The sequence below is a fragment of the Oncorhynchus keta genome, unplaced genomic scaffold (genome assembly GCF_023373465.1).
Source record: "Oncorhynchus keta strain PuntledgeMale-10-30-2019 unplaced genomic scaffold, Oket_V2 Un_contig_5909_pilon_pilon, whole genome shotgun sequence".
Classification (NCBI taxonomy): domain Eukaryota; kingdom Metazoa; phylum Chordata; class Actinopteri; order Salmoniformes; family Salmonidae; genus Oncorhynchus; species Oncorhynchus keta.
In genome coordinates this window covers 172501-281254 of record NW_026288578.1, presented here as the reverse complement: position 1 = coordinate 281254, position 108754 = coordinate 172501, and the positions used below count along the sequence as shown (strand labels likewise).

Below are 108754 nucleotides of genomic sequence, written 5' to 3'. Positions count from 1 at the left end.
GGTGGAAAAACTACCCAATCATCATACTTGAGTTAAAGTAAGGATACCTTAATAGAAAATGACTCAAGTGAAAGTCACCCACTAAAATACTACTTGAGTAAAAGTCTAAAAATATTTGATTTTAAATATACTTAAGTATCCAAAGTAAATGTAATTCCTAAAATATACTTAAGTATCAAAAGTAAAAGTATAAATAATTTCAAATTCCTTATAATAAGCGAACCAGATGGCAAGATGTTCTAGTTTTTATTTAACGGATAGCCAGGGGCACACTCCAACACTCAGACATAGTTTACAAACAAAGCATTTGTGTTTAGTAAGTCCGCCAGACCAGAGGCAGTAGTGGTGACCAGGGATGTTCTCTGTTTAGTGAGTCCGCCAGACCAGAGGCAGTAGTGATGACCAGGGATGTTCTCTGTTTAGTGAGTCCGCCAGACCAGAGGCAGTAGTGATAACCAGGGATGTTCTCTTGATAAGTGTGTCAAAGGGATAATTTTCTTGCCCTGCTATGTATTCAAAATGTAACCATCGCTTCAGTCATCCTACAACAACTTTGTAAACCAGCTCATGACTATATCGTCATCTACTGGTCATAAAGGAGTATTGCATACTGTCTGAGGGGCTGATGGAGAGGGATGAGGGATGAGGGGCTGATGGAGAGGGATGAGGGATGAGGGGCTGATGGAGAGGGATGAGGGGCTGATGGAGAGGGATGAGGGATGAGGGGCTGATGGAGAGGGATGAGGGGCTGATGGAGAGGGATAAGGGATGAGGGGCTGATGGAGAGGGATGAGGGATGAGGGGCTGATGGAGAGGGATGAGGGGCTGATGGAGAGGGATGAGGGGCTGAGGGAGAGGGATGAGGGATGAGGGGCTGATGGAGAGGGATGAGGGGCTGATGGAGAGGGATGAGGGATGAGGGGCTGATGGAGCGGGATGAGGGATGAGGGGCTGATGGAGAGGGATGAGGGATGAGGGGCTGATGGAGAGGGATAAGGGATGAGGGATGAAGCCACATTATGGCTGAAGTTTCTGTATTGAACTGACAGATGTTTACCCATTGTGTAGAAGCACATAGCGCTGCCACACAGACACTACATAAAGAGCGACTGCACTTCCCCATTTGGCCTTGTTTTAGATTTGGTTCATTAAGAAATGCTCGCGGCTATGACTGAATTCAAATGTGAGTTGGTCTCGGGATGTAGTTTGATGTGGGTGTGTTCACATGTGGGAAGAGTTAGACAGATTAGTTGTTGATGGGAAGAACAGAATTAGATAGGAGACCTGACACTCAACACATCCACAACGTTATAAACTCTGCCTATTTCTACAGAAGGACTGGAGATGCTTTGTCTGCCTCTGTCGTTTGACGGGGAGTCCTCAATTGGGTAGGTTTCATCTGGCCTGTTCATACTTCAACATAGAGTCTGTTTGTGTGTCAGATATCACCTATCCTGACTGCCATTGGTATTAGAACAGTGACTATGTGTGTATGTGTTCACAGAAACATGTATGGAGCCAGGACATGGAGACTTGCACGATGATGTGATGTTGTCCAGACTGACAGATGGGCTTGATACTGATGTCAAATCTTTCATTTGATTTTTTATTATTAAATGTAATGGTATCAGTCAATATGGGGAGGGGGAAACACTGTGTATTCTGCACCAGGACCAGAGACTTCCTGTTGTACACAGGACACCACACAGGAAGGTATGACCTCTGACATGTTTACCAAGGTAGCCTCATTACCACCTGACACAATGCACATAGACACAGTATCTGTATCAGACGGGAAAGACAATGAAAGATGAAAGGAACACATTTTTCTATTGGCAGAACACGGCTTCTATGGTATTATGTAAAGAGCTGTTTATTCCTCATGGACCTGTTACTACATTTAAAAGTTATCAAAACACTTAGTTTAGAACATCAAAAAATATATATCAGAAATGGTATTCTTCTCATATTACTCTGCTACTGACCGATTGAAAGCTTCCTCCTGCATCTCTCCATATGTTAGTTTAGTTAGCGACTTCCTTAAAACCACACGCAGATATATAAAAATGGTCTCCACTAGTTCAATTGATAATGGACCTCTTCGCCAGATATCGATAATCACATATTTAATATGCTAAATAATGGTTATGTAATAATTTATGTGATACTGTACTGTACATAAAGCAATACCTAGCGACTGCATCGCCTGGTTTGAGACTCTGTTGGAACTACCCCTGAATTCTCCACACCGGTCTCAGAAGTAGGATGGCGCCCACGAGTTGATCGGAGATACGTGAGAGACTTGGTATAGAGATGCGAGTGGACACGCTCGTTCTCCCGAAGGCAGGGGGTAGGGTAAGGACTTTCTTAACCCAACACCTCGGTAGTTGTTGTGGAATTGTTCGATTACATGTTAGATATTGTCGGAAGTAGCAGCACAAGCATTTCGCTACACTCGCATTAACATATACTAACCATGTGAATGTGACCAATACAATTTGATTTGATTCAACCTCTTAGAGGTTTGGATCTCCTGACGGAGGGTTGTGGCCACACCCCATTGTGTTATAATTAGGATGAGACAGTTTTATTAATACCATTATTCAATATTAACGGGTAATATTTCATTAGGCTTTTTAAATCTGGAAATATTGTGGTTTTAGCGTTTTCATCAAGCAAGCACCAACATATGTTTTATAGCTGTAATGGGCAATCATTTGATAAATTATTTTCCTGTATTTGATTTACTGTAGATATGGATTGATACCATATTTAGTAATGAAGTAGTTGTTTACTTGTTAGTCTATAATAATCTGTTGTAACTAATTACTGATGTTCTACCGTTGACCTGTACAACTGCCCTTATCACGTCTCCCAGGGTTGAATGTTATTGTTAAAGTTGATACCAGACTGGATTCGAGGACACGCTGATAATGTATCCGTGAGTCTGTGACACTGTGTGATTCCGTAGCAGGTGATGTTGTGACTTCAAGCTCCCTACAAGCCTCTCGGGCTGGTGTTTACAGAACATTCGGTGCTATTGTGAAGAGGCATAGACATTTTCTCTGATTCTGTTCTGGAGGCGTCTCCTGAATTGTTGCATTAGATCGACTGTATCTGTTAACCTGGAATTCCCGTAACAATAGCCTACTGGGCTTATATGTGTGGATGAAGTGAATGACCATAGGGCGAGGCATGAATGACAGAGAATTGGGTGAGTGAGCTCCCCATACCTGGACTAGGCTGTAGTATAGAGACACAGGTGTCTCTGTCACACTGGTGGAAAATCAGGAAAAGCAAGAAAGGGGTGTTTCAACCCGGACCTGTGGGAGGAGTAAACTAGACGAGAAATATTGTATGATTCGTTTACTTCCTCGTTCCTCGTCCTATAGTGGCAAAAGTCACGTCTCCAGCTGGTGAACATTTTAAAGATATTGACGGCAACTAAGGTAAGGCATTATTGAGATGGGAATCGTAATATTGTAGAGACAAATATAGAGAAATCAGTAACTCATCATTATTTAAAAGGTGTCTGAATGTGATCTAGGAATGTGGGCTGATTGATATTGATGGGCTGCTACATGTGTCCTAGGAGTGTCATGTAGCATAAACATATCCGGTCATTCTGATAGTATTGTTCAGTCGATATTAGGCTACGCTCTGTGCATATTGCGTTCGGGCTTCAAGTTGAATTGTTTCTCATTGCAGGATTAATGTAGCACTGTCTCTTTAAAAAAATGTACCTCATATTGTCCAGGAAGTTGTCATGTGATCGGAGGACGGCGTTCATTGTTTGTATCCGTTAGGTCGAAGGTAATAGGTATACTGTCACTTTGTAGCAGAGTGTTGCAATTATCTTACTTTAACCTTTATCCTTCCTCCATGATTTCAATCATGAACAGGGTGCAGTTGAAACGCTCGAACATCTTGAGAATGGCTCTAGCAGGATCGGACTCCATGGAAGAAGGAAAAGGCGAGACGTTTCTTCTTAAAGCCATCAAAATAGGTGGTGTGGTCGTACTTTATTGGTTCATTTCAATAACCATGGTGTTCTTAAATAACTACTTGCTAGACAGTAAAGATTTGGACGCGCCGCTATTTGTGACATTTTACCAGTGCCTTGTGACTGTCGGACTGTGCTATGGCATGCACTTGCTATCCCACTTATGTCCGGGTGTCATCGACTTCCCCTCCGTCAAGTTCGACCTAAAGGTATGCCGGGAGGTTCTACCCCTGTCCATCGTGTTCATTGGAATGATAACCTTCAACAACTTGTGCCTGAAGCATGTAGGGGTGGCCTTCTACACTGTCGGCAGGTCACTCAGCACAGTCTTCAACGTTCTACTCTCCTACGTGATCCTCAAGCAGACCACGTCCTTCTACGCCATCCTGTGTTGTGGAATTATTCTAGGTAGGTGGTAATAATAACTAACCTATATCTGGCCTAATGCGAGTACTTTGACTTTCTAGAAAGTTCTCGTGTCTAAGGCATATACCCAAGCCAGGCTGGTTAGACAACGTCCTTCCTCCCAGGTAACCGATAATAAGTAACCTCACGCTTCTCTATAATTGCACCACGGGTTAATACATTCCTGCATGGGCCACACCTGTATTGGCCATATATTGAACATAAGGTATTGCTGCTGAAGGACCATGTTAATGCTTCTTACTCTGTCTGTCCCTCCCATTAGGTGGATTCTGGTTGGGTGTGGACCAGGAAGGTGTGGCGGGCTCCCTGTCGTGGGCGGGTGTGTTTTTCGGTGTGCTGGCCAGCGCCTGCGTCTCCCTCAATGCCATCTTCACCAAGCGGGTCATGCCGGCGGTAGACGGAAACATCTGGAAGCTCTCCTTCTACAACAACATCAACGCCTGCATCCTCTTCCTCCCACTCATCCTCGTCTTCGGTGAGGTCGGCCACCTCGTCCATTTCAGCCGCCTGGGTGACCCTACGTTCTGGGGCATGATGACGCTGGGCGGCGTGTTCGGTTTCGCCATCGGCTACGTGACGGGCCTCCAAATCAAGTTCACGAGTCCGCTCACGCACAACGTGTCGGGGGACGGCCAAGGCCTGCGCTCAGACGGTCATCGCTGTGGTCTATAACCAGTCCAGTAAAAGTTTCCTGTGGTGGACTAGTAACCTGATGGTCCTTGGTGGGTCTTCTGCCTACACCTGGGTCAAAGGCATGGAGATGAAGAAGGTCCATATTCCCCAGGAGGAGTCCAAAGAGAAACTGCTAGGGGAGAAGAGTGATGCCGGGGTATAGTGGGACTAGGATGACCTTCCACCGCGGTGGTGGTGACCCGGGGGTTTTGTGGGATGAGGATGACCTTCCACTGTGGTGGTGGTGGTGACCCAGGGGTATAGTGGGACTAGGATGACCTTCCATCATCATCATGGTGGTGGTGGTGACCCGGGGGTATATCGGGATGAGGATGACCTTCTGCCATGGTGGTGGTGGGGACGTTGACCCGCTGGTGACAGAAGACAATGTAAACACTAAGGCCTAACCACGGAGTTGTTTCTACAGGGATGTTCTGTTGGAACAGTTGGGCTGTGTGCTGTCAATATAAATGAACGTTACTATAGTAACACAAACAGAGGTGTAGGAAGGCTACGGGTTTGTTTTGTTACTCAGTGGGACCTTATTGTTTTATAATTTCCTTAGGTTATTTTGTCCAATTCTGTTAATTATTCAGTGTATGGAGGGTCATGAATTATAACCTAAATCATTCCTGTCTCTTCTTTCAGAACATTATTCATATGTCCGTAGGATAGTATCTAAATCAAGTGACTTTCCTGTTAGCCTGTATGTGTCATCAGTAATGTGACGCAAAACTGCAATATGACAGTTTTCTGGCAAGTGGGGCTCTTATGTTGGGTATACAGTTTGCATATGGAGGGTGGAGACTGACTGTAAGGCTCAATCCTAACAGCCGGGTACAAGCTCTCACCTTAGTTAATAAGTGATTAAGCCAGTGCTGGTTTTATGGACCACTTTACGTTATATCTTTGAAGCAGTGACACTGTAGGTGATAAAAGTGAAAACCGTCAAAGAGATGGTTGATTCTTTCTGGCTTCAGTAGGGGCACTACAATTTGAATAATTGACAACAAAGGATGTAATCTGTTTTGTCTTGAAAAGTAACGGATTATAGAAGGAATGTTAAAGATAATGTCTGTGTTGATGTATTGTCTGTGTCATGAAACTTCAATCATGAAGGAAGACTGTTGGGTAACCGGCCAAGTGGCCTGCGGGAGCATCATCATTATGATGTCATAACTCCTTCCTGTCTCAGTGGTGGGTTGAGACCCTGCACTCTAAAACACCCTCCTTTCCTAAAATACTCTCTGCTTGTCCTCTTCTGTAGTGTCATCATTTCAGACCAATCAGAATAAGGAAATGGGACACGAGAAAAGGAATTTACATAGAAAGACTCAAGGCTGGTGATTTGAGAGATCCTAAAATGTGGGTCTTTCAGATTTCAGGTTTTGCTTCTGCGTCCACTTGATACAAAGTCTGTTTTTCTTCTATATATTTGTTGCTCTGGGTTTGTAGTGCGTTGGAAGATACCGGACATGGGATTTCAAAGCTGGTTAGCCGATATAGACGGTTATTTTCCAGATTGCGTTTTTAAGAAAAGATACAGATTTATTTTAGAAAATGAAGTTATTCAGTGAATGTGACTTTTTATGTGCACTTCAGAAAAATAAATGGACATTCTGTTAATCATAACTTGTTACTCGCCTCTTGTAAATGTGTTATTTTATCTGTATTCATGATCAAGCATAAATCTAACTTTTTTTACATGTATTTTTTACACAGAACAATACTTCACTTGCTTATGCCTGAGCAGAAACCACCTCTTCTAGGGGTTTGGTCAACTGAGAAGAGCTGAGGTAGTTAATGGTGTCAGACCGACGCAGTTAAACCAATTAGAATCTGTCCGTGAAGACTTGGTCCAGAAGCTACTAAACACAAAGCTAACACTAGATGGCACCAGTATAAAGGAATGAGTACCTCTGTCAGTCCCTCACACTGGTATGGTCAGAGGGTGCCATCTGGCTGTAGTTAGTTGCCTAAGCAGCATTAGTCCCTCACACTAGTAGTGTCCAAGTACCATCCAGCGTGGCAAGAAGCATTGGACGGTGCTGACACAGTGCCTTGTGTTGTGGGATATGTTTTAATCAATGATTAGAATATTACACTCTGAAACCATATGATTGTATGAAATTGATTAGAATCATTAGATTACTGTAATGCTGTGTGTGGTTTTAATCAGTAGAATTATATATCCGGGAGTGTAGTTCTTAGTCAGAATTAATGTTTTGGTGACAATATGTCTAGTATCTTGATGACAGACTGTCTGAGCAAGATTTGGTGCCGAGCAAGATTCAGTGCCGACCTTGGCTGGGGCACTGAGAACTTCCCAGGGTCTCTCCCTATCTCGAGGGAGGGCGGGAAGAAGTTATTCTCACGGACTCCCCTAATCTCTGTCGGCTAGGTAGCAGGACAGTGTGGGCGTAGGATACCTAATGTTTTGTGTGGAAGTATGTGTGTTGCGACAAATACAACATGAGATTGAATCACACACCTTGTCAAACATGGCTGCCTGCAACGTTATCTGGCCCCCCACTAAGATTTGAAGGACCCACTTGACTTCCACTTCACTTGCCAGTGATCCTGCAGCGAACTGCATAATTTTCTCTTCAACGTTAACCCTATTTTACCTTTTATTAAACGAGGCAAGTCAGTTAAGAACACATTCTTATTTACAGCCTAGGAACAGTGGGTTAACTGCCTTCTTCAGGGCAGAATGACAGATTTTTAACTCGGGATTCGATCTTGCAACCTTTCTGTTACTAGTCCAACGCTGCCGATAATATTCCATCAATGTAGTTGTCTGCATAATTTTCAATCCCCCATATATTTTTCTGTAAAGATATACAGTACCAGTCAAAAGTTTGGACATACCTACTCATGCAAGTGTTTTTCTTTATTTTTACTATTTTCTACATTGTAGAATGATAGTGGAGACATCGAAACTATGAAATAACACACATGGAATCATGTAGTAAACAAATCCAAGTATATTTTATATTTGAGGTTCTTTAAAGTAGCCACCCTTTGCCTTGATGACAGCTTTGCACACTTGACATTGTCTCAATCAGTTTCACCTGGAATACTTTTCAAAAGACTTGAAGGAGTTCCCACATATGCTGAGCACTTGTTGGCTGCTTTTCCTTCACTCTGCGGTCCAACTCATGCCTAACGATCTCAATTGGGTTGAGGCCAGGTTATCTGATGCAGCACTCCATCACCCTCCTTGGTCAAATAGCCCTTACACAGCCTGGAAGTGTGTTGAGTCATTGTCCTGTTGAAAACCCAGATGGGATGATGTATTGCTGCAGAATGCTGTGGTAGCCATGCTGGTTAAGTGTGCCATGAATTCTAAATAAATCAGAAGATGTCACCAGCAAAGCACCATCACACTTCCTCCTCCATGCTTCACGGTAGGAACCACACATGCAGAGATAGATCACCTGCTCTGTGTCTCACAAAGACACAGAGGTTGGAACCAAAAATCTAAAATTTGGACTCAATCAGACCAAGGACAGATTTCCACCGGTCTCATTTGCCATCATTTGTCTTGAGAGCTTTGCACACTCTTGGCATTATCTGCCAGTGTTTTCTGGACAGAAATAATCAAGTGTTGTATCTACAAAAAGTCACTTCACCTCCGTCAGACTGGTCTTCCCTGGCTGCCTGACTCTGCTGAGATCCCTGTCACCATCTGATCCTCCTAAAATGAGGCATGACAAAGAATTACCTTGGTGTACATTTATACATTATATTATCCAAAAATAGAATCAATGGTGCAATAATTGAAATGACTGTTGTTCCCAGATCCCAGACTGTAGCTTTAAGCTTAACATGCTGTCCTGTACCTACTGTAGGTCTACCCATCAATTCAAGATGGAACTTTGAATTATTCACTGAATATACTGCAAAATTCACTGAGCTCCATAGACTGGTCTTCCCTGGCTTTTTGACCCTGCTGGGACCCCTGTCATCATCTGATCCTGCTAAAACATGATGAGCACTAGAAGGCTGAATTCCTGCGGGATGTCTGCGGTCGCGACAGAGATCATTGCGGCACTGTCAGCATTTTTCATGCTGCAGGCGGGAGCGGGCTGTCAGACAGACGACTTTGGGATGAAAATATTTTTGTTGTCCCACAGATTATTTTGAAACGGTCCTCTCTGCTTTGTATGCGTTAGCCTACCTATTGTATTAAAATCACATAGTCTTCGCATTATTCACTCAGAATTCGCTGCTTCAAATTCAGTAACCTACCTCTCCAAGTTTGGCATAAGAGTTCAAGTGCGCCTTTTCCTTTTCAATAAATATGGATTACCCATTTATATGCCTGTAAATCGTCCTGCTAAAGGGTAGGCTGTATCATATAGGACTCTGCAAAACGTAGCAGGTGTCGCTGTCCTCATTCTGGCTGCCTCCAGTTCAGTAGCCATACCTGCCAGATCAGGTGCACATGTGGTCTCAATTAAATAGAGTAGACTGGACGGAGAAGCACGGGACAGTTATCTTTACAAGGAAATGTACTTCCTAAATAGGCCTATGATTAGGTTATAGTTTACTACATTGCCTAGAAATAGCCCTAAATATTGATCACCCATATTTCTCCGTCTTCCCACTGTTAAAATGTAGGCTATAAAAATAGCTCAACAGAAAGTGCAAGTGGTCTGCGTCTCTGCTCTCTTCAATCTACATCTAGTATATTGGCTGTAATAGTCCAGTAATACAATGTAAGGGCCACGTGAGAATCTCTGGTAATTGAACCTATTTCTTAAGTTATTTTGGCGCATTTTGATATGACCTATATAGGTTGCAAAATTGCTGGGACCATGACTGGCAAGTGAGCTGCGTCACATACGCTTAAAATAACATTATGGGACTGCGGTTTGGTTTGGGACCAGTTCTAGGGGTAGCGGCTGGGAGTTGGACAGAAAACCAGCGGGATTCTTCATTTCGCCCAAACCTCTACTGTGCACCATGACAGTGAAGCCTGTAACGTCAGAAGCTGTTTTATTACTGTGCCCGTGTGGGAAAAGTAGGGAATTAGCTAGGGAAACTGACAGATCAATAACGTTACTTTGACATCCTGACTAATACAACTCACATTGCACTGAAAATATCAATGTCAGAATATCAATCTTCAATCGATTGGCCGATGGTTTCATCGTTTGATTCAGATCTAGTTTGATTGTCAAAAAATAATAGATCATGTAAGCCAAATTTTGGCCAGCTCTCTAGCAGTACATCAACCTGGTGAAAGCTTGCCAAGTTAATTTACTTCTGAAAGGTGACAAAACAAAGGCTACAAAACATGTCCATACAAACTACTGCTGTCAAATATTAGTAATAATAGCCACCTCATATCGCTAACTGACAGATAACTAGAGGCTGGCGCTGACCTGGCTGTGGTAGTTACTCACTAGCGTAGTTTATTCATTCACTTCAGTCGAGATGGGATGAAATATTAGCTAACCTTACATGTCAATTACAATACTAGCTCAGCACTGTGAATAAACACTAGTTTAGGTTATGTTCTGTTTTAGTTAAACAGCAGTTACCATGTCAGCTATATCACACAACTAAAGTAGACCGTTTCTATTGATTTTAAAACTCTGTGAAAGAGCACAACGCGTACACTGCGCTATGCTCATCTCTACGGTGCTGTCCCAGCCAGCCTTCCAGAAGCTTTTCCTTCACACAGCCTGTCAGCCGCTCTGTGGAGTCCAGTGTCTCCAAACAGCCCACCCGACCTCTCAGAGGCATCAGCATGGTCCTAAAGCACTCTGTTGGCCTTAATTGGTTCACATTCCAATTATAAAACTGTGCTGGGGGGTGAAAGTTGTGCCCTTGGGAAATATCCATTCTCTCCAAGCCAGTAATGGTTAATGATTTGACCACTGTAGTTGATTAGACTAAATTATATTGTGAGATTCCCTACTTGTTCATAAGAATGAAGTCATTACTAGAACGGCTGTGAACTATCAGGCCTGTATGATCATCCGTTATCACTAAAGCAAGTTAAACGAGAACCAGTACTACTTTTCATTTACATTTTTCACACCAAATACAAACATAGGAACAAGAATGTACAGATGCACCCAACCAACCACTACATCTCTGCTCACGCCCCGTCCCTAGTGCCTGCGTTATTGTTTGCCACATGGCATTCAATTGTACCGGTTTGGTTTTCTCGGTCGTCCACTCTAATTTAATAATAAATCATGACATTTTTTCCATTCTGTTAATGGTGGCGGATTAATTGATTTCCAAGCTTTTATTATATGTTTTTATCAAGATGAGAAGAGACCCAACTGGCTGGATGATTATCTCACTACACTCCCACATGACAAGATGAGGAGAGACCCAACTGGCTGGATGATTATCTCACTACACTCCCACATGTCAAGATGAGAAGAGACCCAACTGGCTGGATGATTATCTCACTACACTCCCACATGTCAAGATGAGAAGAGACCCAACTGGCTGGATGATTATCTCACTACACTCCCACATGTCAAGATGAGAAGAGACCCAACTGGCTGGATGATTATCTCACTACACTCCCACATGTCAAGATGAGAAGAGACCCAACTGGAGAAGAGACCCAACTGGATGATTATCTCACTACACTCCCACATGTCAAGATGAGAAGAGATTATCTCCAACTGGCTGGATGATTATCTCACTACACTCCCACATGTCAAGATGAGAAGAGACCCAACTGGCTGGATGATTATCTCACTACACTCCCACATGTCAAGATGAGAAGAGACCCAACTGGCTGGATGATTATCTCACTACACTCCCACATGTCAAGATGAGAAGAGACCCAACTGGCTGGATGATTATCTCACTACACTCCCACATGTCAAGATGAGAAGAGACCCAACTGGCTGGATGATTATCTCACTACACTCCCACATGTCAAGATGAGAAGAGACCCAACTGGCTGGATGATTATCTCACTACACTCCCACATGTCAAGATGAGAAGAGACCCAACTGGCTGGATGATTATCTCACTACACTCCCACATGTCAAGATGAGAAGAGACCAAGATGAGATTAGAGACCCAATGTCAAGATGAGAAGAGACCCAACTGGCTGGATGATTATCTCACTACACTCCCACATGTCAAGATGAGAAGAGACCCAACTGGCTGGATGATTATCTCACTACACTCCCACATGTCAAGATGAGAAGAGACCCAACTGGCTGGATGATTATCTCACTACACTCCCACATGTCAAGATGAGGAGAGACCCAACTGGCTGGATGATTATCTCACTACACTCCCACATGTCAAGATGAGAAGAGACCCAACTGGCTGGATGATTATCTCACTACACTCCCACATGTCAAGATGAGAAGAGACCCAACTGGCTGGATGATTATCTCACTACACTCCCACATGTCAAGATGAGAAGAGACCCAACTGGCTGGATGATTATCTCACTACACTCCCACATGTCAAGATGAGAAGAGACCCAACTGGCTGGATGATTATCTCACTACACTCCCACATGTCAAGATGAGGAGAGACCCAACTGGCTGGATGATTATCTCACTACACTCCCACATGTCAAGATGAGAAGAGACCCAACTGGCTGGATGATTATCTCACTACACTCCCACATGTCAAGATGAGGAGAGACCCAACTGGCTGGATGATTATCTCACTACACTCCCACATGTCAAGATGAGAAGAGACCCAACTGGCTGGATGATTATCTCACTACACTCCCACATGTCAAGATGAGAAGAGACCCAACCGGCTGGATGATTATCTCACTACACTCCCACATGTCAAGATGAGTCAAGAGAGACCCAACTGGCTGGATGATTATCTCACTACACTCCCACATGTCAAGATGAGAAGAGAGACCCAACTGGCTGGATGATTATCTCACTACACTCCCACATGACAAGATGAGAAGTGACCCAACCGGCTGGATGATTATCTCACTACACTCCCACATGTCAAGATGAGGAGAGACCCAACTGGCTGGATGATTAACTCACTACACTCCCACATGTCAAGATGAGAAGAGACCCAACTGGCTGGATGATTATCTCACTACACTCCCACATGTCAAGATGAGAAGAGACCCAACCGGCTGGATGATTATCTCACTACACTCCCACATGTCATTGAAATACGCAGACAGGTGGATGAAACATCACTTTACATTGTAATAATTGTGACAGACATTCTTGTAGCTCCGCCCATAATTCTTGGACTATAGCATTCCCAGAACACATGGGTTATTGAATCACTGTTAGCTTTAAGGCATGACACTGCCCTTGTGCTGTAGAATGTGTCAATTTTGTTTTTTGTATAATACATTCTATACATTTGTTTATACTGGATGAAGCCTACAGTTTTGTTACATTTTGTTTAACTAGTTGTGCTTCAACTGTCCCTCCATCTTGTGCCAACATCAGTTGTTTTTAAATCTTGGTTCCAATAGTTTATATTTTTTCTAAGAGATAGTCAGTTGGATATGCTCTCTGTAAGGCTTACCTATAATATGAACATCCTTTTCTGACTCAAATAAGATTTCCCCAAGCTTGCTCGGATCGAATCAACATTTTGTGATATGTATTTGAAACTATCTGCATTGGTCAGTCCAAAATTACTTTTGAATTCGCTCATGGAAATACATGCATTTCCTGTTACCAGGTTATGTTTTCTATGCCTTTAGTTTTCCATGTGGACCAATTTATCAGTGAATTCTGAAAAGCTATCCAAGAGTTGTTCCATATGGTTGTGTTTTTAGGGAGTGATACTGGTTCATGTAGAATATGTTTCCTTCTCTTCTATATTATTATAGTGTTCTTAACTATGAAGTTGATAATGTTCCTAGCTTTATCCTTTGAAAATAGACACGAGTTAGCAGAGTTAGCCCATGTCATGTTAGGTCATTCCTCTACATGTTGCTTAACATTCTAACTGTACAGAAGAACATAACATATCCGTTGGTAAGGAGGAAACAAACTCTCATACTGATAAGAACTACACTTCTGTTAAGTTCACATCTGTCACCTTATCCTTCTCATGCAAATTTCTACTGGAAGCCTTGGAGGACCTCGACACAAGCCTGCGGACACTAAATTCGAGGCTATTCGTAGTACGAGGCCAGCACACAGATGTCTTTCCATGACTTTTCAAGGAGAGGAAATGTCAAATGAATGACCAAATCAGCTAGGATGACAAATGTGGTATGTGTAGATAGGCTGAAAAGCACTCAGACAGACACATACACAGATCTCCACATCGCCCTTTGTCTCATTCGCAGCGCTGCACTTGCTCGCTGAGCTATAGCCTCTCTAACTGCTTTGGCAATCAGTTCACACACCACTTCAATATGTCAGATTGCTTATGATACCCAGATGCAATGGTATTAAACTCTAAATAAAAGGCACAGGCTGCCTGCCGTAAGTCATGTACACTTTCTTGCCCTCACTGTGCACCGAGGCAACGCCATTAGTGTTCATATGATACACAACCATGTCAGTCCAAATGAGTTGAACTACAAGGCAGTTGTGTTTGTGCATGTCTTCTGTGAACCGCTACCTGGTAACACCCAGACAGACACCACTGTTGCAGTAGTCCGGATCGGGGTTCTGACTCAATAGTTAATGGATAAATGTTGGCGATGCTCCTCCTAGTCTAGGTGGGGGTTTTTTCAGCATTTTATTCAGACACATATTTGCATAAAATATTCCGGTACCTGTTTTTGAAAGGGCATGAATTATGCAAGAGCAGTAACTGCCTCGGTCGTGTACAGAGCGCACACACACACACACACACACACACACACACACACACACACACACACACACACACACACACACACACACACACACACACACACACACACACACACACACACACACACACACACACACACACACACACACACACACACACACACTACACTACACTTCATTACAGTTGTGTGCGGGTACATCAAAGCTGGGACCGAGAGACTGTTTAACAGCTTCTAGCTCCAGGCCATCAGACTCTTAAAACAGTCACCACTAGTCTTAGATACTGTTCTAGCAAACCTGATGGCCGAATGTTAAAGAACGTCTAGACGCTCGAGAGCACCCATACCTGCCAATCTATAAATGATGTCTCCGTAATCTAGCATGGGTAGGATGGTCATCTGAATCAGGGTTAGTTTGACAGCTGGGGTGAAATGGGAGTGAATTCGATAGAGGAAAAAAGGTATATATTTAACTTTAGCGTGCAGCATTGATATGTGCTGAGAGAAGGACAGTGCACCGTCAAGCCATACTCTGAAAGTACTTGTATGAGGTGACTACCTGCTCTAAACCCTCACAGGTAGTAATAACACCTGTGGGAAGAGGGGCATTCTTCTTACCAAACCACATGACCTTTGTTTTGGAGGTGTTCAGAACAAGGTTAAGCGAAGAGAAAGCTTGTTCGACACTAAGAAAGCTTTGTTGTAGAGCATTTAGCACAACATCTGGGGAGAGGCCAGCTGAGAATAAGACTGTATCATCTGCATATAAATGGATGAGAGAGCTTCCTACTGCCTGAGCTATGTTGTTGATGTAAATTGAGAAGAGCGTGGGGCCTAGGCTTGAGCCTTGGGGTACTCCCTTGATGACAGGCAGTGGCTGAGACAGCAGATTTTCTGACTTTATACACTGCACTCTTTGAGAGAGGTAGTTAGAAAACCAGGCCAAAGACCCATCAAAGACACCAATACTCCTTAGCCTGCCCACAAGAATGGAATGAATGGTCTACCGTATCAAAAGCTTTGGCCAAGTCAATAAAAATAGCAGCACAATATTGCTTAGTATCAAGGGCAATGTTGACATCATTGAGGACCTTTAAGTTTGCAGTGACACATCCATAACCTGAGTCGAAACCAGATTGCATACCTGAGAGAACACTATAGACATCAAGAAAGCCAGTCAGTTGATTATTGACAAGTTTCTCCAACACTTTTGTTGAACAGGGCAAAATAGAAATAGGCCTATAACAGTTAGGATCAACTTGATCTCCCCGCTTAAATAAAGGACAAACTGTGGCTGCCTTCCAAGCAATGGGAACCTCCCCAGAAAGGAGAGACAGGCTTGATGATGATAGGGGCAGCAACCCTAAAGAAGAAAGGGTCTAAACCATCTGACCCAGATGTTTTTTGGGGGTCAAGTTTAAGTAGCTCCTTTAGCACCTCGGACTCAGTGACTGCCTGCAGGGGGAAAGTTTGTAGCGGGGCAGGGGAAAAAGAGGGAGGAGCATCGGGGATAGTTGCATTAGAAGGGGTGGGAGATGAGGAAATGTTAGACGGGCAAGGAGGCATGACTGAGTCAAATAGGAATCCTGACTTAATGAAGTGGTGATTAAAGAGCTCAGCCATGTGCTTCTTGTCAGTAACAACCACATCATCAACATTAAGGGTCATGGACAGCTGTGATGAGGAGGGTTTATTCTCCAGGTCTTTAACAGTTTTCCAGAATTTCTTGGGGTTAGACCCACAGAGAGATAACTGCTCCTTAAAGTAACTAACTTTGGCCTTCTGGATAGCTTGAATGCACTTATTTCTAATTTGCCTGAACGAGAGCCAGTCAGCTTGAGTATGCATGTGCCGAGCCTTTTGCAAAATGCAATTCTTGAGGTGGAGTAACTCTGCAAGATCAGAGTCGAACCAGGAGCTGAACCTGTTTTTAACTCTCATTTTCTTCATGGGGGCGTGTCTGTTATCAATACCACTGAAAATATCAAAAAGGAAGGTCCAAGCGTCTTCAACAAAGGGTATCCAGCTGATTCTATACCAGTTTACAGAGAGGCCAGTTCATGAAGGAAGGCTTGCTCATTAAAGTTTTTTAGCAAGCGTCTATGACAAATCAGGACAGGTCGTTTCACTGAGCAGCCATTACGAACACAGGCTGTAAAACAGTGATCACTAAGGTCATTACAGAAAACACCTGATCTAAGACCACGCTCTACCCCACCATCAAAATGACCCCCGCTTTGCCCCTCCATGAGTGGAATGTCACCCGGCTGACCTTCGAGTGTGACTCAGAGCCCTATGGGACGGAGCGCGACGCCACCATCCTGAAGATGGCACAAGAGTTTGGCGTGGAGACCCGCGTCAGAAATTCCCACACACTCTACAAACTGGCCAGGTCAGAGTTAATTTTATCTCCTCATGACACCACTTAGCACCACACCACCAGCTTAGTGGCAGAGCTCTGGGTTAAAGTTCCCCATTAGACACAGGTCTAGGATCAGATTACCATCCCCACAACTAAACTGTAACCATTTGGAGGGGAATGCTAGACTGACCTCAGATCAGTGTATAGGAGCAACGTAATCCACCCGTGCTGTCTGAGGGGCTGCTCTCATCTGATATTAGTTGACTGTTTGTCTGTAGTGGTGTTTGCCTCCAACGAGGTCTGCCATTTTGTTGTTGATGTTTATAAACACAGATCAATACGAATTATTGGTCTGGCACTTTGAAATGCAGGACAGAATTAACTAATATCGCTTCAGCATTTATCCAAGCCAAAAACAGAGAACTACAGGGATAGAAATGGCCTTAATATGTCTGATTCACTCTGTTCACTTCTTTGGGATGGAGTTTATAGAAGTAACAGTTGGCCTAATTGAGTGACTGACAGTTTTGCACAGCTGTGCTCCTCACTGCATCATTTCCTGGCTCTCTATCTGCTGGTATCGCGTTTCCTTCTACTGAGAAAAGATGGATGCAATACAAGCTGACAAGGTCTGAATGTTCTGTTATAATCTCCACCCGGCACAGCCAGAAGAGGACTGGCCACCCCACATAGCCTGGTTCCTCTCTAGGTTTCTTCCTAGGTTTTGGCCTTTCTAGGGAGTTTTTCCTAGCCACCGTGCTTCTACACCTGCATTGCTTGCTGTTTGGGGTTTTAGGCTGGGTTTCTGTACAGCACTTTGAGATATCAGCTGATGTACGAAGGGCTTTATAAATACATTTGATGTGATTTGATTTGATCTGATTTGAATTGCAGGCAAGTCTTTTGTATTGACATCTCTGTTGCCTCCAGTGTCTCCAGTGGTTGTGATTCAGGCTGACCTAGTCCCCATACTGTTTTTATTTATTTACTCTGGTGATGAGGGAGATTCAGACTGATAGTGTGTCTGGTGATGAGAACTGAGATTCAGGCTGATAGTGTGTCTGGTGATGAGGGTTTACACTGCTAGATTCAGGCTGATAGTGTGTCTGGTGATGAGAGGAGATTCAGGCTGATAGTGTGTCTGGTTAAATAAAAGTGATGCCTAGGGGGTGATTCAGGCTGGTTATAGTGGGTCTGGTGATGAGAGGAGATTCAGGCTGGTTAAATAGTGTTCTCAGGCTGAGTCTGGTGATGAGGGGAGATTCAGGCTGATAGTGGGTCTGGTGATGAGGGAGATTCAGGCTGATAGTGGGTCTGGTGATGAGGGCATGTTTCTCTCAGATTCAGGCTGATAGTGAGTGTGTCTGGTTAGTCTGGTGATTACAGAGGAGATTCAGGCTGATAGTGGGTCTGGTGATGAGGGAGATTCAGGCTGATAGTGGGTCTGGTGATGAGGGGAGATTCAGGCTGATAGTGTGTCTGGTGATGAGGGGAGATTCAGGCTGATAGTGTGTCTGGTGATGAGGGAGATTCAGGCTGATAGTGGGTCTGGTGATGAGGGGAGATTCAGGCTGATAGTGGGTCTGGTGATGAGGGGAGGAGATTCAGGCTGATAGTGTGTCTGGTGATGAGGGGAGATTCAGGCTGATAGTGGGTCTGGTGGAGAGAAGGAAGAGCGAGGAAGAGGAGGAAGTGCGAGTAGGAAGAGTACTATAGGAAATGGTGATGGGGAAGAAATCGATAGTTACAGTGCATTGGGAAAGCATTCAGACCCCTTGACTTTTTCCACATTTTGTTGTGTTACAGCCTTATTCTAAAATAGATTACATATTTTTTTCCCCACATCAATCTACAGACAATTCCCCATAATGACAAAGCAAAAACAGGTTTTAGAAACAGAAATATCACATTTACATAAGTATTCAGACCCTTTACTCAGTACTTTGTTGAAGCACTTTTTGCAGCGATTACAGCCTCAAGTCTTCTTGGGTATGATGCAACAAGCATGGCAGACCTGTATTCTGGGAGTTTCTCCCATTCTTCTCTGCAGATCCTCTCAATCTCTGTCAGGTTGGATGGGGAGCGTCGCTGCACAGCTATTTTCAGGTCTCTCGAGATGATAGATAGGCTTCAAGTCCGGGCTCTGGCTTGGCCACTCAAGGACATTCAGAGACTTGTCCCAAAGCCACTCCTGGGTTGTCTTGGATGTGTGCTTAGGGTAGTTGTCCTGTTGGAAGGTAAACCTTCGGCCCAGTCTGAGGTTCTGAGCGGTCTAGAGCAGGTTTTCGTTAAGGATCTCTCTGTACTTTTCTCCGTTCATATTTGCCTCGATCCTGACTCGTCTCCCCACAGCATGGTGCTACCACCACCACCATGCTTCACTGTATAGATGGTGCCCGGTTTCCTCCAGACGTTATGATTCAGGCCAAAGAGTTCAATCTTGGTTTCATCAGACCAGAGAATCTTGTTTCTCATGGTCTGAGAGTCTTTAGGTGCCCTTTGGCAAACTCCAAGCGGGCTGTCATGAGCCTTTGATTGGTGGAGTGCTGCATAGATGGTTGTCCTTCTGGAAGGTTCTTCCATCTCCACCGAGGAACTCTAGAGCTCTGTCAGAGTGACCATTGGGTTCTTGGTCACCTCCCTGACGAAGGCCCTTCTCCTCCAATTGCTCAGTAGGGCCGGGCGGCCAGCTCTAGGAAGAGTCTTCGTGGTTCCAAACTTCTTCCATTTTCCATCTGTGCCTCGACACAATCCTGTCTTGGAGCTCTACGGATAATTCCTTCGACCTCATGGTGTGGTTTTTGCTCTGACATGCACTTTCAACTCTATGACCTTGTATAGACAGGTATGTGCCTTTCCAAATCATGTCCAATCAATTGAATTTACCACAGGTGAACTCCAATCAAGTTGTAGAAACATCTCCAAGGATGATCAATGGAAACAGAATGCACCTGGCTCAATTTCAAGTATCATTGCAAAGGGTCTGAATACTTATGTCAATAAGGTATTTCTGTATTTACATTTTTATAAATTTGCAAAAATGTCTAGTAATTTGTTTTCACTTTCATTATGGGGTGTTGTATGTAGAGGATTTGTTTTAATATAATACATTTTAAAGTAACTAGCTATAATGTAACGAGTGCTAGCTAATGCTACCTACAGTACTAGTCAAAAGTTTGGACACACCTACTCATTCCAGGGTTTTTCTTTATATAAAAAAAATACTATTTTCTACATTGTATAATAATAGTGAAGAAATCAAAACTATGAAATAACACATATGGAATCATGTAGTAACCATTTTTGTTTTAAACCAATCTAAATATATTTGCAGCAGTCAGCCATGGTGGACAGCATGTGCCTGCCTAGCGCCAGCCAAGGCGTCTCTGTTAGAGTGGTGCCCAGTGTTCCTGCTCTATCTGTCTACAGCACAATATCTTTCAGTCTGTTTTTCTTACTGCAGTAGGACTTCTGAAAAAGATTGGTTTAGTCTGAGCTATTCTCTGCTCTGTATATCTGATGACTTCCTTTGCTCTTTCTCTTTCTCTGCATTTGAGTCTTTCGCTCTCTCTCTTTAGATCGAGCATAAATTGGCTCTTAAGAACTCCAAAGCTTCTCATTTATAGACTGTGTTTAATATAATGGAGAAGGGAGGAGTTGAGCCAGTCTGCATTACTGATACTGTTGTATAAGGGCTGAGGCAGTAAAGGTTGACCCTCCCTCCTCCATTATATTAAACACAGTCTATAACCGTTATAAAGGACAAGGTTTGGAGTTCTTAAGAGCCAATTTATGCTCGATCTGAAAATGTGGTCAGAGGCGCCGTACTATGGATCGTTTGACACAATGGTGGAGCCTACGGAGGCATGAAAAGGCCCAATCTAGTTCCATACTACATGCCGTACACCTCCCAAATGTTGTAACAATGTAGAGAGCTCCTGTAAAGCTCCGCATTGACATGATTGGTTGACGGTAGGCGAGGGTGGCAGGTCCTGTTTTAACACAAACTCACTTCCTTGACAACATCCTTTACGACAGCTCTGCGCTGCTCAGCAATGCCCAAGAAGTATGAATGCCCTGACTTCTGCAGAGGCCATATCACAGTAAATGCTGCACAGCCATTGAAGACGTCTGATTGACCATGCAAAGGCTCTCATAAATACACACTGCTCAAACTGTCGTTTTTCAAAAGTGTTTTTTTTTTTCCTGTTCGCGTCCCAGAACATCAGTCATTCATCACGTACCTTGCAGAAAGCCTACAAGCCATCCAAGTCCCCCAAAACACCTACAATAGTTTACCAGGATTACATTTCCTTGGTAAGCTTTTTAGATGTCCCAGGCACATTAGTAATCTGAATGTCCTGAATTATGTTGACTTGTAAATGCTAGTCTGCTACTGCAGCCGTGCCGCTGGGCTAATTAAACTGTGACCTTCAGTGATGCAGACTTGGGTATTAACTGTGATTACACGCTGGCACAGCACATGCTGCATCTGTTGTACTGAGGTAAACAACAAATTGGTTCAAAACGTTTCCCTCTCCTGTGTGTGTGTCTGTGTGCACGCTTGATTCCCTCCCCAAACTTCCTGTCCTCAGAACAGGACTGTCTGTTTACAAAAGGTTCCCTCTGTGTTTCATTATAACCCTTGGCTGCCATTGTGGCTCTGTGAAGGAATGAAGATGTTTCCAGGGGCTGAGATGCCAGATGCCAGGAAATAAAAATGACTGTTTATCTATTCTTTATTTTTATTTTTTACTATTTTCTACATTGTAGAATAATTTTGTAGACATCCAAGCTATGAAATAACACATGGTATCATGTAGTAACCAGAGAAGTGTTAAACAAATCAAGTAACCCTTCCAAGTAACCACCCTTTGCCTTGATGACAGCTTTGCAAACTCTTGGAATCCTGTCAACCAGCTCAACCAGGTGGTCACCTGGAATGCATTTCAATTCACAGGTGTGCCTTGTTAAAAGTTCATTTGTGGAATTTCTTTCCTCCTTTAATGCATGTGAGCCTATCAGTTGTGTTGTGACAAGGTAGTGGTGGTATACAGAAGATGTCCCTATTTGGTAAAAGACCAATTCCATATTATGGCAAGAACAGCTCAAATAAGCAAAGAGAAACTACAGTCCATTACTTTAAGACATGAAGGTCAGTCAGTCAATCTGGAAAATTTCAAGAACTTTGAAAGTTTCTTCAATTGCAGTCACGAAAACTATCAAGCGCTATGATGAAACTGGCTCTCACGAGGAACGCCACAGGAATGGAAGACCCAGAGTTACCTCTGCTACAGAGGATACGTTTATTATAGTTAACTGCACCTCAGATTTCAGTCCAAATAAATGCTTCATGGAGTTCAAGTAACAGACACATCTCAACAGTCTCTGTTCATTGGAGCCTGTGTGAATCAGGCCTTCATGGTTGAATTTCTGCAAAGAAACCACTACTAAAGGACACCAATAAGAAGAGACTTGCTTGGGCCAAAGAAACACGAGAAATTGACATTTGACCGGTGGACATATGTCCGTTGGTCTGAGGAGTCCAAATTTGAGATTTTTGGTTCCATTCGCCGTGTCTTTGTGAGACACCGAGTAGGTGAACAGATGATCTCTGCATGTGTGGTTCTCACCGTGAAGCATGGAGGAGGAGGTGTGATGATGTGGGGGTGCTTTGCTGGTGACACTGTTGGTGATTTATTTAGAATTCATGACACACTAGTGTGGCTACCACAGCATTCTGCAGCGGTACGCCATCCCATCTGGTTTGCGCTTAGTGGGACTATCATTTGTTTTTCAACAGGACAATAACCCAACCCAACTCCAGGCTTTGTAAGGGCTATTTTACCAAGAAGGAGAGTGATGGAGTGCTGCATCAGATGACCTGACCCCCACAATCACCCGACCTCAACCCAATTGAGATGGTTTGGGATGAGTCGGACCGCAGAGTGAAGGGAAAGCAGTCAACAAGTGCTCGGCATATGTGGGAACTCCTTCAAGACTGTTGGAAAAGCATTCCAGGTGAAGCTGGTTGAGAGAATGCCAAGAGCGTGCAAAGCTGTCATCAACGCAAAGGGTGGCTACTTTGAAGAATCTAAAATATATGTTGATTTGTTTAACACTTTCTTTGGGTACTACATGAATACATAGTTTGATGTATTCATTATTATTCTACAATGTAGAAAATAGTAAAAAATAAAGAAGAACCCTGGAATGAGTAGGTGTACATTTTGGGGAAGACTGGAACAGACTCTGGTCTGTCCCCCTCCTTACAGGAATAGACTCTGGTCTGTCCCTTCCTTACAGGAACAGACTCTGGTCTGTCCCCTTCCTTACAGGAACAGACTCTGGTCTGTCCCCTTCCTTACAGGAACAGACTCTGGTCTGTCCCCTTCCTTACAGGAACAGTTTCTGGTCTGTCCCCTTCCTTACAGAAACAGACTCTGGTCTGTCCCCCTCCTTACAGGAATAGACTCTGGTCTGTCCCCTTCCTTACAGGAACAGACTCTGGTCTGTCCCCTTCCTTACAGGAACAGACTCTGGTCTGTCCCCTTCCTTACAGGAACAGACTCTGGTCTGTCCCCCTCCTTACAGGAACAGACTCTGGTCTGTCCCCCTCCTTACAGGAACAGACTCTGGTCTGTCCCCCTCCTTACAGGAACAGACTCTGGTCTGTCCCCCTCCTTACAGGAACAGACTCTGGTCTGTCCCCCTCCTTACAGGAACAGACTCTGGTCTGTCCCCCTCCTTACAGGAACAGACTCTGGTCTGTCCCCCTCCTTACAGGAACAGACTCTGGTCTGTCCCCTTCCTTACAGGAACAGACTCTGGTCTGTCCCCCTCCTTACAGGAACAGACTCTGGTCTGTCCCCCTCCTTACAGGAACAGACTCTGGTCTGTCCCCCTCCTTACAGGAACAGACTCTGGTCTGTCCCCCTCCTTACACTAACAGACTCTGGTCTGTCCCCCTCCTTACAGAAACATACTCTGGTCTGTCCCCCTCCTTACAGGAACAGACTCTGGTCTGTCCCCCTCCTTACAGGAACAGACTCTGGTCTGTCCCCCTCCTTACAGGAACAGACTCTTGTCAGTCCCCCTCCTTACAGAAACAGACTCTGGTCTGTCCCCCTCCTTACAGGAACAGACTCTGGTCTGTCCCCCTCCTTACAGAAACATACTCTGGTCTGTCCCCCTCCTTACAGGAACAGTCTCTGGTCTGTCCCCCTCCTTACAGGAACAGACTCTGGTCTGTCCCCCTCCTTACAGGAACAGACTCTTGTCAGTCCCCCTCCTTACAGGAACAGACTCTTGTCAGTCCCCCTCCTTACAGGAACAGACTCTGGTCTGTCCCCCTCCTTACAGGAACAGACTCTGGTCAGTCCCCCTCCTTACAGGAACAGACTCTGGTCTGTCCCCCTCCTTACAGGAACAGACTCTGGTCTGTCCCCCTCCTTACAGGAACAGACTCTTGTCAGTCCCCCTCCTTACAGGAACAGACTCTGGTCAGTCCCCCTCCTTACAGGAACAGACTCTGGTCTGTCCCCCTCCTTACAGGAACAGACTCTGGTCTGTCCCCCTCCTTACAGGAACAGACTCTTGTCAGTCCCCCTCCTTACAGGAACAGACTCTGGTCAGTCCCCCTCCTTACAGGAACAGACTCTGGTCTGTCCCCCTCCTTACAGGAACAGACTCTTGTCAGTCCCCCTCCTTACAGGAACAGACTTTTGTCAGTCCCCCTCCTTACAGAAACATACTCTGGTCTGTCCCCCTCCTTACAGGAACAGACTCTGGTCTGTCCCCCTCCTTAGGAACAGACTCTTGTCAGTCCCCCCTCCTTACAGGAACAGACTCTTGTCAGTCCCCCTCCTTACAGGAACAGACTCTGGTCTGTCCCCTCCTTACAGGAACACCTCTGGTCTGTCCCCTCATTACAGGAACAGACTCTGGTCTGTCTGACCTCCTTACAGGAACAGACTCTGGTCAGTCCCCCCCCTTACAGGAACAGACTGGACTGGTCTGTCCCCTCCTGGAACAGACTCTTGTCAGTCCCCCTCAATACAGGAACAGACTCTGGTCTGTGTGTCCTTACAGGAACAGACTCTGTGTCAGTCCCCCTCCTTACAGGAACAGACTCTGGTCTGTCACCCTGTGTTACAGGAACAGACTCTGGTCTGTCCCCCCCTTACAGGAACAGTCTCTGGTCTGTCCCCTCCTGCTACAGGAACAGACTCTGGTCTGTCCCCCTCCTTACAGGAACAGACTCTTGTCAGTCCCCCTTTAAGGAACAGACTCTGGTCTGTCACCCTCTTACAGGAACAGACTCTGGTCTGTCCACCTCCTTACAGGAACAGTCTCTGGTCTGTCCCCCTCCTTACAGGAACAGACTCTGGTCTGTCCCCCTCCTTACAGGAACAGACTCTTGTCAGTCCCCCTTTCCTTACAGGAACAGACTATGTTCTGTCCCACACATAGAGAACAGACTCTTGTCAGTTCCCCTCCTTACAGGAACAGACTCTGGTCTGTCCCCCTCCTTACAGGAACAGACTCTTGTCTGTCCCCCTCCTTACAGGAACAGACTCTGGTCTGTCCCCCTCCTTACAGGAACAGACTCTGGTCTGTCCCCCTCCTTATGAATCCAGGATGTGGCCTTTTGTTAAAAAATATTAGAGGCAAAAACGGATCGGAATAAATCTAATTCAGACGAGGGCTTTGCTTTGAAAAAGTTACATCAGCAGTTCAGAGCAATGAAGCAGTACCTCCCATTAATATTCATTGTAGCACACTGTAGTAAAACTTCTGCAACGAAAAGTTCAGGTAGTCCCTCCATGTGTAGAGGAGGGGTGTTTTGTCTGTCCATTTTTGTGTTCCATTTGGTACAGTAACTAATGAATACGACCTGGTTCGTGAACACCTGTGGTTTCTCTGTTCTAGGATCATTGAGATGAACAACGACATGCCCCCTCTGACCTTCAAGCGCTTCCAGGCCATCTTAACCTAATTCACCGGCTGGAGCTGCCCAAGAAGCCCCTCCCCACTGTCACCCGACAACAGATGGACTGCTGCCAGACAGGTATCTCTAACGGCCAATCATGATGAGCGTTAACCCAGTGCCCTCCTCGATGAACTAGGTGAGGAACGTGTTGTGTGTGTGTGTATCCCTTCTGGACAAGCAGTGTGACTGGTGTGTGTGTGTGTGTGTGTGTTGTCTGTGTGTGTGTGTGTGTGTGGTGTTTGAGTATCTCTCATCATGGTCTGCCAGTGATGATAAATCGGTTTGATTTTTCCTGGAATTTGACAACAACAAAAATGATCGGGCAGGTTTTAAGACTCACTGCTTTGGTCCTGCTGCGTGGAGGGGCAGGAGACTGAGGCGGGAGGAAAGGTGAGTCACCTGATCTGGGTGTATCCAGGCCTGGCATAGTGACCAGCCGGCCAAGGCTCCCTGGCCACCTCGATCACAAACACTGAAGATAAAGTTGGTGTGGATGCTTCTTCATGTACTTTTCCTTATGATCAACCTACAGTATGTTTTTGTAGACACACATAGAGACAAAGAGACAAGACCTTCTCCTGGAGAAGTGTGTTTTCTGCTCTTAGTCCAATCTAACACCTGATTCTACTACAGCTTCTCATGGTGACCTTGATGATAATAATGATGATGATTAGCTGTGTGTTAGAGCAGGGCTGCAGCAAAGACCTGCACACCCAAAGACTCCCAGAGGAGGGTTCATTTACACCATCTAACCAGACCCTCATCTGAGAGTCTATCTCTATCTGCTCATTACTGGGGTATCTTCAGTAGGAACCAAACAGAACCAAACGGGGAGGGACCTACCTGAGTTTGTCCAATACAAACTAGCTCTCTTTTTCTATTATTTTTTAACAAATAATAGGATTGGTGACCGCTTTGTTATTGTTTCAGTTAAGTACTCTAACTTTAATAATGTTGTATCTCTATTTGTTACATGTGTAGAGGAGAGGTGTGTGTGTTTGTCTGTGTGTGCGTTTTTGTGTTTGAGCATTGGTTTAGTCCTCTGTGACTGGGTCATATCTAGATGGGATACAGCTTTTGTCAAATTGACCCAGACAAAAGTTTAAATGTTTTGCATTTTAGCTAACCCTTTTCCTAACCTAACTGTAACCTAACCTAATTCCCTAACCTTAACCACTAATTCTGTAACCTTAACCTGCAGTCATTTCTCCTAACCCAACCCAATAAACTGTCCTAACCTTAACCTCATTTCCTAACCTTAACCCAATTCCCACTAACCTGTAACCCAAGTCATCCTAACCTTAACCTAGATTCCCTAAACTGTAACCCTGCAGTCATTTCACCTTAACCCAGACCACTAACCTAACTAACCTAATTCCCTAACCTTAACCTAATTCCCCTAACCTTAACCCTAGCTCACTAACCTTAACCCTGCAATTTCTCCTTACCCAGCTAGGAAGAGTCAACTTTGACAAAAGTCATTTCCCTTCTGGACAAGCACTGACTGGTTTACTGACCTGCAGTCATTTCTATATCTGATGTATTGCAGGTGTTTAAAGCTGCTAACTGACCTGCAGACTGGATATCTGAACCCAGGCACTAAACTGTGGCTCTCCTGCAGTCATTTCTTCTTCCAGCAGTTCTAAACTGCTAACTGACCTGTGTCATTTCGGAGGACTGAACCCAGCGGAGACTAAACTAGGTAACACAGAGCGCAGTCATTTCATAACAGGCTAAACTCCAATCCCCACATGCCCTAAACTGTAACTGACCTGACAGTCATTTCATATCTTGAACACCAGAGCTAAAGCTGTAAGGACCTGCAGTCATTTCATTCAACCCAGGTTGGGAAACTGTAACTGACCTGATGTCATTTCATATCGGGCCCAGACCACTAAACTGAACTGACCTGCAGTCATTTCATATCTGAACCCAGAGCTAGTTTATGGTTGTGTATCTGGTTGTGTAGTCATTTCATATCTGAACCCAGGTACTAAACTGTAAGCCTGATCCTCATGCAGTCATTTCATATGTCTGAACCCAGACCCACTAAACTGTAACTGACCTGCAGTCATTTCATATCTGAACCCAGACCACTAAACTGTAACTGACCTGCAGTCATTTTTTATCTGAACCCAGACCACTAAAAGTAACTGACCTGCAGTCATTTCATATCTTAACCCAGCCCATTCTAAACTGTAACTGACCTGGCAGTCATTTCATATCTGATTACCCAGACCACTAAACTGTAACTGACCTGCAGTCATTTCATATCTTATTACCCAGACCTATTCTAAACTGTAACTGACCTGCAGTCATTTCATATCTGAACCCAGACCACTAAACTGTAACTGACCTGCAGTAACATTTCATATCTGAACCCAGGATCACTAAAAGTAACTGACCTGCAGTCATTTCATATCTGAACCCAGCCCACTAAACTGTAACTGACCTGCAGTCATTTCATATCTGAACCCAGGCCACTAAACTGTAACTGACCTGCAGTCATTTCATATCTGAACCCAGCCCACTAAACTGTAACTGACCTGCAGTCATTTCATATCTGAACCCAGGCCACTAAACTGTAACTGACCTGCAGTCATTTCATATCTGAACCCAGGCCACTAAACTGTAACTGACCTGCAGTCATTTCATATCTGAACCCAGACCACTAAACTGTAACTGACCTGCAGTCATTTCATATCTGAACCCAGCCCACTAAACTGTAACTGACCTGCAGTCATTTCATATCTGAACCCAGGCCACTAAACTGTAACTGACCTGCAGTCATTTCATATCTGAACCCAGACCACTAAACTGTAACTGACCTGCAGTCATTTCATATCTGAACCCAGGCCACTAAACTGTAACTGACCTGCAGTCATTTCATATCTGAACCCAGGCCACTAAACTGTAACTGACCTGCAGTCATTTCATATCTGAACCCAGACCACTAAACCACTGTAACTGACCTGCAGTCATTTCATATCTGAACCCAGAGTACTAAACTGTAACTGACCTGCAGTCATTTCATATCTGAACCCAGGCCACTAAACTGTAACTGACCTGCAGTCATTTCTATCCAGAACCCAGCAGAAACTGTAACTGACCTGTGTCATTTCATATCTGAACCCAGCCAAAACAGCAGACTGACCTGCAGTCATTTCATATCTGAACCCAGACCACTAAACTGTAACTAACCTGCAGTCATTTTGCATGGTGCATCTGAACCAGCTAACCCAGCAGAACCCAGCCTTGTGGGTAAAGTGTGTTGCATGGTGCATTTCTATCTGAACCCAGACCACTGGGTAAACTGTAACTGACCTGCAGTCATTTCTAGCCAGAACCCAGACCACTAAACTGTAACTGACCTGCATGGTGCATCTAGCCAGCTATCTGAACCCAGCTAACCCAGACCACTAAACTGTGTTGCATGCAGTCATTTCATATCTGCTAACCCAGACCAGAAAGCTGTGCATCCTAGCCAGCTAACCCAGCAGAGAGCCTGTGGGTAAGTGTGTTGCATGGTGCATCCTAGCCAGCTAACCCGGCAGAGAGCCTTGTGGGTAAAGTGTGTTGCATGGTGCATCCTAGCCAGCTAACCCAGCAGAGAGCCTTGTGGGTAAAGTGTGTTGCATGGTGCATCCTAGCCAGCTAACCCAGCAGAGAGCCTTGTGGGTAAAGTGTGTTGCATGGTGCATCCTAGCCAGCTAACCCAGCAGAGAGCCTTGTGGGTAAAGTGTGTTGCATGGTGCATCCTAGCCAGCTAACCCAGCAGAGAGCCTTGTGGGTAAAGTGTGTTGCATGGTGCATCCTAGCCAGCTAACCCAGCAGAGAGCCTTGTGGGTAAAGTGTGTTGCATGGTGCATCCTAGCCAGCTAACCCAGCAGAGAGCCTTGTGGGTAAAGTGTGTTGCATGGTGCATCTCAATGCAGGATCTCTAACTGGGGCCCTTGTGGTTCCAGACTCGTCCTCTCACTCCGGACAGTAAGACCGGACGCTAGCGGGACCCTCACCCCCGGGGAAGAGGGGCCACGGCTCCAACCTGCTGGAGCTCCCAACAGAATAATATAATATAATAATATATGTGGGGCACCCAGGCCAAGGTCCATTGCTGCAGCTCAGCCCTTGTGGGGAGCTCTGACAGCTCCCAACAATAACAGGTAATCACCACTTTTTTCCCCCAGGGGTCTCTTGACAAAATAGTGGAACTAACAGTGGCATTGTGCCTCCCATGAATCAAAAAAAAAAAAGTCTCCATACAAAATCATGTACATTTTTTCGACGTCCTCTACTAGCAGACGGTAAGGATGTTACCCGCAGTAGGCTGTCTCCTAAACCATTGGGCTTTGGGGAGGTGTTGGATCAGGCAGAACCTCCAGCTGTTGTCCCAAGCCTTGACATGAGAACATTAACAGGTCGTGGTCACAAAGCAAGACTCTGTGTGATCTACAAGAACCCACACATCAGATTTAAACCGGACCCGACAGAATGCCCATTAGAACTTAATATTACGATTCCAAGGGGTCATTTGATCTAGTGCTAAGGTGATTGCAGGTTGGTAGAAACCAGAGATTTACCAGATACTCTGTTGAAAAGTGATGCAGTTTAGAACATGGGAGGCATAAGATTGGAGTGTTGACCGTGAATTTCATCAGGAAACCTGTTTTGTATTCACCTACACATCTGTTTTTCCCCAGACTGTTGACGCACCTGGACTCAACGCTGATTGGAGGGAGAGCCCTCCACACACAGCCCTGCGTCATTCCCCGTTTCACCTCATCCGCGGGTCCATCGACAGTCAGTGGCCGCCATCAAAACCTGCAGAAACAACCCAGGCAGCGAAACAAACCTCAGTTGGTAGTTAGATCTGCAGTAGAACGATGCCCACAATACCATATGAACCTGTCACCAAGGCTTCAGTGCTATAAAAGTCTGTTGATCAAGCTGTTTCTCTCAGTACTGCTGACGTTTTCCAGCTGTGTTTTCTTTAGACAGTCAGTAACCATTTTTATATTGATAAGTGTGTGATCAGTTCAGTCTCCAAGGTGTGTGTGTGTGTGTGTGTGTGTGTGTGTGTGTGTGTGTGTGTGTGTGTGTGTGTGTGTGTGTGTGTGTGTGTGTGTGTGTGTGTGTGTGTGTGTGTGTGTGTGTGTGTGTGTGTGTGTGTGTGTGTGTGTGTGGTTATATTCTGTACTGGTGTGGTTTGGGGCTAGGGGAAGCCTCACCCTGCAGCTGTGTATCTTTGACAAAGCATATGAAGGGAATCCTAATGGGTAATATGTGACACCCCTGTCGCGTGCCTCAGTTTGCACTTAGAGTATTTGACTCACTTCCTTGTTTGTCAAAATAACATCTCACAAAGTTATATTTTGGCGGTGAACTGTCACTTTAAGTCTGCATAAAGCACTTTATTACATGTTCCATCACCACTACTTGTTGAAAACAGACTTGTTGGTGTGAGTATCTGTGGCAGGGTGTGAGTATCTGTGGCAGGGTGTGAGTATCTGTGGCAGGGTGTGAGTATCTGTGGCAGGGTGTGAGTATCTGTGCTGACTCAGCACAGAGTTTTCTGTTCACCATGAAGCAGTGTGAACCAGTAACAAAGACCTTTTTAACACTATCGTACCGAACCAAACTGCTGGCTCTGAGCACATTGTCCTTTTCAGCATGGTGCCATCAAATCTGGTGTGTTCATGACCAGGCCAGCTCAGTACAGCTTGGTTGGTCTCGGCCCAGTTCGGGTCAGTGGTGTGAAAAGCCTGTAACAGTGCTGTTGTTCCCAGTCCCATATGGAGGTAATCTGCTATTGTGCCTGCAGTATAAATGAAGGAAAGGGTCAAATATAAACCATATTAATTCATCTGTGTTTTACTAACTACGCAGTTAAATTGATCCACAAGTTCTATCAATAAGTTCTGATGTGAAATTATTTGTTTATTGATCTGTCAAATAGCACAAGGGATTGTGCCGAGTATAGCAATTAATTGTTGAATCATATCAATGGATCTTCACAGAGACACGTATAGAGTTTATTATATATATTTACTATAATAAACTATCTTCAGATATGTCTCTGGTTCCATCATTGCTTCAACGCTAAAGAGTCACTGTGTTTGCATGACAAATGAGTCAAAACTAATCTCATGAGTCTGTTTCAGCAGTCTGTGCTGGACCCCAAGTCACTCTGTCATATATTTACCTTTCTTCTCCTACCCCTCATGACTACTCATTTTATCTTTCTTTAAATGGATGTATTCTAAATCAATTTGTGCTTTGACTTCATTTGTAAAAGGGTAAAATATGATTTAATTCTTCCTAATTAGATGCTGTTTCTATACGTAACCACCAGGTGTCTCTTGTCTTCAGAAAGGGAATGTTAAGCTATTACCATATTGCTTAAAGGGATGGTCCACTCAAAATAAAATATACGTGATTTTTCCATTTACCTTGGCTGTAGTCGATTCCCGAAGAGTGTTTTTGGATAAGGCATTTGAAAAGTCTGTATTCCTTAGATGTACACAAGGGTGGAAGGGTTATTGGCTAGGGTTTGTAATTTATAGTACATAAAGTATAGGGGGGTTTTCTTTGGTTTCTTTTCAACCTTCACTGGAACTAGGAGGCAAATGTCCATTAAACCTAATGGGTCTGGTCCCTACGGTCAGTTAAAATCTTAACTCCGAGTCCCATCTGGATGCAATGCCTGGGAAAATAGTTTTTCTTTTTACATGGAAACTGTATTCAAGCCAGGTAATGAAAAACAAACAGTGATTTGCAATGAGCTGTGCAGTGCCTGTCCGCCCCATTGCCTGGGGCCCTTTTGTAGAGAATACACTGTCATCCTGTATAGAAGCTTTGCCCAGGTTCGCTCCTATAGACAACTATGAACAGGAACAGGAATGACATTGTTTCTGCTTATCACAGTTTGTTGGCATGGCCTCCCCGCAGATCTCGCAGGCCAGAGCCTGAGGGGGTTTTACAGTACAATGACGTCCTGATTCAGGCTTCCCTGAATTCCCTCGCCATACAAACACAGACGGAAAACATCTTTCCCTGGAGTATCATCAACTCGCCATCTCTGTTCTCTCCATTAAAAGTGACAGTGTTTTTCCCTGCAACACTCTCGACATGCCAATATGCAGCCACTCCCCTTTTCCTTTGGACTTCCAGAACTCAACATGGCACGTCTGTAAAAACAGAAGCTGGAGAGTTCAGATGCATGGAGCTTGTCTGTCATCACAGAGAGAGAGAGAGAGAGAGAGAGAGAGAGAGAGAGAGAGAGAGAGAGAGAGAGAGAGAGAGAGAGAGAGAGAGAGAGAGAGAGAGAGAGAGAGAGAGAGAGAGAGAGAGAGAGAGAGAGAGAGAGAGAGAGAGAGAGAGAGAGAGAGAGAGAGAGAGAGAGAGAGAGAGAGAGAGAGAGAGAGAGAGAGAGAGAGAGAGAGAGAGAGAGAGAGAGAGAGAGAGAGAGAGAGAGAGAGCAGAATGCCAGTGTGACTCCTGGTGAAATGAAAGGGTTAAATCTCTCTCTTTTAGTGTGGTGAGTGTGTGTTCTCCTCAACAGATGCTTTGCATCTAGAGCCCAGAGAACGAGAGGATAGTGGGATTGATGTGGAGCGTTCTGAACAGGAACACTTTAGATTCCGGACTCCTGTCACTCCTCAGTGACATCATGTGTGTTCTGGTTCCTAGCTCTATGGTCCTTGTGTGCCAGAGGGTGCAGCCCACTGGGAGGACGACAATGCCCCCTCATCTGCAACCCAGACACCTCCTGCCTCTTCTTCTCCATGTCATTCTACTCTGCCTTCATGCAACTGCCTGGCCCCACGGTAAGAGAGAGAAGCGATGATTCCATCATATACTGATGACAACTCATTTCATTCAGATGTATGACTCTACGAAGCCTGCTGTAACTTGTTTTAGCCTCCCTATTCTGAACTGTTCACACAACTTCCATTGTAAGAGTTTTTCTTTTGTACTTGCTGAGTAATTTATTTCCTCTCTGAGTCATATGGGCATACCTAGTCATGTCTGAGTTAACTTCTATAGTCACATACCTAGTTATGTCTGGGTTTTAACTTCTCTAGTCACTGACCTAGTCATGTCTGAGTTAACTTCTATAGTCACATACCTAGTTATGTCTGAGTTAACTCTAGTCACATACCTACCTAGTCATGTCTGGGTTTTAACTTCTCTAGTCACCTAGTCAAGTCTGACCTAGTCACATGTCAAGTCTGGTTTTAACTTCTCTAGTCACTGTCACTGGGTTAACTTCTAGTCACTGACCTAGTCATGTCTGGGTTTTAACTTCTCTAGTCACTGACCTAGTCAAGTCTGAGTTAACTTCTCTAGCCACTGACCTAGTCAAGTCTGGATTCTAAGTTTCCTTCTGTTAGAAAGCTGAGGACATTTTCTATGTATTGCCACACTCATTTTGACCAGACTGTAATGAGAATATGTATGACTGTAGGACTCTATTAAACCCCCTAGAAATCGAATTAGCATAACAAAATAATCCCTGTAAAAAGACGTCAGTTTAAACTAGAGATATCTGTTCGCCTAGATATATTTCCATCCGCCAATGTTGCACTTCCGAATCTGCGGTGAAAGGTGAAAGGTGAAAGGTGAAAGGTGACAGAGCTAGAGCTAGATATTTGTCAGACCATGAGACATCCCAAAAATGGGTCTTCTCACAAAATTGTCTGTAGCATCCGAAGAGTTTGGCCTGACCCCTCGATGGAAAGATGAGACTCTAACGAACATGGTGGTGTTCTCCGTTTTGCTCTACAACCCCCACAAAAGTATTAGAACGCGTCTGAAGTCGGTACAGACGATCTGCCGACTTCTGTCTGCAGCGTCCCAACAGTTTGGGCTACACACTAATAGGATGTGAGACTCTCATGAACACGTACATGTGGTTGTTATGCTCTAGGACCCCCACAGGCCTCACAAGACCTGCCTGAAGGTCCCCCGGTAACAGTTGAAAAATGAATGGAAGTATATATGGAGACTTAATGCTAAAACAACAACAACTGTTTCTCTCAGATAGAGGACAGACACTTCAGAACAAACTTCCTTTAGATTTTTTTTTTTTTTGGGGGACATCTGTGTTCCATGTAGTGAATCTGTTATTCGATGTGTTTGTACGAGCAGTTTGGCCAAATACATTTTTTCATCAACTATTTGTTTTTATATTGCATTTTATACTTCATGGGGTCTTAAAATGTCAAATCAAATAGATAAATGACCCTTGGTGTGACCTTTTAAAAACAATTCCATATATATAGTAGAACCCCAGATTAGACAGGGTTTAGTCTGTAGAGGGTTAAAGACATGCCTTTGGAACCATCACGAGACAAGGTCAGATTGGGTTTGGGGGTTTCTTGCTATTGTAATGACCCCTGGGGGAGCACGATGTTAACTGTGAACCATGAATTTACGATTCAAGCACATTAGCCCTGTTCCAGTAGGATTAACCCACTCAGCAGAGTTAGTCACCAGAGAACTGTAGAATTACAGCATAGAATCACATAGAACTTGCCACAAGGCACCTGGAAGTTGATGAGAGGTATCTAACCAATTATAGTCTCACAGAGGATTGCTACCCTAAACCCTCCTCCAGTGTACACATGCTATACTTAAGCAATAAAGCCCGAGGAGTTGTTATATCTTGGCCAATATACCACACCTAAAGTATGTTCTTAGGACACAGCCCTTAGCAGTGATACATTGGCTATATACCACAAACCCCTGAGGTGCCATATTGCCATTATAAACTGTTTACCAACATAAATATGACTGTAAATGAGTTTTGCATCATACCCGTGGCATATTGTCTGATATACACACTGCTAGAAGGCTGTTTCAGCATCCAGGACCCAAACTACTAATGTAGCTATGGCTGCGTTTACACAGGGAGCACAATTCTGATATTTTGCCCTAATCATTGGCAAAAGAGCTGATCTGATTGGTCAAAAGACCAATTAGTGAAAAATATATATTAGAATTGGTCTGCCAGGTTAAACGTAGCGTTATAGAGCCCTAGTCAAACGAATATGATGACCAGATCTCTGACATAGCAGAAGCTTCATACAAATAACAAATAACATTCCAGTACAGAGAGGAAACATTCAAATGTATGTACAGACGAGGCGTCCTTGTTTTGTGTTGCTTTCAAATGTATGTACAGACGAGGCGTCCTTGTTTTGTGTTGCATTCAAATGTATGTACAGACGAGGCGTCCTTGTTTTGTGTTGCTTTCAAATGTATGTACAGACGAGGCGTCCTTGTTTTGTGTTGCATTCAAATGTATGTACAGACGAGGCGTCCTTGTTTTGTGTTGCATTCAAATGTATGTACAGACGAGGCGTCCTTGTTTTGTGTTGCTTTCAAATGTATGTACAGACGAGGCGTCCTTGTTTTGTGTTGCTTTCAAATGTATGTACAGACGAGGCGTCCTTGTTTTGTGTTGCTTTCAAATGTATGTACAGACGAGGCGTCCTTGTTTTGTGTTGCTTTCAAATGTATGTACAGACGAGGCGTCCTTGTTTTGTGTTGCTTTCAAATGTATGTACAGACGAGGCGTCCTTGTTTTGTGTTGCTTTCAAATGTATGTACAGACGAGGCGTCCTTGTTTTGTGTTGCTTTCAAATGTATGTACAGACGAGGCGTCCTTGTTTTGTGTTGCTTTCAAATGTATGTACAGACGAGGCGTCCTTGTTTTGTGTTGCTTTCAAATGTATGTACAGACGAGGCGTCCTTGTTTTGTGTTGCATTCAAATGTATGTACAGACGAGGCGTCCTTGTTTTGTGTTGCTTTCAAATGTATGTACAGACGAGGCGTCCTTGTTTTGTGTTGCATTCAAATGTATGTACAGACGAGGCGTCCTTGTTTTGTGTTGCTTTCAAATGTATGTACAGACGAGGCGTCCTTGTTTTGTGTTGCTTTCAAATGTATGTACAGACGAGGCGTCCTTGTTTTGTGTTGCTTTCAAATGTATGTACAGACGTTGTTTTGTGTTGCTTTCAAATGTATGTACAGACGAGGCGTCCTTGTTTTGTGTTGCTTTCAAATGTATGTACAGACGAGGCGTCCTTGTTTTGTGTTGCTTTCAAATGTATGTACAGACGAGGCGTCCTTGTTTTGTGTTGCTTTCAAATGTATGTACAGACGAGGCGTCCTTGTTTTGTGTTGCTTTCAAATGTATGTACAGACGAGGCGTCCTTGTTTTGTGTTGCTTTCAAATGTATGTACAGACGAGGCGTCCTTGTTTTGTGTTGCTTTCAAATGTATGTACAGACGAGGCGTCCTTGTTTTGTGTTGCTTTCAAATGTATGTACAGACGAGGCGTCCTTGTTTTGTGTTGCTTTCAAATGTATGTACAGACGAGGCGTCCTTGTTTTGTGTTGCATTCAAATGTATGTACAGACGAGGCGTCCTTGTTTTGTGTTGCTTTCAAATGTATGTACAGACGAGGCGTCCTTGTTTTGTGTTGCTTTCAAATGTATGTACAGACGAGGCGTCCTTGTTTTGTGTTGCATTCAAATGTATGTACAGACGAGGCGTCCTTGTTTTGTGTTGCTTTCAAATGTATGTACAGACGAGGGGTCCTTGTTTTGTGTTGCTTTCAAATGTATGTACAGACGAGGCGTCCTTGTTTTGTGTTGCATTCAAATGTATGTACAGACGAGGCGTCCTTGTTTTGTGTTGCTTTCAAATGTATGTACAGACGAGGCGTCCTTGTTTTGTGTTGCTTTCAAATGTATGTACAGACAGAGGCGTCCTTGTTTTGTGTTGCTTTCAAATGTATGTACAGACGAGGCGTCCTTGTTTTGTGTTGCTTTCAAATGTATGTACAGACGAGGCGTCCTTGTTTTGTGTTGCTTTCAAATGTATGTACAGACGAGGCGTCCTTGTTTTGTGTTGCTTTCAAATGTATGTACAGACGAGGCGTCCTTGTTTTGTGTTGCTTTCAAATGTATGTACAGACGAGGCGTCCTTGTTTTGTGTTGCTTTCAAATGTATGTACAGACGAGGCGTCCTTGTTTTGTGTTGCATTCAAATGTATGTACAGACGAGGCGTCCTTGTTTTGTGTTGCTTTCAAATGTATGTACAGACGAGGCGTCCTTGTTTTGTGTTGCTTTCAAATGTATGTACAGGCAACGAGGCGTCCGCTTGTTTGTGTTGCAGGCGTCCTTGTTTTGTGTTGCTTTCAAATGTATGTACAGACGAGGCGTCCTTGTTTTGTGTTGCATTCAAATGTATGTACAGACGAGGCGTCCTTGTTTTGTGTTGCTTTCAAATGTATGTACAGACAGAGGCGTCCTTGTTTTGTGTTGCTTTCAAATGTATGTACAGACGAGGCGTCCTTGTTTTGTGTTGCTTTCAAATGTATGTACAGACGAGGCGTCCTTGTTTTGTGTTGCTTTCAAATGTATGTACAGACGAGGCGTCCTTGTTTTGTGTTGCTTTCAAATGTATGTACAGACGAGGCGTCCTTGTTTTGTGTTGCTTTCAAATGTATGTACAGACAAGGCGTCCTTGTTTTGTGTTGCTTTCAAATGTATGTACAGACGAGGCGTCCTTGTTTTGTGTTGCATTCAAACTGTAGCTAAATATTATTTTGGCAAGTAGACTATAGAGCATGCTATTTTACAGAAGCAGTAATCATAGACAAATGAATGCCATGCCTCGTGACATGTTTTTTTTTATTTAACTTGGCAAGTCTGTAAATAACAAATTCTTATTTTCAATGACAGCCTACCGGGGAACAGTGGGGTAACTGCCTTGTTCGGGGGCAGAACAACAGATTTTTACCTTGTCAGCTCGGGGATTCGATCTTGCATCCTTTCGGTTACAAGTCCAACACTCTAACCACTAGGATACCTTCATTCACAACATGCCAGTCTCTTTATGTGAAACTCCCTTGATACGACATTGCTTGTTGTTTTGAGTTTAGGCTGGGTATCATGTGTTGTGCAGGTATGTGTTAATACATGTGTGAATTGGAAATGTGTTTCTTTTTGCATATCCCAACTCTCCCTGAGACACCCTCAGGGAATGGGGTCACGACCAGGGTCAGCCATTGTCAACGGTGACCCTGGAGCAATTAGGGTTCAGTGCCTTGCTCAAGGGCACATTCTTCAACTTGCCGTGCTCGGGGATTCGATCTAGCAACCTTTCGGTTACTGACCCAATGCTCTAACCGTTAGGCTACTTGCCACGCTAAAATGGGCTTTAGGAAATACATTTGACTGACTGATTGATTGATTTTAGATTCCAGAGGTGTGGTGGATGACATGTGTCCCAGCTCAGAGTGGAACCACATGTGTAGGGACTGTTGTGAGTACCAGCTGATCCAGTGTAGATGTCCTTCCCAGGGGACACGGGTGGGCTACTCCGTCCCCTGCTGCCGCAACCAACTGGACCAGTGTGACCCCTGCATCATCCACCCTGGTAAAACAACCTATCAGACCTCTACCAAAGATACTGGTAACTAATCCCCAAAATATCTCATCGTTGTCATTTCCAGTGGGAGCAAATGAAGCATGTTGGGCAGAACAGGCATGGAGGTGGGCAGAACAGGCATGGAGGTGGGTAGAACAGGCATGGAGGTGGGCAGAACAGGCATGGAGGTGGGCAGAACAGGCATGGAGGTGGGCAGAACAGGCATGGAGGTGGGCAGAACAGGCATGGAGGTGGGCAGAACAGGCATGGAGGTGGGCAGAACAGGCATGGAGGTGGGCAGAACAGGCATGGAGGTGGGCAGAACAGGCATGGAGGTGGGCAGAACAGGCATGGAGGTGGGCAGAACAGGCATGGAGGTGGGCAGAACAGGCATGGAGGTGGGCAGAACAGGCATGGAGGTGGGCAGAACAGGCATGGAGGTGGGCAGAACAGGCATGGAGGTGGGCAGAACAGGCATGGAGGTGGGCAGAACAGGCATGGAGGTGGGCAGAACAGGCATGGAGGTGGGCAGAACAGGCATGGAGGTGGGCAGAACAGGCATGGAGGTGGGCAGAACAGGCATGGAGGTGGGCAGAACAGGCATGGAGGTGGGCAGAACAGGCATGGAGGTGGGCAGAACAGGCATGGAGGTGGGCAGAACAGAACAGGCATGGAGGTGGGCAGAACAGGCATGGAGGTGGGCAGAACAGGCATGGAGGTGGGCAGAACAGGCATGGAGGTGGGCAGAACAGGCATGGAGGTGGGCAGAACAGGCATGGAGGTGGGCAGAACAGGCATGGAGGTGGGCAGAACAGGCATGGAGGTGGGCAGAACAGGCATGGAGGTGGGCAGAACAGGCATGGAGGTGGGCAGAACAGGCATGGAGGTGGGCAGAACAGGCATGGAGGTGGGCAGAACAGGCATGGAGGTGGGCAGAACAGGCATGGAGGTGGGCAGAACAGGCATGGAGGTGGGCAGAACAGGCATGGAGGTGGGCAGAACAGGCATGGAGGTGGGCAGAACAGGCATGGAGGTGGGCAGAACAGGCATGGAGGTGGGCAGAACAGGCATGGAGGTGGGCAGAACAGGCATGGAGGTGGGCAGAACAGGCATGGAGGTGGGCAGAACAGGCATGGAGGTGGGCAGAACAGGCATGGAGGTGGGCAGAACAGGCATGGAGGTGGGCAGAACAGGCATGGAGGTGGGCAGAACAGGCATGGAGGTGGGCAGAACAGGCATGGAGGTGGGCAGAACAGGCATGGAGGTGGGCAGGCATGGAGGTGGGAAGAACAGGCATGGAGGTGGGCAGAACAGGCATGGAGGTGGGCAGAACAGGCATGGAGGTGGGAAGAACAGGCATGGAGGTGGGCAGAACCAAGCACGACCTGGAGATCCTGGGTCAGAATATATTTGCATATTTCTGCTAGAACACCTTCATTGGAAGTGGGCATGAACAATAATTCAATTATCCGTTGCATTCCTTGTAAACAAAACCATTTTTGGAACTTTGGTAAAGGGTCAAGTATACAAAACTTAGTTCACTCTGTTCATAACAGATTGTAATTTGGGAAGAGAACTGTATTGACACCGAGTTTCATTTAACTCAATTTTCTCCCACGTTCCGCCCCTGGACTTCCTCCCATCACCAAATTTGGTGGTGAGAAGAAGCTGTAAACGGACGCTTCAGATTTCTACATCCTGTGAGACATCTGTCTCCTTCTATTTAATCTGTGCCCTCTACTGCTTCTCTGTTACTCCCTTCCAGCTTTCTTACCCAATACAACTGTTTGCACACTGACATTTGTCTTCTTATTCTTCACATGTTGATAAAGCTTTAACGTTAAGTTGTAATTACAAGGATTCACTTTTTCTTACAGATTTATAAACGTTTAAATGAACCAAAACATTGAACGTGATTAAACATTGGTTGAAATGACATGTCATATAGCTGCTTGCAGAACACTGACCTGACCTCCTGGCTCCCCTGTTTCTCCTCTTCCCTCAGGCTGCAGTCTGTTTGAGAACTGTAAAACCTGTCACAATGGGACGTGGCAGGCCAAGGATGATTTCTTCATCCGAGGGAGATTCTGTACGGACTGTCGTCAGGGCTGGGCAGGTGGAGACTGCAAGAGTGAGTCAGCTGTTTCAGGGGTAGAGCATTTTCTAAATTACAGTCCTTGGGAGTTTTTCACTTGTTTCATTGCCAGTGTTGGGGAGTAGTGAACTACATTGAAATGTTGGTAACATTTCAGTAGTTAATTACTTTTTAGCCATTTAACGTTAGTGGTGTATCTAACTACTGGAACGACACACTACTTTTTAGTCATATAGTGGTGTATCTAACTACTGGAACTACACACTACTTTTTAGTCATATAGTGGTGTATCTAACTACTGGAACGACACACTACTTTTTAGTCATATAGTGGTGTATCTAACTACTGGAACTGCACACTACATTTTTGCTATAAGAAAATGTGTGAAGTAGGCAATAATTTCCTTACTTTTTCAGCATCAGACCTGTCTAATTCATCGTACCTGTCAAATTCATCAGACCTGTCTAATCCATCAGACCTGTCTAATCCATCAGACCTGTCTAATTCATCAGACCTGTCTAATTCATCAGACCTGTCTAATTCATCAGACCTGTCTAATCCATCAGACCTGTCTAATCCATCAGACCTGTCTAATTCATCAGACCTGTCAAATTCATCAGACCTGTCTAATTCATCTGACCTGTCTAATTCATCAGACCTGTCTAATCCATCAGACCTGTCTAATTCATCAGACCTGTCTAATTCATCAGACCTGTCTAATCCATCAGACCTGTCTAATCCATCAGACCTGTCAATTCATCAGACCTGTCTAATTCATGTGTCTAATTCATCAGACCTGTCTAATCCATCAGACCTGTCATCAGACCTGTCTAATTCATCAGACCTGTTTATATCAGACCTGTCTAATTCATCAGACCTGTCTAATTCATCAGACCTGTCCAATCCATCAGACCTGTCTAATTCATCAGACCTGTCTAATCCATCAACCTGTCTAATTCAAGACCTGTCTAATTCATCAGACCTTATAATCTTCAGACCTTCTAATCCATCAGACCTGTTAATCCATCAGACCTGTCTAATCCATCAGACCTGTCTAATCAACCAGACCTGGATAATCCATCAGACCTGTCTAATTCATCAGACCTGTCTAATCCATCAGACCTGTCTATTCACCAGACCTGTCTAATTCACCAGACCTGTCTAATCCATCAGACCTGTCTAATCCATCAGACCTGTCTAATCCATCAGACCTTCTAATTCACAGACCTGTCTAATCCATCTGACCTGTAATCCATCAGACCTGTCTAATTATTCTAGACCTGTTAATTCATTTCTAATCCATCAGACCTTTAATTCAGACCTTCTAATTCATCAGACCTGTCTAATCCATCAGACCTGTCAATTCATCATTAGTTCTAATCCATCAGACCTGTCTAATTCATCAGACCTGTCTAATCCATCTGACCTGTCTAATCCATCAGACCTGTCTAATTTATCAGACCTGTTAATCATCAGACCTGTCTAATGCTCAGACCTGTCTAATTCATCAGACCTGTCTAATTCATCAGACCTATCTAATCGCTGGATAAAAGCGTCAGCTAAATGCATATATTATTTATTATTAGAGACCTGTCTAATTAATCAGACCTGTCTAATCCATCAGACCTGTCTAATTCATCAGACCTGTCTAATCCATCAGACCTGTCTAATCCATCAGACCTGTCTAATTCATCAGACCTGTCTAATCCATCAGACCTGTCTAATCCATCAGACCTGTCTAATTCATCAGACCTGTCAATCCATCAGACCTGTCTAATCCATCAGACCTGTCTAATCCATCAGACCTGTCTAATTCCATCAGACCTGTCTAATTCATCAGACCTGTCTAATTCATCAGACCTGTCTAATTCATCAGACCTGTCTAATTCATCAGACCTGTCTAATCCATCAGACCTGTCTAATCCATCAGACCTGTCTAATCCATCAGACCTGTCTAATCCATCAGACCTGTTTAATCCATCAGACCTGTCTAATTCATCAGACCTGTCTAATTCATCAGACCTGTCTAATCCATCAGACCTGTCTAATTCATCAGACCTGTCTAATTCATCAGACCTGTCTAATTCATCAGACCTGTCATATATTATTTATTATTATTAATTCAGACCTGTCTAATCCATCAGACCTGTCTAATTCATCAGACCTGTCTAATTCATCAGACCTGTCTAATCCATCAGACCTGTCTAATTCATCAGACCTGTCTAATCCATCAGACCTGTCTAATCCATCAGACCTGTCTAATTCATCAGACCTGTCTAATTCATCAGACCTGTCTAATCCATCAGACCTGTCTAATTCATCAGACCTGTCTAATCCATCAGACCTGTCTAATCCATCAGACCTGTCTAATCCATCAGACCTGTCTAATTCATCAGACCTGTCTAATCCATCAGACCTGTCTAATTCATCAGACCTGTCTAATTCATCAGACCTGTCTAATCCATCAGACCTGTCTAATCCATCAGACCTGTCTAATCCATCAGACCTGTCTAATTCATCGACCTGTCTAATCCATCAGACCTGTCTAATCCATCAGACCTGTCTAATCCATCAGACCTGTCTAATTCATCGTACCTGTCTAATCCATCAGACCTGTCTAATCCATCAGACCTGTCTAATTCATCAGACCTGTCTAATTCATCAGACCTGTCTAATCCATCAGACCTGTCTAATCCATCAGACCTGTCTAATCCATCAGACCTGTCTAATTCATCAGACCTGTCTAATTCATCAGACCTGTCTAATTCATCAGACCTGTCTAATCCATCAGACCTGTCTAATTCATCAGACCTGTCTAATTCATCAGACCTGTCTAATTCATCAGACCTGTCTAATTCATCAGACCTGTCTAATTCATCAGACCTGTCTAATTCATCAGACCTGTCTAATTCATCAGACCTGTCTAATCCATCAGACCTGTCTAATTCATCAGACCTGTCTAATTCATCAGACCTGTCTAATCCATCAGACCTGTCTAATCCATCAGACCTGTCTAATCCATCAGACCTGTCTAATTCATCAGACCTGTCTAATCCATCAGACCTGTCTAATCCATCAGACCTGTCTAATTCATCAGACCTGTCTAATTCATCAGACCTGTCTAATCCATCAGACCTGTCTAATTCATCAGACCTGTCTAATTCATCAGACCTGTCTAATCCATCAGACCTGTCTAATCCATCAGACCTGTCTAATCCATCAGACCTGTTAATCCATCAGACCTGTCTAATTCATCAGACCTGTCTAATCCATCAGACCTGTCTAATTCCATCAGACCTGTCTAATCCATCAGACCTGTCTAATCCATCAGACCTGTCTAATCCATCAGACCTGTCTAATCCATCAGACCTGTCTAATCCATCAGACCTGTCTAATTCATCAGACCTGTCTAATCCATCAGACCTGTCTAATCATCAGACCTGTCTAATCCATCAGACCTGTCTAATCCATCAGACCTGTCTAATCCATCAGACCTGTCTAATCCATCAGACCTGTCTAATTCATCAGACCTGTCTAATCCATCAGACCTGTCTAATCCATCAGACCTGTCTAATTCATCAGACCTGTCTAATTCATCAGACCTGTCTAATCCATCAGACCTGTCTAATTCATCAGACCTGTCTAATCCATGTCTAATCAACAGACCTGTCTAATCCATCAGACCTGTCTAATCCATCAGACCTGTCTAATCCATCAGACCTGTCTAATTCATCAGACCTGTCTAATCCATCAGACCTGTCTAATTCATCAGACCTGTCTAATTCATCAGACCTGTCTAATCCATCAGACCTGTCTAATTCATCAGACCTGTCTAATTCATCTGACCTGTCTAATCCATCAGACCTGTCTAATTCATCAGACCTGTCTAATTCATCAGACCTGTCTAATCCATCAGACCTGTCTAATTCATCAGACCTGTCTAATTCACCAGACCTGTCTAATCCATCAGACCTGTCTAATTCATCAGACCTGTCTAATTCATCAGACCTGTCTAATTCATCAGACCTGTCTAATTCATCAGACCTGTCTAATCCATCAGACCTGTCTAATTCATCAGACCTGTCTAATTCATCAGACCTGTCTAATTCATCAGACCTGTCTAATCCATCAGACCTGTCTAATTCATGTCAATTCAACAGACCTGTCTAATTCATCAGACCTGTCTAATCCATCAGACCTGTTAATTCATCAGACCTGTCTAATTCATCAGACCTGTCTAATCCATCAGACCTGTCTAATTCATCAGACCTGTCTAATCCATCAGACCTGTCTAATTCATCAGACCTGTCTAATCCATCAGACCTGTCTAATCCATCAGACCTGTCTAATCCATCAGACCTGTTTAATTCATCAGACCTGTCTAATTCATCAGACCTGTCTAATTCATCAGACCTGTCTAATCTCTGACCTGTCTAATTCATCTGACCTGTCTAATCTGTTGTGTTTATAACTTCAGTTAAGAAAGCTGTGTTTATAACTTCAGTTAAGAAAGCTGTGTTTATAACTTCAGTTAAGAAAGCTGTGTTTATAACTTCATTTAAGAAAGCTGTGTTTATAACTTCAGTTAAGAAAGCTGTGTTTATAACTTCAGTTAAGAAAGCTGTGTTTATAACTTCAGTGTAGCTCAACCTCTGCGGATGTGATGTAATTGGTAGCCTGGTAAACTATATTTTCAGAGGAGCTTCCCCAACGCTGTTCATTACACATCGACTTGAATGACTTGCTACAAACATCTATGTTCTAATCTCTAGTTATTTTGTGTTGCATTATGGGAGCTCAGAGTATGTGTTCTTGTCCCTAGCATGTGGAGGGGTGATTCGTAGAGCCCAGGGCCACATCATGCTAGAGAGTTACCCCATCAATGCGCACTGTGAGTGGAGGGTGCAGGTAGAGAAAGGGGAGAACGTGGAGCTCAGGTGGGTCCCTGAATTGATTATACTGTACTACACTGTCAAATTCATTGATTCTCTCATTGGCTTTCATGAAGTTGAATGGTATTCTATGAGGAAGTAGTCTGTCACAATCCAGTCGCAGCTTTCATGGATCCGTACTGATTTTTTTTTTTTAAAGGGTAGTAAGATGATGTCCTAGTATGGACACTATATATATTAATATCTTATCCTACTTAACAGCCAAACATGATGATAACAAAGACCTTGTTTGGATCCGCCCAGGTTCTCCATGCTTAGTCTAGAGCCTGACCACAACTGTCACTATGACTACGTGGAGCTGCGAGATGGTGACAGCCTGAGCTCCCCCGTCATTGGCCGGTTTTGTGGGAATGAGCTGCCTCCACCAATCAGAACCTCTGGAAGCAGGCTGCACGTCCTGTTTGTCTCAGATGGCTACAACAACTTTGATGGCTTCTTCGCCGCTTTTCAGCAGAGCTCAGGTAGCTACAGGCAGGTTTTATTGCCCTTATGAACGAGACTTTAGCATAGATGTTGCATGTCCTTATATGGTTACATTTTGGCCAAGATGATTTAAATTATTTCAATCTATCAGACAGGCAGGTCTGTCAGTCAGCCTGTCTGTTGTTCAGCCTATTATTCATTATTCATGAATAATTTGTCTAATTGTCTGTTTGTTTTGTATTTGCGGCTCCCTTGCAGCGTGCAGCCCCTCCCCTTGTCAGCACCATGGAACCTGTTTGCTGAACCCAGTACAGTCTTTTCGCTGTGCATGTCTGCCAGGCTACACAGGTCAACTGTGTGAGAATGGTTAGTGATCCGTCTGGTAGCCATAACCTCATTTCCTCCCCAAACAAAGTGAGTTATTCATTATCATTCAGGTATTATAAAACCTAGCTCTACTGCTTCCTGGGAAGAAAACCTTTTACTGCAGTGGTTTATATCAGGGTCATACAGAACGTTTTACTGCGTTCGGTTATATCAGGTTCACACAGAGTGTTTCTTGGTAGTCTTAAACAAATCTACATTGAAACAGAAGTATGCACCTCACACACATGGTTATGGGCTTAGAAAAAGAAGACAATGTCAGATATGGAGTTGAAATGTCTTCAATATTGAGTTTGCATTAAATATTACACTTTATATGCACAGGAGACTGACATATAACAAAACTGTTTGACATAGAAACACCAGATTTTCATCAGTTACATTTTTTGTAAATATTTTATTTAAAATATAACATTCCACCCATGAGGCCAAAACTATTGGTCACTGACTGCAGGAAAAGGCTACGGGTCATTTCAGGAGTCCAGACCAAACTGGGGATGGTTGATATAATATTTCTACACAGACAACACTCTCTCTGCCTTCCAGTTGCTAGGAGTCAGGTGTGTGTGTTGCCAGCGAGGCCCGTGAACGGGGAGCTCCTCTCTGTGTACGGCCTGGAGGATGAGCTCCTGGCTGTTCAGTACCTGTGCCACCCACCCTACACACTGACTGGCAGCCCCCAGAGGACCTGCCTGCCCAACGCCACCTGGAGTGGCAAATCTGTGGGAAGGTAGATAAAGGTAAAGTTAAAGATCATGTAAATGAATGGATCAACGTTATTGATCACCTCCACAGACAGGAATGTTGCAGACCTGAGTACTGATGGAACAGGTGCATTACATTAGATGATGCCTCACGTGTCAATAAAATAAACTACACAAGGAAAACAAGAAGAGAGTATACAAGGAAAACAAGAAGAGAGTACACAAGGAAAACGAGAAGAGAGTACACAAGAAAAACAAGAAGAGAGTACACAAGAAAACAAGAAGAGAGTACACAAGAAAAACAAGAAGAGAGTACACAAGAAAACAAGAAGAGAGTACACAAGAAAAACAAGAAGAGAGTACACAAGAAAACAAGAAGAGAGTACACAAGGAAAACAAGAAGAGAGTACACAAGAAAAACAAGAAGAGAGTACACAAGGAAAACAAGAAGAGAGTACACAAGGAAAACAAGGAGAGAGTACACAAGGAAAACAAGAAGAGAGTACACAAGGAAAACAAGAAGAGAGTACACAAGGAAAACAAGAAGAGAGTACACAAGGAAAACAAGAAGAGAGTACACAAGGAAAACAAGAAGAGAGTACACAAGGAAAACAAGAAGAGAGTACACAAGGAAAACAAGAAGAGAGTACACAAGGAAAACAAGAAGAGAGTACACAAGGAAAACAAGAAGAGAGTACACAAGGAAAACAAGAAGAGAGTACACAAGGAAAACAAGAAGAGAGTACACAAGGAAAACAAGAAGAGACACACAAGGAAAACAAGAGAGAGTACACAAGGAAAACAAGAAGAGAGTACAGAGTACACACACAAGAAGAAAACAAGAAAACAAGAAGAGAGTACACAATACACAAGAAAACAAGAAGAGAGTACACAAGGAAAACAAGAAGAGAGTACACAAGGAAAACAAGAAGAGACTACACAAGGAAAACAAGGAGAGAGTACACAAGGAAAACAAGAGAGAGTACACAAGGAAAACAAGGAAAACAAGGAAAACAAGAGAGAGTACACAAGGAAAACAAGAGAGAGTACACAAGGAAAACAAGAAGAGAGTACACAAGGAAAACAAGAAGAGAGTACACAAGGAAAACAAGAAGAGAGTACTCAAGGAAAACAAGAAGAGAGTACTCAAGGAAAACAAGGAGAGAGTACACATGGAAAACAAGAAGAGAGTACACATGGAAAACAAGAAGAGAGTACACAAGGAAAACAAGAAGAGAGTACTCAAGGAAAACAAGAAGAGAGTACTCAAGGAAAACAAGAAGAGAGTACACAAGGAAAACAAGAAGAGAGTACACAGTGAATGAACATACACAACATAGTCATGGTAGACCATTGAATAACCAGCCCATTTCTCAAAACATGACTCTCCTCCATCTCTTCGTGTCTCTCAGAGTCCATTCGACCCAGTCAGAGGGGTGCAGACCCAGTCAGAGGGCTCGGGGTGTGTCCTCCTCCAGCCAGGCTGCACCATGGTTACCTCCAGCTGGTCCGGGGCTCTGGAGGAGGTCCTGACACAGTGGACTACTTCTGTAACCCCTCCTACATCCTGAGTGGAGGCTCCCGGAGCACCTGTCTCCCAGATGGCTCGTGGAGTGGCCGGCAACCACTGTGTGTGAGAGGTATACTGACAGCAAACAGCCATTTAGATAAAACACCTTTGTCTGAAAGCCGTGGTATATCAGACCGTGTACCACGGGTATAACAAAACATACATTTTTACTGCTCTAATTATGTTGGTAACCAGTTTATAATAGCAATAAGGCACCTCTGGGGTTTGTGATATATAGCCAATATATCACAGCTAAGGGCTGTGTCCAGGCACTCTTTGTTGCGTTGTGCATAAGAACAGCCCTTAAGCGTGGTATATTGGCGATATATCACACCCCCTTGGGCTGTATTGCTTGACTAACATCAGACTGTATAGTGCTTTAGTGCTGCTGTTTAGGTTACTGCACAATACTGTTGATTACGTGGTTAAGTGCTCTTCCTCTGTGTCCACAGCCTGTCGAGAGCCTAAGGTATCTGAGCTGGTGAGACACAAAGTTGTGAAGCCAAAGGCCCCATCCAGGTATGACCCGTACATCCAGGTATGACCCGTACATCCAGGTATGACCCATACATCCAGGTATGACCCGTACATCCAGGTATGACCCATACATCCAGGTATGACCCGTACATCCAGGTATGACCCGTACATCCAGGTATGACCCGTACATCCAGGTATGACCCGTACATCCAGGTATGACCCATACACCCAGGTATGACCCATACAGGTATGACCAGCCAGGCATGACCTGTACATCCAGGTATGACCCATATATCCAGGTATGACCCCGTACAGCCAGGTATGACCCGTACATCCAGGTATGACCCATACATCCAGGTATGACCCGTACATCCAGGTATGACCCGTACATCCAGGTATGAGCCGTACATCCAGGTATGACCCGTACACCCAGGTATGACCCCGTACACCAGGTATGACCCGTACATCCAGGTATGACCCATACATCCAGGTATGACCCGTACATCCAGGTATGACGCGTACATCCAGGTATGACCCGTACACCCAGGTATGACCCGTACATCCAGGTATGACCCCGTACACCCAGGTATGACCCGTACATCCAGGTATGACCCATACACCCAGGTATGACCCGCACATCCAGGTATGACCCGTACATCCAGGTATGACCCGTACATCCAGGTATGACCCCGTACACCCAGGTATGACCCGTACATCCAGGTATGACCCATACACAGGTATGACCCGTACACCCAGGTATGACCCGCACATCCAGGTATGACCCGTACATCCAGGTATGACCCGTACACCCAGGTATGACCCAGGTATGACCCGCACATCCAGGTATGACCCGTACATCCAGGTATGACCCGTACATCCAGGTATGACCCGCATCCAGGTATGACCCGTACCCAGGTATGATCCGTACATCCAGGTATGACCCATACACCCAGGTATGACCCGTACATCCAGGTATGACCCGTACATCCAGGTATGATCCATACATCCAGGTATGACCTGTACACTCAGGTATGACCCATACACCCAGGTATGACCCGTACATCCAGGTATGATCCGTACACCCAGGTATGACCCGTACATCCAGGTATGACCCATACATCCAGGTATGACCCGTACACCCAGGTATGACCTATACATCCAGGTATGACCCGTACACCCAGGTATGACCCGTACATCCAGGTATGACCCCGTACACCCAGGTATGACCCGTACATCCAGGTATGACCCATACATCCAGGCATGAGCCTTACTAACACTACTATACGTCTCATTCTGACTGTCAATCTGTACAAAGCCGGCACCTTGATTGTATTTATACACTGCTTCTAGTTTTTGAGTGGCTCAGGTTTTATTTTACAGCAGTGGTGTCAAACTCAGTCCAGAGGGCCAAATGTCTACAGGTTTTAGTTTTTCCTTTCAATTAAGATCTAGACAACCTGCTGAGCGGAGATCCTTATTCATTAGTGACCTTAATTCATCAATCAAGTACAAGGGTGGAGCGAAAACCCACAGGCACTTTGCCCTCCTTGGAATGAGTTTGACACGTGTTTTACAGACAATAACTTCCCAGTAAACATTTATTCTACATCTCTTTTAAACATGCCCATTGTTAAGCTTTTCTCCTTGTACACAGACACCTTCTTTGTTCCCTACTACAGGAATAGTCCAGTCCACAGGCTTCACACCTCATCCACCCATACGGTCTATGACAGTCACCCTCCTGGCATGGACCCACCCTCCTCAGGGAACCTCCCCAACACCCAAGACCCTGTCCTGAGGGAATTACCCCGTGGTTTCCACCAGCTGTCCACTAGCATAGAGTATGAGTGTGCCTCCTCTCTCTACCAACACTACGGTAGCCCCCGGCGCACCTGTCTGAAGACTGGCAGGTGGAGCGGGCATCATGTCTCCTGCTCGCCAGGTGAGGGCAGCGCTGACTTAAAGAACAGATGCAAAGAAAGGGAGATGTACTCAAACTTCGTCAGCCAATGTCTTGAGGGAATGAACAGATTTGGTTTTACAAATATGGTCCCACTTTATTTTATCCATTTATACAATTCAGTACAACATTAATGAAACACTGTTCAAGTGTCCCTAATGCATTTACATTTACAGTTACATCAGTTAGCAGATGCTCCGGTTAAGAGCTTTGCTCAAGGGCACATTTGACAGATCTTTTAGCTAGTTGGCTCGGGGATTTGAACCAGCGACCTTTCGGTTACTGACCAAACACTCTTAACCGCTAGGTTACCTGCCTCCACAGGTGTACATGGTAGTTAGAAATGTAGTCAGAAACAACCCATTTCCTCTCCCATCTCTGACACCTACTCCTCTCTCTTTCTGTAACAGTGTGTGGTCAACTCCCAGCTGGCTTCAGCCCTCAGAACCTCACTGAGATTGGATGGCCCTGGCATGCAGCCATCTACCTCCGCTCCCACATCATCCGCAGAGCTGGCTCTGGCCTACAGACGGCACCAGAGGAGGCCTCCTCTCCTTGGCAGCTGGCGTGCAGTGGAGCACTAGTCACCCAGCTCAGTGTGCTGGTGGCAGCTCACTGCCTGGTGGTGGCAGGAGTGGGCAAGCCGCAGTGGATAGATCCAGCCAACATTAAAGTGGTGATGGGAATGCACAGCCCGGGCCAGATGAGGACACTGAAACAACTGCAGGTGGGTGTGAGTGATGCTAAGCTAAGGGGATGCTCTATCTACACAGGGGTAAAAGTCTCTCTTGAAGTCTGTGAATACAGTTGTGAAGCCGTTATAATACTGTCTTGACAACGTCTACAAGGTCCAATCTGCAGTTGAAACAATAACAAAGCAGATACACCACCAGTGTTTTTGGTAAAAAGCTGTGGAATGTGGCTGGAGAAATGTCACCACTCTCAAAGTCTTAGACACAGCTATGGATTGCAGGGACTGACCATGGATTGCAAGGACTGACCATCCATAATGATATAGAACATTATATTGTAACCGTATTTTGAGGCTATACAGTGTTTGTTTACATTTACGTTGTTTACAAACATTGGAGCAAAAGAAGCTTATATGTTGAGTTCAGATGGGGTACGACAATACGACTAAAATAATGTATATAAGAATGGGTACCAATGGGTATATATCATTAATTCATAAGTGGATGAAAGAACTGTAGATTGCTCCTTTAATGCCTACCAAAACATGCCAAGGTGATTTACCCATTTTAAAGCCAAGGTGATTTATGAAAAAAACATTAAAAGGCCCATTTTAAAGGTGCAGTCTAATTTTCTTGATTTCATATCATATCATCAGTAAATACATATGATTTACATTCCTTTTACTGAAATACATTTCTGGATTGTAAAGTCATTAGGTAAATTGAGCCAGTTTGCCCATAAGGTGCTAAAATGTTGGGCAATATAGTCATTAAATCCTGAACTGAGAAACACCTACAGGTGTAGGATCTTAATTTGAGCCAGTTTGCTACAGCAGGAAAATAATCTTGCACCACCAGGAAATGTGAATTATTATATGGATTATAATTCATGGACATGTTTGTTGGGGTTGATACATTTTGCATAAGGCTAATCAAGTCTGGCATTTCAAAGTGTAAATTACAAACTTCAGAAGCCTTTCTAAACCTCAAATACACTACAGGTTTTACATTTCCAGCACTGTTCTTCTGCAACAGGGTGATCAAATTAAGATCCTACATCTGTATGACATATATTGTCATGTCAATGGGAGATGTAGGAAACTAAGGTTGGGGGTTTGTCCTAAACATTTAGACTTCCTTGCGTTATGCACAAACACTTCCCTCCGGAGAACAGATTGTAAGACTATTGTTGCCAACCTCACCGACCAAATCTCAATGCACATGGCAAGTCAGTAAGCTGTGCTTAGGTCCGGCCAAGTTGCATGCTGGGACACTTATGTGTTTAGACTGAGCCAAGCAAGCTGCCACTGCTCTAACTCTCCGCACGGCATTCATTTTGGTCCATCTGTCTCATGTCTCCTCTGATCCAACAGGTTTCCTCTGTCCTGGTCCATCCCAGCTTTGATCCTGTGACACTGGACTCGGACCTGGCCGTTCTGAAGCTACGGGACAAGGCCAAGATCAGTGAGCGTGTGCTGCCCGTGTGTCTCCCCAAAATGCAAGGTGGGGAGGTGACCGCCACACAGGGCTATGCCACAGGCTGGCTCCTTGCATCTGACTCAAGGTCCAGTTCCAAACCCAGCCTAGACGCCGAGACAGCCCAGACTGGAGTGGTCGAGCTGGGGGATGTCGTTCAGTGTGAGAGGCAGTTTGCTCAGAGCGGGGCCCCTGTCACCATCACTGACAATATGCTGTGTGCAATGCGCCACCCTCTCAATCCCACCAAGCCTTGTCCCACTGTCAGTGCAGGCATTACAATCATACCATCTCCTGCCACTAAGCCATCATCGGGTCCTTCGGGGGGACAGGGGGATGATAGTGTTGTCTGGGAGCTTCTGGCATTAGAAAGTTTTGGTTATGAGAAATGGAACTGTGGCCCAGGGCTTTACACAGTCCATACCCGGATAAACAACTTCAAAGACTGGATACAGAAAAACATGAAGTAGATCTCTGATTTGACTCCAGTCTCAGCCACTCTGTCACCATCATTGACAGCCTGTGTTCTTTTTCTAACAACTCACTTACTCACTGTTGCCAGTTCCCTGAAACAGATCAGGTCTAAGTGCTTGGCAGTGTATTCGGCTGAGCCAATTGGAGACTTCCTAAGACGAGATGTGGGGAGGACAGTCATCCCTGGCATTATTTACTATGATGTATATTTACCACTAATTACTATTATGTACACTGAACAAAAATATAAACGCAACATGTAAAGTGTTGGTTCCATGTTTCAGGAGCTGAAATAAAAGATCCCAGAGAAAATGCTCCATACGCACAAAAGCTTATTTCCCTCAAATGTTGTCCACAAATGTGTTTACATCTCTGACAGGTGTGGCATATCAAGAAGCTGATTAAACAGCATGATCATTACACGGGTGCACCTTGTGTTGGGGACAATAAAAGGTCACTTTAAAATGTGCAGTTTGGTTACAGTGCCACAAATGTCTCAAGTTTTGAGGGAGAGTGCAATTGGTACGCTATAACTGCAGGAATGTCCACAATAGCTGTTGCCGGATAATGTAATGTTAATTTCTCTACCATAAACTGCCTAGGACGTTGTTTTAGAGGCCTCCCAGACCACATGTATGGTGTCGTGTGAACGCTTTGCTGATGTCAACATTGTGAACAAAGTGCCCCATGGTGGCAGTGGGGTTATGGTATGGTCAGGCATAAACTACAGACAATGAAAACGATTGCATTGTATCGATGGCAATTTGAGTATGCAGAGATATCGTATTTGAATTTATTATGGATCCCCATTAGATGCTAATAAAACAGCAGCTACTCTTCCTGGGGTCCAGCAAAATTAAGGCAGTTATACATTTTTTAAAACATTATAATACATTCACAACATATAAACAAAATATACCGTGACGAGATCCTGAGGCCTGTTGTCGTGCCATTCATCCGCCTCCATCACCTCATGTTTCACCATGATAATGCACAGCCCCATGTCACAAGGATATGTACACAATTTCTGCAATCTGAAAATGTCCCAGTTCTTCCATAAAATCACCATATAATAACCATAACATAAGCATATCGTAACCATGCCATAACCATATCTTAACCATATCATAACCATAAAATCACCATATCCTAACCAGAAAATCACCATAAAATCACCATAAAATAACCATATAATAACCCTAACATAACCGTATCATAATCATATAATCATAAAATAACCATTTCATAATTATATCATAACCATAAAATCACAATAAAATAACCGATATTATAATTATATCATAACCATATCATAATCATATCATAACCATATCATAATCATATCATAATCATATAATAATATCATAATAATATATGCCATTTAATTTTATCATGAAATCATGTACATACATTTACATAATTATATCATAACCATAAAATCATGCAATAAAATACCATATCATGATATCATATAATATCATAATCATATCATAACCATATCATAACCATATCATAATCATGTCATAATCATATCATAATCATATCATAACCATATCATAACCATATCATAACCATATCATAACCATATCATAATCATATCATAACCATATCATAACCATATCATAACCATATCATAATCATATCATAACCATATCATAATCATGTCATAATCATATCATAATCATATCATAACCATATCATAATCATATCATACCATAATCATACCATAATCATATCATAATCATATCATATCATAATCATATCATATCATAATCATATCATATCATAATCATATCATAATCATATCATAATCATATCATAATTATATCAGAAACATAAAATAACCATATCATAACCATATCATAATCATATTGTATCATAATCATATCATAATCATATCATAATCATATCATAATCATATCATAACCATATCATAATCATATCATAATCATAAAATAACCATATCATAACCATATCATAACCATATCATAACCATATCATAATCATATCATAATCATATCATAATCATATCGTATCATAATCATATCATAATCATATAATAGTCATATCATAACCATATCATAATCATGTCATAATCATATCATAATCATATCATAATCATATCATAACCATATCATAATCATATCATAATCATAAAATAACCATATCATAACCATATCATAATCATATCATACTCATATCATAACCATATCATATCATAATCATATCATATCATAATCATATCATAATCATATCGTATCATAATCATATCATAACCATATCATAATCATATCATATCATACTCATATCATAATCATATCATAACCATATCATAATCATACCATAACCATATCATAATCATATCATAACCATATCATAACCATATCATAACCATATCATAATCATATCATAACCATATCATAACCATATCATAATCATATCATAATTATATCAGAAACATATCATAACCATATCATAATCATATCATATCATAATCATATCATAACCATATCATAACCATATCATAACCATATCATAACCATATCATAACCATATCATAATCATATCATAATCATATCATAATCATATCATAATCATATCATAACCATATCATAACCATATCATAATCATATCATAATCATATCATAATCATATCATAACCATATCATAACCATATCATAACCATATCATAATCATATCATAATCATATCATAATCATATCATATCATACTCATATCATAATCATATCATAACCATATCATAATCATACCATAACCATATCATAATCATATCATAACCATATCATAACCATATCATAACCATATCATAATCATATCATAACCATATCATAACCATATCATAATCATATCATAATTATATCAGAAACATAAAATAACCATATCATAATCATATCATATCATAATCATATCATAACCATATCATAATCATATCATATCATAATCATATCATAATCATAACATATCATAATCTTATCATAATCATATCATAACCATATCATAATCATAATCATATCATATCATAACCGTATCATAATCATATCATAATCATATCATAACCATATCATAATCATATCATAACCATATCATAATCATAATCATATCATATCATAACCATATCATAATAATATCATAATCATATCATAATCATATCATAATCATATCATAACCATATCATAACCATATCATAACCATATCATAACCATATCATAATCATATCAAATCATATCATAACCATATCATAATCATATATCATAATCCATATCATAATCATATCATAATCATATCATAACCATATCATAGCCATGTTTCATCCGGGGTTAATAAATACAAGTTGTTTGTACATTTTGGATAATTTAAATAATAGAATAATAAATACTTTTTTGTTGAACGTATGTGTGTATGTATAGTTGTATGTATAGTTGTATGCATGTACTGTACTGTACTGTACTGTTCTGTTGTGTCTGTCCGTATGTCACTCCCTATGTACAGTACAGTGGTCTCGCACTATACTGTACTGTACTGTACTGTACTGTTCTGTTGTGTCTGTCCGTATGTCACTCCCTATGTACAGTACAGTGGTCTACGCACTATAATGTACTGTACTGTACTGTACTGTACTGTTCTGTTGTGTCTGTCCGTATGTCACTCCCTATGTACAGTACAGTGGTCTCACGCACTATACTGTACTGTACTGTACTGTACTGTACTGTTCTGTTGTGTCTGTCCGTATGTCACTCCCTATGTACAGTACAGTGGTCTACGCACTATACTGTACTGTACTGTACTGTACTGTACTGTACTGTACTGTCTGTCTGTACAGTACAGTGGTCTACTATACTGTACTGTACTGTACTGTTCTGTTGTGTCTGTCCGTATGTCACTCCCTGTGTACAGTACAGTGGTCTAAGTACTATACTGTACTGTACTGTACTGTACTGTTCTGTTGTGTCTGTCCGTATGTCACTCCCTATGTACAGTACAGTGGTCTACGCACTATACTGTACTGTACTGTACTGTTGTTCTGTTGTGTCTGTCCGTATGTCACTCCCTGTGTACAGTACAGTGGTCTACGCACTATACTGTACTGTACTGTACTGTACTGTTGTGTCTGTCCGTATGTCACTGTACAGTACAGTGGTCTACTGTACTGTACTGTACTGTACTGTACTGTACTGTACTGTTCTGTTGTGTCTGTCCATATGTCACTCCCTATGTACAGTACAGTGGTCTACGCACTATACTGTATTGTACTGTACTGTACTGTACTGTACTATATTATGCTGTATGTACAGTGTACATTAAAATGACTGTGAAGGTGATTGTGTGTTGTGTGTACCTGCGTGTCTGTGTTGGCGTGTGTGAGCCTCACTGTAGACAGTCAAACATGTGCTGTCAGTCATTGAGAATCACTTAGAGGATTTGTCGTCCTTATCCTCTGTTTGTCAGACAGACAGACACCTCAGCTTTCCCCCAGCTCCTCAGAACAAGACGACACCCTTAGAGCCAATAGAATTACACAATGGGAGATTCTCAGTTGGATTTCCTTGACTCCTCGCGTCCTATTTCCTCGCCTCCTTCTCAAGAACCGTTGGAGGAGAAGGTCAGAGGCGTTTTGAGAAGGAGGCGAAGAGAGAGGACGCGAGGAGTCAAGGAATAGCAATTGAGATTCTTCCCATGCATGCTACCATAGCAACAGTCACTACCACGGTGAGTGTGGATATCAATGCGTAACCCAAATGATGGTTGGCCATAAAATGGAATGTATTTGAGAAGTGGTTGGAATGGCATCCTGAAGCTTCTGTTACTGTTCTCTAAATCAATGACTCGCATCGTAACTGTACAACATCCTGTTCAAGTGGAGAAGGCAGTTACACTAATGAACAAAAGAGTCATTGTGATTGAATTGTGATACTCAAGAAGACACCATACCAGTTTAGTGGCCTCGCGGTTAAGTAACGCTCTCGTTATAACGACAACTAAGTATATCTTTAACAAAGAATAATGGGATGTCAGGTGATCGAATCTAGACTTTCACTTGGAGGATCCAGGTTGTCATGACACTGTAAATGTGATGGGGATGGAAGCCTGGTAATCCATTGCTTCTTAGCTTGGAGTACAACCCCATTCTATCACACATACACACCTGCATACTAACACCTGAAGGGTTTGTCTATGTGTTTGTCTGAGCAGGATAGAGGAGGTGCAAGGCTTTCCTGTACTGACAGAATAGTAAGAGTAGAAACTGTCGGGAAAGACCTGATGCTGCACTTGAATGAAACTACTCACTTGCATCATTGAACACAGATTTGAGAGGATTTTCAATTTCAGAGAATTCATGGCCAATGTCTGAGTGAAAGTTTCAATACCTGGAACAGTATCTACAAAGCATCTCACAAAAGGTCCTTGGAATCCTGTTAAACCCTTTTTAAGACTATAAAACTCCCAACTCAGAGTAGGTTTAGGATTATGTTAAAATAGATCATGTTACATGTAGGTCTAGATTATTTATAGATAGTGTTACATGTAGTTCTAGATTATTTATAGATAGTGTTACATGTAGGTCTAGATTATTTATAGATAGTGTTACATGTAGGTCTAGATTATTTATAGATACTGTTACATGTAGGTCTAGATTATTTATAGATACTGTTACATGTAGGTCTAGATTATTTATAGATCATGTTACATGTAGGTCTAGATTATTTATAGATCATGTTACATGTAGTTCTAGATTAGTTATAGATACTGTTACATGTAGGTCTAGATTATTTATAGATCATGTTACATGTAGGTCTAGATTATTTATAGATACTGTTTCATGTAGGTCTAGATTATTTATAGATACTGTTACATGTAGGTCTAGATTATTTATAGATGCTGTTTCATGTAGGTCCAGATCATTTATGGGTTGATCATATAGAAATATCAAAACATTATTTTAACAACTCCAGAGCAGTTGCATGTGCGGCAGGAACCACTGACTTGCTGCATTTTTCTATGATCAAGACACTTCCTGGTAACTCTTAAGTGATTCGGACAGCTCATGAGGTGTAGTAAATAGCTGTCGCTCTGGATAAGAGCGTCTGCTAAATGACTTAAATGTAAATGTAAATGTAGGTGGGAGTCTTATGACTAAAGAGGCTTCATGCATAGCTTTTATTTTTACCACTACTACTGCAACTACCACCACCGGTACAAATACTTCCACCACCACCACCACCACTACTACTACCACTACCACTACTACCACTACTACTAATACTACCACTACCACCACCACTACCAGTACTACTACCACTACTACTACCACTACTACTAATACTACAACTACCACCCCAACTACTACTACCACTCCCAATACCACTAGTACCACTGCCAAAACTACCATTACCATTACAACTACCACCACCACTACTACTAATACTACCACTACCACAAATACTACCACTACTACTACTACCAACACCATTACATTTACATTTAAGTCATTTAGCAGACGCTCTTATCCAGAGCGACTTACAAATTGGACTACTACTACTTCTACCACTACTACCACTACTACTAATACTACTACTAATAATAAGGCTACTTCTACTACTACTACCACTACTTCTACTACCACTACTACTAATAATAATAATAAAGCTACTTCTACTACTACTACCACCACCACCACTACTACTACTACTACTACTTCTACTACTAATACTAATACTACTTCTACTACTTCTACTTCTACTACTACTTCTACTACTACTACCACCACCACTACTACTACTACTACTACTATTACTACTTCTACTTCTACTACTAATACTACTTCTACTACTACTACCACCACCACTACTACTACTACTACTACTACTATTACTACTTCTACTTCTACTACTAATACTACTTCTACTACTACTACCACCACCACTACTACTACTTCTACTACTACTACTTCTACTACTTCTACTACGAATACTACTTCTACTACTACTACCACTACTACTATTACTACTACCACCACTACTACTCCTACTACTACTACCACTACCACCACCACTACTATTACTACTACTACCACTACCACCACTACTACTTCTAATACTACTTCTACCACTACTACCACTACTACTACTACTACTACTACTACCACTACCACCACTACTACTACTACTAATACTAATACTACTACTACTACTACTACTACTACTACTACTAAAGCTGTGACTTGATAATAGTAGCTAATAGTAGTAATAACAATAATAACATACAATTGTGAACATTGCAACTCATTTCTTTGTTATTGCCGTTACAGAACTATTGATGGATATGTGTTTTATTGGTGCATTGACATTGAAGCAGTGAAGTGGGTGGTGGGTTGAGCAGGTTGGGAGGAAGGGGCTCTGGTTTAGGAACACTTTAGTCTGGCTCCCACAGTAAAGGAGACATTAGTGCAGAAGAACATGGATACAATTAAGATGATTCATCAATTAATTTTGGAATTACTGTGAGACAAGGTTTTGCTCTTGAAGTAGTTTTATTCTTGAAACAAAAAACAACATTTTGCAAACTAGTTCAAATACTGATTACCAACTACACTTCACACTAAGCCTCACACCGAAGTAGCTAACCAGTGGAGCAATCTATTAGGCTAGTAGCTACTATAGTTTCCCTGTAACAGAGGCTAGTTAGTACAGATGCAGGATCTTAACTTGAGCCAGTGTATTACAGCAGGAAAATAATCCTGCAGCAACAGGACATTTATTTTATTGATGATTATAATGAATGGGCATTTATGTAGGCGTTGAGGCATATTTTGTCTGGGTAAATCAAGACTGACATTTCTAAGTGGAAATTGCAAACTTCAGAAGCCTTTTTAAACCTTAGCTTCGCAGCTTGCTCAGACTAGCTCCAATGCCAACCAGCAGTAGCATATGCTAGTGGTGATGCTAGCATTACAGTTTCAACTCAAAATGTATTGGTCACATACACGTATTTAGCACATGTTATTGTGGGTTTGGCAAAATGCTTGTGCTTGTTTCCCGTGGTTTCCCATGGTATGGCTGTGATTGCTCAGAAATGCACACTCATCTTTGAGCATAAATTAGCAATGATACAGGAAAACGGCTTCCCCTTTGTTATAACATGTTTGATATGGTAGGGAATTCCTGATTGTCAGTACATTCTGCCATGTTTAAGGTAGTCGGTTTCAATTAACCAGATGTTCAAAGATGATGAAACAATAATTCAGTAGAGGCCATTTGCCTTATTCAGCTGGTGTCCAAATTATTCAGGAAGTCTCACATGAGTTGTAAATGAGTCCAGTTGGGAAGGAGCCCCAGTAGCGACAGACATAAACATACATGTTTACATGATGCCAGCACACCTTGCTGAAGCAGAGATATGGGAAGATTTATGTGATTATAATTATTTTTGTTATTTTGATTCATCATAATTGTGTGGATGAATGTCTAGTCTCTCTAGACAGATGGATGGTTTGTATTGAAGAGAGGCTGAATCTGCTGTTTATCCACTTGCGCCCCTAGAAGTAACAAATAAAGTTAACTAGCTAGCTAGCGCATGAGATTTGGTTCAGGGCTCCAAGATTACATTGAAATTAGTACAATTAATTTATTACGATGGAACAGCAAAGACACTTGTTGTGTAAAGTTTGCTGAACTGATATGTCCAACTAATTTCTATGTTATTTTCAACTCTGCTAAAATATCAATGGTAGGGAAAATAAAATGCAGGGAATTACCATAACACCTGGATGCAGGAACCCGGCACAGATTAACATTCAGGAAAAGGAGTTGCAAAGACTGTGGTTTCAATTTGAGCCAATTCACCACCATAAGGTGTCAGGACACCGTGTGTATGTAATGATCAATGAACATTATATTAGAGAAACAGATGCATGCTGGGAATTGTATTTCTACTAGCATGGTATTGACATTATTTAATTATTGGATTGTAAGATTATCTATTCTTAGTGAGTTTTAAGAAAAGAGAAGACTAGATAGATATATTCTTAGGAAGTGGTAAGTTAACTCATATCATGGTATATCTGTTGTGTCATGAGTGTGTACATTTGCGCATGTGTGTATGTCCCTGTGTGTGTATGTGTGGTAGATTAGGAGAGCTCAGGACAGATGAGTTATTTATAGACACCATGTCCTCTCATCATGGTTCGTGTGGTCAGATGGAGTAGCGTGAGAATGTGTACCTAAAGGGGTGGAGTCCGCGTTGGGATGCATGAGCTAGAAACAGACGCGTTGCCATCTTCTCGCTCCCTTCATGTGGACTAACCTACTGAACACAAACTGGTTGAATCAACGTCATTCCAACAATAACAATTGAGGTGATGATGTTGAATCAATGTGGAAAACTGATCAGATTTGATTCATCAATGTAAAGGGATGTTGGAATGTTAGCCTTTTTTTTCAACACAACTTTTAATTAAGCAAAATCCAAATGACATGGTAAAATGTTTTGGGGGAATTCACGTTGAATTCACGTAATGTGACAATTCTATCAAATGTAAATCAAAACTAGACGTCGAAGTGACGTCTGTGCCCAGTGGAAACACAGCTCAGAGATGGTTAACTCCATACCAATGAAGATCAGAGATCACTTATTGCAACAAACCAGACCACCACCAAGGAAAATGTAACACACACAGGAAGTAGTCATACGTAGCTGAATTCTAGAGACGATTTGTAATAATATGCACTAAAGTACAGCTGTAGGATTTTAATATGCTAAATCAGTTATACTTTTAAAATATACAGATACAAAAGTGGTAATTAGAAATAAACAATGCGATTAATGATCATTTTAAAAGCTTCTATGAACATTTTTATAAATCAGAATCAAACAACAATTGGACGGATCGCCAATCCTTCTTAGACTACTCAAATCTGAAGCAATTACCAAAACAAAAACAAAAAATCACTAAAAACAGAGATTACCCAATAATAAATATTAGATACTGTTAAAACATTCAAAAGGAGAAAGGCACCAGGAATGGATGGCTTTCCAATGGAATACTATTCTACATTTTGGGACAAATGCACTATTTACACAAATGACAACACACTTGTCACTCAATTCAGAACTTCCTAGTTCCATGTATCAAACAGTTATTTCAGCTATATTAAAACCAGGAAAATCTGGAGAGTCCCCTGCTGATTACAGACCCATACATGTAATAAATTGTGACAATAAAATTACAACAAAACTTATAAGCAATAGAATGGCAAAAGTATTATCAGACGTGATACATGTCCATCAAACAGGGCTTATTAAAAATAGACACTTAGATTCATCAATAATGGCTGTTGATGCCGAAACGCTTTTAACCATTTTGAATGGCTTTTTCTATTGAAAACTTTGGAAGCCCTCAACTTTTGAGCTGAAATAATACATGTAATAAAACCATTGTATAAAATGTCCTAAAGCAAAAGTATACACAGATAATACATTATCTGATTGTTTTTAGAAAGGGGCACAAAACAGGGATGTCCCATCTCACCCTCCTGTTAGCACAGGCAATTGAACCACTTGTAGAAAGAATTAGACAGGAACCAAATGTAACAGGTATCAACAGGTGTTGGTAAACATGAATATAAACTAAACTTATTTGTAGATTATCTACTTATATACCTGACCAATATTGAACACTCAATGCCCCCTTAGCTAAAATAAATATTTTCAGAATACTCTAAAATCTCAGGATATCAAATTAAAGTGGGGAAAAGTGAAATAATTCAAAAAAGAATAGCTCACAATCTACAGCAATCATTTTAAGTGGACTACCAAAATAATACATATTTAGGATGCTTAACTCATAAGAGCCCTGTCTAAGCGGGGAGGGAGGGGTTCAACTAATCTACATTAAATTGTTTATGAAGGTCATACCAAGGATCATTTTTCTATTTGATAATGAATTTTAAGACGCTTTGAAGCATAAAAAACAAAAAACAATTAGCCCATACAAACACATTGAATAACAGATTCACTACACGGAAAAACAGATAGTCCCAAACAATCTAAAGGAAGTTTGTTCTAAAGTGTCTGTCCTCTATCTGAGAGATATAAGAAAGATCAGGAAACATATACATATTTTTTTATGGGTACTTAACGCATTATTTTTGGCACTAAACATTCTCCGTATGTATATACCTCCATTCATTTTTTCAACTGGTACCGGGGGACCTTCAGACAAGTCTTGTGAGGCCTGTGGGTGTCCTAGAGCAAGATAACCAATGTTTTTCTACCTGTTGTTACATCACAGACTTATTCTAAAATGCATTCATTTAGAAAAAAAAACTACACAATACCTCATTATGACAAAGCATAAACAGGTTTTTTGAAAATGTTGCAAATGTATTAAAAAGAAAAAACAGAAATACCTTATTTACATAAGTATTAGACCCTTTGCTATAAGACTCGAAATTGAGCTCAGGTTTATCCTGTTTCCATTGATCATCCTTGAGATGTTTCTGCCACTTGATTGGGGACCACCTTTGGTAAATTCTATTGATTGGACATATATAGACACCTGTCTATATAAGGTCCTACAGTTGACAGTGCATGTCAGAGCAAAAAACAAGCCATGAGGTTGAAGGAATTATCCGTAGAGCTCAGAGACAGGATTGTGTCGAGGCACAGACCTGGGGAAGGGTACCAAAACATTTCTGCAGCATTGAAGGTTCCCAAGAACACAGTAGCCTCCATCATTCTTAAATGGAAGAAGTTTGGAACCACCAAGACTCTTCCTAGAGCTGGACGCCCAGCCAAGCTGAGCAATCGGAGGAGGAGGGCTTTGGTCAGGGAGGTGACCAAGAACCCGATGGGATAACCGTCTCTGCTGCACTCTACCAATAAGGCCTTTATGGAAGGCCGGAAGACGGAAAGGAGACTTTTCCTCTGTAAAGGCACATGACAGCCCGCTAGGAGTTTGCCAAAAGGCACCAAAGGCACCTAAAGGACTCTCATACCAAGATTTTCTGGTCTGATGAAACCAAAATTCAACACTTTGGCCAGATTGCCAAGCTTACCTTGGCAATCTGACACCATCCTATGGTGAACCATGATGGTGGCAGCATGCTGTGGGGATGTTTTTCAGTGGCAGGGACTGGGAGACTAGTCAGGATCAAATGAAAAATGAATGGAGAAAAGTACAGAGGATCCTTGATAAAAACCTGCTCAGGACCTCAGACTAGGGCAAAGGTTCATCTTCCAATAGGACAACACCCTAAGCACACAGCCAAGACAACCCAGGAGTGGCTTTGGGAAAAAATAAATTGTTCTTAATCCTTTTTTCTAAAAGTGCGAGTTGAAAAGAGCCCATCTTGTCTGATTCATTACTACTCCAACTTCCCTCTCCTCTTTGTTTACATCTGGGTTGGCTATACAACGCACATGTCTCTTCAATGCAACGGCCAAGTGTTGCTTTTCTTGAGCACTTGGCTTGCAGGCCTGCTTTGATTGTTTGAGAATCTCGTGCGTCTTTATCCCGCCTCACATCCGAGGGAAAAGCATTACAGCGCATGCTTTAAGGACGGATTAGACAGGTAGAGAAGGAGAAAGAGGAGGGCACCAAGGATTTCACTCGCTGCTTACAATTAAGCTGAACGTGGAGCCCACAGTCCAGCCTGCAGGTTGGTCACTTCAGGTCTACACACATGCTTGGATGAGTCGACTTCAGTGACTGCGGATACCATTCTTAGTCTTCCATGGGCATTGCTGATTATTCATTGTATTTCGATTGGATGCTGAGAAGGTGCTGCTGGCTTTCTTCTTGAGATCTACTCCTGCATAGCCTCCAGATTTCTACATTCCCTTATTTAAGGGGCAAAGGGGGGACCTTCATACGTTTGTGGATCTTCACTGAATCTCCAAGATGGATAGACCGTGAATTTCCCTTCCTTTCTTTGACTCTATCCTTGCAGCCCATGGCTGACTGAGTAGTGACTCTTTAGTACGTCACCTTCCATTCCACATTACAGACAACAACTACAGGTAAGCTAAATGTAAAGGTTTTAATTGAATATGAAAGGTTTGAAACATTTTCTTGAAGCGCTCCAGAATGTTTCTCTTCAAACCGTCTACATTCTATTTTTTTCCGTGCTGTATTTATTATAGAGGCAGTTGCTGTCATGGATTTTTGAAGGTATGATTGAAAGTTTGCATCTCACAGTATTATGCAACAGTATTGTTGAGTAGAATTTCCTCATCACAGTATTATGCTACAGTATTGTTGAGTAGAATTTCCTCATCACAGTATTATGCTACAGTATTGTTGAGTAGAATTTCCTCATCACAGTATTATGCTACAGTATTGTTGAGTAGAATTTCCTCATCACAGTATTATGCTACAGTATTGTTGAGTAGAATTTCCTCATCACAGTATTATGCTACAGTATTGTTGAGTAGAATTTCCTCATCACAGTATTATGCTACAGTATTGTTGAGTAGAATTTCCTCATCACAGTATTATGCTACAGTATTGTTGAGTAGAATTTCCTCATCACAGTATTATGCAACAGTATTGTTGTTGTCCCCTGACACTAAAAGGGAAAATGCTCTGGCGTCTGTGACTTGTCTGATCATTCTTCATGTATTGTCATTTGACCTTTGGTAATCAGAGGTCATCCCTTTCTGGTGAGAGAGCTGAGACACTCTCCCCTTTGACCTCATCTGCACCAATGCAGCCAGGTGGCCTTGAGAACCATCCAGCTCAATGAGATGTACCCTATCTAATGAGACACATAATGACATTAGCAAATCGTATGTGTCCTGGATCCTGATTCAAGTGCTTCACAATTGCTACAGTCAGAGGCTTCAGTTGACTGTATTGATATATTGTTTAGGCTTTGAAAAGCTTTTGGTTCGTTCTGATGCACCATAGAGCAGATAGGCAGTATGGATGACTCTTGGTGAGGGGGCCATTTCTTGCCAAAGAGCTGTGTGAATAATTGTGATTTTTAAATATGTGATTTCATTTGTATGTATTGTGAGTCTGTATTTCTGAATCTGTGAATCAAACAGTAATCCCTTGCTCAAGACGGTCTAATCGCAGCTTGGCACACCTTGACAGTTCCTGGGTCACCCCTGAGAGGTTATGTAACTAAACCACTGGTGTGCTTGACAGGCTAATTTTGTCGGCCTTAACAGGCTTATGTCCGGGCACTGTGTGTCAGACAGCCTCTGATTGATTTGCCAGTCACAACCTATTAACTGCCTCGCCGTCACGTCTTTGGTTCTGTGGATGTAAACAGTATGCAATACAAGCAGTTACTCCAGTTACAGATTCACTCAATATGGTTTTAGAAACAGGGAATTTCGCCAAACCTCCATTTCCCTCTCAATCCGAGAGATATTTTGCCAGTGAGTACAGGGCTGTTCATTTTTAGGACAGTGTAAGAGTGTAGCAGGGGGACCCAGCAGAAAGCTCCATCTCAGGAAATGGACGGTATTGACAGTGTGTGTTAGTGTAAATATGAAACAATACGGGACACGGTGACAACACACGGATGTTCCAGAATGGTGGAGGGGACAAAGTTACGCAACAGCACACAAGGTTATACACCCCAAGAGATGTGATTTAAATGATGCTAGGAGTAGGGACGGTCGGGGACTTTTAAGTTGAAGAGCTTTTAATAAGCCAGACCACAACAAAGCTGGGAGACTTGTTGCTGTGGTGACGTGATGAGGCGATTAGGTAGAGATGGAGGGAGGAGTGTGAGGAGTGTGAGATGGGGGCATGACCTGAAAATGAAGACTTCCATCTCAGAGGAATAAGATTACGAAGAAGCTCCATTCACTGGAAAATCACTGCATCCTCAGACTGACCCAGATCAGAGGGCAGAGATAACAGAGGTTAAGTTTAAGTCAGTTGCTGTCGACGGACACTGGACACACACACATACTGTACTAACACACAAGTCATGGTGGGCTCCTGAGGCGCAACAGTCTAAGGCACTGCGTCTCAGTGGAAGAGGCGTCACTACAGTCCCTGGTTTGAATCCAGGCTGCATCATATCCGGCCGTGAACCCTTTCACCAATAAGAGGTGGAGTCCCACAGGGCGGTGCCCAATTGGCCCTGCATCGTCCTAGTTTGGCCGGGGTAGGCCGTCATTGTAAATAAGAAATTCTTCTTAACTGACTTGCCTAGTTAAGTTTAAAAAATAATAATAATAACTGGTGTACTTTGAAGCCTAAATATCAGGTATCAAGCCCCAAGGTGCACTCGTAGAAAAGAAGGTGTCACACCTTGAATTGTCCCAATAGGTGAATCCTCTAAAAATAACTCTTTGTTTCAAGTGGAGCCTTTTCACTAATACGAGGGGGCTACGTCAGTAGTATTCAAAGTCGGGGAAATGGGGTCACCCTCACAAATTAATACAACAAATAAGAGTACAGATAATTGTTTTTGACAATATACAAATTATTTGGAAAAATATAATTAGAATGATTTACATACTCACATCTCCCATGCCTCTCTTTCTACCCACTCGTTCAGTCTCCTCTCCCTCATACATCTTTGTGATAGTATGAATACATTATCATTCTGTTTGCCATCAGTTCCCGAGCCATTATTACAGATGGACAAGAAGCCACATCAAACTCTTATGGTGTGCTGCATCAGTGACCTTTACACTGGAGCAAATATGGTAATACCTGTCGACACAGCTAGGCATTATGGGTCAAGGAGGAGTAAATGAATAAACCTCCTATCTATCTCTCTCTCTCTCTAGTGCCAACACAATGCAGAGGCAAGTGGAGGTCAGAATGCATGAAAGCCATTTGGAGCCCATCGTGGAGCCTCCTCAGCCTATGTGTTGGGGAATATGCAGCAAAATCATGAATAACTTGGTCCTTTTCCTCACCATCCTTGGTAAGTTAGTCTGTCCTATAGATTTGTCTGCTTGTTACTGTCTTGGTAAGTTAGCCTGTTGCATAGATGTTACTGTCTTGGTAAGTTAGCCTGTTGTTTAGATGTGACTGGTTGTTACAGTCTTGGTAAGTTAGTCTGTCATATAGATGTTACTGTCTTGGTAAGTTAGCCTGTTGTTTAGATGTGACTGGTTGTTACTGTCTTGGTAAGTTAGCCTGTCATATAGATGTTACTGCCTTGGTAAGGTAGCCTGTTGTTTAGATGTTACTGTCTTGGTAAGTTAGCCTGTTGTTTAGATGTGTCTGGTTGTTACTGTCTTGGTAAGTTAGCCTGTTGTTTAGATGTGTCTGGTTGTTACTGTCTTGGTAAGTTAGCCTGTTGTTTAGATGTGTCTGGTTGTTACTGCCTTGGTAAGTTAGCCTGTTGTTTAGATGTGACTGGTTGTTACTGTCTTGGTAAGTTAGCCTGTTGTATAGATGTTACTGTTTTGGTAAGTTAGCCTGTTGTATAGATGTTACTGTCTTGGTAAGTTAGCCTGTGGTATAGATGTTACTGTCTTGGTAAGTTAGCCTGTTGTTTAGAGGTGACTGGTTGTTACTGTCTTGGTAAGTTAGCCTGTTGTATAGATGTTACTGTCTTGGTAAGTTAGCCTGTTGTATAGATGTTACTGTCTTGGTAAGTTAGCCTGTTGTATAGATGTTACTGTCTTGGTAAGTTAGCCTGTTGTTTAGATGTGACTGGTTGTTACTGTCTTGGTAAGTTAGCCTGTCATATAGATGTTACTGTCTTGGTAAGTTAGCCTGTTGTTTAGATGTGACTGGTTGTTACTGTCTTGGTAAGTTAGCCTGTCATATAGATGTTACTGCCTTGGTAAGTTAGCCTGTCATATAGATGTTACTGTCTTGGTAAGTTAGCCTGTTGTATAGATGTTACTGTCTTGGTAAGTTAGCCTGTTGTATAGATGTTACTGTTTTGGTAAGTTAGCCTGTTGTATAGATGTTACTGTCTTGGTAAGTTAGCCTGTTGTTTAGATGGGTCTGGTTGTTACTGTCTTGGTAAGTTAGCCTGTTGTTTAGATGTGTCTGGTTGTTACTGTCTTGGTAAGTTAGCCTGTTGTTTAGATGGGTCTGGTTGTTACTGTCTTGGTAAGTTAGCCTGTTGTTTAGATGTGTCTGGTTGTTACTGTCTTGGTAAGTTAGCCTGTTGTTTAGATGTGTCTGGTTGTTACTGTCTTGGTAAGTTAGCCTGTTGTTTAGATGGGTCTGGTTGTTACTGTCTTGGTAAGTTAGCCTGTTGTTTAGATGTTACTGTCTTGGTAAGTTACTGTCTATAGATGTTACTGTCTTGGTAAGTTAGCCTGTGGTATAGTTTACTGTCTTGGTAAGTTAGCCTGTTGTTTAGAGGTGACTGGTTGTTACTCTCTTGGTAAGTTAGCCTGTCATGTTTCCTGTCTTGGTAAGTTAGCCTGTTGTATAGATGTTACTGTCTTGGTAAGTTAGCCTGTTGTATAGATGTTACTGTTTTGGTAAGTTAGCCTGTTGTATAGATGTTACTGTCTTGGTAAGTTAGCCTGTGGTATAGATGTTACTGTCTTGGTAAGTTAGCCTGTTGTATAGATGTTACTGTTTTGGTAAGTTAGCCTGTTGTATAGATGTTACTGTCTTGGTAAGTTAGCCTGTGGTATAGATGTTACTGTCTTGGTAAGTTAGCCTGTTGTTTAGAGGTGACTGGTTGTTACTGTCTTGGTAAGTTAGCCTGTTGTTTAGATGTGTCTGGTTGTTACTGTCTTGGTAAGTTAGCCTGTTGTTTAGATGTGTCTGGTTGTTACTGTCTTGGTAAGTTAGCCTGTTGTTTAGATGTGTCTGGTTGTTACTGTCTTGGTAAGTTAACCTGTTGTTTAGATGTGTCTGGTTGTTACTGTCTTGGTAAGTTAGCCTGTTGTTTAGATGTGTCTGGTATGTTGACTGTCTTGGTAAGTTAGCCTGTTGTTTAGATGTGTCTGGTTGTTACTGTCTTGGTAAGTTAGCCTGTTGTTTAGATGTGTCTGGTTGTTACTGTCTTGGTAAGTTAGCCTGTTGTTTAGATGTGTCTGGTTGTTACTGTCTTGGTAAGTTAGCCTGTTGTTTAGATGTGTCTGGTTGTTACTGTCTTGGTAAGTTAGCCTGTTGTTTAGATGTGTCTGGTTGTTACTGTCTTGGTAAGTTAGCCTGTTGTTTAGATGTGTCTGGTTGTTACTGTCTTGGTAAGTTAGCCTGTTGTTTAGATGTGTCTGGTTGTTACTGTCTTGGTAAGTTAGCCTGTTGTTTAGATGTGTCTGGTTGTTACTGTCTTGGTAAGTTAGCCTGTTGTTTAGATGTGTCTGGTTGTTACTGTCTTGGTAAGTTAGCCTGTTGTTTAGATGTGTCTGGTTGTTACTGTCTTGGTAAGTTAGCCTGTTGTTTAAATGTGTCTGGTTGTTACTGTCTTGGTAAGTTAGCCTGTTGTTTAGATGTGTCTGGTTGTTACTGTCTTGGTAAGTTAGCCTGTTGTTTAAATGTGTCTGGTTGTTACTGTCTTGGTAAGTTAGCCTGTTGTTTAGATGTGTCTGGTTGTTACTGTCTTGGTAAGTTAGCAGTAGTTTTGAAACTAATGCTAATGAGCCGAAATGGGTTCCTGAAAATTGTAAACGCAATTGTGTTCTGTGTCATCTATTTTGTATGTTGAATGACCAAAAGCAAGTTTTATTTCTATTTTTGTTTTTTGCAACTCACATTTTATGTTACAAATTCAAAGGCATACAATATGTTACAAATTAGTAAATTCTTAAGATCCCAGATTGCATCTTTAACAATGAAAAGTGTGGGATTTGATATAATTTAGTTTTGATATATTTAGTTTTTCTGCACTTAGTCACCTCCCATCCCTCACAGTGCATAAGGTTGCCTAAAAGTTGTGGGTGAAAGTGTAGTGAGAGCCGGTAGAGCTTGTTGTGTTCAGGGTATAAACACTAGCTGATGTGTATGAATAAAAATAGCCCCCTTCTAAATCATGCAACAGAAAACCAATGAGAGGTCTTCAGTTGATATGATTGTGGGTTCTCTCTCTGTGTTCTAGGTGTGATCACAGGCTCTGTTTCTGGGATACTACTGCGTCCCATGTCGTTCCCCCTGATGTGGTCATGGTCATCTTCCTGTTCCCAGGAGACATCCTGATGAGGATGCTGAAGATGCTCATCCTGCCTCTGATCATCTCCAGTCTCATCACAGGTGGGAGAACAGAACCCTGCCATCATATGTATTTATCATGGATCCCAATTAGTTCCTGCCAAGGCAGCAGCTACTCTTCCTGGGATTTATTATGGATCCCCATTAGTTCCTGCCAAGGCAACAGCTACTCTTCACTGGGGTTTATTATAGATCCCCATTAGTTCCTGCCAAGGCAGCAGCTACTCTTCCTGGTGTTTATTATGGATCCCCATTAGTTCCTGCCAAGGCAGCAGCTACTCTTCCTGGTGTTTATTATGGATCCCCATTAGTTCCTGCCAAGGCTGCAGCTACTCTTCCTGGGGTTTATTATAGATCCCCATTAGTTCCTGCCAAGGCAACAGCTACTCTTCCTGGGATTTATTATGGATCCCCATTAGTTCCTGCCAAGGCAACAGCTACTCTTCACTGGGGTTTATTATAGATCCCCATTAGTTCCTGCCAAGGCAGCAGCTACTCTTCCTGGTGTTTATTATGGATCCCCGTTAGTTCCTGCCAAGGCAGCAGCTACTCTTCCTGGTGTTTATTATGGATCCCCATTAGTTCCTGCCAAGGCAACAGCTATTCTTCCTGGTGTTTATTATGGATCCCCATTAGTTCCTGCCAAGGCAACAGCTATTCTTCCTGGTGTTTATTATGGATCCCCATTAGTTCCTGCCAAGGCAGCAGCTACTCTTCCTGGTGTTTATTATGGATCCCCATTAGTTCCTGCCAAGGCAGCAGCTACTCTTCCTGGTGTTTATTATGGATCCCCATTAGTTCCTGCCAAGGCAGCAGCTACTCTTCCTGGGGTTTATTATGGATCCCCATTAGTTCCTGCCAAGGCAACAGCTACTCTTCCTGGGATTTATTATGGATCCCCATTAGTTCCTGCCAAGGCAACAGCTACTCTTCACTGGGGTTTATTATAGATCCCCATTAGTTCCTGCCAAGGCAGCAGCTACTCTTCCTGGTGTTTATTATGGATCCCCATTAGTTCCTGCCAAGGCAGCAGCTACTCTTCCTGGTGTTTATTATGGATCCCCATTAGTTCCTGCCAAGGCAACAGCTATTCTTCCTGGTGTTTATTATGGATCTCCATTAGTTCCTGCCAAGGCTGCAGCTACTCTTCCTGGGGTTTATTATAGATCTCCATTAGTTCCTGCCAAGGCAGCAGCTACTCTTCCTGGTGTCTATTATGGATCCCCATTAGTTCCTGCCAAGGCAGCAGCTACTCTTCCTGGGGTTTATTATAGATCCCCATTAGTTCCTGCCAAGGCAGCAGCTACTCTTCCTGGGGTTTATTATGGATCCCCATTAGTTCCTGCCAAGGCAACAGCTACTCTTCACTGGGGTTTATTATAGATCCCCATTAGTTCCTGCCAAGGCAGCAGCTACTCTTCCTGGTGTTTATTATGGATCCCCATTAGTTCCTGCCAAGGCAACAGCTATTCTTCCTGGTGTTTATTATGGATCTCCATTAGTTCCTGCCAAGGCTGCAGCTACTCTTCCTGGGGTTTATTATAGATCCCCATTAGTTCCTGCCAAGGCAGCAGCTACTCTTCCTGGTGTCTATTATGGATCCCCATTAGTTCCTGCCAAGGCAACAGCTACTCTTCCTGGGATTTATTATGGATCCCCATTAGTTCCTGCCAAGGCAACAGCTACTCTTCACTGGGGATTATTATAGATCACCATTAGTTCCTGCCAAGGCAGCAGCTACTCTTCCTGGTGTTTATTATGGATCCCCATTAGTTCCTGCCAAGGCAACAGCTACTCTTCACTGGGGATTATTATAGATCACCATTAGTTCCTGCCAAGGCAGCAGCTACTCTTCCTGGTGTTTATTATGGATCCCCATTAGTTCCTGCCAAGGCAACAGCTATTCTTCCTGGGGTTTATTATAGATCCCCATTAGTTCCTGCCAAGGCAGCAGCTACTCTTTCTGTGGTTTATTATAGATCCCCATTAGTTCCTGTCAAGGCAGCAGCTACTCTTCCAGGTGTTTATTATGGATCCCCATTAGTTCCTGCCAAGGCAGCAGCTACTCTTCCTGGGGTTATTATGGATCCCCATTAGTTCCTGCCAAGGCAGCAGCTACTCTTCCTGGTATTTATTATGGATCCCCATTAGTTCCTGCCAAGGCAACAGCTACTCTTCACTGGGGATTATTATAGATCACCATTAGTTCCTGCCAAGGCAGCAGCTACTCTTCCTGGTGTTTATTATGGATCCCCATTAGTTCCTGCCAAGGCAGCAGCTACTCTTCCTGGTGTTTATTATGGATCCCCATTAGTTCCTGCCAAGGCAGCAGCTACTCTTCCTGGTGTTTATTATGGATCCCCATTAGTTCCTGCCAAGGCAGCAGCTACTCTTCCTGTGGTTTATTATAGATCCCCATTAGTTCCTGCCAAGGCAGCAGCTACTCTTCCTGGTGTTTATTATGGATCCCCATTAGTTCCTGCCAAGGCAGCAGCTACTCTTCCTGGTGTTTATTATGGATCCCCATTAGTTCCTGCCAAGGCAACATGTTACGATCAACTAGGAGTTGTGGGTGGAATCAGGCGCAGAGAGCAGGGTTCAGTCTTTCTTTCAAATGTATTCCCCAGCGCAACAAAACAGTCACGCCAACACACAGGGCGTATATAAGTTGCCAGTCCAAACAACAGGACAAAATAGTCCGGAGAATAAATACACAAATAACTCACACCATCAAACACAGAGTAACAAAAACAAGCTCGCACATATACCCAGCAGGCCTAGTGCCCTTAAATAACCTACAAACAAACCCTAATACAAAACAGGTGTACCCAATTACCCAATAACCAAAAACAAACGGAAAGGGAATCGATGGCAGCTAATAGGCCGGCGACGTCGACCGCCGAGCACCGCCCGAACAGGAAGAGGCCCCATCCTCGGCGAGGTTCATGACAGTAACCCCCTGACGCGCGGCTCCCGCAGCGCCGACCCCAGCCTCGAGGACGACCTGGAGGACGAGGCGCGGGGCGATTCGGGTAGAGGCGGTGGAAATCTCTCAAGATGGAAGGATCTAAAATGTCCCTCCCCGGTACCCAGCACCTCTCCTCCGGACCGTACCCTCCCAGTCCACGAGGTACTGCAGGCCCCTCACCCGGCGTCTCGAGTCCAGAATAGCTCGTACTGTGTACGCCGGAGACCCTCGATGTCCAGAGGGGGTGGAGGGACCTCCGGTACCTCATTGTCTTCTAGGGGACCAGCTACCACCGGCCTGAGGAGAGACACATGAAACGAGGGGTTAATGCGATAATAAGAGGGAAGTTGCAATCTATAACACACCTCGTTTATCCTCCTCAGGACTTTAAATGGCCCCACACACTGCGGCCCCAGCTTCCGGCAGGGCAGGCGGAGGGGCAGGTTTCGGGTCGAGAGCCAGACCCTGTCCCCCGGTGCGAACACCGGGGCCTCACTACGGTGGCGGTCAGCGTCTCTCTTCTGCCGTTCACTGGCCTGAGAGAATCCTGGACTGCCCACCAGGTGTCTCTAGAGCGCTGTACCCACTCCTCCACCACAGGAGCCTCGGTCTGACTCTGATGCCACGGAGCCAGGACCGGCTGGTAACCCAGTATGCATTCGAATGGCGACATCTTCGTGGACGAATGCCGAAGAGAGTTCTGGGCCAACTCTGCCCACGGGACGTACCTCGCCCATTCTCCTGGCCGGTCCTGACAATACGACCTCAGAAACCTACCCACTTGCTGGTTTACTCTCTCCATCTGCCCATTACTTTCGGGGTGATAACCAGAGGTAAGGCTGACCGAGATCCCCAGACGCTCCATAAACACCTTCCAAACCTGGGACGTGAACTGGGGACCCCGATCAGAGACGATATCCTCTGGAACCCCATAGTGCCGGAAGACGTGGGTAAATAGAGCCTCTGCAGTCTATAGGGCCGTAGGGAGACCAGGCAATGGGAGGAGACGGCAGGACTTAGAGAACCGATCCACAACGACCAGAACGGTAGTGTTCCCCTGGGATGGGGGAAGATCAGTAAGGAAATCTACCGAGAGATGGGACCATGGCCGTTGTGGAACCGGGAGGGGCTGTAACTTCCCTCTAGGAAGGTGCCTAGGAGCCTTACTCTGGGCGCATACCGAACAGGAAGAGACATAGAGCCTCACATCCTTAGCTAAGGTGGGCCACCAGTATTTCCCCCTAAGACCCCGCACTGTCCTATCAATCCCCGGATGACCCGCAGACGGTAGTGTGTGGGCCCACCGAATCAATTTATCACGGACACCAAGCGGTACGTAACTTCGACCAGTCGGACACTGTGTAGGCGCAGGTTCAACCCTCAACGTCCGCTCGATGTCCACGTCCACCTCCCACACCACTGGGGCCACCAGCCGAGAGGCCGGAAGGATGGGAGTGGGTTCGATGGACCGGTCCTCGGTATCATAGAGACGGGACAGCGCGTCAGCCTTAATGTTGAGGGAACCTGGTCTGTAAGAGATCGTAAATCTAAAACGTGTAAAAAACATGGCCCACCTAGCCTGACGCGGATTTAGTCTCCTCGCTGCTCGAATATACTCCAGATTACGGTGGTCAGTCCAGATGAGGAAAGGGTGTTTAGCCCCCTCTAGCCAGTGTCTCCACACCTTCAGGGCTTTACCATAGCTAGTAACTCCCGGTCCCCCACATCATAGTTCCGCTCCGCCAGACCCAGCTTCTTAGAAAAGAAAGCGCAGGTGGCGTGCCCAAGCGCTGAGACAGCACGGCTCCAACCCCAGCCTTGGACGCATCCACCTCCACTATGAATGCTAACGAAGGGTCCGGATGCGCCAACACGGGAGCCCCAGTGAACAGTGCCTTCAACTGGTTGAAGGCTCCATCAGCCTCTGCTGACCACCGCAGACGCACCGGCAGTGAGATAATGGGCGCTGCTACTTGGCCAAAACCCCGGATAAACCTCCGGTAGTAATTGGCAAACCCTAAAACCGCTGCACCTCCTTTACCGTGGTCGGAGTCGGCCAAATACGCACGGCGTTAACGCGGTCACACTCCATCATCATCCCCGAGCTGGAAATGCGATAACCCAGGAAGGAAACGGCTGGTTTGGAGAACACACATTTCTCAGCCTTGACGTATAGGTCATGCTCCAGCAGTCGCCCAAGAACCTTGCGCACCAGGGAAACATGCGCGGCGCGTGTGGTAGAATAAATCAAAATGTCGTCAATATAGACTACCACACCCTGCCCGTGCAAGTCCCTGAGAATCTCATCTACAAAGGATTGGAAGACGGCTGGAGCATTCTTCAACCCATACGGCATGACGAGGTACTCATAGTGGCCTGATGTGGTACTAAACACTGTTTTCCACTCGTCTCCTCCCCGAATACGCACCAGATTATACGAGCTCCTGAGGTCCAGTTTTGTGAAGAAACGCGCTCCGTGGAATGATTCCACCGCCGTAGCGATGAGAGGTAGCGGATAACTAAAACCCACTGTGATCGTATTGAGACCTCGATAATCAATGCACGGACGCAGACCTCCCTCCTTTTTCCTCACAAAAAGTAAACTCGAGGAGACAGGTGACATGGAGGGCCGAATGTACCCCTGTCTCAGAGCTTCCGTGACATATGTCCCCATAGCCAGCGTCTCCTCCTGTGACAGTGGGTACACGTGACTCCGGGGAAGTGCAGCGTTCTCCTGGAGGTTTATCACGCAATCCCACCGTCGATGGGGTGGTAATTTTGTCGCTTTCTTCTTACTAAAAGCGATAGCCAAATCGGCATATTCTGGGGAAATGCGCACGGTGGAAACCTGGTCTGGACTCTCCACCGTCGTGGCACCGATGGAAACTCCTATACACCTACCTGAACACTCGTCTGACCACCCCTGAAGAGCCCCCTGTTTCCAGGAAATTAGGGGATTGTGAATAGCCAGCCAGGGAACCCCCAACACCACCGGAAACCCAGGTGAATCAATAAGGTAGAAACTGATCCTCTCCCTATGATTCCCCTGCGTTACCATGTCCAGCGGAATCGTGGCCTCCCTGACCAGCCCTGACCCTAACGGTCGGCTATCTAAGGAGTGCACGGGGACAGGTGGGTCTATCTGCACTAACAGAATACCCAATTTACGGGCGAGTCCGCAATCCATAAAACTCCCAGCTGCGCCTGAATCGACTAGCGCCTTATGCTGAAGAGAGGGGAAAAACGCAGGGGAAAATTTTTTACAAAAACATGTGACCAACAGGGAGCTCTGGGTGAGTTTGGTGCTTACTCACCTGGGGTGGCCGAGGAGTGTTCCGCCGACCATCTCGACTCCCAGAGGAACTCCTCCAGCACCGGTCCGAAGTGTGTCCTCTCCGCCCACAATAGGAGCAGGAGGAACCCCCTCCTCTGGTCCCCCTAGATGCAGCTCCTCCCAACTCTATCGGAGTGGGAGTGGGAGAGCTGGAAGGTGGAATTAACAGGACCCCTTCTGAACGCCCGCGGGCAGCTAGCAGGTTGTCCAATCGAATAGACATGTCTATTAGTTCATCCAGGGAGAGAGTTGTGTCCCTGCAAGCTAGCTCCCGGCGGACGTACTCCCGGAGACTACACCGATAATGGTCCATCAGGGCCCTGTCATTCCACCCAGCACCAGCAGCTAGGGTCCTAAACTCCAACGCGAAGTCCTGTGCACTCCTCATCTCCTGTCTGAGGTGGAACAGTCGCTCACCCGCCGCTTTACCCTCTGGTGGATGATCGAACACAGCTCGGAAACGGCGGGTGAACTCCAGGTAGTTGTCCCGAGCCGAGTCTGGACTGTTCCAGACCGCGTTAGCCCAGTCCAGGGCCCTGCCCGTTAAACAGGAGACGAGGAGGCTCACACTCTCCTCACCCGAGGAGCCGGACGCACGGTAGCCAGGTAGAGCTCCAGCTGGAGCAAAATTCCTGGCACCCAGCCGCCGCTCCATCGTACTCCCTCGGGGGGAGAGACGCAGTGCGCCGGACTCAGAGGACGACGTAGGTGGAGTAGGTGGTGTCGGCAGTGGGGGAGCTGGGGTAGACGTCGGTAGACCACTCCTCTCCCCTCGTTCCATCCTCTCCATCATCTGGTCCATCGCGGTACCAATCCGATGGAGGACTGCTGTGTGGTGATGGACGCGCTCCTCCATAGTGGGGAGAGGGGTGGTCGCTGCTCCTGCTGATTCCATTTGTGAAGGTGCGGGCTTCTGTTACGATCAACTAGGAGTGGTGGGTGGAATCAGGCGCAGAGAGCAGGGTTCAGTCTTTCTTTCAAATTTATTCCCCAGCGCAACAAAACAGTCACGCCGTATATAAGTTGGGCGTATATAAGTTGCCAGTCCAAACAACAGGACAAAATAGTCCGGAGAATAAATACACGAATAACTCACACCATCAAACAGAGTAACAAAAACAAGCCCGCACAAATACCCAGCAGGCCTGGTGCCCTTAAATAACCTACAAACAAACCCTAATACAAAACAGGTGTACGCAATTACCCAATAACCAAAAACAAACGGAAAGGGAATCGATGGCAGCTAATAGGCCGGCGACGACGACCGCCGAGCACCGCCCGAACAGGAAGAGGCCCCATCCTCGGCGAGGTTCGTGACACAACAGCTATTCTTCCTGGGGTTTATTATAGATCCCCATTAGTTCCTGCCAAGGCAGCAGCTACTCTTCCTGGGGTTTATTATGGATCCCCATTAGTTCCTGCCAAGGCAGCAGCTACTCTTCCTGGGGTTTATTATGGATCCCCATTAGTTCCTGCCAAGGCAGCAGCTACTCTTCCTGTGGTTTATTATAGATCCCCATTAGTTCCTGCCAAGGCAGCAGCTACTCTTCCAGGTGTTTATTATGGATCCCCATTAGTTCCTGCCAAGGCAGCAGCTACTCTTCCTGGGGGTTATTATAGATCCCCATTAGTTCCTGCCAAGGCAGCAGCTACTCTTCCAGGTGTTTATTATGGATCCCCATTAGTTCCTGCCAAGGCAGCAGCTACTCTTCCTGGTGTTTATTATGGATCCCCATTAGTTCCTGCCAAGGCAGCAGCTACTCTTCCTGGGGTTTATTATGGATCCCCATTAGTTCCTGCCAAGGCAGCAGCTACTCTTCCTGTTTATTATGTCCCCATTATTATAGATCCCCATTAGATTCCTGCCAAGGCAGCAGCTACTCTTCCAGGTGTTTATTATGGATCCCCATTAGTTCCTGCCAAGGCAACAGCTACTCTTTCTTGGGTCCATAATATAACATTATTACACCACTACATATCTACAATACAAAATGTATAATACAACAATATGACAATGTTCTACAGTATACCTGTGTGTAGAGTGCGTTCGCTAGCGTTTGTCTGTACTAGCACTAGAGGCATTGTACGTTAGAGTGTTATTATAGCATTTATCCACAGGGGGTTGGTGGCACCTTAATCAGGGAGGACAGGCTGGTGGTAATGACTGGAGCGGAATCAGTGGAATGGTATCAAACACATCAAACACCCGTTTGGTTCCGTTCCATTTCCTCTGTTCCATGACATTATTATGAGCTTTCCTCCCCTCAGCAGCCGCCACTGCATTTATCACTAGAGTATCTGGAATGCATATCTTCTGTAGTTTACGTAACCAACCGGTTGTTGAACTGCGGGCCTCTCTCACCTCTCTCCCACTCCAGGACTGGCAGGGTTGGATGCCAAGTCCAGTGGCCGCCTGGGCACCCGAGCCATGGTGTACTACATGTCCACCACAGTCATCGCTGCCGCTCTGGGTGTCATTCTGGTGCTGCTCATCCACCCAGGTAACCCCAAGCTGAAGTCCAACCTCGGGCCTGGCAAGAAGAACGACGACGTCTCCAGTCTGGACGCCTTCTTCGATCTAATTCGAAACCTTTTCCCAGAAAACCTGGTTCAGGCCTGCTTCCAGCAGATCCAGACAGTCACCACAAAAGTCCCCGTACCTACCAACAGGACCAGGGGTCCACCACAGTTTACCATCAAAAGGGCTCTTCAGTACAAGAGTGGGATGAATGTGCTAGGTTGGTACACTTATAGAAAACATGCTCTTAACTGGAATGAATGATTGTCTTAGCAGTCCAGATAATTGATTTGACACTTTTTGCCTCCTTTTGAAACTGTAGGTTTGATCGGTTTCTTTGTGGCTTTCGGGATAATCATGGGGAAGATGGGAGAAAAGGCCAAGCTCATGCTGGAGTTTTTTAACGTTCTCAACGAGATCGTCATGAGGATTGTTGGCATGATTATGTGGTAAGTCTTATCCTCTCTAGAGTTATATACCTCTACCCCCCTCCTCTAAAATAACAGGCATTCTAGGAAGTCCACTCTAGTCACTGTGGCCAAAGGAGAAAAGTGTTATTTATTACAGGAAATTAGCCCCCAATGTACATGTTTGCCCCAATATTCCCAATTACATACCACTATTGACCTTTCATTAGTTTTACCAAACTGCAAAACTAATCTCACCAAGGTCTCTCCCAGGTATTCCCCTTTCGGTATCGCCTGTCTCATCTGTGGGAAGATCATCTCAATCGATGATCTGGAAATGGTTGCCAGGCAACTGGGAATGTACATGGTGACCGTGATCGTGGGCCTTGTCATCCACGGTGCCATATTTCTACCGCTAATATACTTAGTCATCGTGAAGAAAAACCCCTATGTCTTCTTCATGGGAATCTTTCAGGCCTGGGTCACCGCTATTGGGACAGCATCTAGGTACAAGACCCAAACCTATTCTCTAACCTATTCTCTAACCTATTCTCTAACCTATTCTCAAACCCATTCTCCCATTCTCTAACCTATTCTCTAACCTATTCTCTAACCTATTCTCTAACCTATTCTCAACCCATTCTCTAACCTATTCTCTAACCCATTCTCTAACCTATTCTCTAACCTTTCTCTAACCTATTCTCTAACCCATTCTCTAACCTATTCTCAAACCTATTCTCAAACCTATTCTCTAACCCATTCTCTAACCTATTCTCTAACCTATTCTCTAACCTATTCTCTAACCTATTCTCTAACCTATTCTCTAACCTATTCTCTAACCTATTCTCTAACCTATTCTCTAACCCATTCTCTAACCTTTCTCTAACCTATTCTCTAACCTATTCTCTAACCTATTCTCTAACCTACTAACCTATTCTCTAACCTATTCTCTAACCTATTCTCTAACCCATTCTCTAACCCATTCTCTAACCTATTCTCTAACCTATTCTCTAACCTATTCTCTAACCTATTCTCTAACCTATTCTCTAACCTATTCTCTAACCCATTCTCTAACCTATTCTCTAACCTATTCTCTAACCTATTCTCTAACCCATTCTCTAACCTATTCTCTAACCTATTCTCTAACCTATTCTCTAACCCATTCTCTAACCTATTCTCTAACCTATTCTCTAACCTATTCTCTAACCCATTCTCTAACCTATTCTCTAACCTATTCTCTAACCCATTCTCTAACCTATTCTCTAACCTATTCTCTAACCTATTCGCTTCTTCTCTGTCACCCTCCCTTTTCCCTCTGTCATACTTATTATTGCCTTTCCCAGAACCCATTCTAGAACCCATTCTAGAACCCATTCTAGAACCCATTCTAGAACCCATTCTGCTTGTTTACGATAAGACAGACAAAACAAGATGCCTTGACCTTGCTTGTTTTGTCTCCACTCTACAGATAAACTAAAAACAAGAGTAATGTTATTTGTGGTGCACACAGCGCAAAGTTGCTTTCAAAGATTAAAAACCTCAGCTTAGGTTAGGATAAATAGTTCATTTATATTAAGGACTCTGCATTACCCAACCTATTTTATAGATTGTATGACAGAGTAGGTTGTGAGCCACAGCCGAAGCTCACACTGAGATGATAACAGCAACAGAGATGCCCTAGAGGGGTGTCCACATTTCACGGGTCGTCTGATACCTTCATGCATGACACCAGATTTGTAGAGCTTAGCTACCACAATGTAGTTAGACTCTTGTTGACTAATCTTACTGCTTAAAGTAGGACCCTTTAAAAGTCCCCCTTTGAGGGAACATAATGCTCAATGCATAATATAGATATTATGTCAATTCAGTGTTTAATACCATTCCAAGTCTTGTGGGCGGCAGCGTAGCCTAGTGGTTAGAGCGTTGGACTAGTAACCGGAAGGTTGCAAGTTCAAACCCCGAGCTGACAAGGTACAAATCTGTCGTTCTGCCCCTGAACAGGCAGTTAACCCACTGGTCCTAGGCCGTCATTGAAAATAAGATTTTGTTCTTAACTGACTTGCCTGGTTAAATAAAGGTAAAATTTAAAAAAAAAATATGTATTAAGTAGAGTTCTGTACCCGTCTCTCAGTGCTGGTACCCTGCCAGTCACATTCCGCTGTCTGGAGGAGAACTTGGGCATCGATAAGCGAGTGACGAGATTCGTGCTCCCCGTGGGCGCCACTATCAACATGGACGGCACTGCGCTTTACGAGGCCGTGGCAGCCATCTTCATCGCCCAGATGAATAACATCGACCTCGACTACGGCCAGATCGTCACTGTCAGGTAGGACACTTCTAATCCTACATGACTTTTGGACTATCATGTCACATGACCTAGGATTTCATCTTTATTTTAAGCCTTTTCCAGACATTAGATTTATACCAAAAATAAAAGCAATTATCTGAGCATGGTGCTGGAAGATGGTGCTGGAGGACGGTGCTGGAAAATGGTGCTGGAGGATGCTGCTGGCCCATCTGACATAATAAGAAAAGGGACCGTTTATTGAAAACCCTTTAAATAAAGGTTCAAATTCAGGTCATGTGACATGATTGTTCAAAACAAGGTGCCCTATACATGACGTATTGACCTTGACAAAAAAATTTATTCATGTACCTACACTATAAGGTTGAAATTAATGTATGTGTAATTAACTGAGATCTTTCATCCTGATTGTAGCCTGACAGCAACCTTGGCCAGTGTGTAATTAACTGAGATCTCTCACCCTGACTGTAGCCTGACAGCAACCTTGGCCAGTGTGTAATTAACTGAGATCTCTCATCCTGACTGTAGCCTGACAGCAACCTTGGCCAGTGTGTAATTAACTGAGATCTCTCATCCTGACTGTAGCCTGACAGCAACCTTGGCCAGTGTGTAATTAACTGAGATCTCTCATCCTGACTGTAGCCTGACAGCAACCTTGGCCAGTGTGTAATTAACTGAGATCTCTCATCCTGACTGTAGCCTGACAGCAACCTTGGCCAGTGTGTAATTAACTGAGATCTCTCATCCTGACTGTAGCCTGACAGCAACCTTGGCCAGTGTGTAATTAACTGAGATCTCTCATCCTGATTGTAGCCTGACAGCAACCTTGGCCAGTGTGTAATTAACTGAGATCTCTCATCCTGATTGTAGCCTGACAGCAACCTTGGCCAGTGTGTAATTAACTGAGATCTCTCATCCTGATTGTAGCCTGACAGCAACCTTGGCCAGTGTGTAATTAACTGAGATCTCTCATCCTGATTGTAGCCTGACAGCAACCTTGGCCAGTGTGTAATTAACTGAGATCTCTCATCCTGATTGTAGCCTGACAGCAACCTTGGCCAGTGTGTAATTGACTGAGATCTCTCATCCTGATTGTAGCAACCTTGACAGCAACCTTTGGCCAGTGTGTAATTGACTGAGATCTCTCATCCTGATTGTAGCCTGACAGCAACCTTGGCCAGTGTGTAATTAACTGAGCCATCTCTCATCCTGACTGTAGCCTGACAGCAACCTCATCCTGATTGTAGCCTGACAGCAACCTTGGCCAGTGTGTAATTGACTGAGATCTCTCATCCTGATTGTAGCCTGACAGCAACCTTGGCCAGTGTGTAATTAACTGAGATCTCTCATCCTGACTGTAGCCTGACAGCAACCTTGGCCAGTGTGTAATTAACTGAGATCTCATCCTGATTGTAGCCTGACAGCAACCTTGGCCAGTGTGTAATTAACTGAGATCTCTCATCCTGATTGTAGCCTGACAGCAACCTTGGCCAGTGTGTAATTGACTGAGATCTCTCATCCTGATTGTAGCCTGACAGCAACCTTGGCCAGTGTAATTGACTGAGATCTCTCATCCTGATTGTAGCCTGACAGCAACCTTGGCCAGTGTGTAATTGACTGAGATCTCTCATCCTGATTGTAGCCTGACAGCAACCTTGGCCAGTGTGTAATTGACTGAGATCTCTCATCCTGATTGTAGCCTGACAGCAACCTTGGCCAGTGTATAATTGACTGAGATCTCTCATCCTGACTGTAGCCTGACAGCAACCTTGAGTGTGGGAGCGGCCAGTATCCCCAGTGCTGGATTGGTGACCATGCTACTGATCCTAACAGCCGTTGGGTTACCCACCCAAGACATCAGTCTGTTGGTGGCTGTTGACTGGCTGCTGTGAGTACTCAATCTTGCACTTGTACCTGCATTCACACATACAGAGAATGTTTCCACACACACACAATATCTTCTTGTTACCTCAGGATAAAACTCTGGTCTTCCTCAAAATATTGTCCTCAGCTTTGTTCCCCGAGAGATTACCTTCTGCACTTGTCTGTCTCTGTGTCTGCCTCCCCACCCTAAAAAAAATACAGGGATCGGTTCCGAACCTCCGTCAACGTGGTTGGGGACTCCTACGGGGCCGGTATCGTTTACCACCTGTCCAAAGATGAGCTCGATGCGTTTGACGCCGCGCAAAAAGTTGATGAATTTGAGTTGACAAAATCCCAATCCTTCTTGGAGAACAACACCAACCAGTGTGTTTACGCTGCAGCCCACAGCACAGTCATGATAGATGATTGCAAGGTACATTTCATCTTTAAGGATATAGAGACGTGCATGTAGACTTCCCGTAACGACTGCCTTTCCTTCTCTTGTCATTTGGTATGTCGACAGACATTGATGTCACCTTATACAGTTATTTTGGAGAAAACAATATTTCAAGGTGGAGAAACTAAATAAATATGCTCTTATATTTATTTACTCACTCACTCACTATATGGAAAAGCAGTTTTGTGATACCTGTGTACTTTTGCTCGACAGTTTACTATCATTCGGATGTTGTGTTTTTGACATAATTTTTCTTTTGAAAACATGTTTCCTCACTTTCCTTTTCTTCCTATGTCTTGTAATAACCTGTGACATGAGTGGGATTCTTTTTCTTCATTGGACATGTATTTGTGGCAGCCCTGCTTACATGATTCGATTCACTTTTAGGGCGCATTTTTAAATCTACATTGTCTGGCTAGTGGTACACATGAAGACTGCTATTTCATCATGTTTATCTAAACAGTGGCAGACATATTATGGACCTGTCAAAAATCCTTCTTTCTACTGTAGCTAGCTATGTTTTAGACCAAAAACTCAATGAAAAGTCCATGCTCTTATTTTCAGAGCATTTTACTGATCCATTTGTCATGGATCATTGTTCTATTGCTTTGCTTGCATGGGACGATTACTAATCCCTGTTTTATACTGTAATTTAGTTGTTTTCTTATTCAACATTATTGTCCCGGTAATTCTGTTGGGCAGAGAATCCATAAAATACATGGCCAAGATAGAAAACAAAACTGACTCATCAATGTTTTACAGTCTCCTGTCAGTGAGAAAACACATTTCAATCCATCTTCAGTATCTACTGTCGCTTCAGTATTCAGAGAGGATTCAATCTATCTTCTGTATCTGCTGTCGCTTCAGTATTCAGAGAGGATTCAATCTATCTTCTGTATCTGCTGTCGCTTCAGTACTCAAAGAGGATTCAATCTATCTTCTGTATCTGCTGTCGCTTCAGTATTCAGAGTGGATTCAATCTATCTTCTGTATCTGCTGTCGCTTCAGTACTCAGAGAGGATTCAGTCTATCTTCTGTATCTGCTGTCGCTTCAGTACTCAAAGAGGATTCAATCTATCTTCTGTATCTGTAGTATTCAGAGAGGATTCAATCTATCTTCTGTATCTGCTGTCGCTTCAGTATTCAAAGAGGATTCAATCTATCTTCTGTATCTGCTGTCGCTTCAGTATTCAAAGAGGATTCAATCTATCTTCTGTATCTGCTGTCGCTTCAGTATTCAGAGAGGATTCAATCTATCTTCTGTATCTGCTGTCGCTTCAGTACTCAAAGAGGATTCAATCTATCTTCTGTATCTGCTGTCGCTTCAGTATTCAGAGAGGATTCAATCTATCTTCTGTATCTGCTGTCGCTTCAGTACTCAGAGAGGATTCAATCTATCTTCTGTATCTGCTGTCGCTTCAGTACTCAAAGAGGATTCAATCTATCTTCTGTATCTGCTGTCGCTTCAGTATTCAGAGAGGATTCAATCTATCTTCTGTATCTGCTGTCGCTTCAGTATTCAAAGAGGATTCAATCTATCTTCTGTATCTGCTGTCGCTTCAGTACTCAGAGAATATTCTTTCTTTTCTTTTCTTTCTATTGGGACCAAATTTGCGGGAATCCCAGTAAATTCAACCAATTCAACCAAAATTCAACCGACCAACCAAATTCAACCAAAAGGATGGCCTGCAAGTATTACCCCCTTGGTTTCTCTGCTCAAACCCTTTGACAGCTTCAATATGACTGTGCCTTGGTCTTACAGTTAGATGTCCCTGGTAATTGCTTGCAGGTATCCATGGGCAATGGAAACGGCCACCCCAACGGCCACCCCAACACTGCAGATTTCTCTCTTGTTGAGGAGGAACCGTGGAAACGAGAGTAAAGCAGCACCCTGCTCCGACCTCATCCTGACTTCCACAAGCTTCCCTTCCTGACCAAAATAAAGAACGTAACCACACTTAGCCCTGTAATCACAAGCTTTGGTGCATCCGTCTTACTTCCTGTGGTCTGACTATGGTCAGTTCATTGACTATGGGATGAAGCTCCCCTCCCACAAAGACAACGTAGGTACGCATCCACTTGTACCTATCTTAAACCATTAGATTAGGACTTCCAAATGACATTTCTCAAGCTGTGCTGGTGATTTTTAAGGCATTGTTTAGTATAATGGACCCATTCAGGTGGTTGTATTCTGAACCTTACTCGACAGTGCATGTTCTCTGATATACGCAATGCCGCACTTTTGTTGCTGCTCAAACTTTTGGGGAAAAAGCAATCCTTCTGTCTGTTTTATGTATAAAAAATGTAGGGGTTTTGTTAGCGCCAGAATCAGTTCAGAGAATGTGTGCTTATGGGATGTGGCCTTGCCAGTTGTATACAAGGACCAGTTGAGGAGTGTTATGATGAGAAGCCCCTCCATGGAGAACCCTCCTGTCAGTCACTACTATTCCTATTCCTGACCCTGCACAACCTTATAACAATATGTTCCAGAAACACTTGATGTTCCAGGGGTTGCTAGATATTCAGTGGTGGTCGATTCACTTTTCTTTGGTTTCCAGAGTGGCTTTGACGCTTTCTAAAACCTGCTGCCTTCTAATAGCACTAAGAATAAAATAACTTAAAGAGCCTTGGTAATGCACATTTTCTTAAAAATATAAAAATTGCAAAAACGTCAAGGCAAACAGTGAACTATCTCAAAAAGCCCTTGACTTTACTACTGCCTCTTGTTGCAGTCAACCAATAGCAGCAAACAGGTTCTGAAACCGTTAACGTAACAACATCCCGCAGCAAAGGGAAGGAGAATGTTGACCATGTGGCTCCCCCTAGTGGCAGAATAAAAACAAGTGTTGGGTGTGTTGAAGGAGCTACAATACCTTTGACTTAGAGGATTAAACTCTGGCATCGGCACACATGATCAGCCTCTAAGCACTGGAGCTTACCTCTGGACTTAACATCACTAAATGCCTCCAAATGCGGCTGTTGCGTATTTATAGACAGCCAACGACGCAAGGTGCATATGGACAGCATTAACAAGACATGTGCAGAGGCAGGAAGAGAATTGAATATGTTCCCTCCCCTGGCTGTAAGAGGACAAACACACCAACAATCAATATATTCTATATGTTTTTGTGTGTCTGTATATAACGTATACGTGCATTCCAGTGTGTGAATGTGTGTGTCAAAGAAAGAGTGAAAAAGAGAGAGAACAAAAGACAGAATAATAGATGGTAGGGAGAGAGTAAGAGATGGTAGAGAGAGAGTAAGAGATGTCAGGCAGAGAGAGAGTAAGAGATGTCAGGTAGAGAGAGAGTAAGATATGGTAGAGAGTGAGTAGGAGATGGTAGAGAGTGAGTAGGAGATGGTAGAGAGAGAGTAAGAGAGAGTAAGAGTTGGTAGAGAGAGAGTAAGAGATGGTAGAGAGTGAGTAGGAGATGGTAGAGAGAGAGAGTAAGAGAGAGTAAGAGTTGGTAGAGAGAGAGTAAGAGATGGTAGAGAGTGAGTAGGAGATGGTAGAGAGAGAGTAAGAGAGAGTAAGAGTTGGTAGAGAGAGAGTAAGATATGGTAGAGAGTGAGTAGGAGATGGTAGAGAGAGAGTAAGAGAGAGTAAGAGTTGGTAGAGAGAGAGTAAGAGATGGTAGAGAGTGAGTAGGAGATGGTAGAGAGAGAGTAAGAGAGAGTAAGAGATGGTAGAGAGAGAGTAAGAGATGGTAGAGAGAGAGTAAGAGAGAGTAAGAGATGGTAGAGAGAGAGTAGGAGATGGTAGAGAGAGAGTAAGAGAGAGTAAGAGTTGGTAGAGAGAGAGTAAGAGATGGTAGAGAGTGAGTAGGAGATGGTAGAGAGAGAGTAAGAGAGAGTAAGAGTTGGTAGAGAGAGAGTAAGAGAGAGAGTGAGTAAGAGATGGTAGAGAGAGACAGTAAGAGATGGTAGAGAGAGAGTAGATGGTAGAGAGAGAGTAAGGAGATGGTAGAGAGAGAGTAAGAGATGATGGTAGAGAGAGAGTAGATGGTAGAGAGAGAGTAGAGATGGTAGAGAGAGAGTAAGAGAGATGGTAGAGAGAGAGATGTAAGAGATGGTAGAGAGAGAGTAGATGGTAGAGAGAGAGAAGGAGATGGTAGAGAGAGAGAGTAAGAGATGGTAGAGAGAGTAGAGATGGTAGAGAGAGAGTAAGGAGATGGTAGAGAGAGAGTAAGAGATGGTAGAGAGAGAGTAAGAGATGGTAGAGAGATGGAGATGGTAGAGAGAGATTAAGAGATGGTAGAGAGATGGTAGAGAGAGAGTAAGAGAGAGTAAGAGATGGTAGAGAGAGAGTAGGAGATGGTAGAGAGAGAGTAAGAGATGGTAGAGAGAGAGTAAGAGATGGTAGAGAGAGAGAAGAGATGGTAGAGAGAGAGTAGGAGATGGTAGAGAGAGAGTAAGAGATGGTAGAGAGAGAGTAAGAGATGGTAGAGAGAGAGTAAGAGATGGTAGAGAGAGAGTAAGAGATGGTAGAGAGAGAGTAAGAGATGGTAGAGAGAGAGTAAGAGATGGTAGAGAGAGAGAGAGAGAAGAGATGGTAGAGATGGTAGAGAGATGGATAGAGAGGAGTAAGAGATGGTAGAGAGATGGTAGAGAGAGAGTAAGAGATGGTAGAGAGAGGGAGTAAGAGATGGTAGAGAGAGGTAGAGAGATGGTAGAGAGAGGGAGTAGGAGATGGTAGAGAGAGGGAGAGGAGATGGTAGAGAGATGGTAGAGGGAGAGTAGAGATGGTAGAGAGAGGGAGTAAGAGATGGTAGAGAGATGGTAGAGGGAGAGTAGGAGATGGTAGAGAGAGGGAGTAAGAGATGGTAGAGAGATGGTAGAGATGGTAGAGAGAGGAGTAAGAGATGGTAGAGATGGTAGAGAGATGGTAGAGAGGGGAGTAGGAGATGGTAGAGAGAGGAGTAGGAGATGGTAGAGAGATGGTAGAGGGAGAGTAGGAGATGGTAGAGAGAGGGAGTAAGAGATGGTAGAGAGATGGTAGAGGGAGAGTAGGAGATGGTAGAGATGGTAGAGGGAATATAGGCTTGTAAGCCGGTCGGCCCTGAAAGTCAGTGCTTTGTGTGTTTGTATTTCTATGCTAAACGACAACCTTGCCTTGTCAACCACAATCTGTTCAGTCAGTCAGCGTGATGATTACGACAATGTTAATTACAGTCAAATAATCCATATCAACAGAAAATTTGCCCTTCAATTTGGATTTGAAAAGTTCAGCTCCATCTCCAGCATGCTCATTTGTGACTCTGAAAAAAAGGAAGGCCGGTCCTCCCTTTATAAAAGTTCTGTTTCAGACACTTCCTCTAATGTATGTCGTATCAACATGATAAATACAAAGACCGAAAAGTAGCTTTCAATTACAGATAGGACTATTTGGAGCTCGGTGTGTGTGTGTCCAGCACTGCACTGTACAAACCTCTGTACCTGGACCAGTAAGGTTATATAACAACAAGACCATAACCTTGCAGTGGATGCTGGGTAGAATCTCAATAGGGAACTGATCTTTACAGCAGTACTGGGTCTCAGAAACACTCTGGACGGAACCTGTTGAAGAGCAGCATTATCTTACATCTCCATGTTCAAAGTGCCTCCTTGCACTTTGTGGATATAACATATACTAGATCCAGGTAGATATTTAGGTGAAACGTTTTGTAGTGAATCCTAAACAAATATGATCTCACAGAGGGTTCTGCTCAGGGTTTCTATAACGATAGGAAAACCATATGCAAATGTAGAACTGCGTTGTTTGTCCTTTTACTTTGGGTAGTAGTCTACTAGTCTCACAGAGATATTAACTTTCCAATGTTAGGTTCTTATTTTTCAGAGTAAATAACCCACCGACACTAGAGAAGCTTTAACCAAGTTGAATTCTTCCCAAAGGTTCTGTACAGCTGTAATCAGACAACCCAACATTTGTCCCATCCAGATATTTATATCCCACTTAAGACACTCCCTCTCTCCAATCCTTACAGTATATGCCCAACAGGAAGAAGGTAACCAGATAAGAAACCCTGATTACTGACCTCACCTCCCATTTGCTGACCTCAACCCCTCCTTCACCTAATCCACAGATGTCCATCTGTCTTCCCTATATCAACACTTTGCTCTCCTCTCCTCCATCAAACACATTCCACAGAGAACCCTTAACTTTCTCCTTTGATTCTATGCTTCTTCTCTATCATTTATTTAATGTCTCAATGTTCAAAATGTTGAATCCAACACCAATATACATATGGAATTGTTTGGTCTTTTTCAGGGAGACAGATGTAGTTAATACTCTTAATGCAGACACAGAATGATCCAGAAAATGGTCTGGAAAGAGAGGAAAAATAAGAGAAAAAAGTGCTGTATTTTCCACCACTATGGACTGGGTGGTGTTATTTTATTGTTTGTTTTACAGTATCCTTGTTACTTTTGTTGTTAGGTTGACAAGATAAGAGGGAAAAGTCCAATTAAAGGTGTAGCTTTCTCAGAGTGGAATCAAGACGACAGGGGCAAGGCATCAACAGAGCTTTGGTGCTGGTAGCTACTGTATGTATGTACGTTAGCTGAATATCAGGTTCAGGCAACATTTTTTCAGGCAACCTATGCACCTATGCAAAATGCTCTTGAGTCTTGTCCAGACATAGAGACAAAGCTGAACACTGTTAAACATCAGTGCTTCATAAATTCACTTTAAATGTTTTCTTTCTCCGTTTGGCTTTTTCCTCTTTTTATTTTTCTATGAATATCTGTTGAAATGTACATGTAGACGATTCTTCTGCTGTCTATTTTCTATCCTGGATTTTGATTCAATGCACATATGTGTCCAAGAACGTGTTGGAACATTCTTCCTCATTGTTGTGTAATGTGTGAATGTGTGGTTCTAGAATCTGATGTTGACTGTGTGAATGTGTGGTTCTAGAATCTGTCTGATGTTGACTGTGTGAATGTGTGGTTCTAGAATCTGTCTGATGTTGACTGTGTGAATGTGTGGTTCTAGAATCTGTCTGATGTTGACTGTGTGAATGTGTGGTTCTAGAATCTGTCTGATGTTGACTGTGTGAATGTGTGGTTCTAGAATCTGTCTGATGTTGACTGTGTGAATGTGTGGTTCTAGAATCTGTCTGATGTTGACTGTGTGAATGTGTGGTTCTAGAATCTGTCTGATGTTGACTGTGTGAATGTGTGGTTCTAGAATCTGTCTGATGTTGACTGTGTGAATGTGTGGTTCTAGAATCTGTCTGATGTTGACTGTGTGAATGTGTGGTTCTAGAATCTGTCTGATGTTGACTGTGTGAATGTGTGGTTCTAGAATCTGTCTGATGTTGACTGTGTGAATGTGTGGTTCTAGAATCTGTCTGATGTTGACTGTGTGAATGTGTGGTTCTAGAATCTGTCTGATGTTGACTGTGTGAATGTGTGGTTCTAGAATCTGTCTGATGTTGACTGTGTGAATGTGTGGTTCTAGAATCTGTCTGATGTTGACTGTGTGAATGTGTGGTTCTAGAATCTGTCTGATGTTGACTGTGTGAATGTGTGGTTCTAGAATCTGTCTGATGTTGACTGTGTGAATGTGTGGTTCTAGAATCTGTCTGATGTTGACTGTGTGAATGTGTGGTTCTAGAATCTGTCTGATGTTGACTGTGTGAATGTGTGGTTCTAGAATCTGTCTGATGTTGACTGTGTGAATGTGTGGTTCTAGAATCTGTCTGATGTTGACTGTGTGAATGTGTGGTTCTAGAATCTGTCTGATGTTGACTGTGTGAATGTGTGGTTCTAGAATCTGTCTGATGTTGACTGTGTGAATGTGTGGTTCTAGAATCTGTCTGATGTTGACTGTGTGAATGTTCTAGAATCTGTCTGATGTTGACTGTGTGAATGTGTGGTTCTAATCTGTCTGATGTTGACTGTGTGAATGTGTGGTTCTAGAATCTGTCTGATGTTGACTGTGTGAATGTGTGGTTCTAGAATCTGTCTGATGTTGACTGTGTGAATGTGTGGTTCTAGAATCTGTCTGATGTTGACTGTGTGAATGTGTGGTTCTAGAATCTGTCTGATGTTGAATCTGTGTGTGAATGTGTGGTTCTAGAATCTGTCTGATGTTGACTGTGTGAATGTGTGGTTCTAGAATCTGTCTGATGTTGACTGTGTGAATGTGTGGTTCTAGAATCTGTCTGATGTTGACTGTGTGAATGTGTGGTTCTAGAATCTGTCTGATGTTGACTGTGTGAATGTGTGGTTCTAGAATCTGTCTGATGTTGACTGTGTGAATGTGTGGTTCTAGAATCTGTCTGATGTTGACTGTGTGAATGTGTGGTTCTAGAATCTGTCTGATGTTGACTGTGTGAATGTGTGGTTCTAGAATCTGTCTGATGTTGACTGTGTGAATGTGTGGTTCTAGAATCTGTCTGATGTTGACTGTGTGAATGTGTGGTTCTAGAATCTGTCTGATGTTGACTGTGTGAATGTGTGGTTCTAGAATCTGTCTGATGTTGACTGTGTGAATGTGTGGTTCTAGAATCTGTCTGATGTTGACTGTGTGAATGTGTGGTTCTAGAATCTGTCTGATGTTGACTGTGTGAATGTGTGGTTCTAGAATCTGTCTGATGTTGACTGTGTGAATGTGTGGTTCTAGAATCTGTCTGATGTTGACTGTGTGAATGTGTGGTTCTAGAATCTGTCTGATGTTGACTGTGTGAATGTGTGGTTCTAGAATCTGTCTGATGTTGACTGTGTGAATGTGTGGTTCTAGAATCTGTCTGATGTTGACTGTGTGAATGTGTGGTTCTAGAATCTGTCTGATGTTGACTGTGTGAATGTGTGGTTCTAGAATCTGTCTGATGTTGACTGTGTGAATGTGTGGTTCTAGAATCTGTCTGATGTTGACTGTGTGAATGTGTGGTTCTAGAATCTGTCTGATGTTGACTGTGTGAATGTGTGGTTCTAGAATCTGTCTGATGTTGACTGTGTGAATGTGTGGTTCTAGAATCTGTCTGATGTTGACTGTGTGAGAATCTGATGTTGACTGTGTGAATGTGTGGTTCTAGTTGTCTGAGAATCTGTCTGATGTTGACTGTGTGAATGTGTGGTTCTAGAATCTGTCTGATGTTGACTGTGTGAATGTGTGGTTCTAGAATCTGTCTGATGTTGACTGTGTGAATGTGTGGTTCTAGAATCTGTCTGATGTTGACTGTGTGAATGTGTTCTAGAATCTGTCTGATGTTGACTGTGTGAATGTGTGGTTCTAGAATCTGTCTGATGTTGACTGTGTGAATGTGTGGTTCTAGAATCTGTCTGATGTTGACTGTGTGAATGTGTGGTTCTAGAATCTGTCTGATGTTGACTGTGTGAATGTGTGGTTCTAGAATCTGTCTGATGTTGACTGTGTGAATGTGTGGTTCTAGAATCTGTCTGATGTTGACTGTGTGAATGTGTGGTTCTAGAATCTGTCTGATGTTGACTGTGTGAATGTGTGGTTCTAGAATCTGTCTGATGTTGACTGTGTGAATGTGTGGTTCTAGAATCTGTCTGATGTTGACTGTGTGAATGTGTGGTTCTAGAATCTGTCTGATGTTGACTGTGTGAATGTGTGGTTCTAGAATCTGTCTGATGTTGGCTGTGTGAATGTGTGGTTCTAGAATCTGTCTGATGTTGACTGTGTGAATGTGTGGTTCTAGAATCTGTCTGATGTTGACTGTGTGAATGTGGGATTCTTGAATCTGTCTGATGTTGACTGTGTGAATGTGTGGTTCTAGTCTGTCTGATGTTGACTGTGTGAATGTGTGGTTCTAGAATCTGTCTGATGTTGACTGTGTGAATGTGTGGTTCTAGAATCTGTCTGATGTTGACTGTGTGAATGTGTGGTTCTAGAATCTGTCTGATGTTGACTGTGTGAATGTGTGGTTCTAGAATCTGTCTGATGTTGACTGTGTGAATGTGTGGTTCTAGAATCTGTCTGATGTTGACTGTGTGAATGTGTGGTTCTAGAATCTGTCTGATGTTGACTGTGTGAATGTGTTCTAGAATCTGTCTGATGTTGACTGTGTGAATGTGTGGTTCTAGAATCTGTCTGATGTTGACTGTGTGAATGTGTGGTTCTAGAATCTGTCTGATGTTGACTGTGTGAATGTGTGGTTCTAGAATCTGTCTGACGTTGAATGTTGAATGTGTGAATGTGTGTGAGTGAACTAAAGAAAGTATGAATTTAATTTGTCTAAAATGTAAAAATATAATTTTCTCTGTCAGACAAATGGACTAAAAGTGTGGTAAAGTGTTTTACTACTTCTTGTGTACATATAATTATGGAAACCAATAAATGTTGAAATTAAAAATGAAAAACTGATTGTTTCTTTCATGACGTATGGTCCCAGAGTACCAAAGCACGGTAGTAGTTGTATTTAAACCTCAGTAGTTGTAGTTAGTTCATAGTTTAAAATGATCTGCAGTACACTTTATGAACAGACGTGGAAATACAAGGGAGAAACTACATTTGGTAACCATTTAGTGTAGCTGACTAATGAAGTGTTGTAATGGTTTAAAATGCATCCATTATACTGCAGCAGTAGCTATGCACTGAGCATCATACAACTGTCTAAAACTAGAAGAACACTGAGTGTTTAAAACGAATACATATGAAGTATAAAGTATATTATACTTACTATGACTCACATACCGGCATTCATCTGAACAATACGTAATGCCACAGTCAGCAGGATTTTACACCCAGTGGAAATGTAGTGAAAAGCAGGGCTCTAAGTAGGTTGGTATTCAGTCTTTCTGCTATGCTTGACTTATTGTGGCTGTGTAGCACTTATGTGAGTCCCTGAGTGTGTGTCACTATGAAACACCTAGGAAGACATTCATTTATATTCTGTATGGATTCTGTATTTTCTTTTACAGGTTGATCAAAAACATGTACACAAATAAGATTTGTTGATAAAAAAATAGTGCAATATCAAAACAAAAATAACAACAACAATAACAACAACAACAATAACAACAACAACAACAACAACAACACTGGTCGGTGAGTGAGAATTAGAAATTCAGTATGACCTTGTTTTCTTTTTTTCTATCAATGGTTCTGACAGTGTTTGTAACTTTGATAATATACATAATGTCAACAGACATATAGCGACGTGTTCATCCATAGCCCATCAGAACAGGTGTTTATCAATCTGACTTATCTGGGCTACCAAAGGTCAAAGGGACAGTTCAAACTCACACGCCACAGACGTGTCCCACATACATTCTAGAATGTCTCCATTCATAGTCATAGAATCAGGAATCACTAGCTACAGATGTAGGGTCTTAATTTGATCACCCGGTTGTTGCAGCAAATTTCCTGCAAAGGTAGGAAATGCAAACTTGTAGTTATTCAAAGTTTAAAAAGAGTTCTAAAGTTTGTAATTTCCGCTTAAAAATGTCAGACTTGATTTGCCGTAAGTACAAAAATGCATTATCAACCCCTACAAAAATGAATTATAAACCACACAATCATTCACATTTCCAGTTGCTGCAGGATTCTTTCCCTGCTGTGAGAAATCTTTCCATGACATAGACTGACCAGGTGAATCCAGGTGAAAGCCATGATCCCTTATTGATGTCACTTGTTAAATTCACTTCAATCAGTGTAGAAGAAGGGGAGGAGACTGGATTGTGCTTTGAGACAATTGAGACATGGATTGTGTCTGTGAGCCATTCAGAGGGTGAATGGGCAAGACAAAATATTTAAGTGCCTTTGAACAGGGTAGGTGCCAGGTGCACCCGTTTGTGTCAAGAACTGCAATGCTGCTGGGTTTTTCACACTCAACAGTTTCCTGTGTGTGTCAAGAATGGGGGGATCCACCCATTATGCCACCCATTATGCCACCCATTATGCCACCCATTATGCCACCCATTATGCCACCCATTATGCCACCCATTATGCCACCATTGACTAGAATGGGGAGACCTGTTCCATTCTATGTCTCAGGTGTCCGTTGTTCTTATTTTGTCCCCGTTCTGCATCTCCTTGGCCCGTCTCAGTCCAGCGGCTCTTTCTCAGGGAGGTCCTCCAGAAGTATAACAGTGTACTCTCCAGCGTGGATGTTTTCCCTTGGCCTCTCTTTAGACAGAAACCTCTCCATTTCCCGCTCCGCCTTCTCATCTCCTGAGCTCTCGTTGGTGACCTTCTTCTCAGATGCCTGGGCCGGTGCATTCCACCTGCAAGATGATTTGACATGGTTTAATTCCATGGTTTGTAACTAAGTGACAACATGTTTCAATCTCATGAACATATTTTCCGGGATGGGTTTGAAAGTGGTGTATTTTACCTGTCTCTGGTACCTATGGCGACACAGATTACGACCAACACCGCCACGCCCGCGACAAAGGCAACGATGATCAACCAACCTGGAGGAGGAGGAGAAGAAGACGAAGCAGACAGTGAGGGGAAGTGACCCGTGTCTCTACTGGAACCTCTAATACGTACACATAACATTGTCTTCAAATTTAAACTGCACAAAGGAGCAGGACGTTCCCTGGTGTATCACTGGCATATCGTGTTAGCTGGGCGTGTATGATTCAGGAACTGACCCGATGTATATGAATCACGTTGTCTGGATGGGGTTGGTTTTACAGCAGCTGCATCACGAAGAACTGTGGAAATAGAGATTAACTACAATTTACACTCAAAGAGATGTGTTCAATACTAACAAAAAAGTTCTGTTCTCATTACAGCAGGTATATAGACCTGAACACAAGAACTTTGAAGGGACAGAATATTAGTACACTTCTCCTGGATAAACAGTACTGTACCTGTAGAGGTATCCACTGCCGGTTCCTCCCTTGGTAGAGCAAGCCTATTGCTGCCTTGAATTCTTGTCTTTGTTTCAATGAGTGGCTTATCGACTCGGGAGTTGTACGTTTGGTCCTCCTCACCAGCAGGGGCTGCTACTGTGGTGCTACTCTGAGGCAGGAATCCCGACCCTGACCCTTCGATGTCTGAATTCATCCTGACTGTTGTAGGTGCGGCAGAACTGGTGGTTGAGGTGAAGGCCAGCTCTGTGTTCATCTTTGCAGCCCCGCCTTCCTCCAAGCCTGTCATACTGGTTCGGTTAGAACTAGGTGTATGGCTGCTCCCCGAACTTTGGCTAGGTCTGGAGGTGGTACTAAAGCTTGGATCAAGGCTAAGAGGTAACAGGTCTTCTTCTTCAAACTCTGAGATGGGACTATGGCTGGGACTGGGATCCGGTACACGACTAGGGCTGGCGACAAAGTTTGGTCTGAATATATCGTCCTCCAACTCCTCTAGCTCTGTTGTGGGGACAAACTCTGCTGTGGGGACAAACTCTGCTGTGGGGACAAACTCTGCTGTGGGGACAACCTCTGCTGTGGGGACAAACTCTGCTGTGGGGACAACCTCTGCTGTGGGGACAAACTCTGCTGTGGGGACAAACTCTGCTGTGGGGACAAACTCTGCAGTGGGGACAAACTCTACTGTGGGGACAACCTCTGCTGTGGGGACAAACTCTGCTGTGGGGACAAACTCTGCAGTGGGGACAAACTCTGCTGTGGGGACAAACTCTGCAGTGGGGACAAACTCTACTGTGGGGACAACCTCTGCTGTGGGGACAAACTCTGCTGTGGGGACAAACTCTGCTGTGGGGACAACCTCTGCTGTGGGGACAAACTCTGCTGTGGGGACAAACTCTGCAGTGGGGACAAACTCTGCTGTGGGGACAAACTCTGCAGTGGGGACAAACTCTACTGTGGAGACAACCTCTGCTGTGGGGACAAACTCTGCTGTGGGGACAAACTCTGCTGTGGGGACAAACTCTGCAGTGGGGACAAACTCTGCTGTGGGGACAAACTCTGCTGTGGGGACAAACTCTGCTGTGGGGCTTTCGGTATCCAGGATCATTTCATCTTCCTCTGGTGAATCAGGTCTATCACTTGGACTGGAATCATAGTCATACTTTTCATAATTGTCCTCTGTGTTGCTTTGACTGGGGCGAGGAGTTGGACTGGGGCGAGGAGTTGGACTGGGGCGGAGGTTAAAGCTAGGTTTAAGGTTGGCGTCAAACAGCTCCCCTTCATCGTCTTGTCCTGAAGTGGGGTGTTTCATACTGCCCTCTGCAGTGGTGCCCTCTGTCTCATCTGTGCTGCCCTCCTCTGGGTCAATGGTGGGCAGCTGGTCTTCCGGGTCAGATGTCACAGGGTCAGGGGTCACCAAATGATCTAGGTCCACTGTTTCGTCACTGCTGGATGTTCCATTGGTGGCATCCGGGGGACCCACTACAAGCTTCTTGAAGATCTTGAAAGTTTCCCAAAGAAAATCCCCAGCAGCCAGAGCGGGAGGTTCTGTCGAGACTGTGACAAAGAGAAGAAAAGACCTCAGCTCAATGATTACCTACTAACATCATGTCCTGACCTTTACAGTAGAGGAAAATTACTGAGCTTTGATGTCTTTGCATGACAAAGGAAGGCCTGGGAGTATCGTGGCCTTTCAGGCTCCTCCCTGGAGTACCTGTGTGAACCTGTCGTGTTCTGACTCACCATACAGGAAACATGATTACTAACTGGGATGACTAATCGTCTGCCTTTGTGTTTGACAGAGGTAGTTTCATCAAATCATTTGGTTTTATTCAACCGCAAAACCAATACACCCAAGCCTTTAAATAAACAATGTCTTGGCTTGTCTCTTTTCCCTGTTCTGTTGCCATAATTAGTCAACAGTGCTACTTCCAAAGAGTTTAGGATAGGCTTTGAAGAGGTGCCAAAATGTTACGCCCCAACAGAGGTTTTCACGTGAATACGGTGTGCATATATCTTATTCCTGCAAGAGGGCATGCTAGGGAGATAACCAGGGATACACTCTTAGCAGTGAAGATGCCTGGAAGAACCTTTTGGGTTGCCGGACCGGCAGGACCTTTCCAGTTCAAAAAGGTTATTGGAACCCCACCGGAACCTTTTTGTGATGGGAGGGTTGCATTTTTAAGCTTTTTAATAATATATTGTAGAGGTGGCAGCCTATGAGGAGACTGGAGGCGTGGATTATTGGAAGTGTGGCTTTCAGATCATTTTTGGGGGGCACCCATTAGAGTAAATGTCATTCCTATTCACCATGTTCAGCTTGTACACTGCAAATTTCAATGTTCCTTCGATATTTATGCATATTGCATATTCTAATATAATATGAATAATATAAACATTGCTGATTAAATATATTAATAAAGTAGTAACTATTCCAACTCTGCAATTTTCATAGGCTCTTGACTGAGGAAGTCATTCACCTCAGTAAGCTTCCTTGAACAACAGAACAGATGAACAGGAAGGACATTTACTCAAACCGGTGACCCAACAAGATATATCTTAAAGCCACACCCCTAATAAGCCACGCCTCCACTCCGGGGTTCCTCCTGGAACCTGTTGCTACATTGAAACGTTAAAGGTTCCACCAAGAACCCCTCAACTAAACAAAGGTGCAAATATGAGCCATTGACTAGCAATGGTTCCTTGAGAAACTCAGGGGATCCTTGAGGATCTCCTGGGTTCCTCAAGTCACCACTAATTCTAAGTGTGTACTGTGGCGAGAGGGGGTACTAGGGAGCTGACCAGGGATACTGTTGCCCAAATCCCAAACGTATCTCTGGCCCCTTTCCTTAGGTATTTGTTGAATCCTCCAAAGCAGCTTAACTGTTTCATGGAATGTTGAGTGTCATTAAATACTGTTTTCAAACAAAAGGAGAAGTAACTGCTCTTATCTTTGACATTGTTCTTAAAATTTGACAACACATACATGATGAGGTTTCTCCCTCCCTGTCCAATAACAGTTTTACCTGTATGAGGTTTCTCCCTCCCTGTCCAATAACAGTTTTACCTGTATGAGGTTTCTCCCTGTCCAATAACAGTTTTACCTGTATGAGGTTTCTCCCTGTCCAATAACAGTTTTACCTGTATGAGGTTTCTCCCTGTCCAATAACAGTTTTACCTGTATGAGGTTTCTCCCTGTCCAATAACAGTTTTACCTGTATGAGGTTTCTCCCTGTCCAATAACAGTTTTACCTGTATGAGGTTTCTCCCTCCCTGTCCAATAACAGTTTTACCTGTATGAGGTTTCTCCCTGTCCAATAACAGTTTTACCTGTATGAGGTTTCTCCCTGTCCAATAACAGTTTTACCTGTATGAGGTTTCTCCCTGTCCAATAACAGTTTTACCTGTATGAGGTTTCTCCCTGTCCAATAACAGTTTTACCTGTATGAGGTTTCTCCCTCCCTGTCCAATAACAGTTTTACCTGTATGAGGTTTCTCCCTGTCCAATAACAGTTTTACCTGTATGAGGTTTCTCCCTGTCCAATAACAGTTTTACCTGTATGAGGTTTCTCCCTGTCCAATAACAGTTTTACCTGTATGAGGTTTCTCCCTGTCCAATAACAGTTTTACCTGTATGAGGTTTCTCCCTGTCCAATAACAGTTTTACCTGTATGAGGTTTCTCCCTGTCCAATAACAGTTTTACCTGTATGAGGTTTCTCCCTGTCCAATAACAGTTTTACCTGTATGAGGTTTCTCCCTCCCTGTCCAATAACAGTTTTACCTGTATGAGGTTTCTCCCTCCCTGTCCAATAACAGTTTTACCTGTATGAGGTTTCTCCCTCCCTGTCCAATAACAGTTTTACCTGTATGAGGTTTCTCCCTGTCCAATAACAGTTTTACCTGTATGAGGTTTCTCCCTGTCCAATAACAGTTTTACCTGTATGAGGTTTCTCCCTGTCCAATAACAGTTTTACCTGTATGAGGTTTCTCCCTGTCCAATAACAGTTTTACCTGTATGAGGTTTCTCCCTTCTCACCCAAGCTTGTATGAAACTCACCAAAGCACTTTGGTTTCACAGAAATCCAGGATATACACATTAATGCACCTGTTGGAACAGCTCAGCAATTGCTACAAAGACTGCTGTGTGTTTGTCTACGTGGGGAGGGGGAAGGGGGAGGGACGGGGGGAGGGGGGACTTAGGCACTAAACATGTAAACAATAGGTCCCCAGATTTCACTGAGCTGGAGTACAGGTAGGTTTGAAACACAATGAGGCTCTCTGGTGAAGTAGAAAAGTGCAGACTCATCAGACGAGGATAGGATTACTTGAATTCCATAAGCCTGTGTTCAGATACAACAGGAGGTCTTAGACAGTGACCCATTTTACTTGGCTGCACAATCAATGGCCAGCTGGGGATGCCTTAATAACCCTGATTAATACACAACCAATGGCCAGCTGGGGATGCCTTAATAACCCTGATTAATACACAACCAATGGCCAGCTGGGGATGTTTTAAATAACCCTGATTAATACACAACCAATGGCCAGCTTGGGATGCCTTAATAACCCTGATTAATACACAACCAATGGCCAGCTGGGGATGCCTTAATAACCCTGATTAATACACAACCAATGGCCAGCTGGGGATGTTTTAATAACCCTGATTAATACACAACCAATGGCCAGCTGGGGATGCCTTAATAACAACCTGATTAATAACAGTTTTACACAAACCAATGGCCAGCTGGGGATGTTTTAATAACCCTGATTAATACACAACCAATGGCCAGCTGGGGATGTTTTAATAACCCTGATTAATACACAACCAATGGCCAGCTGGGGATGTTTTAATAACCCTGATTAATACACAACCAATGGCCAGCTGGGGATGCCTTAATAACCCTGATTAATACACAACCAATGGCCAGCTGGGGATGCCTTAATAACCCTGATTAATACACAACCAATGGCCAGCTGGGGATGTTTTAATAACCCTGATTAATACACAACCAATGGCCAGCTGGGGATGCCTTAATAACCCTGATTAATACACAACCAATGGCCAGCTGGGGATGTTTTAATAACCCTGATTAATACACAACCAATGGCCAGCTGGGGATGCCTTAATAACCCTGATTAATACACAACCAATGGCCAGCTGGGGATGCCTTAATAACCCTGATTAATACACAACCAATGGCCAGCTGGGGATGCCTTAACCCTGATAACCCTGATTAATACACAAACCAATGGCCAGCTGGGGATGTTTTAATAACCCTGATTAATACACAACCAATGGCCAGCTGGGGATGCCTTAATAACCCTGATTAATACACAACCAATGGCCAGCTGGGGATGCCTTAATAACCCTGATTAATACACAACCAATGGCCAGCTGGGGATGTTTTAATAACCCTGATTAATACACAACCAATGGCCAGCTGGGGATGCCTTAATAACCCTGATTAATACACAACCAATGGCCAGCTGGGGATGTTTTAATAACCCTGATTAATACACAACCAATGGCCAGCTGGGGATGTTTTAATAACCCTGATTAATACACAACCAATGGCCAGCTGGGGATGTTTTAATAACCCTGATTAATACACAACCAATGGCCAGCTGGGGATGCCTTAATAACCCTGATTAATACACAACCAATGGCCAGCTGGGGATGCCTTAATAACCCTGATTAATACACAACCAATGGCCAGCTGGGGATGTTTTAATAACCCTGATTAATACACAACCAATGGCCAGCTGGGGATGCCTTAATAACCCTGATTAATACACAACCAATGGCCAGCTGGGGATGCCTTAATAACCCTGATTAATACACAACCAATGGCCAGCTGGGGATGTTTTAATAACCCTGATTAATACACAACCAATGGCCAGCTGGGGATGTTTTAATAACCCTGATTAATACACAACCAATGGCCAGCTGGGGATGTTTTGCTCCCAAACATGTTTTTATTATTTTGTTTTATGCTAACACAATGACTCAGAGAAATATACAGTACTGTACTGTACTGAATTAAACTCCATTGAACTGTACTGTACTGAATTAAACTCCATTGTACTGTACTATACTGAATTAAACGCCATTGAACTGTACTGTACTGAATTAAACTCCATTGAACTGTACTGTACTGTGCTGAATTAAACTCCATTGTACTGTACTGTACTGTACTGTACTGAATTAAACTCCATTGAACTGTACTGTACTGTACTGAATTAAACTCCATTGGACTGTACTGAATTAAACTCCATTGTACTGTACTATACTGAATTAAACTCCATTGAACTGTACTGTACTGTGCTGAATTAAACTCCATTGTACTGTACTGTGCTGAATTAAACTCCATTGTACTGTACCATGCTGTCCAAACTTGTGAAACATAGACATCTTTTCAATGTCTGGAAAATAAGGCTTCTAGGTGTCTTTTCAACGTAATTTAGCTTACTGGGTATGTTGTTACAATGGGGATGGTTGTCAGACTGTGACAAGCAACCCCAACAATAATATCTGATCTTGTTTAATGTGAACACAATTTCTCATGCATTTTTACTTTTGGATGGCCCTGGGCATTGAACCCACAACCCTGGCTTTGCAAGCACCACACACTACCAACTGAGCCAAAGAGCAGGGTTTCACTAATTTGTTTCCTGGGACAGTAATAAATTGTTACTCACCAGGAACAGGGTCGGACTGAACAGGTGCCAGAAGTCCGAAAATAACCCCAAGCAGTAGAGTCCACATCCTGAGATCAGAGATAGGCATCGAGGGTGAGATGAGAGAAGGTGTACTGCTGTGCTCTGGGGTTCTGTTCCCAAGAAGGCTTGTTTTCCTAGGAGTGTCTGTGGGATGTTTGAAGGGTGTAGCTCAACTTTTTTATACTGAGATGCGAGTCACATCAGTGCATCATCGATAGCTAGTGACAGTCGATTGGTTGGCAGAGGTGGGCTAGAACACAGAACACACCCTCTCTTTCAAAAACTCTCCCCCTCTGGCTTTCTCCCTCTATCTCATTCGTACACACACACACACACACACACACACACACACACACACACACACACACACACACACACACACACACACACACACACACACACACACACACACACACACACACACACACACACACACACACACACACACACACACACACACACTCTCTCTCTAACTATCCATATCTCTCTTTCTCACATTACCAATAGGCCACTTTTTTTATTTTTTTATCCAACCATATTAATCATGACCAGATATTTAGGAACAGATTGCCATTGCATGGAGTCTGTGAAGGATGAAACCACATGGAAAAAGTGGTAAGCAAGTTAGATTTTAAAATATATATATTTTCACCAAGTCAAATGAATGTATTAATATGTTTCATGATGCTCGTATCTAAACCAAAGTAGATAGTTTTAAGATTGTTTTACAGATCTTAATTTGATCACTCTGTTTCAGGAGAACTTTCCTGCAATGAAAGGACATTTCAAAAGCAAAGTGTATTTGAGTTTTAAAAAGGCTTCTGAAGTTTGTCATTTAAATTTTTAAACTTGATTTCCGCTTATAAAAATGTATCAACAGCTGCAAAAATGTCCATTAATTATAATCACTTTTTCTGTTGCTGCAAGATTATTTTCCTGCTGTAGAAAACTGGCTCAAATATGAGGTCCTAAATCTAGCAGGAAAGTGCATCCTTGTAGCTGTGTGGATTAACATAGTCTATATGTTTGCCTCGGGGTAAGTTGAGCCGATAGCCACCACAAACCATACAAATAATGATTCTATTTTGTTGATTACATTTGGTCAGGTTTATGCATAGTGTTTTTGTGATATGTCATGCATATGAACTCACGATAGTGCATTTGTATTATAACAGAGCAGACATCATCGTGTCCCGTGTGTACAAATGTAAAACAAGCAGTGGTCTGGTTCCCCTTGACGTTGTTGAGAGAGGAAGTGAGAGGATGGTAGAAGTCCTTTGGAACAGCTGCAAAGCCAGAGTAGCAGAGGAACACAAGTTCATATCTGATGACATGGAGTCTCACAGATCAGTCTCATGGGCTTAGTAGCCTCAAACACAGAGAACTTGTCTACGAATTGG

The 108754-nt window shown here is 43.4% G+C and overlaps 3 protein-coding genes and 1 pseudogene across 52 annotated transcripts; 3 read left to right on the top strand and 1 right to left on the bottom strand.

Annotated features, from left to right (window-relative positions):
• Positions 1-3251: 3251 nt before the first annotated feature.
• Positions 3252-5917, top strand: LOC127905966 (GDP-fucose transporter 1-like). Its single transcript, XM_052510560.1, is given in 4 exon segments — positions 3252-3449; positions 3903-4411; positions 4692-5053; positions 5055-5917. Coding segments are annotated over 3 exon segments (1050 nt in total). The 5' UTR covers positions 3252-3449; positions 3903-3933; the 3' UTR covers positions 5265-5917.
• A 27729-nt stretch (positions 5918-33646) lies between these two features.
• On the top strand, positions 33647-55176 carry LOC118370919 (inactive serine protease PAMR1-like). The gene is made up of 13 exons (XM_052510561.1): positions 33647-34047; positions 39496-39675; positions 41672-41797; positions 46584-46698; positions 46957-47174; positions 47395-47502; positions 48067-48242; positions 48403-48966; positions 49615-49864; positions 50247-50313; positions 51951-52213; positions 52642-52958; positions 54297-55176. Exons 1-13 carry the CDS (start codon positions 33828-33830, stop codon positions 54867-54869), a joined length of 3177 nt encoding a protein of 1058 aa, XP_052366521.1. The 5' UTR covers positions 33647-33827; the 3' UTR covers positions 54870-55176.
• Positions 55177-67525: 12349 nt separating this feature from the next.
• On the top strand, positions 67526-91735 carry LOC118370918 (excitatory amino acid transporter 2-like; annotated as a pseudogene).
• Positions 91736-98099: 6364 nt separating this feature from the next.
• On the bottom strand, positions 98100-107517 carry LOC127925601 (cell surface glycoprotein 1-like). Of its 50 annotated transcripts, XM_052510609.1 has the most exons (8): positions 107334-107517; positions 101601-102190; positions 101493-101510; positions 101331-101366; positions 100637-101276; positions 100415-100477; positions 100153-100231; positions 98100-100042 (listed from the first exon to the last, which is right to left on the bottom strand). In XM_052510609.1, exons 1-8 carry the CDS (start codon positions 107419-107421, stop codon positions 99862-99864), a joined length of 1695 nt encoding a protein of 564 aa, XP_052366569.1. In that variant the 5' UTR covers positions 107422-107517; the 3' UTR covers positions 98100-99861. The 50 variants fall into 50 exon arrangements, with proteins under 50 accessions (XP_052366569.1, XP_052366533.1, XP_052366537.1 ...); XM_052510573.1 differs by having other exon boundaries at positions 100637-101186; positions 101241-101294; positions 101331-102190; XM_052510577.1 differs by having other exon boundaries at positions 100637-101186; positions 101241-101276; positions 101331-102190.
• Between the last annotated feature and the right edge of the window lie 1237 nt (positions 107518-108754).

What these genes read in the sequence shown, in the direction of transcription:
- LOC118370919 (XM_052510561.1), top strand. Translation starts at nt 33,828, where the DNA reads ATGTGGAGCGTTCTGAACAGGAACACTTTAGATTCCGGACTCCTGTCA. An exon ending in CGCTTTTCAGCAGAGCTCAG is followed by an intron (nt 47,175 to 47,394) that starts GTAGCTACAGGC and finishes GCTCCCTTGCAG; the next exon opens with CGTGCAGCCCCTCCCCTTGT. An exon ending in AAGCCAAAGGCCCCATCCAG is followed by an intron (nt 50,314 to 51,950) that starts GTATGACCCGTA and finishes TCCCTACTACAG; the next exon opens with GAATAGTCCAGTCCACAGGC.
- LOC127925601 (XM_052510563.1), bottom strand. Translation starts at nt 107,421, where the DNA reads ATGCCTATCTCTGATCTCAGGATGTGGACTCTACTGCTTGGGGTTATT. An exon ending in TCAGTCCGACCCTGTTCCTG is followed by an intron (nt 102,191 to 107,333) that starts GTGAGTAACAAT and finishes TCTTTGTCACAG; the next exon opens with TCTCGACAGAACCTCCCGCT. An exon ending in GCCATAGGTACCAGAGACAG is followed by an intron (nt 100,043 to 100,152) that starts GTAAAATACACC and finishes ATCATCTTGCAG; the next exon opens with GTGGAATGCACCGGCCCAGG.